This window comes from Xyrauchen texanus, chromosome 15, assembly GCF_025860055.1.
Source record: "Xyrauchen texanus isolate HMW12.3.18 chromosome 15, RBS_HiC_50CHRs, whole genome shotgun sequence".
NCBI lineage: Eukaryota > Metazoa > Chordata > Actinopteri > Cypriniformes > Catostomidae > Xyrauchen > Xyrauchen texanus.
The window spans coordinates 20,092,573-20,210,236 of record NC_068290.1 but is presented as its reverse complement, the minus strand read 5'-3'; the positions used below and the strand labels follow the sequence as shown (position 1 = coordinate 20,210,236).

At 39.3% G+C, this 117,664-nt stretch overlaps 5 protein-coding genes, 1 long non-coding RNA gene and 1 pseudogene across 12 annotated transcripts; 4 read left to right on the top strand and 3 right to left on the bottom strand.

Moving 5' to 3' along the window:
* Positions 1 to 22,251: 22,251 nt before the first annotated feature.
* Positions 22,252 to 50,807, bottom strand: tex10 (testis expressed 10). The gene is given in 13 exon segments (XM_052144377.1): positions 22,252 to 22,932; positions 24,497 to 24,646; positions 24,744 to 24,826; positions 28,909 to 29,042; positions 29,142 to 29,388; positions 38,434 to 38,546; positions 41,285 to 41,454; positions 42,991 to 43,103; positions 43,180 to 43,205; positions 43,208 to 43,424; positions 43,685 to 43,691; positions 48,478 to 48,983; positions 50,628 to 50,807. Coding segments are annotated over 13 exon segments (1,983 nt in total). The 3' UTR covers positions 22,252 to 22,895.
* Positions 50,808 to 51,686: 879 nt separating this feature from the next.
* Positions 51,687 to 64,703, top strand: LOC127656030 (uncharacterized). 4 transcript variants are annotated; one of them, XR_007972130.1, is made up of 8 exons: positions 51,703 to 51,786; positions 52,535 to 52,584; positions 58,833 to 58,969; positions 60,446 to 60,562; positions 60,673 to 60,707; positions 61,762 to 62,115; positions 62,207 to 63,179; positions 64,072 to 64,702. It is a non-coding gene; the product is annotated as an uncharacterized LOC127656030 (long non-coding RNA). The 4 variants fall into 4 exon arrangements; XR_007972131.1 differs by having other exon boundaries at positions 51,704 to 51,786; positions 63,071 to 63,179; positions 64,072 to 64,693; XR_007972129.1 differs by having other exon boundaries at positions 61,762 to 63,179.
* Positions 64,704 to 65,738: 1,035 nt separating this feature from the next.
* Positions 65,739 to 68,195, bottom strand: rbm12ba (RNA binding motif protein 12Ba). Its single transcript, XM_052144148.1, has 2 exons — positions 68,107 to 68,195; positions 65,739 to 67,875 (listed from the first exon to the last, which is right to left on the bottom strand). The coding sequence occupies exon 2, from the start codon at positions 67,843 to 67,845 to the stop codon at positions 66,316 to 66,318; it is 1,530 nt and encodes a 509-aa protein (XP_052000108.1). The 5' UTR covers positions 67,846 to 67,875; positions 68,107 to 68,195; the 3' UTR covers positions 65,739 to 66,315.
* A 52-nt stretch (positions 68,196 to 68,247) lies between these two features.
* Positions 68,248 to 82,960, top strand: tmem67 (transmembrane protein 67). 2 transcript variants are annotated; one of them, XM_052144141.1, is made up of 28 exons: positions 68,249 to 68,466; positions 68,793 to 68,881; positions 68,987 to 69,077; positions 69,243 to 69,342; positions 69,478 to 69,547; positions 69,678 to 69,749; positions 70,422 to 70,484; positions 70,574 to 70,728; positions 71,242 to 71,350; positions 71,432 to 71,518; positions 71,692 to 71,757; positions 71,862 to 72,018; positions 72,127 to 72,250; positions 74,444 to 74,549; positions 74,681 to 74,737; positions 74,841 to 74,939; positions 75,012 to 75,110; positions 75,480 to 75,566; positions 75,694 to 75,793; positions 76,173 to 76,312; positions 76,529 to 76,669; positions 76,956 to 77,036; positions 77,208 to 77,324; positions 77,413 to 77,529; positions 79,172 to 79,276; positions 79,378 to 79,480; positions 81,769 to 81,911; positions 82,009 to 82,960. In XM_052144141.1, the coding sequence occupies exons 1-28, from the start codon at positions 68,274 to 68,276 to the stop codon at positions 82,087 to 82,089; spliced, it is 2,952 nt and encodes a 983-aa protein (XP_052000101.1). In that variant the 5' UTR covers positions 68,249 to 68,273; the 3' UTR covers positions 82,090 to 82,960. The 2 variants fall into 2 exon arrangements, 1 of the variants encoding a protein (XP_052000101.1); XR_007972128.1 differs by lacking the exons at positions 81,769 to 81,911; positions 82,009 to 82,960 and having other exon boundaries at positions 68,248 to 68,466; positions 78,475 to 79,276; positions 79,378 to 79,415.
* Positions 82,961 to 84,871: 1,911 nt separating this feature from the next.
* LOC127656186 (uncharacterized) lies at positions 84,872 to 91,497 on the top strand (annotated as a pseudogene).
* A 912-nt stretch (positions 91,498 to 92,409) lies between these two features.
* Positions 92,410 to 96,858, top strand: LOC127656029 (Golgi-associated plant pathogenesis-related protein 1-like). 2 transcript variants are annotated; one of them, XM_052144157.1, is made up of 6 exons: positions 92,436 to 92,454; positions 92,548 to 92,739; positions 94,350 to 94,458; positions 94,618 to 94,721; positions 95,378 to 95,455; positions 96,140 to 96,858. In XM_052144157.1, exons 2-6 carry the CDS (start codon positions 92,727 to 92,729, stop codon positions 96,298 to 96,300), a joined length of 465 nt encoding a protein of 154 aa, XP_052000117.1. In that variant the 5' UTR covers positions 92,436 to 92,454; positions 92,548 to 92,726; the 3' UTR covers positions 96,301 to 96,858. The 2 variants fall into 2 exon arrangements, with proteins under 2 accessions (XP_052000116.1, XP_052000117.1); XM_052144156.1 differs by having other exon boundaries at positions 92,410 to 92,739.
* Positions 96,859 to 98,262: 1,404 nt separating this feature from the next.
* LOC127656018 (uncharacterized) lies at positions 98,263 to 112,762 on the bottom strand. Of its 2 annotated transcripts, none has more exons than XM_052144138.1 (9): positions 112,421 to 112,762; positions 101,134 to 105,873; positions 100,662 to 100,895; positions 100,226 to 100,314; positions 99,936 to 100,007; positions 99,686 to 99,832; positions 99,395 to 99,526; positions 99,176 to 99,298; positions 98,263 to 98,845 (listed from the first exon to the last, which is right to left on the bottom strand). In XM_052144138.1, exons 1-9 carry the CDS (start codon positions 112,503 to 112,505, stop codon positions 98,831 to 98,833), a joined length of 5,637 nt encoding a protein of 1,878 aa, XP_052000098.1. In that variant the 5' UTR covers positions 112,506 to 112,762; the 3' UTR covers positions 98,263 to 98,830. The 2 variants fall into 2 exon arrangements, with proteins under 2 accessions (XP_052000098.1, XP_052000099.1); XM_052144139.1 differs by having other exon boundaries at positions 100,226 to 100,311.
* Positions 112,763 to 117,664: the final 4,902 nt, after the last annotated feature.

Here is a 117,664-nt window from a genome sequence, read left to right as displayed (position 1 = left end):
CAAGCATTACACATCCCGTGGCCCTATCACGGCACACTCACATAAAGCGGTTACGAACCGCTCGAGTGTTAGGGTTAATAAACGCACCCACGAATCCGTGCGCGCGCCCATTCTCTGGCCGCTCTGTCACACCACCATGTGTAGAAAATGTGCCCACAATCCAGTGTTCACCTCTACACACAAGCATTACACGTTCCGTGTCCCCATCAGAGCACACTCAAAAGCGGTTACGAACCACTCGAGTGTTAGAGTCAATAAATGCGCTCACGAATACGTGCGCGCGCCCATTCTCTGCCCGCTCTGTCACACAGCCAGCAAACACTTCTCTGTATGTAAGTCCCGTGCCCGTGACTATGCTTGCGTATCACTTAACAGACGTGACTCTTTCCCCATTCACCTCAATCGGGAAGTCACTCACAGAACAGCCTGTCCATGCTGTCTGCGAGCAGTCCAGCATAAGCACAGTAAGCGCGCTCACACATTCTGTTCAGCGCGCTGTGTGCGGCAATCAGAGCGATTTGGCCACTCACCCTCTAACATTACGCTTCAAAGCGTGGGAAGATATCCCAGGGATATCCGAATGGGTGTTAAGCACAATAAAACAGGGCTATTTACTACAGTTCGATCGCCGTCCTCCTCGCTTCAGAGCGCGGCTCGAAACTACTGTGAACACGGAAGCAGCGTGCATGCTTCGTTCAGAAATAGCAAACCTTCTGTGCAAAAGGGCCATAGAGAGAGTGCCGCCTCCCCTGAGCGAGTCGGGGTTTTACAGCCGTTATTTTCTTGTCCCCAAGAAAGACGGCGGCCTCAGACCAATATTAGATCTCAGGGTTTTGAACAAAGCGCTTGCAAAAAGACCGTTCAGAATGCTCACAATCAGGAAACTCCTCGCACATGTGCGCCAGGGGTACTGGTTTATTTCCCTCGATCTGAAAGATGCATACTTTCAGATTCAGATAAATCCCCGTCACAGGCCATTCTTGAGATTCGTCTTCGACGGCCAGGTTTATCAATACACCGTCCTTCCGTTTGGCCTGTCCTTAGCACCCCGTACTTTCACGAAGTGCATGGACGCGGCGCTCGCACCCCTGCGGAGTCAGGGTTTGCGAATTCTGAACTATTTGGACGATAGGCTGATTTTGGCACAATCACATACGAAGCTTCTGTCTCACAGGACAGTTCTCCTCAGTCATCTGAACAGTTTGGGCCTTGCAGTCAATTGGACCAAGAGCTCACTACAGCCCAGTCAGACAATTTCCTTCCTTGGAATAGAACTAGACTCAGTGGCAATGACGGCTCGCTTATCTACACTGCGTGCGCGCCGTGTGCAGCGACTAGCCGCGTCATTTCAGATGAACAGCCTCACACCTCTGAAGAAGTTTCAGAGAGTGCTAGGCTACATAGCCTCAGCCGCAGCAGTACTTCAACTGGGTTTACTGCGCATACGCCCGCTTCAGCATTGGCTAAACACCCGCGCGTCTCACCGGGCTTGGGCCACAGGCCGCCAGCCAATCAGAGTGACTCAGACCTGTATTTCAGCTCTGCAGCCCTGGACAGTGGCCGAGTGGTATCAGTGGGGAGTGATGATGGGAGCTGTATCTCGCCGAAAAGTCATCTCGACAGACGCGTCCAACACGGGTTGGGGCGCGGTCTGCGAGTGCTCTCCGGTTTTTGGCCTATGGTCAGTTCAGGAAAAGCTCCTTCACATAAATTGTCTGGAAATGATAGCAGTCGAGTACGCGCTCGTGCGCTTCCTCCCGATCTTTCAGGGTCACCACGTCCTGGTCCGCTCGGACAACAGGTCTGTGGTATGCTATCTAAACTGTCAGGGCGGTGTCAGATCCAGGAACCTCTTCCATCTGACGAAACGCATACTGAGTTGGTCCCAGCGCCACCTGCGCTCGCTGAGGGCGACGCACGTGCCAGGCCACCTGAACGACGGCCCAGACAGACTGTCCAGAGACAATATTCCCCCAGGGGAATGGTCCCTGCACGCTCAAACAGTCCAGACGTTATGGCGCATATTCGGCAGAGCAGAGATAGACCTCTTTGCGTCAGAAGAGAACTCTCACTGCCCAATATTTTTCTCGAAAAGCGAGGACGCGCTGGCCCAGGACTGGCCCAACCGCCCGCTTTACGCCTTCCCTCCCGTCTCGCTATTGCCACAGGTAATGCAGAGGATCAGGGAAACGTGACACTCGGTGCTCCTCATAGCCCCGCGCTGGGAGAATCAAACATGGTTCCCGGAGCTTACGCAGCTGTCACTGACAGCGCCGTGGCCCATCCCAATGAGAGCAGATCTCCTCTCGCAAGCTCGCGGAACGATCTGGCATCCCCATGCAGAGCGCTGGGCGCTACACGCGTGGGTGATCAACGACTACCCGTCGCTTTGCCAGAAGGAGTAATAAACACCATCATACACGCTAGAGCCCCCTCCACGAGAAGACTCTATGTGTCAAAATGGTCTGTGTTTTCAAAATAGTGCACCGACAGAGACCTGGACCCACGGACATGTGGGGTGTCGCCGCTGCTCGTGTTTTTACAAGAGCTGCTGGATAAGGGCAGATCCCCATCCACGCTCAAAGTGTACATGGCGGCCGTCGCGGCGTTCGCTGAACCCCTGCATGGCCAGTCACAAGGTAAAAACGAGCTGGTCATCCGCTTCCTCAGGGGAGCTAGAAGGATGAACCCTCCGCGCCCCCCATCGGTTCCTATCTGGGACCTTTCTATAGTTCTCGAAGCTATGGAAGCCCCCCCTTTCGAACCGCTTCAATCCGTGGATGTGAAACACCTCTCATTTAAAACCGTTTTTCTAACTGCCCTATCATCAGTTAAACGGGTGGGAGACCTTCACGCGCTATCTGTCAGCGCTGCGTGTTTTGAGTTTGGACCAAGTGACTCCAAGGTAATTTTAAAGCCTAGACAAGGCTACGTCCCCAAGGTGGTCGGTACTCCTTTCAGAGCACAGATCATTTCCTTGCCGGCGCTACCAGCATCTGATAGCGAACGTGACGCCAATCTCCTTTGCCCAGTCCGAGCACTGAGATTGTATACTGCGCGCTCCGCATCTTTCAGAAGCTCCGAGCAGCTTTTCGTTTCGTTCGGAGGGCGCACCAAAGGTCTCGCCGCCTCGAAACAGACACTGTCCAGATGGATAGTGGACGCTATTGCTGCCGCGTACGCGTCAAAAGACCTACCATGCCCGCTAGGCATTAAGGCTCACTCCACTAGAGGCATGGCCTCCTCGTGGGCATGGTCCAGCGGGATTTCCATTCACGACATATGTGTGGCAGCGGGCTGGGCTTCCCCTCCACCTTTGTCAGATTTTACAATCTGGAAGTACCCGCTCTGCAGGCTAAACTGCTACCGGTTTAATCACGCTACAGCTCCCCTGGTGAGCTGCATTAATGGGACACAGTCCACACAGACCGGCACCGCTGCTCTGTCTATGTGCTTATGTACTACACACACACTGGCCCGCACTCTTGCCGGCCAAATATTAATTCCCCACTCACAAGGGCTCCCCCGGGTCCCCCTTAATTCCCTGGGGCTCATGCAGTGAATGCTTGGCGCGACGGCGTTGACAAAGGGTTCCCGTAGCGTAAGCTAGCTTACGCAATACGAGAGAACCTCTCGTAAGAGAACGAATCGGTTACTAACGTAACCTCGGTTCTCTCTAGATGAGGGAACGAGTATTGCGTAACCGGCCGTGCTTCGCGCCACGCAGCGATTTTTCGCTTCAGTCAATGAAAACCAGGGTTCCAGCCTACTGAACTACGCTTATATGCACTCTAGTCACGCCCTTTTGGCGGGCTTTGATGCAGTGAGCGCGGACGCCTCTCATTGGATGCGAGTTCGCCCAAGCTCGTCTATAGGCTGCAGCAGTTGCCGCAGAGCAACCAATGAGCCCGCTAGCTAGCCCGCTCAAGGTCTGCAGCTGCCGCACTGCGTTGACAATGGATACAAAATTAAGGATAATTTTTTGGCTTCAATATCTCAGAAAAGATGAATCTTTCCCGTAGCGTAAGCTAGCTTACGCAATACTCGTTCCCTCATCTAGTTACGTTAGTAACCGATTAGTTTTTTGGTACTGTGCAGGGCTGTTAAAAGGGTAGAGCCAAATTAAGTCACTGCTCTGCTAATTTAGCTGTTGTGGGAGTGAACACACCTACCATAAAACTGCTTCTGAAATGTATACTTCTCCCACCAGGAACAGAGGGAAAAAGGGCTCTGTGCTGTCAAATATCTATGGTGAGTCTTTAGGGTTAAAGGCCTGAATATACTCAGTTTTAGGCGTTCTGGAATGGATCGCGCCCAGTCGACGACGTTGCCTTTCAAAGTATACACTTTTGAACATGAGCAAATACGAACATGTTTTACGCATGCACACTATGACCGTGCTAGACTTGCATACTTCTGAAGACCAGTCTTACCAAGCTACTTTGGAAGAATGAAGGACAGGAGGATGGTAGTACGCATCGATGGCAAGCTTTGAGATGTGCTGCGATTTTCCTGTTGCGCAACTGCCCGTCCCAGCACATTTATAGCTACAACAGTGACAGCATTATTATAATCACACCAGTGAGGTTTTGCAGGATGACTCTCACAAGCTGTCAGACATTCACAAGCTGACAGCGAGAAGCTCTTATGGGAAAACACAATGTTAAATGTCCTTCGTTTGCCACTGTAGTGGCGATATGACTTCTGGGACTTCAAAGGGGTTCTTGACCACAAGTAACCATCCAATACATCTTCAATATTTGACCTGATCAAGAACATATCCGGGTAATTTTATGCATTTTTGGTATTGGAATTGAACTTCGGCAGCAGATAATGATGTCTAATGAGTCCATGAGTATGTAAGAACAAAATATATCTGCAAGCAGTGATGACAGGCACAAGCACCATGGGTCCATTTCCACCCGGTGGCTACCGGAAAACAATGCAAGGTTGACACATACATTTAGTATTTGACATTAATATAAAACATTTTGCAGCAATTTGGGTAAATATAAGAGGTATATTTTAAAGTTTGTTGTAAAAGCCACACTTACTGCTGCCAGGTGGTGGCACTATGACCGTGACCCAAAATAGTGACATCCATGTGTTTAGCCCCCATAACTAAACATACATCTCTATTTTGATCAAAATTACACATTGCACACAGAAGAAATTACACGCATTGATTTTTTGGTAAGTTTTATTAGCTTTTCATGACCTATGACAGCGAAGGTTTGAAGTTGCTTGTGCGCAAAATTATGAAACACTGTTTTCTGAGGTGCTGTGACAGTTGATTTCATAGTTCCAATTTTATTATTGATCATTTATATTTTATACATAAAGAAATTTATGAAGTCATTACTATTGTGCTGCGACGGAATATCTGATTCAGTCGATGCTTTATTCCTAACCAATTTAGCCACAGTACTGAATAAACACCTTGGATTGCTGTGGTTATTTTCTATGAGTTTGCTAAAATATGCTGACCAGGTAACTTTTAGTGCCTCTCTGTAGCTTTAGACACTATCCTTCCATGCACTGCAAAATACCTCTTATTTTGCATTCTACTACTTGTGCTCCAATTTCAAAGCTGCTCTCTTGAGAGCATGAGTGTGATAATTTTACCACATTGTGGTGCTTTTTTATTTAATTTACTTTAATCGAAGTGGGGGCAACACTATCAAGAGTGCTAGAGAAAGAGTCACATGACGCCATGTGAGGTTCGGACGTGTGAATGGCGAGCTCTGTGCAATTAGTTTTAACACAATTAATGGGGTAATATTCAATACACTCTGTTCCATAACTTTCTAGGAGGACAATATGTCAAAGAATTAAAAATCCTCGGGCTCTGGAGACATTAAAAGATACTTACGTGCTTAAGTTGACCTTCCGAGCAGCAGGCCTCGAGCCCGGGAGTCGGAGAAATGATCTTGCAGTAATATGTCGATCGATCACTGCCATGGAGACGAAATTCACTGAGGTGGTTACAAGAGTGGGGGATGTCAAGAAACGGATTGATTATCTGGAGTCATCGGAGAGAGAATTATCTGCTAATATGGTAGCAACCAAGGTGGATTTGGAGCATGTCTGGGAGAAGTTGGAAGACATGGAGAACAGTAGCCAGCAAATTATTTTGTGGTACTTATGTTGCAGCAAAATGAACTGATTCACTGAACATCCACTTGACTGTCTGAGGAAACTGAGCGCTTTTTTTGTTTCTTTTTGTGCTGGTATTTTCTTGCAAATAGGGATGGGAGATCATCCCAAAAAAATCAATCAACTTCATTACATTTATCTATGATTGGGAAGGTCAATGTTATTAAAATTAATTATGTTCCAAAATTCAATCTGCTACGGTCTCTCCCTACAGATGTCCCCCTCTCTTATTTCAAGCAATTTGATAGCATAGTGAAGTCCTTAATTTCGAAACGTCCCACATTACATTTAATTAAGCTGCATAGGCCGATTGACAAAGGTAGGTTAGGCCTGCCAAAAATGTTTTTTTATTATTATGCATTCGGTCTCAGACTATTTGGCTCATTGGTTACTTCCACCTGAGAGAGCCATTGCAAAGCCTTCTGAGGAGCCAGTTGTTAACAGCGGGAAGGTATGTGGGCTCCTTGGATCAAGTGAACAAGGGAGGCTGGAATCCAAGAACACACTGGAAGGGAGTCATGCCAGTGGATGGTTTACGGAGGGACTTTTGGGCATATTCACCCAGAGAAGGTAGCGACTCAGCGACAGTCAGATTGATTATGATCACAGTAAGTTCTGAGGATGCAGGTCAACTCTTGATTCATGCATTCTGTTTGGCCATTGGATTGTGGGTGGTAACCAGAGGTTAGACTGACGTTAATGTTGAGTTGTTGGAAGAAAGCTATCCATAGGCCAGAAGTGAACTGCATTCCCCAGTCTGAGACAATGTCCTCGGGTAGACCATAGAATCGGAATACATTGTCACATAAATGCTCTGCGGTTTCAAAGGCAGAAGGTAACTTGGGTAGCGGGATTAATCGACAAGCCTGGGAGAAACAATCCACTACTGTTAGAAGTTTGACCCTGAGAGAGAGGAAGATCCGTAACAAAGTCTATGGTGATATGACACCAAGGCCATTGAGGTATGTGTAAAGGCTGCAGTAATCCAGCTGGGATTTGCATTGATGACTTGTTGATATTGCATATGGGACAGTTTTGGACCTCCCGTATTGTGTCTGCCTGCAATGTGGACCACCAGAACTGGTTGTGTATTAGCTGGAGAGTGGCGGTGATACCTGGATGACCAGAGCTGAGTGAAGAGTGAACTCTCTGAATAACCCTCTCACAAAGCTGAAGTGGAAAATAGGTTTTGCCCGGTGGACAGTCGGCAGGTAGTGGATCATTGGCGTGAGCGTTGGTGATCTCTGTCATGTTGTCCCATTGGACTGGAGCGAAAATCAGTGTGTGTGATAAGATAAGTTCTTCAGTAGGGGTTTTCAGTGAGTATTCGAACTGGCGTGAGAGAGCATCTGCTTTGAGGTTCTTAGAATCTCGACAATATGTGATAGTGAAGTTGGAGCGAGTAAAGAACAACGCCCATCGAGCCTGTCTTGGGTTAAGTCTCTTGTCTGTACGTAAGTACTCTAGGTTCCGATGATCCGTTAGAACTAGGAAAGGATGTTTAGCCCCTCAAACCAATGATGCCACTCTTCTAATGCTGCCTTCATGGCAAGTAACTCTCGGTTCCCGACATCATAGTTCTGTTCAGCGGAGCAGAGTTTGCGTGAATAAAAGGCACAGGTGAATAGTTTAGGAGGTGTTCCGTACCATTGAGAGAGTATGGCTCCGATTCCAGTATTAGATGCATCGACCTCAACAATGAATGGACGATCAGAATCTGGATGGCGAACTGGAGAGCAACTGGAGACCACATGAGTGGTGAACTAGTCCTCTTAGTCATGGAAGTCAAAGGCATGGACAAAGTACTGAAGCCCCTTATGAAGCGCCTGTAGAAATTGGCAAAACCTTGGAAATGCTGCAATAATTTTAGTGTGGTGGGTTGTGGTCAATCCAGAACTGCTCTCACATTGTTCTTGTCCATAGCTACACCCTCTGGGCTGATGATATATCCAAGAAACGAAATAGAGGTTTGAAGGAACTCTATTTTGACTTTGAACTATTTGAACTTGGCATAGAGTTTTTGGGCAATGAGGCATTGTAGAACAGCTTGGATGTGTGTGACATTCTCTTCATAACAGTTGGAGTAGATGAGTATATCGTCGATGTATACCATTACCCCCTGATTCAGAAGATCCCGGAAGACATCATTTATGAAGGCCTGGAAGACAGAAGGACTGTTGGCTAATCAAAAAGACAACGCCCGGTATTCATAGTGGCCAGTGCTGGTTGAGAAAGCTGTTTTCCACTCGTCCCCCTCTCTAATGCAAATGAGGTTGTAAGCACTGCGAAGATCACGTTAAGTGAAGAACTTAGCAGCGTGAAGCTGTTCAAGGGCAGCTGGAACCAATGGCAGGGGATAACAAACTTAACAGTGATATCATTAAGACTGCAATAATCAATGCATGGGTGAAGCCCTCCTTCTTTCTTACCCACGAAGAGGAAATCAGCTGAAGCAGGGGAAGTTGAGGGTCGGATAAATCCCTTGGCTTGTTCTTCCTCAATGTATGACTTCATAGCCACAGACTCTGGTTTTGACAAGGGGAAGATCACCCCATCGTATGGGTGAGGAACCGGGTAAAAGTTAAATGGGACAATCACAAAAGCGATGATGAGGTAGTTGTGAGGCTTTGGTCTTGCTGAAGGCTTCAATTAAATCAGCATACTCAGGAGGTAGATTCGTAATAGAAGGGGATTCCACTTGAACATGTGTAGCTCTGATAGTTTTGGAAGGAAAGGGCTTAAAGCAGGTTTAGATGCAGGTACTGTTCCACTGGGTGAGTTGCCGATCGCTCCATGAGATTTGAGGGTTATGTTCCTGCAACCAAGGTAACCCTAAAATTATTGAGTACTGGGGCGAAGGGATGATATAAAGGTGAATGGTTTCAATATGTAGTGCTCCAACTTGCAATGTAATATCCTCAGTAGTGTGATGCACATGAAAGTCACCTAGCGGCCATCCATCTCACGCTGCCACTGCCAAAAGAGAATCACAGGGGTTAAGTGAAATATTATGAGCCCTATTGAATTCCTTATCAATGAAGTTGCCTGCTGCACCAGATTCCAACATGACTGTGGTGAAAACAGATCTCCCCGCAAAAGTGAATGTCACTGGTAATTCCACACATGATTTAGAGGGATTTAACAAACTACAGGCACTCACTGTAGTAGAGCGATTATGACTAGGTTGAACTGGGCAGGAAACTCGTTGATGTCTGGCTTGACCACAGTACAAACAGAGATGCTGCTGAATCCGACAATCTCACTCAGATTAAGGAAGGTGGGTGTGTCCAATGTGTTTGGTTCAGATTCACTTGGATAGAGTGCAGTAGTTGTATGAGCTGCAGGAGTCTTGGGTTTACGTCCTTGGAGGAGGTTATCGATGCGTATAATCAATTTAATGAACTGATCCAAGGTTTTACCCTCATCACGACATGCTAGTTCGGACTGAAGCTCTAAATTCAGTCCTCTCCGAAACAGTAACTTCAAAGTGTCCTCCACCCACGTAGTTTGGGAAGCGAGAGTTCGGATGTTGAGAGCGAATTCAGTGGCGGAAGCATTACCCTGATGCAGAGATAGCAGCTGATCTCCGGCACTTTGGCCATCCACTGGATGTTCAAATACTGCACAAAATCATTGGAGGAAACAACTGAAGGAAGGAAATGTTTTCCAAATCCAAAGCTTTCCCGGTGAGCAATGAACAAACAAAGGAAATGCGACTCTCATCAGAGGGGTAAAGTGCGGGTTGCTGGTTAATGAACAAGGAACATTGAAGCAAGAATCCCTTACATTTGATTGATGACCCATTTAATTTTTCAGGGAAGGTGAGGCGTGGATTAGCGATGGATGTGCCAGATGGAATCAGGTGAGTTACTGGACTGACTGAGGAAGTTGACTGGCTGGGTGTTGACAAACGGAGAGTTTGCATTGTTTTAACAAGTTCCTCTGTAAGCAATGTCAGATAATTAAGCTGTTGGTGGTGTGCGGCCAGCGCATCGGCTTGCTGTGGCAAGGCGGAGGGCGGGGCCGGGTCATGATTATACACACCCGGTGCCTTATCAGGCTAATTAAGCCTCCGAGAGGGATAAAGGCCGATTGTGGGCAGTGGTGCAGGAGAGAGAGAGATAGTTTACGGACATGGTCATCATGTGTGTGTGTTTGTCTTTTGTTTAAGTTAACCATTAAAATATTATTTATATTGACAAGCCGGTTCTCGCCTCCTCCTTGCCCATTGAACTACGTTACACTTGTGCTGAGACGTTGTTGGTTAGTTGAAGAAAAGCTGCTGGATCTGAGCCATCGGAGTTGAGATCCATGTGCAGCTTTATTAATAATAATGAAAACAGGGAAAGGCAAAGGTCAATCACCAGCAGAAGCATTATCCAAGGATAATCAAAGGGGTGGTCACAAACAGGCAAGAGGTCAGGGCAGCAAACAATCAGAGTAGAAGTACAGGTAAACAGTAGTAAACGTAGGCAGGCAGCAGAGAATCAAACGTGGAAATCAGGCAGATATCAAACACAGGCAGGTAATAACAACAGGGAATAACGCTCAGAAATGTATGCCGGGCAAAACAGGACTTTGCAATGATAGCACGAGAGAGAGAGAGAGAGAGAGAGAGAGAGAGAGAGAGAGAGAGAGTCTTATATAGCTGAGTAGATGAGGAACAGGTTAGCATGTAATCAGAACCAGGTACGGGGTTATGGGAAATGTAATTTATAGAGTGAAAGTCAATACTCAGGCGATGAATACTCTGGTGGAGAGTGGAAGGAACAGCAGAGGCAGGATTCGTGACACACATTAACCATTATTAGTTAAAAAGACTTATATCCTGTCCTTTGAGGCCAGAGTATATTACAGTGTCTGAAATCGTTTTTGAAGTTTACACGCCTCTTTATAATTATCTTTAGTGATCTCTGACTGGTGAAGCTGGACTTCATTAGTGCTGACATGAATACAATTTTTAGAAAATCTATGTTTAGCATTTACAAGACAACACTTGAATTTAATCTGATGTCAGATGCCCGAGCCCCCAAAATGCATTTAACAATAGTGCCTAGAGTCTCTATTTCCACATTCCTTACAATAGAATCACCAATTATTAAGACTTTTCCAACGTGATTATCAGTGGGTGCATCACTGAGTGGGGAGAATCGATTGGAAATCCTAACAGGAACGGGAGTGTGGTGGCACTTTGCTGAGTGAGTATGCTGCCGAGATGTCACCCAAATGCCCTGCTGTGGGGGCACTTGAGCCTGAACCAAAGTGTGTGTGTTGCTCGTTGTTGTACCTGCATCCAAAACCGTATCTACCGGCTTCTCTTTCTCACTGACCTCCACTAGCGTTCGGATGCGTGTCTCTAAATCATTAACCTTCTCGGTAAGCCTGACTAATTCCTTACATTTATCACACTTGAATCCCACACTGCTGATGGAAGAAGCTATAGTAAACATGTGGGATTCAGTGCAGGAAGAAATAACATGAGCAGATGCCATGACTTATCACAGTTGTTGGTTGTTGCTGTTATTGTTGTTCTTTAGCGGCGAGAGTTTGAGATCAATGTGATTCGATGTTGTTCCTAATTAGCAGATGTTTGAGATTGATGCAATAATCCATGTAAAACACAGTGGAGAAAACAAATGCACGCAGTCGAAACTCGAGATGTAGACAAGCGGATAATAGAAAAGGAAGAAAATTTGCACGTGGTAAAATACACATAGTTGCAACAGTATAAAAGCAGAAAACCAGAAACACACTGTAAAATGGCAAAGGATAAAATGATAACGTGAATAAGCAGGCTAGCAAGCTACACCACAGACTTATGCAGCATGCCGGCAGAAACTGGAACAGGAAGCAAACAAAATATACCCTGCTTGTGTAAGTTTTTTGACCGTTGGCCATTCCCAATACAAGTAATTAGGTGCTGAAATTTCACTGGCTGCTGGTGGCCATATCTGTTGATTTGTCTAATCGATGTTTTAAGAATATGTTAGCATATGAACCAAAGAAGATGCATATTTAGTTTGAACTTTATCACTCAAACAGATTTAGAAAAAAATTGTGTTTTAAAAAAAATGCAAAATTGTGGAACAAAATTCTAGACTGAAATGAAATCAGATGACCAAAGGAATCAGAGGTAAAAATCATTTAGATTTTTTTTAAGAGCCAAAATGTTAAAGTGATTATTTTAGCACCATCTAGAGTCAGATGGGTGTGCATTTATGCACCTGAGTAGCGGTCAGGATTTGGGATCATGCTGCCAAGTTTTGTGTCTATAGGACTTATGGTCTTTGCTGCCCATTAGCTTTTAGGGCAGAAAAAAAAGAAGAAAGTGAAGTCTTTAATGTCCTTTAAGTTCATATGCAACAGATATTAAGTATTGATTTGATTGTCAGTTAGCAACTAAAACCATGATAATGTGCCTTCATTTTGAGAAACATCAGGTGAGGTAACACACATATGTGGTATTTTTACATTCCTGACTGTTATAGCGCCACCAAGAGGTATAGGTATGCAATTCCAAGTGTCCTCAGAATGACCCCTTACATAAGTCTCTAACATTTGGTGAAAATATCTCATTCCTTTCAAGAGATATAACTGTTTAAGTAAAAGTGGCCACGCCTGCAGAGTTCATTTTGGTGTCGCTTTGTGACAATTAATCTAAAGTTAAAACTTTTTTGTAGAGCTACCCCCAACCAAAGATTTTCCTATTCGACTAGTAGGTGTTATTTTAACCCTCTGGGGTCGACGGACGTGCCGGCGCATCCTGCTGGATTTCTTCATCATTACAGGGGGAACAACATAAAATTCTACAACAAAACCTTGTGCTTTTGTAAAATAAAGAAAATAAAAAGGGTGAGCTGTCAGCAGTCTCTGGGTTTGCAAGCATATATCTGAAACACATCACAAAAATCGAAACTCTGTGAATACTTATCACACAAATATGAAACATTTGTCTAAAGAAAGCTTAAAATGTCTACTTTTAAATAAAACAAATTTAAAACAAATACTCTCCTGCAATGTAGTTTGTATGAAACAAAGCGATGTACAGTTTTTACCGGTTCAGCTAATTATCTCTAATGTGATCACACCCACGAAAACTCCTGTAAAGTGACGAAGGGTTAACATTTTCCTCAGAAGAAGAGCGGGACTCCGATGAACGTTTGTATTTTGAAAAGAGACTTAATCCAGTGGAGGATACAATTTCGGACGAGTAAGTCATTTAGTTTTCATTAGTTGACATGCTATTTTATATAAACATGTACATATTTTACCAGTGGGACTGTTTCCAGACTTGCCAGCCAGGATTCAGAGTATTGAAATTTGAAATATGTCCAAATAAGCACGTTTTAGTTACATTTAAATGCTGTTTCGGCTAAAGCAGGTATTTAAATTGTATGCTGTATGATATAAATATGATATGTAATATGATATAAACATAATATGAATGTTTAGATTATATATTAACTAGTATTTATGCTGCCTCATTATCATCAACAAAGCTTGTGCTTGCAAATATGTGTTCAGGTTAAATGAGTAAAATGCACTTTAAATATGCCCATATTAGAAAATCACCATCTTATAATGATTTCTGAAGGATCATGTGACACTGAAGACTGTAGTAATGATGCTGAAAATTCAGCTTAGATCACAAATTGCATTTTACAATATATTCAAATAGAAAATTGTTTACAGTATCACTGTTTTACTGTATTTTGGATCAAATAAATACAGTCTTGGTGAGCAGAAGTGTCTTTTTTAAAATGGTAGTGTAGGTCTAAAAAAAAGTCTTTATGTAAAGAAAATGTATATGTAAATGTATTCTGTCACATTCCCCATTGATAGGCCCAGGGGAGGGGTCTTTTGTCTCCTGGTGTGAATTACAATCAATATTCATGATAGTTCACACCTCCGCGCATATGATCTTTCTAACACTAAAAGTGTCTTATGAATTTCAATTATTATATTGTTTTGTATGAATGAGTGATCAGGATGGTTTTCACACAATTTTGTAGCAAAAACTCTAGGCTACAAGATCCAGTTCTCAAAAGGCTTGTGGACAAATGTTTAGTATATGTTATATGGCTTTATTTCAATGACTTTCAAATTTGTTTTTTTTAAAAACCATGCATAAACGTTATTTTCTCAAAAATACAAATATGTACACACGTTGCTCACATATAATTGTAGCCCAGTTTTTGCTGAATACAGTGTTATCAGACTTAATACGTTTTTAAGCAACTGAAAAAAGCACAAATGTCAAGGCATGTCAAAACTTCTCCATGGCCCAAAACACCCTCAGACCCCAGAGGGTTAAGCCATTAGTCCACTAGTTGTTGCATGTTTATGATCAGGGTTGGGAGGATTACTTTTGAAATGTATTACACTTCATTTATAGGTATCATTTGTTCCATCTGAAAGGACTAAATATTAAATGAAACAAATTACATTCAAATGCAAAGTTATCTCTTAGGTTATCAAAATACTTTTTAAAATTTACTGTATTCTAAATACCAATTATTTAAATTGTAACTGTAGTGGAATACAGTTACTTATATTTTGTATTTTAAATATGTAATACCGTTACATGTATTTTGTTACTCAACAACCCTGTTTATGATATTAATTACTTAAATATATATTTTTGGGGGGGGCATCAGAATATGGTTTGAGTTCCAGGGCTGAGAAAGTATGTTATAAGTAACATTACTTACACAGTTCTACATTACAGAGAAATACTAAACTGTAATAATGAGCCTTTAAAATATAAATTCGGCTTGAAGAAACACACTTTATTATATTATTAAGAACAGATGACAGAAAAGCCTTCTATGCGCATGTCTGACGCTGTTTGTACGGAGGCGTGCAGTCTTGTGGAAAGTGCGCATGTAAAAGGTGGATTGGGCAAATGGCCTAGCAAAATTAGATTTTTTGAAATATTGTAAAAAAAAGTTTCTTGCAGAAATGGAAATTCAAGTAACTATATTATTGTGGGGCACTATTGGATTTAGAAAAGCTACAAATTTGTATTGTAGCCTATACGGTTCCGGAGTTATGAGAAAAAACATGAATTCGCTAATTATACCGCCACTGTGTGGCCGATTGTCACACAATTTTATATGCAGCTTCGAGTTCAAGTCAAGTCAAGTCAGGTGGTTTTTTTTATTGTCGTTTCAACCATATACAGTTAGTACAGTACACAGCAAAACGAGACAACGTTCCTCCAGGACCATGGTGCTACATAAATACAACAAAGGACAACACAGGACCACATGAGACTACACAACGAAATAAAATACCTATATAAAATACCTATATATACCTATATAAAGTGCACGTGCAAACATGTGCAAAAAGTACGGGACAGTACAACAAATTTCTGACAATGAACAGGACAATAGACACAGTGCAGCGCCGACCAGTACACAGTAGTGCAAAAAGATAACAGTTTCTAAAAACGTAAACATAACATACTATAAGATAGTGTTCTATGCACATAGCAGTTATTTAGGTATACAGCAGACAGTTATAAAGTGACAGTAATTAAAGTGCAACTCAGGACACGTGTGTGTGTGTGTGTGTGTGTGTGTGTGTGTGTGTGTGTGTGTATGTGTGTCAAACCAGTCTCTGAGTATTGAGGAGTTTGATGGCTTGGGGGAAGAAGCTGTTACACAGTCTGGCCGTGAGGGCCTGAATGCTTTGGTACCTCTTGCCAGACGGCAGGAGGATAAAGAGTTTGTGTGAGGGGTGTGTGGGGTCGTCCACAATGCTGGTTGCTTTGCGGATACAGAGTTGACCCCCTAATTGTGTATAGTAATTTCCATAATACTCTGCCAATCCAAATATGAGTTATAAGGTGCTGAAATTTGATTGGCCTTTGTTGGCCATATTTGTTCATTTCATGGACTCAGAGGAAAATGTATTTTGATTGTAGCCCTTTCGTTTGCAGAGATACATAATTGTTTTTTTATTTTAGTGCCACCTAGGGTCAGACGGGTGTGCGTTTGTGCACTTGAGTAGTGGTGGGGTGGGGGGGGTTTTGGATCATCAAGTTTGGTGTCTCTACAATTTACGATTTCTGATGCCCAGACACATTTAGGGCAGAAAAATACAATAGGGTTCCAGCAGCTTCGTTGCTTGGCCCCTAATAATAATAAGAAGAAAATCAGTACAATTACAATAAGGTTTCAGAAGCTTTATTGTAATTTTTAAAATTGAAAATGCGTATTAACATTTTCAGATTCAAGATATGGCTGCTGCATTGCGAGCTCAGTGCACAACAGTGCAGTTTATTGTTTGTTTTGTTTACAGTTTTTTTTTTTTTTGTATTGGATGTTGTCTACCTTATTGTATATGACAGACAAACGCTTTTGGACATTGGGTCTGCAATTACACACTGAAAACCGGACTTCAAATTCCTCAATGCCGACCTGCTGTTTACAAACATGCCAGCGGAGCCCTTTGTCTGGGCTGTCCGGCCGCGGATACGCAGAAGGAAAAGGGGAAAAAGAGCCGGCTTACTCATCAGAGTTAGACGTAATGCAAATTGACCCCCGCTACCCAGTATACTACTTGCAAATGTTCAGTCTCTGGACTACAAGCTCTGCGAGCTGAGAGCGCGGATCTCTTTTCAACGAGAGATGAGGGATTGCTGCATTATCTGCCTTACAGAAACCTGGATGTCTGCGGAGATTCCAGACTCGGCCATCGAACCCGCGGGGTTCTCCGTGCAACGAGCGGACAGAACGAAAGACCTCTCAGGTAAAAGCAAAGGTGGTGGTGTATGTTTTATGATGAACAAATCATGGTGTGATCAGAGGAACATACATTTTATTAATTCTTTCTGCTCTCATGCTTCTCTGTCGACCATTCTGGCTACCGAGGGAATTCACAGGGGTCATGATCGCAACTATGTACATCCCATCACAGACTGGGCACTCAAGGAACTGTATGGGAGCATAAGTGAGCAGGAAACCGTGGCCCTGAGGCCGCGTTCATTGTTACAGGGGACTTTAACAAAGCCAATTTTAAAACAATCGCACCAAAATATAACCAACATATCAGCTTCAACACACGAGGGGACCGAGTTTTGGATAATTGCTATTCTCCTTTCTGGGATGGCTACAAATCCCTCCCCTGCCCACCATTTGGCAAATCAGACCACTCTTCCGTTCTGTTTCTGCCCGCTTAGAACCCACCCTCAGAACAATCCAGTGCTGGTTGGACCAATCAGAGTCAGAAACAGCCTGCAGAGAGGAGGTGCACACTCTGACACACTGGTGTCAGGAACACAACCTCTCCATCAATGTCAGTAAAACCAAGGAGCTTGTAGTGGACGTCAGGAAGAAAGACAGAGAACACAGCCCCATCACCATTAATGGAGCACCGGTGGAGAGAGTCAGCAGCTTCAAGTTCCTCAGTGTCCACATCACTGAGGAACTCCCATGGTCCGTCCACACTGAGGCCATTGTGAAGAAGGCTCACCAGCGCCTATTCTTCCTGAGATGGCTGAGGAAGTTTGGAATGAACCACCACATCCTCATACGGTTCTACACCAGTACTTTAGAGAGCATCCTGACTGGCTGCATCAATGCCTGGTACGGCAATAGCACTGCCCACAACCGCAAAGACCTGCAAAGTGTGGTGCGAACAGACACATCATAGGAGGTGAGCTTCCCTCCCTCCAGGACATATATAGCAGGCGGTGTTTGAAAAAAGCTTGGAGGATCATCAGAGACTCTAGCCACCCGAGTCTTGGGCTGCTCTTACTGCTACCATCAGGCAGGCGGTATCGCAGCATCAGGACCTGCAACAGCCGACTACATGACAGATTCTTCCCCAAGCAATCAGACTTCTGAACACTTGATCTCTCACGATCAATATACATTAGCACTGCACTTTCATAATCTTAATCTATATTGTATATTATTATTGTGTTGTGTAATTATGTGTACATTTGATATGTAAATTGTGTTTTAAATTGGTACAAATTACTGATTACTTATCTAAAAGTCTATTCTCGCCCGTCCGGGAGAGAAAAGCGGTAAGGGCGCTTACACCTGAGCCAAATTATTTCTAACACCTGTCTCTAATTTAAGTGAGCATGGGGAGAGCGGCATAAAAGGCAGCCAGAGGGCCTCCATCAAGATTGGCAGATCCAATGCACTTGAGTTTCTCATCCGTCCAGTAGATTTTGTTATGAAGGGAGTCCACGGTCAGACTGACTGGCCAGCGGAGAGACTGACTGACCAACACTCGTCTATCTGATCCTGCACATTCTATCTGAGCATCATCCCCTGTTTCAGCACCAGTGTAAAGGATTTCCTCCTAGGGATGACACTTGAAGCACTTTCTCGGAGGTGAGGTTCTTTATTGTCAACACTTAGACGTGCACACAGCACTTTTACAAAGACAGGTACTATTCAAATACACACAGTACTTCTTTAGTCAGTCTCTCTCTCTCGATGGAGGCCCTCTGGCTGCCTTTTATGCCGCTCTCCCTGTGCTCACTGAAATTAGAGACAGGTGTTAGACATAATTTAGCTCAGGTGTAAGCGCCCTTACCACTTTTCTCTCCCAGACGGGTGCTTGACCACGCCCCCGCTGCCACATGCAGTTACAGTGTAGCACTTGCAATGGAAGTGAATGGGGTCAATCTGTTAACATTAAATTACTCACTGTTTCAAAAGTATTGCCAGAAAACGTGTTAACATGATTTTAGTGTGCTAAAATCACTCACTAAACTTTTCTGTGTAAAGTTTTACAAATTGTGGCCAATTTTAAACCTTAGTTGCCATGATGCCGTAATGCTGTAAACCCTGTAATCTTGTTAAACAATGATTTAAACAACTTTACTGCTCAAATAACACACAAGTTTTTAAGACGAATTAGTGTATTGCTTTTATAAAATTATAAGCTTCACTTTTCTGCCTTCAAAATTCATCTTAATTTACTTCCATTGTAAGCGTCTCACTGTAACCTCGATTTTTGATTTTTTTTTAAAAAAAGCTGTCAACCATTGTATTTTATGTAAATAATATTATTTTAGAAATGTTTGTAAGTAATGTACTTAAAGGTAATTAACATAACTGAAAGTAACTGTAATCTGATTATAAAATGTAATGCTTATGCTACTTTTTGACTTAAAAGTAATTTGATTGCAGTAACATTACTTTGTAATCAGATTATACCCAACACTGCTTCTGATGAAGTTGCTAAGGTGTTTTGAGGGTTTTTAGGTCATTATTACACAGTGTTCTGGGTGGTTGCTTTGGGTGGTTGCATTTTTCATTCATCAGATGAAAGTCTGTCTAAGCAATTGCAAGTCTGATTGCTTTGAAAAGTAAGGGTACGCCTCTTCTCAATAAACCACACAATGTGAGGTATCATTAAGCACAAACAGCATGAGATTAATTACATGCCAAAATTCAGTACGGTTGGGTGATGGATCTTGAAATAAGAATAAATAAAAGTAATATAGATGCTTGCTTAGCAAACACCACTTATATGATTATTAAAGAGGGGTGTCATGCTTTGTCTATTCCCACAAGAACACTTTCATATCAGATGATAAGGCGGAGTTTCGACCAGTTAACGCAACTGAACTTTACCAGACATGAACAGGTGATGATGGCTGAGCAGAGTAGAGACACTCTCATTCTCAAACACATGCAAAAACGTACACAAACGGACACTTGTTCCCTCCCTCCTTCTACCTGACAGTCCCAGCACTTTGAAAAGTTCATCGCTGTCAGGTGGAATGTCGAGCTGTCTCTTCTCGCTCACACACAGATCCAACTCCCCCCACCACCCTCTCTATCGCTGCCAGATGGACACACACTCAAACACACCTGCACGTTTGATACCAAACTGTCATACCTTGTTATTTTAACAGCTGTAGTATAAGTTGTGACGTTAATATAGAGATCCATTTGAGTAAAATAATTTAATAAAAAATTGGTATGTGACTATTTTCAAGGGGAAAGTATTATTTGGTGTAGGTGGAGCCATGAAAAGGGGGCACTCTCTGTGGACTGCAGCCCTAAAATCACAGAGCCAAAGCCAAATACTGCTGGACATGTCACTCAAAACAAACTAACAGTGTGAGTACTTACATTAACTAAAACAGTGATTCTGAACAGGGCAAAACAATGCTAAATGCAAATAATAAATGCAACACATCATATAAACATACATAGTTAGGATAGCAAAATAAGCAGGCTTGTCAACTTTTAAAAGGGAGGAGAAAACACCATACTTTATTGTTGACATTAAAGGCTGATGTCACTCTTTATTTGTTCTACAGTATTTTGGCACAAGTTCATTTTGTCTCTTGGTAACATGGATAATATTAATACAATATTTGATCCAGTGTTTGTTCCATGTGTTAGGCTGGAAAATCACTCCTTTTCTGTTGATCATGCATTTAAAAATAAATTATACATTTCCCTATTCAGCCTGTCATGGTGATCATTTTGCATATTGTGGGGCTTATGCAGTTAATAAATGCCATGTTTGATCTTAAGGACATTTTTGTTACTTTCAATAAACAATTTTGGTACTGTGTTAGTTCACCACTTAAGGGGTATTAAACCCAAAAATTCCATCCCAGATGTGCTGCATAACACAAACAAATATTTTAAGAATATCTCAGCTATGTAGGTCCATACATTGCAAATGAATGGTAACCAGAACTCCAAAAAGGAGATAAAGTCAGCATAAACTTAATCCATCAGACTCAAGTGGTTTGATCAATGCCTTCTGAAGCTATCCAGTTGGTTTTGTGTGAGAACAGACCAAAATATAACTCCTTTTTGACTATCATGATTTCAAGCTTGATTACACTTCTTATAACGCAATCTAGCACTATGAAAGGACAAGATATACATTGAAAAAAATATTTAAATTTTGGTCTGTTCTCACCCAAAACCAACTGGATAGCTTCAGAAGACATTGATTAAACCACTGGTGTCATATGGATGACTTTTATGTTTTCATTATGTGATTTTTGGAGCTGTGATGTCTGGTCACCATTAACTTACCATTAACCTACCGAAATTAGATATTCTTCTTAAAACCTTTGTTTGTGTTCAGCAGAAGAAAGTAACTTATACACATCTGGGATGGCCTGAGGGTGAGTAAATGATGAATTTCCATTTTGGGGTGAACTATCACTTTATTGTTCAATGTAAAATTGGGGTCCTGAAGTAAAGACAGCAGAGAACCACTGCACCATAGTTTTATGCTCAAAGTATCATAATGTTCACAATTTATGTTCTTTGTTGTTGTAGATTACATATGTGTTGTTTTTTTTTATCCCCATTATGTGCTATTTGAAATACATCTGCTCCTGACCAATGCACAATCTAAGACAGTGATTACATGCTGAAGCATTTAAAACTTACTGGAATGAACTTGATGAGGTAAAAGATCTTATTTAAACTACCTAATGTGAGACTGCATGTTGGAGTTACAGTAAAATATTCGGAGAAGAGGCTCAAATCTTCATGTGGTCAACATCATCTGAGTTTACGTTTGAAATCTGCAGTATCATCTTGGTAACTGCAGAGGTTAGACTTTAAGACCACAAACACAACAAATATATTAGATAACCTTTCATTCTGTCAACAACAGGCCATATACCTGTCGTAAAGGTGACATACACCTTGCATAACAAGACCACCTGCATGGGAGACTACAGTGGGCTAAATACACTACATGGCATACCACAGTTAAACTGCTCCTCTCTACATAACCATCATTTCAGTCTATTTCTTGCTAAAATTTAATTGCCAAAGATCATTTCATTTTTATGCTCTCCTACCACCCTTATTAATTTAATGGGTATATGTATTATTTATTAGTAATATCTTACTCTTTTTATTAATGCATTATTGTTAAATATATGTGGTAAAAGTGAAGATACCTCAGGTTATGTTGGGAAAAGTTTTGCAGCATACCCCTCAGGGCCTTTTCTGAGCATATGGCGAATTCCTACTTGGAGGCCCACCCAAGAATGACACCACAATAAAGTCTTCAACATATTTTAATATATTAAATTAAAATTAGACTATATTCATTACACAAAGCAAAAAATTAACAATAAATAATTATACAAAAAATGAAATAATTACCTTGATTTACGGGGCTACCTGGTGGCTCAAGGGCCCTAAGGGACCGCTTACACCGCTAGAAACAGCCCTGATAACCCTTCTTGCAGGTTATGTTTCAACACAGACTTTCTATATCAAAAAAGTTGCTGGAACATGTAATTTAAAAAAAAATAACCCTCAAACAGGCTTTTTTAAAAATTGTGAAATACGTTTAGAAACTCCTTTTAAAAAAAAGAAAACTGCACACGTCTGTTTGTATTAGTTGCCTTTCCAAAGAATTGACACATAATTTCACACTCTTGATTTTCCGACAAAACATGTGGGTAATTATGGTTGTCGTACAATTTCTATGTAATTAGCACTATCATTCTCCAGATGTGTCCCAATAAATGTTTTTGTAATAAATATGAAACTGAGTCCTAATCAATTAATTATTACAAGCTTTATTTTCCTAATTTTGTAAAAATAAAAATAAAAAAAAAACGTTTAAAAAAAAAAGAAAGAAGAAAAAGCCAGGCAATAGCTCAAGTAAATCAATATTGTTATGTTCAGCAATTAATAGGTTTCTCTCAGGCCCATGTTGGCACGGTGACCAGAGAGCGTCACACTTGTAGCAGTACAGCAAGTCACTCAACCACTGCTCTTGAGTCTCTCCACCATAGAGATGCTGTCAAAACAGAAAACAACAGTCAGAGAGTATCTTCAGCTCAATTAAAGGTACAATTTTGATATTGAAAAATGCAAGGGTTGACATTGAAAAATGCAAGGGGCCAAAGGCCTTATCCGTGTTTGACAAAATAACTTTTTTCAAAGCACCAATTCTTCAAAGCACTTGCTTCATTACTACACATATTGGTGAGTTCTTGATCAGTGCAATATTTGAATCAGTTTTAACCATTTTATCAGGGATTTATGGCATAAATTCAGGGCCAAAAGACAAAGACTACAGTAAAATAATCAAATAAAGGATTTCAGAGATACAGTTGAAGTCAGAAGTTTACAAACACTTAGGTTGAAGTAATTTCATATTAACAAAATTTCGTTTTGGCAAGTCATTTTGGAAACCTACATTTGGAGTAATTTTTCCAACAATTGTTTACAGACAGTTATACTGCATTAGAGGTGTACCTGTAGATGCATTTTAAGGCCTACCTTCAAACTCAGTGCCTCTTTGCTTAACATCATGGGAAAATCAAAAGAAATCAGACCTCAGAAATATTGTAGACTTCCACAAGTCTGGTTCATCCATGGGAGCAATTTCCAAATGCCTGAAGGTTCTACATTTATCTGTACAAACAATAGTACGCAAGTACAAACACCATGGGACCACGCAGCCATCATACTGCTCAGGAAGGAGACGCATTCTGTCTCCTAGAGATTAATATAGTTTGGTGCAAAAAGTGCAAATCAATCCCAGAACAACAGCAAAGGACCTTTTGAAGATGCTGGAGGAAACAGGTAGACAAGTATCTATATTCACAGTAAAACGAGTCCTATATTGACATAACCTGAAAGGTTGCTCAGCAAGGAAGAATCCACTGCTCCAAAACTGCCATCAAAAATCCAGACATCAGTTTGCAAGTACACATGGGGACAAATATCTTGGGAGAAATTTACTGTGGTCTGATGAAACAAAAATGGAACTATTTGGCCATAATGATCATCGTTATGTTTGGAGGAAAAAGGGTGAGGCTTGCAAGTTAAAGAACACCATCCCAACTGTAAAGCATGGGGGTGGCAGCATCATGTTTTGGGGGTGTTTTGCTGCAGGAGGGACTGGTGCACTTCACAAAATTGATGGCATCATAAGGAAGGAAAATTATGTGGATATATTGAAGCAACATCTCAAGACAGCAGCCAGGAAGTTAAAGCTCGGTCGCAAGGCACAGTTAACTTAGTGTATGTAAACTTCACACCCATTGGAATTGTGATAGTCAATTAAAAGTGAAACAATTTGTCTCTAAACAATTGTTGGAAATATTAATTGTGTCATGCACAAAGCAGATGTCCTAAATAACTTGCCAAAAATATAGTTTGTTAATATGAAATCTGTGGAGTGGTTAAAAAATTAGGTTTAATGACTTCAACCTAAGTGTATGTAAACTTCTGACTTCAACTGTTATTGAATTAACTTGACTTGAGATTAAAAAATGTGACATTGTGTTTCAGAAGTGGTACTCTATGCAAATATTTATCACCATGTGTAGGTGCATGCATGTTTGTGAGCCCACCTCTTGCAGGTGCTCTGCTCCAGTTGCAGCAACAGATTGAGCATGCTCAGGCAACAGTCAGACAGGAAGTGGAGCAGTGTGTCGCTGGGCTGGATGCTGAGATCCAGTAACCGGGGAACACACAAAGAGTCTGGCACCATTATAAGACCACAATACAAAGTGATGGAAAGGGTCACCACACATACTCTACTAGTTGTGTGTGTATATATGCAAAACATTGTTCAGTCAAATAAATATATGGTCACACACCAGATTCTTAATGATGGCATTCTGTATTACATCAAAACACTGTGCACGAGAACCCAGAGTCTCCAGGCAGTGACACACCTCCTACAAAGAAAGTGTGATAATGTTTTTAAATAGCACATGGAAATCAGTTAAAGGAATTGTTAAACCAAAAGTGACAGTTGTGTCATCATTTACTCTCCATGGATTACAAATTATTAGGGATAGTTCACCCAAAATTACAAATTCTCTCATGATTTACTCATCCTCATGCCATTCCAGATGTGTGTATGACTTTCTTCTGCTGAACACAAACAAATATTTTTTGAAGAATATTTCAGCTCTGTAGGTGCTGCCACAATGCTGCCTTAATGTGCTTTTTGGAGCTTCAAAATGTTGGTACCCATTCACTTGCATTGTAAGGACTTTCTGCAAAAGAAAGTCATACACAACTTGGAGGGCATAAAGGTGAGTAAATTATGAGAGAATTTTCCTTTTTGGGTGAACTATGCCTTTATTTTATATACTGGTCGCTCTTTTCTATAAAATTACAATGAAATTGAGTTTTAATTAAATTAATTCAGAAGACTTGGAATATAGCGCAAAAGTAGCATGGACTACTTTTATGACACTTTTGTGGCACTGTGTGAGTTACATTTTTTTTATGTAAAAGCTCCAGTACCCATTCATTGTAATTGCATGGACAAGAGCGACCAGAACATTCTTGAAAATGTAAACTTTTATGCTCCACTGAAGAAAGTAATGTGGATTTAGAATGACATGAGGGTTAGTAAATGAGAGAATTGTTATTTTCTTAAATAAAATGATGCACTTAAGCAAAACATTTTCCTTGAGTAAATGCTGAAATATACAGGATTAATATGGGCGAAAGTAATAAAGACAAACAGATTTGAGGAAGTCATCTTCAAAACAGCCTTTTTACATACTGAATGCTGATACAGAAATTAAACTTTTTCTATCTTAGTCTATCCCATTGTATGACACACAAAGAGCTTAGGTCAGGTAAAAATAAGACCCTAGGCAGAAGAGTAGTATACTGCAGAAAACAAAGTATCCTATTTCTCAACACACACGTTTACAATGACAGGCTCAAAGGGTCACCTCGCCTCATATGTTGTAATAAAATTTGACATGGGACAGATTAGCAACAGCCTGTACTCTCTGGACTGATATTTTACGAGCACAAACAATAAATATGTGTGAGAGTGAATGTGTGTGAGTAAAATCTAATAGTGCTAATAGCATTAGGGAAGATTGTATTAAACAGATGAAGGCAGAGCAGAATGTCATTCAGAGCAGGTTATTATCAGACATTAATAAAAGCTAACAGTGTTAAGAACACATTACGCATGCTTTAGATAAGAGATGCATGATTGGCAATAAAGGAATAGACCCCCAGCAGCAACACGCTCACGCTCTCTCTTTCTCTCTCATTCAAATTTACACACACATACAAAATCTCCAAAACTAATTTCATGCTAATTTGCAAGCTATATATCTTGAAAACAGTACAAAGTGAAAATTTTGATTATTTGAGATCCCAATAGGATTACAAGCCCAAGTTTGATGTTTTTAGCACATAAAGATGTTTCAGCTAAGTTGTAAACAAAGTGTTGAAAATTAATTAAAAAAAAAGGAAAAAAAATATTTTTAATTTTCACTTCTATTAACATGGTGTTTAGCAAATTCCAACAATGTCACTAATACATAAAAAGTTTTGCAATAAATATCATCCTATTTTTTTCCACAATGTTGATAGGGCAATTAAAAGTTTTATTATCAAGAACATTTTCTAAATGTAGTTTTAAGAGCTGTATTTCTCACCATAAAATATAATCACTAATTAAGAGCAGGTTAATTGACTGAGTTGAGAGAAACAGCATTCAGAGCTTATGTACGTGTGAAGGAAATCGGGCACTTTTGCTCATTAAGGCCCATTATTCTCCATCAGCCTCACCTGCTGGAATTGTCCTCCCCATCACCATAACCAAAGAGATGCCAGCCGCCCCTCTATACGTATACTGTCTGATTGACTTGGACACCAAAAATGACAAAATTCTGCAGAGAAATTAGTTTTGTGTTGCAGAGGAAGGGGGGACACTGAGAGTCAGACCTTCGCCTCAGGGTGTGGTTTTGTTGGGTTTTAATTTCTGTGTAAAATGTCAGGTGATGATGGTGTCCGCTGGCTGGCATTAGCATTTGCTTTAGCCAGGAGCACTCTGATAACCAGCCCTTATTGAAATATGGAGACACCTATACCAGTGCGCTGTGATAAACCTTACCCAGCTCAACAAACTGGCCAGCTCCAGGGAGGCAAGTAAAACATACTTGTGCAGAGAATACCAACCCAAGTGGCCCTGCACTGATTCAAGTGAACACCTTGGTGCTTGTAAGTAAACAGAAGTTGACAATTGTTCACAGTTGGCAAGCACAAGGTCACGTGAGCAACAAAGGTGATCATTACGACGCTATAAATTAATATCTCTTTTAAGTGTTTGTCCTAAACAGCTATGATTGGAACAAGGCATTTTGTCGGTTGCTTGGTCTATATTTTATGCCACAGTGAAATCTAATTGGTACAAATCCAGCTCCAAATAGGTGAGATTCTGAAGTGTGCATTCACTGGACAATTGCCTCTCCAAAATGCCACGGGAAATGCTGAATTAAAAAAACGGCAGAGAACTGGGAGTTGGGTGGCTCATTTCAACAGTAAGTGCTATATATACCAAGGTGGGGTTTTTTTTGTGGTTAACCCTTTAAGCTCGGACCGCTGAGAAAATAATAATGATCAAAATATGAATAACTACAGTTTTGTCCAACAAAAAATAGGTATCATTTTAAAGCTTAGAAGTTCTTATTTACAATGCATGTAGGCATCATGACCAAAACTAAACAAGTACTTTGAAATCAGAATCAGAGGTCTTCCTTTTTGATAAATTGGTAATAATTTATTATTATTTATTATTTGTTATTATTGTACAATAATATTACTGAAATCAGTTATTATTGTAATCAGTTACAGTTACGGAGTTAACGTATCAGAAAAATAGGAAATATTTGGCTTAAGTGGCATGCCACTGAAACAGGAAATCATGAAAAACACCTTCAGAACTTAGAGTGTAAAAATTGTACTTGTTTAACAACACCAGAGTAGATTTTTCCAAAGTTGTTGTTCCTACATCATAGCTTCAGGTCAGAGGTCAATGCACATGTCCCTGGATAAAGTCTGTCGGGGAATGTATTCATATTAATTAACTGCATACCTAAATAACATACTCTTTTAACGACCGAGAAATATGTTCCTCAAAAGCAGTACATACTCTGGACAGTATGCAAATTCAAATGAAGCCTCTATCGTTGCGGAGCAAATATTTTAAGAGAACCTTGCAGAGAAAGTAAGTTAAAAATGACACATTTGGTTTAATGGCACATACATGAGATTTGTTATCGCAAGAGAAATGCAAGAGTGCAAGTTATAAAGCAGACAGTCTGGTAGACTGACACCAGAGCAACAAATGGACAGTAATGAGTCACTGACAGAAGCCAGACTTAAGACCAAAACATACTCTTAGCAAGTACATGAACATAGATGCGTGACCTTGCCCACCATATTGCCAACATGCGGTCTGGTCGAATATACTTAAAATACGTTTTTGCGTTACCATGGTGGGAACAAACCCCAGGACTCAAGGGGGCGATAGAGTTACCTTCAAATGTCTGTGTCATTAAACTGAATGTGTTATTATTCAGGTAGGTTGCTACAAATATATTGACTTACTTGCTCAGCAATATAATCTTCAAACTGTTGCTTGGCCATGAAAGTAGTTGAGTTGAAAGAGAAAATTCACAGTAGAAGCAGACAGTTCACACTATTCTTGCTATAGTGGCCCTTGAGGCAATGATGAGAATGCAATGTGCAATAGCATTTTGTTATGAATTGTGGTCTGACACATTTTTGAATATAACAATGAATTAAATAAAGCTTGCATTGCTGGATGCGTCAGCTTTCACGTACTTGCGTAAAGTATGTTTCAGCCCTAACTGACACAGCAGAGAAGAAAGGTGCTCAGGGGACAGAGCAGATGACAACAAGTAATCTGATACTGGAATGGCTGAAGGTGGAGAAAGAGACTGGCTGATAAAAATAGAGATTGAGTGCCTCTCACCTCCACCACATCCCATTGGTGTAGGAGCTGCTCCAGGCTGGTGGCAAACACGCTGAGGGGAAAGAGTGTGGTGGAGAGCAACAAGCCGTCTTCATAGGTGTGCTGTAGGGCTCGCAACATCTCAGAGGAGAAACCTGAAGGACAGAATCAGAGGAACAGAGTTGTACCACTAAGCGTATGGTCAGTCATAACATCATTGAAAAAAAGGTTTAAGTGAATGAATGTGTGCACACCTGTTAGTGTAGTGAAAAAGAAACTAAGGTAATCCACATCCCTCAATGGCACATCCTGTGAAGTGCCCAAGCAGCCACTCAGAGGAGACCTGCGGGCAATCACACACACATAACTCTGCAGCCATCCGGCACTCATCCGCTCTCCTGTTTTAATCTTATACTGTGCTTGACTGTGAGTGTGTAGTGAGAATGTCAGTCTAAAAATACTGTTCATCCAAGATCCTCCATTTCCTTTTAAATCAACCTCCTACCACACTCACACTTGGCAAATTAACACACAGTATTAAGGAGATGCTGGGGTCAGAAGACACTTAGCTCATCCTAAAAAGCTTTCTATAACATTCCATGAACCCCTGGAAGCTTTTATCCACATTAACATTTACTGTTTTACTTGTACATGTATGCTCCCCTCTGCTGACTCATAAAACACTTTAATCCAGATGTAAAATGTCATAAAATGGTGCTAATCCTAATTGAAGGTCAGTCAGAAGTCTGATAAGCAATTGGGATATTCTACAATGAGTGATGCAAACCATGTTTCAACAAAACCTTGTTTTATAAATAACAATAAAATCAAATTAATATAAAAACAACGATGGAGATATTTTGATTACTTCTTTTAAGATTAAGGAAGGGGGAAAGAATAGCAATTAAATTTTTTTAAAGGTGCTGTAAGTGATTTTAGCCATTCTGGAATTTCCACAAGGTGAGCCTTTGGATTATCACTGTAGCTCTCCTCTTTCCAAAACCCCTCGCACCAAAGGTACCAAATTAGCTTTATTGAGACCAACACTAAGCAGAAGGAGTTGTCAGAAACAACAACAGCAAAATAGTGCCCTAAACTGACAACTGTTATGAGCAACGTGACATAAAAATGGCATTAAGCTTCAATAATTCGCTACAACTACAACACTATGAGAATTCGCAAAAAGACTGACAGGCAGATAGTGTCAGAGGCCGTGGCACATTGGCACATTTTTGTTTTCTGTTTACAGAGTCTAGTGCTGTCACATAAACCAGTGAGATAGCTCACAACACTTTTATTTTTCAAGGAGGACCATTTATTTGCATACTTTTCCATGTGGAGCTCTTCAGTACTTTTGTTGTTTTTGTTCTGTGTTTAGTAATCTTTTTTTAATCAGTTTTACCAGGGACGAATTGCTGAACATTCTGCTGGCTTTCGAACAGCCCTGCCAAGTATTCATCTAGCGAATCTCCGCTCTCTTTCTAACAAAACAGACAAACTACATCTTCTCACCCATACAAACAAGGACTTTTCAACCTCTGCTGCCTAGTTCTTCACAGAAACCTGGCTGAGTGAAGCCATTCCAGACAGCGCGTTACATTTGCCGGGCTTTTAGCTGTTTAAAGCGGATCGCATTGCGGAGACAACAGGGAAAATGAGAGGCGGTGGAACATGCTTTTATATCAATGAAAGCTGGTGTACAGATGTAAAAACATTAAAGAAGATGTTCTCTCCTAATTTGGAAGTGCTCTTTATTAACTGTCAGCCTTTCTACTCGCCGCAGGAGTTTACTTCGTTTATTCTTGTGAATGTTTATATCCCACCACATGCGTGCGTGAGCGCTGTGCAGCAATAGCTAGCTGATCAAATCACAGACACAGAACAACAATACCCGGACTCAGTTATTATTATTCTTGGGGATTCACGGGAGATTTTAACAAAGCAAACCTCACACGTGAACTGCCCAAATACAAACAGCACATTACATGCCAAACCAGAGACAAGAATATACTGAATCATTGCTACACAACAATAAAGGATGCATATTGCTCTGTCCCTAGAGCAGCTTTGGGACTCTCTGATCATTGTCTGGTTCATCTTCTTTCAACCTACAGACAAAAACTAAAATCTGCTAAACCTGTAGTAAGGACTATAAAGAGAAGGACCAATGAAGCAGAGCTGGAACTACAAGCCTGCTTTGACTGCACTGATTGGAGTGTTTTTGAGGCTGCAGACACCAATCTGGACGAGCTCACATATACTGTTACCATATCAGTTTCTGTGAGGATATGTTCATTCCTACAAGGACGTGCTTAACATACAACAATGACAAACGTGGTTTATAGCAGAAGTTGCTTACAGAGGTGGGGATAAGGTCTTGTACAATCAGGCCAGGAACACACTGAATAAGGAAATCAGAGTGGCTAAAGAATCTATTCTGATAAGCTGAAAAACAAGTTTTCAGCTAATGACCCTGAGTCGCCAAAAAACAACTTACAAACCACAGAACCCCTGCCCCCAACACTGTAGGGAACCAACAACTGGCTGATGACTTGAATGCATTCTACTGCAGACTTGAAAGGCCCAATCTCATACCCCAAACCAACTCTGACCTCCAATTCACACAAACACCAACACCTCCTGCAACTCCCCTCCTTCTACTCAACCTGTACTTAAGATCTGTGAAGAAGAGGTGTGCCGAGTCTTCCGAAAACAAAAGACAAGGAAAGCACAGGGCCCAGATATCGCTTCACACGCTTATCTTAAATCCTGCGCTAACCAGCTGGCCACCTTCTTCACACATCTTCAATAGATCACTGGAGCAGTGTGCAGTCCCATGCTGCTTCAAACGCTCAATCATCATTCCTGTCCCAAAAAAACAAAATCACAGGACTTAATGACAACAGACATCATTTGAGAGACTGGTGTTGGCCCACCTGAAAGACATCACTGGACCCTTTCTAGATCCCCTCAATTTGCTTATTGAGCAAATTGGTCTGTGGAGGATGCAGTCAACATGGGATTTCATCATATTCTGCAACATCTGGACAGACCAGGGGCATATGCAAGGATCCTTTTTGTGTATTTCAGTTTAGCTTTCAACACCAATCCCAGCTATTCTCCAGACTAAATTACACCAAATCTCCATTCCCACCTCTATATGTCAGTGGATCACCAGCTTTCTGACAGACAGGCAGCAGCTAGTGAGACAGGGGAAATTCACTTCCAGTACCTGTACAATCAGCACAGGTGCCCCCCAGGGACGTGAGCTCTCCCCACTTCTCTTCTCCCTGTACACAAATGACTGCACCGCCAAGGATACCTCTGTCATGCACCTAAGGTTTGCAGACGACACTACAGCCAGCGGCCTCATCCAAGATGACAATGAGTATGTATACAGAAGGGAGGTTGGCTGGCTCACTGGTGTAGTCAAAACAACCTGGAGCTGAACATTCTCAAAACGGTGGAGATGATTGTGGACTTCCCCAACACTGTCATTCAGGTTCCTGGGCACTACCATCTCACAAGACCTGAAGTGGAAGATTCACATTGACTCCATTGTGAAAAAGGCCCAGCAAAGTTTGTACTTCATTTACCAGTTGAGGAAGTTCAACCTGCCAAAGGTGCTGCTGTTACAGTTCTACTCAGCAATCACGAGTCTGTCCTCTGCACTTCAGTTACTGTCTGGTTTGGTGCAGCTATGAAATTGGATATCAGAAGACTACAGTTTGGACTGCTGAGAGGATTATTGGTTGCCCCCTGCCCTGCTTCAAGAACGGTACACATCCAGAGTGAGGACAAAGGCTGGAAAAATCACTCTGGACCCCCACTCACCCTGGCCACTACCTTCTTGAAAGGTTGCCTTCTGGCCAATGCTACAGAGCTCTGAGCACCAGAACAGTCAGGCAGAGGAACAGTTTTTTTCCCTCAGGCTATCCATCTCATGAGCAGTTAAAACTGCCCCTTACATTCCCTTGCATTGCATATACACAGTACTGTGCAAAAGTCTTAGGGATATAAGGTGTTTCACAAAAGCATTTGTCTTAAGATGGTTATTATATCTTCAGTTTTAGTGTGTCAATAGGATATATAAATGTTAGACTCCCAAACATTACTTTTGCAAATAGAAAAGATTAGATTAGTAGAACAGGTAGGCCTGCAACAGATGTCGTGGCCAACACAAAGCCCCCTGCTGAACATCGTGTCAGTCTGAGATTACATAAAGACAGAAGCAATTGAGACAGCCTAAATAGAAAGAAGAACTGCTGCGAAGCCTCCAAGAAGCTTGGAACATCCTATCTGCCAATAACTAAGAAAAGCTATGTCCAGGTGTACCTAGGAGAGAGAATTCGTGCTGTTTTAAAGGCAAAGGTGGTCACACCAAATATTGATTTAGCTTTTTATGTTTACTGTACTTTGTATGACATTAAGTGATAAACAATTTATGTCATTATTTTTTTAAGACATCCTCACAATGCAACATTTTTCACAAGTGCCTATATATATATATATATATATATATATATATATATATATATATATATATATATATATATATATATATATATGAGTATTCTATATATACTTTATTTTCTATTACATTTTCTTTTTTATTCTATTTTTATAAAATGTATTTTATTATTATCTCTGTCTTGTTGCTCTATTGTGCACTGGATGCTCCTGTCACCAAGACAAATTCCTTGTATGTGTAAATATACATGGCAATAAAGCTGATTCTGATTCAGAAAAATAAATACAAAATAAAAACAGTATTTGCTTTATTTATTAATCGATTTAGCTCAATTTTGTGGACCATTCTGTCCCTAAACTTTATCAAAACACACACACATACTTCAACTTCACACACCCACCAATCCATCCCAGTTACTGAGAGAAGCACCTAGGAAAAATAATTAAATGCAACAGTTCATGTTTCTATATTTGTGCAACAAGCGCATGCGACTTATCTAACAACACATACCTCTATCACCAAATTATTAGCCATTCTTGTCAAAGTTTAGTAACACTTTCTGAACCCGATGGCCACTTTTCAAAATTCAAAAAAAGTGAGTCTTGATCCGCTGATGTGATCAAAGTGAAAATTTCCTAGAGGACAGAATGTTCGGATCATGTTATTCTGGCAATCGGCTCTCCTAAAAGCAGGTCACACAGTTCTACCATGAACAGAACCAGCGATAAGTGATGCTTCACTAAACGTGCAGGAATCCTGTCATCGTTCTAGACTTCTAAAAAAGTGCAGTCAGTATTAATTCACTTGCCATAACATTTTGTTTTGGAATTTCAGTGTGAGCCCAGAATCTAAGATCAGAAAACAGAGGACAACGTGAGGATTATTCCCTGTATCATCAGAAGAGCAATATTGCCCCCTGTAGGCCATTGAGAACACTAGCAGCAGCTCTCTCACCCAGTGTTGCAGACCCTTTTCACATTTTCTGGTTTGAAACACAGAAGTAAACTACAGTGGGGTAAACTTCTATAGAAATGTATGAATGGCCATATCAACATTTCTGCATTCCCATTAGCTCCAACAGCAAAATAAAAAAATCCACTATTATGCCAAAATGAATATTCACTCCTTTAGTAGCTGTATTTGAAACCCCATCACAGAGGTAATTTTTTTTTTATGAATGCAAGGATATACAAAGAATTTAGAACACAAAGAATAATGTTCTAAATTTACATTAAATAATAAAAAAATAAAACATTTGCTATATTTAAGCTGCTAAATTAAAATGAATGATCACCGAGCCACTTTATTATCATTATCACTTCCTGCAGAATTTCAGTCTGTCCTTGATGTTTTTCTTGGAGAGAAGTGGCTTCTTTGCTGCCCTTCTTGACACCAGGCCATTGTCCAAAAGTCTTCACCTCACTGTGTGTGCAGATGCACTCACACCAACCTGTTGCCAATGTTGAGCAAGCTCTGCAATGCTGGTGACATGCACGATTCCATAGCTGACTCCTCAGGAGGAGACAGTCCTGGTGCTTGCTGGACGTCCTGAAGCATTCTTCACTGCAGTTGAACCTCTCTCCTTGAAGTTCTTGATGATCCAGTACATGGTTCTTTCAGGTGCAATATTCTTTGCAGCAATTTCCTTGCATGTGAGGCCATTTTAATGACTAGTACTCGTTCACACTTTCCCAGTTGCTGCTAATATGATTTGTGAAATTATGTTAGCTGGTCATTTTGTGCCAGGGCCAAAAACAGTGAAATTTGGGTTTTTGTGATAACGCTTTTTGCAATTATTTAAAATGAATCTGATCACTCTGCACAATAATCTAGAAACAATGTGCATCAACACCACAACAACTGAAGCAGAAACCTTTGTGAAACACAAAATGTATGTCACTGCCAATACTTTTGGGCACGGCTGTACAAATAGCCACAATTTTCACAAAATACACAGTATATTGTACATTTTGAAACTTTGAAACAACCCGTTTTCATTCAACATAAAACATTTCACTAGATATCGATAATGCTATATTTTAAATTTAACATTTAAAATTAAGATATTTAACAGCATTAAACATATTTAAATGATATCAGTTGATGCATTAACTTGAAAAAAAAAATACAAAATGTAACTAACAGTCACAGTTTTGATAATACAGTGAAAACTAAAGAAAACTGAAATATAATGAATGATATATTGGAAATAAAATAGATAAAAAATGACGACACATTTTAGTGCCATCATAATGCTGCAACTTTATTTTCTTAATTTTGACTTTTCTCTAAATATTATGACTTTATTCTCTAACTCTTTGAACTATTATTATTACTGAACTTGGCACTACAATGCTGTTGTAAAACAATTGATTAAATTAAAAACTATAATAATCCTGTTCTAACCTCTTTTGCCTTCCCCTCCATTCTACTCTCTTCCTTTCTATATTCCCTTGGTTGCTGTCCTAATGAACAAACAGAGAGACTAGCGGAAAGATAGTGTATCAAAGACACACTTACACATCACAAATTTACTCAATATCACACACTCAGTGTTCTCAAACAACATTCCCATTAGGATTTGAGGGAAAAACCAAAAATAAAAGAGTAGCTTTAGGCTAGTGACTAAAAAACCACAGTGGGGACACAGCATGGCACAAAAATACGCAAAGCCATAATCAAAGATGTCCTAAGGCCCTCAGCATGCAAGAATTCAATTCACAGCAGCATATTCTGTCAATCATCCGTTATTTTGTCTAGTTGAAGACATGGTTAGTAAATTGTTTCTAAAGAATTTCTGCAACACTTTTTTAATACAAGTGTACTGTGGTATTTATTTGGGGCCATTCACACCGATTTTTGCATTAATCTGCATTGTTTTTCTATGTAAACGTGTCAGACTTCGACATTGCGTTGCATCTTGCCATTTTTTCAGCGTCTTTTTTCGACATTTTTTTTTAATGCTATGTCAAGTTAAAAAGAACATTAACTTACTGCTAGTTTTCATTATGCTGCATCTAGTTTTTAGCAGATGAACTGGTTCAGTCTGAACAATCCTTTTAGGGTGCCTACAGACAACAGAAAGCTTTGAAGAAAATTTGAGGGATAGGAAAGTGTAAGATGTTTTTTGAGGGTGTCATGAGAGGCAAGTCAGTGTGAAATCAATCAGGAATACAGCAAATTGGATTTCCATCAGTCATCAGGTGCCTACATCAAAGTGCCTTAGAGCGAAAGTTAAAAATTTCTCAAATCCTTCTGCTTTTCCTCTAGGGCCTTGCAACACACCATCTCCCTTGAATGAATTAGATTTGCAGTGTTTTCTGATTGTAGTGGGTAGGTGCCAAATGTACAATGTTAACAAATTAGTGAGTATTTTGTGTATAAAATATCACAATACATTTGAATATGGTTAACTCACTGCTGTATGACCTCTGCATCAATGCACAGTAACTTGTCAGCCTCCTTACAGCCCATCACTGTTAATGACTTGGTTGCCTCCGATTGGTGAAATTGTTTGATTCTATTAGGAGTGAAAACTCAGAGGCTGCTGTCTAATCTCGGCAGTCGAATGAAACAGACAGCCGTTCTAAATATCAGAAGGACGCAGACAGACACTCCCCTTCAGGGCTGAGTGGCACATGCAGAACACCAGCCTTGCACAAACACATACAATTTAATTTAATTAGCCTTTTTAATATAATTTTTTTTATTGATTGCCACATTTGATTAAAGAGACAGTATAGGAGACATAATGATGAGAGTGGAAATGAGTGACACATAAAATGGGCCTTATTCAAACCTGTCTCCCAAATCACATTAGCATCATGGCTTATCTGAGAACTACACTACACCCATTTACACCTATTAAAATTTGTTTCAGGTGTTCCAATCACAATTGGTCAACACAACGGGTGTAATGGTATGAAATGTTCATGATAAGATAATCTTCACAGAAAATACTGCAGTATTACGGTATCACGGCGGCTTGCTAAAATTATTAGCAGTTTAATATGTATTTGTTATATCATATTTTACGAACCAAGTCAAACATGCGGATCACGGATGGTTCGCAGTGACGACCCATAACGGGAGCAGCCGAAAGAGGAAGATACCGTACTTTCCAGGAATAAAGTGGCACCTGAATGTAATTGATACCTGGTCAAAATTGTGCTGTTTTAAATTAGATATATTTTTACAACTTCATTGCCATGACAATGTAATGTCAACAAACCCTTAAACAACTGTAAAAATTACGATATAAACAACTTTACAGCTCAAATAATACATTCATTTTAATATATTTATTAATTAATACTTTTTTTTGTTTTTTAAAAGGAGGGGCAGGTAAAAACATTTTTTGTGGTAACCAACATTGTCACAAATGCTGTCGAATGAGCTTAACTTGTAGAGAACCCGGAATACTCCTTTAAGTGAATTTAATACAGATACTGGACTAAATAACAATGCGCATTCCAGTTGAAATGTCGTTAGTGGCAAAATGAAAATTCATATAGGCTTTCGAGCAGCATGCGTCAATATTGTATTTTACTTCTCTGTGCTTTATCAATACGCAGCTATATCCTAGGTGATATGCAGTAATAAATTCAGAGACCCTACCTTCAACGAAATCCAATCACAAGTGTTCAAAAGAGAAGCATTCAAGACATATGTAAATACCAGGTGTATACAGCAGCAATATGTCTCAGCTGACCACTTGTGATTGGATCACCCAAGGTGGATGTTAATACAGGTGTAAACAAGGTCTATGATGTTTGTATGTGCACATATTCTGTGATAAGCCCCATTGCTTTATGATGACCACCCAGACTAACACAATGTCTCCTGATGCGAAAAAGCCTGGTTCACCTTTCAATGAAATAAAGGGTTTGGCCAGTATACTCAAGCCATTTGCCCCAGGGAAACTGGATCATCTAGTAATGTCTGTTGTCCCTGAATATCAAGTGACACTGGAGGCAGAAATTCTGACTGCAATAGTGCATGTTGATCATACCTCAGGTGTATGGTGTGTATTAGTGTGATGGCTAGGCTAGCTGAACTCTCCCAATATTGCAGACTTGGCTAAGGCAATCGAGAAGGTCTGAGGGAAACACTGGCAGGAAATAGAGAATCTGAACCAGCCTTTTCTGGGACTCAACTGGTAAAACCACCACACACCCCGTCTGTGGATCTGTAACACATATACACATACACACTATATCATAGAGGCAAAAGCTGATATAATTGTGAGATCAATTACAAGTGATCGTATGGCTTCAGAAAACTGTGAATATACTCGTACGGACTACTTTTTTTTAAGCTTGACAGAACATTTTGAACTGTTTCAACAGTTTAATGGAAAGAGACAATATTCTTCAAAAATGTCTACTTTTGTATTCCACAGAAAATCTAACAGTATATAGGTTTTGAATTACATCAGGGTAAGTTCTGGGTGAACTATAAACCATTGCAAGCTTAAGTTGATCATAGAAACCATTGGCGCCAATGGTTTCTGCAATCTATTTAGACTTACGATGCTTTTGGAAAATGCTGCCCTGGCCAACAAAGCCAAAACTTAGTAACTACACTTGTCCAGCCAAACACGGATTATAAAACAGTCTCACTGCATTTCTGCTGAATCTGAAAAGAGTTTAACCACATCTGTCTGTCACCGAACAGATCATAGTCTACGAGACCAAATTTTAGTTGTATAAATGTGTAGTTTCTGCATTTTGCCTTTGCAAACAAGTGTTCATTTAAAAGAAAGAAAAGTGCTCCCCTAGTGCCAGACTAAGAAAACTATTATAGCCTACACTCACCTAAAGGATTATTAGGAACACCATACTAATACTGTGTTTGACCCCCTTTCGCCTTCAGAACTGCCTTAATTCTACGTGGCATTGATTCAACAAGGTGCTGAAAGCATTCTTTAGAAATGTTGGCCCATATTGATAGGATAGCATCTTGCAGTTGATTGAGATTTGTGGGATGCACATCCAGGGCACGAAGCTCCTGTTCCACCACATCCCAAAGATGCTCTAAAAGATGGCCATTTTAGTACAGTGAACTCATTGTCATGTTCAAGAAACCAATTTGAAATGATTCGAGCTTTGTGACATGATGCATTATCCTGCTGGAAGTAGCCATCAGAGGATGGGTACATGGTGGCCATAAAGGGATGGACATGGTCAGAAACAATGCTCAGGTAGGCCGTGGCATTTAAATGATGCCCAGTTGGCACTAAGGGGCCTAAAGTGTGCCAAGAAAACATCCCCCACACCATTACACCACCACCACCAGCCTGCACAGTGGTAACAAGGCATGATGGATCCATGTTCTCATTCTGTTTACGCCAAATTCTGACTCTACCATCTGAATGTCTCAACAGAAATCGAGACTCATCAGACCAGGCAACATTTTTCCAGTCTTCAACTGTCCAATTTTGGTGAGCTCTTGCAAATTGTAGCCTCTTTTTCCTATTTGTAGTGGAGATGAGTGGTACCCGGTGGGGTCTTCTGCTGTTGTAGCCCATCCGCCTCAAGGTTGTGCGTGTTGTGGCTTCACAAATGCTTTGCTGCATACCTCGGTTGTAAACAGGGGTTATTTCAGGCAAAGTTGCTCTTCTATCAGCTTGAATCAGTCGGCCCATTCTCCTCTGACCTCTAGCATCAACAAGGCATTTTCGCCCACAGGACTGCCGCATACTGGATGTTTTTCCCTTTTCACACCATTCTTTGTAAACCCTAGAAAGAGTTGTGCGTGAAAATCCCAGTAACTGAGCAGATTGTGAAATACTCAGACCGGTCCGTCTGGCACCAACAACCATGCCACGCTCAAAATTGCTTAAATCACCTTTCTTTCCCATTCTGACATTCAGTTTGGAGTTCAGGAGATTGTCTTGACCAGGACCACACCCCTAAATGCATTGAAGCAACTGCCATGTGATTGGTTGATTAGATAATTGCATTAATGAGAAATTGAACAGGTGTTCCTAATAATCCTTTAGGTGAGTGTATATATGACCCTTCGCCTGCAGTTTGATTGACAGGCGATCTGATCAATCATAACGTTAATATTATGTTGCTGTAGTGACAGAAGATGGGTTTCTGTTTTCGGTTTGTCTTCGACTTCGCCACCACAATTATATTTTGGGCTTTACAGAGAGTTAGGATGTCTTACTGAATGTGACATTATAAATGCATACTGCTTTTGGTTTTTAATGATTGTAATAGAGAATAGAGAGCTTTATACCCAGCTTTACAGGAACAGTGTTGCTCCTTAATGTTGTTATCCTCAGTCTCAATCGCAAGGTGATGCTAGTTCAGTTTACCTGTTGGCTATAGCTTCAATCTTTATTTTGTTTACTTCATTTCAAGTCACGTTCACATCCTGAATATATCCTTCGAATGCATACTGTAGACCTTTCTGTCTGCTTCTGTCTGAAATCAACATGACATTTTTCAAGAAATTATTCATTATTTCCCATGGGAGTGCACGAATTGAAAGTGGGAGCGCCATTGCTTGTACCGAAAGCTTGTCGGGAGTAGCAACAGTCACTAAGGGGGCGGGTCTTTGTGAAGGGTCAATTGTGAGCTATAATATGAATGTGTCTTAATGTGTGTGTGTGAGATGGAAAGTAAGAAAGAAAATTAAAAAATATAGAGTAAATGCTGTCCTGTCAGTGATCACAGATAGACAGACATTTTTAGCCGCTGACCCACGCAGCCATTGTCAAGACTGCTAACACACACAAAGACAGTGCTGTGCCTCTGAAACACAAAACTACAGACAGCTTATATCAATAAACATACACAAACACAGATTCAGAGATGCCACCACTATAAAGTTCTCCCTACCTTAAAGAAGAACAGGCCTCTCTCGATCAAGTGAAAAATAGATGTTTTTGTGAGTTTGAACGTACGTGATTACCATAAAGACTGCAGGCATGTTTCTGTAGACTGTGCAGAAGGTCTTTGTTGCCCCTCACAGTGGCTGACTGTATCGTCTCCAATATAAGTGCAGACAGTTGAGGATTCCTACTGCCCAACAGAACTAACTGCACTGGCAGTGATGCCAACCAGCGTGCCAGGATCCTGCTCCTGAGACAGAGAGATAGACTCTTATTGTTATTTGAAGGAACTTCTAGACTCAAATAACATAAAAAAAAATAATAAATTAGGGGTAGACTTTGATATAGTTTCAGTGAATTTTTTTTATTGGTCCGTGGGAACAAGTCTTGTTTAAAAGGTACCGTATTGCTATAATAAGCTCTTTAGTGGAAGAACTAGTCGCTAAAATTAGCCAAATTTGTGAGGTGCATTAAGAGTGCGGTTCCTTTGCTGGTACTGCATGTGCACGGCCTGCAGGAGTTCCTCTGTCACCACTGCAAGCGCACACGCACACACACACACACACACACACACACACACTCTTTAAATACTGCAATCCACAACAAAACAGAACATAAAGACTTCTGTCATTTTTGCTGCAGACTTTTCTTGAAAAACAAAAAAAAAAGGGTTTCCATACCTTTAGATCAATAATCTTCAAGTCGACATAGGCCCAATGTCTTATTACTGGATAACAAAAATGTTTTTTTGAGAATTTCTATACATTTCCATGACTTTTAAGATTTTACTGATTTCCTTGACTTTTCCAGACCAGTAAATCACAGTTTTATTCCAGGTTTTCCATGTCTGTGTAAAACCTTAAAAACCTTCCACTGGTAAAGCATCTCACCACGGCTGCGCTGGGTAACTATCATCCTCCACACCACCTCCAATAAAGATGCCAAGTTTTTTGAGCTCAGCTTGCCCCCATTGGACAGTGTCTGACTGATAAAGACTCTGATTGGTCCGAGCCAGTCTGCGTCTTCATTTGCTTCATGGTCCCCACCCCTAAGACTGAGTGTCACCATAACTTGGCACAGGGTGACGTTTAGGGCCAGATGTGCATATGTGCAGACAACATTTCTGTCAAAACTGCAGTATTAAATTTTTACATCTGTAGATTTGACCACACAACTAAGCAATTTTATTTAAAAACATTTGATTGAAAAAGAAGCTATAAAATGCTCACCTAAAATGGTGTGATCCATGTTTAGCAAATCGGTGTAAGTAAACTATCACCAGAAAAGCTTAAATGTGCACTCCGGTCCAAACAACTGATGACAGCTGAATGCTGTTGCACGTGCCAATGAACACTGTTAAACTTACTGAGGCTTGCTCCTATGAACGCTGAGTGTTGCACAGAGAACGATCTGGTATTTCAGATGGTGAGCCAATTTGATAAAAAATCAGTCGGAGGACCAGACAAATATGATTGGTGGGCCAGATTTGGTTTGCCGGCCGCCAGTTGACTAGTCTTGCTGTACATCTGGGATGGCATGAGGGTGAGTAAATGATGAGAGAATTTTCATTTTTGGGTGAACGGTCCTTTTAAGAAATAATTGTTCTCAGACCACATTTTTAAGCACGAAACACTCACAAAAACACTCACTGTTTAAACATCTATCTGAGATGATCCAATCACCTCTGAAATTGGTTTAAGTGATCTGATCACAAACGTGCTGCCGAAATGGATTTTAGTCATGTAAACAGGGTCACACTTCTTTGAACTGTGGGTGTTTTTGTCACCTTTTCTCATCAGCTTTTTTCTTGTGGTTTGATACCTCTTGCAGGCTATAGGGGAAGTTCTTCATGAAGTGCTGTTTGAAGTCAGCCAAATACGAGCTTCTGAACCAGGCATCCTACACAGCACAGCAGAATTAGGGTTTATGTGATATTTTGACATTGAAGAGTTTGTACTGATTTGAGTTTGTGTACCAGTATGTCCTGTTGGTCTCTCTGCAGCTGAGTCTTCTCAGCAACTGAAGTATGGTGAGGATCTGGAACATAAGAGCCATAAACTCAGCTGAGATCAGGTGGCCACTGTCCGTCTGCACTCGCTCTCCACCTGCCGCCTCCACCCAGACCTCCAGTAGCAGAGGCACCAGCGTTCCAGCAAAGCCCTGCATGGTCTCAGCTGAGCACAGCTCCTCGTTCTTCCCAGCCCCGGGCTCAGAGTAGGCCTATACAGAATCAACATACCAAGAGCTGTATATGTCCTTTCTGTCTTTGTTTCTAACACCGGGTTCACACATCCTCTGTGAACATTGGACATTCACATTGGCTGAGTTTCTCTGCAGTAAATAATGTTATCTATGTGCTCCTACGCCAACAATTTTCTTTAATAAGGTCGTAATAAGCTGAGGTTATTGCTGCTTCAAGGACAAGTCACGTGCATTTCATCTTTATGTGCACACTTGGTTGTCATTTGTTGTGTCTAAACTGTACACCTATATACACAGAATGGCAAAAATAGGCTCAAACATAAACTATCACTAACTGCAGTGTCTGGGATGCTTCTGGGATGTGTCACATCATGACTCGCTTGCAGTGTAAATGGTGTCATCTGTTAATATTGGCAACGAAACGAAAACGTGCCACTCACGCCTCGCTCACGGAGGATGTGTGAACCCAGCGTAACTGAAAAGTGTAGAAAGACAGAAAGACACTTCTCAGTGTATAAGTTTGTCCTAACAAACTTATACCTATTACCTAACTATATAAACTTCTTTAAAGGTGAAGTGTGTCATTTTTTGACAAAACGGCATCAAACGGAACTGCAACAATAATGTCTGCATGTGCATATCCTATCAAATTGCATGAAATAAGAGAGTGGGACATCTACAGGGAGAGACTGTAGCAAATTATTGAATTTTGGAATACAATTCATTTTAATAACATGACCTTTCCCAATCATAGACAAATTTAATGAAGCCCACCTGCCCACATCGCTTGAAAACCGTTTTATTAAGGAGTCAAAATTTACTGAAAAGCCGATACTGGGCAGTATGAATTTGTAGAAAAATGTACTCTATATCCAGAAAACTTACATAATTCTGTAGAGGCAAGGCATAGATCTAGTGGGGTCAGAGACGAATAATGATAAATGGTCTGCACTTATATAGCGCCTTTTTAACCTTAACGGTATTCAAAGCGCTTTACACTGTGACACATTCACCCATTCATACACACATTCATACACCAATGGTGGTAGAGCCATGCAAGGCACTAGCCTGCTATTAGGAGCAACTTGGGGTTCAGTGTCTTGCCCAAGGACACTTTTGCATGTGGAGTTGTGTGGGCCGGGATTCAAACCACCAATCCAGCAATTAGTGGCCAACCCACTCTACCAACTGAGCCACAGCCACCCCTTTATGCAGATGATATATAATAAAATATAATCTGCGTAAAGCAAAAGTTTATGCTCCATACCTCCTGTCACCACCCATGGAAAATCATCCACCTTTCTTATCGTGGCTGCTAATGGTTCCAGAGCAAGACAGAACAATAATGGGGAAAGAGGGCAACCCTGCCGAGTGCCCCTATTCAGAGTAAAATAATCTGAAATTAATTCATTTGTTTGTTACTCCCGAACCCATACATTTCCAAAATCTTAAAAAGATAATCCCATTATCCCATATCAAAGCGAGGCTGATCAATCGCTACTGACACCATGATATTGATGAAACGCCTAATGTTATCAGAAGAGCAACTGCCTAGAATAAACACCACCAGATCTATATGTATAAGAGATGTCATAACTTTACTTAATCGGTTAGCCAAAATTTCTGACAAACTTTTTACATCTAGCTGGATCAGGGAAATTGGACGGTAACTTTTATACTTGCTTGGATCTTTGTCCTTTTTAAGAATCAGACTGATCCAGGCTTGTGTCATGGTTGGGGGAAGCTTTCCATTATTTAATGATTCTGTATAAACTTCTAACAAAAGTGGAGCCAATTCTGTAGCATAAGATCTAAAAAAATTCAGCGGCAAAACCATCTGGCCCAGGAGCCTTGCCTGTAGGTAAGGCCTAAATGACCTCATCAACCTCCTCAAAGGTTATCTCAGAATCAAGAGAATTTATTTTGCTCAGTCATCAATTTAGGGAGTTGTAATGGTTCCACAAATGTTTTATATCTTCATCAGTAGGCAAAGACGTGGATCTATAAAGATCATGATCGAACTCTTTAAAGGCATTATTAATATCAATGGCCGAGGTAAAAATTTCACCACCAGCAGATTTCACTGAGAGAATGTAGAAAGACTCTCTCTGCTTTATGTATCAAGCCAAAAGCTTTCCTGCTTTGTCCCCTGACTTAATGTATGATTGTCTTGCCCTGAATAACCAAAACTCCACTTTCCGCAACAAAATAGTATTATATCTGTATTTCAATTGTGGTCATCAGACGACATTTTTAATATTCCCTTCCAACTCCACAAGTTCTTTTGCTTTGGATTTCTTATGAATGAGGCATACTATATGATCCGACCCCTAAGAACCACCTTAAGTGCCTCCCAAGCCACACCCACAGAGGATATGAGGACCAGTTGGTCTCCATATAAACATTGATTTCAGTCTTTAACATTTGTTGGAAATTAGGATTTTGCAAAAGGGATACAATAAAGCACTAACTACATGATTTCCTTCTCTCCACATGTGGCTCAACTATATGCTGTATGTGGCAACATCTCTAAACTCAACAGGATGTGATCGGAGACTAAGATGTTTCCAATTGAGCAATCCACAACAGATGAAATGAAGGGTATATATATATAAAAACTATCTATCCTAGAGTAAATCTTATGGACTGATGAAAAAATGTTTAGCTTAAAAATTTTTATTTATATTTTAAATAAAATTTACATTTAGCAATCCCTCTAAATCCAAACAGTCCTTGTATGGCTATGAGTGCCCCCACGACAACTTGGCATCAGACTCCTCAAGTCCGGTGCTTCTGCACAAATTTTGTGAGGCAAAATTACATAACAGAAAATACTTTGTAAAACAAACCCCAGCCAATAGGCAGAATAAACACAAAGAATGTGTAGATTAATTCACAGAAATGTCTCGAAGGTGTGTTCCTCCACAAACCAAACTCCAGCCAATATAAAGCCATTCATGTTCCTCAGACAGACAAACAAGTGTTCAGTGAGCCAGCTGTTTATGGGTGCAGCAGATGGCATAATCATTCCAATGTCCCACAAAAATACTCCACAAAAACTCCAGCCAACAGGAGGCATAAGCACAAAGAATGAACAGATTCATACACAACTGTCCTGAAGGAGTGTTATTCCACAAAACAAACTCCAGCCACTAGGTGGAACCAGCACAAAGAGAAACAAAACAGGCATCCTGGTTCCTTGGATTGTAAAGACTGTATTATTCACTCAGGAGGCCGCATAAAAACAATTCACAATGATTTACTCAGTCCGTCAACTTTATAAAAGACATCCTTTGTGTGGACATGTAGATATTTTGCAGCCATCCTTGGTATCCATACTCAATCTTGCCGGGAACTTCAGTGCAAAAGGTTCTTGAAGGAGTGTTATTCCACAAAACAAATTCCAGCCATTAGGCAGAACCAACCCAAAAAGAAACAAAATTGCACTCAGCTACCTCAGACAGCCAAGAATAAATACAGTGAGTCAATCCACTAGCATGAGAAACAACAAATGGTTTACTCACCTATTGTTTTTTATACGTAAATACTTTGCGGCCATCCTTAGTATCTATTCTTAGTTTGGCCGAAAACATTAGTGCAAAAGTGATCTTCCACTGATGTAAGTGTTTCTTACATTCCTTGAATCGATCGCGTTTCTCTTGTCGAATTTGCAATTCCAGCCGTTAAATGTCTGGGAACAAAAAAATATTGTGATTCTTCCAAGAACGCATCTCTTTGCTCCTAACCTAGAGCAACACGAGATCTTCATCGAATGATCTCAGAAATTTGGCCAGAATTGATCGGGGCCTGTCTCCCTCAGCAGATCTGCGAGCCAGGACTCTGTGAGCTCGCTCTATTTCCAGATTATGGCCTATGATGTCGAGCAGATTCGGGAAGAGCTCGACTAGGAATTTCACCATATCTTTGCCTTCTTCATGCTCGGGAATTCCAACAATCCGAAAGTTATGTCGTTGGCTCCTATTTTCCAGATCTTCCAGTTTTTCCAAAATGCTAGCAGATTAGCGGATAATTCCCTTTCCGATGACTCCAGATAATCAATCCGTTTCTCAACATCTGCCACTCTTGTAACCAACTCAGAGAATTTTGTTTCCATTCCCGTAATCGAGTGATTTGTTTTCACACAAATGTATCTAACTTCAGAAGACATTCCTTAATCAACTGGAGTCGTGTGGATTACTTTGATACTGCCTAAATAGGCTTTTTAGACCATCAAAAATTGGTGTCCATTTTTACTTTGGGTGAGGCTAAAAACCTGGTATACTTTCTTAAAAATCTTAAATCCTGTTCTGAAGAAAGAAGGTCATATACATCTTGGATGGCCTGAGTGTGAGTAAATGATCAGCTCCCACTGTTCTTTGGAGTCCCAGAGCCTTTGAAATAGCTTTGTGACCCTTCCCAGACTGATGTATTTCCATCACCTCTTTCCTCATCATTTCTGGCATTTATTTCGACCTTGGCATAGTGTGCTACTGGGTGAGACCTTTTACCCAGTGTTGCTGAAAAAGTTATATTTAGGTGTTGATTTGATTGAACAGGGCTGGCAGTAATCAGGCCTGGTGTGTCTAGACCAACTGAACCCCATTATGAATGCAGTTTCATAGATTTGGGGATTTAGTAACCAAGGGGGCAAATCATTTTTCACACAGGACCAGTTGGTATTGGATAACTTTTTACTTCAATAAAGAACACTATCATTTAATAACTGTATTTTTTGTTTACTCAAATTGCCTTTGTTTTATATTAGATTTTGTTGGAATTTTTTATACAACTTAGTATGAGATACACACAAAAACAGAAGAAATCAGGATGGGGGCAAATACTTTTACACATCACTGTATGTTAACATTAGTTAATACACTATGAACTAACATGAGCTAACAATGAACAATTGTATTGTAAAACAATTGTAAAAAAATATATATTGTTATTGTAATTAATTAATGATACTTAACGAATGTTAAACAAATGGAACCTTATTGTAAAGTGTTACCAAAAAAATAATATAAGTTTGGAACAACATGATAGTTTTGGCAAACTATTCCTTTAATACGTGAGTAGCATAGTGAGTCTCCATTGCTGTGCTGTCACAGAGCGATATGTGCTGATGGTCAGAGAAAAGCCTCCTTTCCCTGATTTATCCTGCCCCGTTCCAACCTTTCGTCTCTGGGAGATGAGCTCAAGAAAACTGGCCAGCAGAACTGTATGTCTCAGAGACAGAAGCCCGGGATAGTGCTCAAGCAGCACATTTAAGACATGGAGAGCATCTTCCTGGATGCCTTCTGAGATATGGGTCATGGCACAAGTGAGGTGGGCACTCCGCAGGGGGAAGAAGAGTGCGACACGTTCGAGAGAGATGCACTGAGCAATGAAACACAACAGACGCACTGCAGCTGCTCGCACGGTGCCGTCTTCGTCTGTGAACAGTGTAGCCACCTCAGACAGCACCGCTGAGGCATGCTGCTCCACCAGAGTGGGGTGAGCTGACAGCAGCTCTCGCAAACCCACCAGAGCACCCTGCTTCACATTGCTGTTGTAGTGTAGCTAAGACAACAGATCCTGAGAGAAAGAGACAGAAAAAAAAAACTGTTGCAATTCAAGAAAGATTAGGCTTTAGCAGATAAAAGTCAGTAGAAAGTGATGGATGCTATATTGCATGTACCTTGATCAGAGTGCGAATTACCCCACCATAATTGGGGGGTACTGCTCCTTCCAGCCAGGTTTCTTAAGCAACCAAATTGGTCCGGTTGCTAGGGAGGGTACAGCCACATGGGGTAATCTCCTCGTGGTCACGATTAGTGGTTCTCACTCTTTTGGGGTGAGTGGTAAATTGTGCATGGATCGCGGAGAATAGCATGAGCCTCCACATGCTGTGAGTCTCCGTGGTGTCATGTGCCTCACGGATTGAGGTGAGTAGCCTCGCCACCATGAGGACCTACTAAGTAGTGGGAACTGGGTATTCCAAATTGGTAGAAAAGGGATAAAAAAAAGTTATATAATAGGTGTGGGTGAGAGACAGATCAACATTTAAGTCCTTTTTTACTATAAATCTCCACTTTCACTTTTTTCTTCTTTTGTTATTGGCGATTCAAATTCTTCATGCATAATGCCACCTACTGGCCAGGGAGGATATTTATAGTAAAAAGCAACTGCAATATTGATCTGTTTCTCACGTACACCTTTCATATCGTATGGATTACTATTATGCTACCTTTTTTGCTTTATTGAGCTTCAACTTTTTGGTACCGATTCATTTGCATTGTATGGACCTACAGAGCTGTGCATGTACATGACTTTCTTCTGTTGAGCTCAAATGAAGATTTTCCTTCAAAGTGAGTGAGTAAATGATGTGAGAATTGTAATTTTTGGGTGAACTATTCCTTTAAGGACATTTATATTTGCTCAGTCAACACATGGAGGTTATTCTTTACATGTTCTGTTTTAATATGGACAATGACCGAGGGTCTTATTCACAGTAACATTGTTATGAGTTTACCTCAATATGCCAGCCCTTACATTCCAACTGTTTTGTTATGTGCGCTTTGAGCATAAAAAGGTCAAGAGAATTTTTTTTGAGTGGAAACATACCTGAAGAGAGAAAACCACAACATAGTTCTCCACAATCAGATGATGCAAGCAGAAATATGGGCGATGACTCGTTTTGTTGTTGGGTGAGCAAAGTAAACTGTTGTTGTTTCCAGTAAGATGTGTCACTAAAGGTTAAAAGCAGGGCATGTCAACAAGGCCAACGTGTAACCATATGTAGTCAATATATTTTATAGTGGTTTATAGTGAAACTGGTAATCGTCCCATCCCTACAGGTAAGTAGCCGGTAATTCAATGTATGAAGACGTGACATGTGCTATGAAAGAACAAAACACGTTAATAAATGAAGGTTGTAAAATCAACAAGCTAGACGTCAGCTAGCAACTTACAATTATCCATGCACGTCAGCAGCAAACCGTTCTCTATCTCCATTGCTTCTAGCCGCCACGGTGGTTAAAAATGGTACGGTCCACTATAGGGGTGTCTGAAATCGCTTTACATTAAAATGTTCCTACAGTGAAAATAGGAGTTGACTTATATTGTAACCGTAAATATATTTTTTCACAATATCAGAAAAATTATCTGACCCCCCCCAAAACTGATATTTCTGTCCCTTTGGGGGTACCCCCCAGTACCCCCTGTAATTCGAACTATGACCTTGATGCTGAGCTGCCTGTGTGTGGTTGGTCCTGAATCACCATGCGTCAGCTGTTCTGGTAAATGGATAGCTTTTGATCTGATGTTGATGTTTGTTGCATTATCAGCTTTTGGCTTCTTTTTGCCAACCTTAAGCTTGACTTTCTGGAAGTCATCTTACCTTTTTTGCTTTTTGGTCATTTTTCAAAGGTTAAAGAAAGTAAGGAACTGTACCAAAATTAAAACAACAACAGTATTTTGGATTTTAAGCACCATATAAAACTCTTCTGACATAAACATATTAGAAACCAACTACAAAAACTATTAAATATGACAAGGGAATAAAATAACCCTCCATTTCACAATTCTTCAAAATAAACGCAGTTTTAATCACAAATCTCTCAAATTTGATCAAATACACTGGAGTGTGAACAGTTGCACACGTTTGACGAGTGCTTCAATATAATTTTCATGTGGAATACTGTAACTACAAGTATCAACCAGCACCTATAAAAGTGTCTGAGTTAATTTCATTAAACGCTTTATAGTAGCAAGAGTGCATGTATGATGTGATGCTTAAACATATCTGATTTGATGTTTGCTCTTTTATCAATATGCATAAGCAATTTACTATAGATAAATTATCAATAATTAACCCCACAGCACAAATTCTCACACTCACAGTTTCGATGGGGGGAGCCACCAGACCGCCTAAACAGATGCCTGATTCAATTTTAGATACTCTTTCCTTTCACTGTTTTTCGTTATAAATAAAGCATTCAAGCACTAAGAACTATTATTTTATGCTAATATAAATATCTGTATAGAGAGTGTAAAATAATGTCACTAATCCAACATGAAAAGATATCAAGGCAATCTTTCTAGGGAGATGATTCAACTCCCTTCCAAATATAGGTTTTTGGTCATATTTATGTCCAGTTTTCTTGTTTTAAGTAGCTAAATTTTGTTAAACGATTTACATATAGTAGTGGAATAACGAATATAAGGACATTCTATTAAATCAGATGGTAAAAAGGAATCGCTATCCATAAATTAGAATAAAATAGGACTTCTATTTTAAAAAGAGGTCGAAAGCCGTTTTAGCCCTTACTTCATCTTATCCGCCTTATTCCTGCCGTCTCTTGTCTTCAAAGTCAAACAAACCCTCCCAAAAAGCAAGGTTAGTAAATAACAGTGTACTGGTAAATTTATTTAGTATCGGAGATACGTTAGTGAGTTGAGTTTATGGTTGATGACTGCCCTTTATTGTTGTAGAGTTGTCGCATTAAATGGAGCTGCACGAGATATTGTGATGTAGCGTGTAAGAAAACCCTGGAGTTTACTTAGTAAGGATTGGTTTTCTTTGGTCCCTCTATCAATAGTTTGTTTCAGTCTGCATTCGTTTGAGTTTGCGCCTCCGAACCTCATGAGGGAAGAGAAACAAATGACAACTACACCGAGTGTATAAGTTCCTTCTCTTGTCGTTTATTGTTCAAGCACATCTTTATATTTAGCATAAAAAAGCATTAAATGTATATTTCATTCAGTTTAGCAGTATAAGCCAATAGAATTTAGCAGACTTCGCCGTATATGGGTTGACATAGTTTAACTTAGTGGGCTACACAATAGCAGAATAGTTTCTTCCACTAAAGAGATACGAGTAAGAAAGAGAAAAACAAGTTGTTCAGCAGTTAGCCTTGACAAAAGTACAAGTCTCATAATCTTATCTCTCACATAGCGTAAAAGTGCTTTGCCATGACCCAGTTCCGCATGTTTCCATTACTACTATTTCCCCTTTCAGATTGAGAAAAATCTGCTAAATCTGATCCCCTCGTCTTTTGTTTTTGAAGTATCACGCTTGTTAGCAAATTGGCCAGCGGTTGATCTCTTTCTCCATTGAAGATGTTTATAATATTTATGTTTCACAGAATGCAAGCACAACCAAATCCTCTTTAAGAAGCCCAGGACAGGCGGGAAGGTGAGCTCTTTAATAGTCCTCAACATCACACCAAGGCCTGTTGGGCGTGGACCCACATCGAAATTCCCATAATGAAATTACCTGATTTCCATCATATACTCCTCAGTAGATTGATACGTTGAGTGTTGTTTACATAAATGGCAAAAAAAAAAAAAAAAAAAGACTAGTGCGTGTGTATAGTATATATCTTGCCTTGCTTCAGTAATATGCTTACAAGAATAGTTAACCCATAAATGAAAATTCTCTCATCCTTTACTCACACTCTTGCCATCCCAGATGTGGATCACTTACTTTCTTTTGCTGAACACAAACGAATATATTTAGAAGAATAGCTCAGCTTTGTAGGTCCATACAATGCAAGTGAATGGGTACCAATATTTTGAAGCTCTAAAAGTATGGAGGACAAAACCTGCAAAAATAATACATAAATATATAAATGTAATAGTAAGAAAATAAAGGAATAAATGTCTTGATAAAATAAATATAATTCGTTTTTAATGCAAGTTATTCCTGAATTTATTTTTGTAGACTTTTTTCCTTTTATTTATTATTTTTATTTTTATTCTTTAAAACTTTTTTTATTCTATCATTTGTTTTTTGTTTTTTATTATTATTTATTTATGCATTCATGTATTTTTATATTTATTTATTCCCACCTGTATTTATTTCCATATTTAAATAGTCCCACATGTATTTATTTTTATATTTATTCTTATATTTCTGTCTCTTGTATGATAATTATGTGGGCTGGTCATTGGTTTATCGTAGATAGAAGCCTGTGCTCGATTACTCTTGACTTGTTTTGATGTGACGTTAGGTCATAGCCATATCGTGTAAACTATAGTTATTTGTGGGGCTAAAAACATAAGAGTTTAAGTCAATCCAAGATTTATTGGTTATACTACAATCACAAAATAAATGGGGAACTGTTTCTTCAACAAACCACAAAATAAGCAAGTTTCATAAATGATATGATTTAACCTTATGCTTTTCTTTTTTAAAAAAAAAAAAAAAGGACTTAACTATTAATCTATTTCTCACCCACACTTATAATATCGCTTCAGAAGACATGGATTTAACCACTGAAGTATGGATTACGTTTAGGATGCCTTGGTGCTTTTGGAGCTTCGAAGGCCTTGTCACCATTCACTTGCATTGTGAGGTACCTACAGAGCTGAAATATTATTTAAAAAATCTTTGTTTGTATTCAGCAGTAGAAAGTCGTACACATCTGGGAGGGCATGTTGAGTAAATACATTTTTTGGGGTGACTATCACTATTTCACAGTGAAAATGCACATTTGGTCTCTGAAAACAGCAATATCAACTTTTAAGTCACTACTTTTTAGACTTGAGATCTAGATCAGCTGCAGACTTGAGTCTGTCAATTGCTACAGTGCTCTCTGTTTTGAGAGTATCTCAAAATTTGCACTGATTACTCTGCTTTTTCATCACATCAGATGTAGCCATATCAACACCGGGTTGGATTGATTTCACCCATGTACCTTTCTGAAGAAACTCTGTAGTGTCATGAAGTGGCCTTGCATAATGCTGCAAACTGTCTATATAGGCTTGTTTGACAGTGTTAAGGTTTTAATTTGGACTGGAAGTATCCACTCTTCCAGAGTGTAGTCAGCTTCAGATGTTGTAACACATCTTTTTGTTGACTGGACCTTGCAAAATCAACTGAAACAGACCGTAATCTCAAAGTCTTTGGCATGTTTTTGGAGAGGTACTGGAAGCCCCTCCTTTAAAGGCTGAAAGTGGGTTATATTCCTAACTCCTTATGCCACGTTAAAAGGGTGAGTAGGCTGTTGCCAACTGGAGAATTAAAGCCAAGATATCTGCCCTGGTTATCTGTGAGCATTCAGTGTATTTGCAGCATCTGCTGCTATCTGAAACAAAAATTATTAGAAGACATTGAATGTCAAGATGCTTTACGGCTCAATAACAAATGACAAAACATTAACGACTAATTGGTGAATTTAAAGTGTTGCTGGTTGAAGTGCTCTGCACACACTCAACACAGGCCTTGTATACAGGCCTCAGAGTGGCTTATATCGAATGTGTAAGAAGAACAAAATTAATTTATCAGTGGTATGCATGTCCTTTTTTTGTCATTGACCTGAAATAGTGCTTATTTTGTCCTGTAAAAGACAAATAAGCACTAATATATTTGGCCATATAGTATAAAGCAGAGCTGCAGTCTCCTGTCTGAAAACTGATAAAAAAAAATATTTGGAATGGGAATCATAAGCATATTAACGAGTTCAAATTCCTATAAACAATTCCATTAATAATTTTTTGTACCAATTTTGGAATAAATATTTGGAAATGATAAATGCAATTCTTATTGAATTTATTGCCCTCAACAACAGACTTTTTATGTGGAATATGGCCCTTTCCCACTGGCGGTACTAAAGCCTGTACTCACCCGGATCACCCGTTTTGTGTGTGTGTGTGTGTGTGTGTGTGTGTGTGTGTGTATGCGTGTATCTTCATCTGGAGACACGCTTTGAGTTTTTATCGCTTTTGTACTTTTTGTTCTGTGTGACAGAAAATAAAGTGATTTCTGCATTACATTACTTCTGCATTTGATTACTACATCACATTTGTCCTGGGATGATGAGTATAAATAATCAGATGTTTATCGAGAATGGGTAATTGAACTATTATAATTATACACTAAACCGTCATGAAATCTAGTTTACATGAGGAAAGTGTCTGGTACTGTGTGGTAACTTGCATTAGGACATATATTTTTAAGTCAGTGAGTGAGTATTTCAGTACAGTTATATATGTTGAGTCATAAAAGCCTTTATCGTATTTTATTTGTGTTGATAAATAGGTTTATGTTGCTTTCAACCTGTTATCTGCTAAATTCAGCACGTGGTAGTCTGACCGATAGCCTCATCTCGCACTCACAGCAGGCACAGCTCTCGGCCCAGTTTAAACTTTAACATGAAGACAAAGACTGCTTCCAAAAACAGGAAAATGCTGCCTTCAGGGCTGAGGTAGGATGAAATAAGGTGCTTTTTTTTTTAAACAGCTCAGAGACCAGTTTCCTTTAGAGTTCCATTCATCCTTATACACTGTCATTTAAACCATTAAATGATTAGGCAGCTGCCTACATTTTCAGATGCAGCTAAAGCTCATGTAAAACAGCCCTAACAAAAGTGTAACTCAGATGCCTGCATCCTCCGTCGGTGGTGTTGATTTCCTTTTTTGTTGTTTATATTGATTTGCACGTTCCAACCTTGTCAGAAGAAAAATGGTCGATACTAGATTACGTCACTACGGTGGTAAATCTTGGCAATGTGAATGCATCAGGGGAAAAGTGTCCTAGGGTGTTTCGTTCCTCTTAAGAGTTCTCAACTAGAAAGTTACTAAAGAAAAAGACTGTAGGTAGGAAAGTGCCTATAAATACAATAATTGGTCCTAACTATATATTAAAATTTTTATGAAGTATAGTCTTGAGCTTAAAATAACAACTCCAACTTGAATTTGCATTTCGAGTCAAACATCACTAAAGTAATGACCACTCTGAAGTGATTTGAAGGGATAAAAAATGGCTCGTAAGTCATTTGTTCGGTAATTAGACTAAACTGGTTACATTGTGCATTTCCCAGAGTAGATTAAGTATCACTGCTAAATGGTAGTGCAGGAAGCACTGTCGAGTGTTACTGTACTCTGTTGCATCTGAAAATTGTTAATGGAACCAAAAGTTGAATCATACGGTTCCAGTATAATTGTTTTGAAACAGCATTAGAAACTACAACATTGAGCAGAGAAAAAGCACGTTTCCAGCTCTGTTCTCTTGTCATGTGCTTGTTGAAGCTGAAGGATATAGGTAGTGTAAAATATATTACTTCATTTCGAAAAGGTGCCAAGATTCCATGGCGTGAAGACACGTTAGCCTTGAACTCATTTAGAACTGTTACAATGCTGCAGTGTGATTGGCTGAAATTGGCAGGTCTACACTTTTACTGTGACACTGTGTTTATGACCAAAAACCCAGCTGCAGCTTTTTTTTTTATGTTGTTCACTGTGTAAGCTCAAGGAGTTGTGGCTCATTTGTTTGACCACAGCCTGTTAGTAAATGATGAGAGAGTGCTTTAAGCCCTCTGGTCTTTTTTGTTTTTGAGATAGAAGAACTTTGTATTGGTTCAATTGAGTGGAAACCCTAATGCATTCTTTGAGTTTAAAGCTTTAGTTTACAGTGCATCTCCATGTGCCTTTAATATTAGTCAGTTGTGTGTGTGTGTGTGTGTGTGTGTGTGTGTGTGTGTGTGTGTGTGTGTGTGTGTGTGTGTGTGTGTGTTTTACCAGTCTTCACTGGCAAAAATGGATCGATCCAGACCATACCCTCTGACTATAAACAGATCACCGATACAATTATTGGTGAGTCATGATATATTGTCCAATCTATTCCATGCCATATTACAAAGATGGAGGCTAAAAGCTTATCGCCTCATTGGCAAAGGCATCACCTGGTCTTATGACAGTCCTTATTCTAGAATGCACATGTCCATTTGCTGAATCAACCCAAAAAATACAGCTAATTTTGCAAACTTTATACAATTTATTTCATTTTATTGGTGATTTGAAATGTTATTGAAATGTATGCCTGGCAAGCAGTCCTGGCAAGCAATACTGTCATGGAACTTTTGCCTCTTATGTAAAGAATCACACTCAAAGTCTTGGGTTTTGATGCCATAAAATTCAATTAGTTGGTCAGCAAAGCAACTGCAGATTCACTCTCTACACACTCTTTTATACATTTAAAACAGTCTATCCCCCTAGGTGGGTATACATTTTCCTTAGGGATGGGCTATTCCTATATCAGAAATTTGGTATTTGAATATTTAAGCTCATAAAATAAATACTCTAATATTCTATTATTTAAATGAAGGTAATTAATGAGAAAGAGGCCTTGAACAATTATTATTTTTTAATCATAATGGTTGCGTCACCATTCAAAAAAATTTGATGCAAATAACATACAGGACGAATATAAACACTAGACAAATAATAGTTATGTTTATATTGTATCTCATGTCATGTTTTTGTTGAGAAAAACAAGCACATCCATGTGCTCGGTAAACTATACTCATTTGTAAACACCAGTTTAAATGATGGAATGTCCCTTACCTCACTTGGCATAGTTGTTTACAGAAGCATCCCTGGAATTAGGTTGTTACGGGGACACTGCTTTCTGTCGAGCTACACATTTATGGGAGTAAAGTGTACACCACTTATACAGTACATTTAAACGGGAGCCCAGCTTTCTCGCAGTAAGCCACATCACAATAACCCACTTTTTGGTGTCCATCTAAATGTACTGACTGAACGATTTGCTCATCAAATGTGATCAACTTGTGTCCACATTCAACAGTGCCACCCAATGCATTCTGTTATAACTGCCAGTTTTAGTTTGTGTGTTCAGGATTTAACATGCACCTCACTGTATAAATAGCCGGTTTTTATACTGTACAAACTATATATTCTATCCCCTAACCCTACACCTAAACCTAACCCACACAAAAAAACTTTCTGCATTTTAAAATTTTCAAAAAACATAATTTTATATTATTTATAAGCTGTTTTCCTCATGGGGACCGACAAAATGACCCCACAAGGTCGAAAATGTCAGGTTTTACCATCCTTATTAGGACATTTGGTCCTCACAAAGTGATAAATGCACACACACAGAGTCAAATTCATTCCTGACCATATGCTTTCAAGAATGATAGTAGAGAAACTTTTTCTCTTGTTTAAAATATATGAATCCTTTCTTACTGATTATACTTAATTACAGTGCTGATCAATAGAACTGTATAGAAATACTTGTTCAAATAGATGGTATAAGACAATTTTATGAGCAAATGGGCCATATTTCTGTGTAATTCATTCATTGCGGATATTGTTGCATTGATTTGAATGCAACAATTTATGTAAGAATGGATTTGCAAAGAACTTGCATAAATTTGTTGTGCTCATGTGTCATGAATGATGCCAACAGAGTGTTTATATACATATGATTAAATTAATGAATATTAATGTAAAAGGAAAATACTGTAACAAACTAAAGTATAGATATTGCACCATGAATGCAAGCCACATTATCAGTCAGCTCAGAATAGGTAAAACAAGATTAGACACCTGCCTTTTGCAACATTTCTCTCTCTCTGTGCGTGCGTGCGTGCGTGCGTGTGTGTGTGTGTGTGTGTGTGTGTGTTGCATTCATAGGCCTGCAGTATGTGTGGGAGTATCAAAGCCCATCCAAGTCAGTTCCTCATTATCAGTGTGAACTGTGTAAGGTTCGGAAGGTGCAGAATGAAATGGCTGCTCATATCTCGGGCTGGAAGCACGGCTTCAGATACATGGTAAAATCCTAATTTTCTCTATTGTCAGTGCACAGATAAACAGTCTGTTTATGCTTCTGAAAACATACACATCCCATAACTGACCCCGTTTACATGCACTTAAGAAAACTGTTTATTTCAATGTTTTTTGCAAAAACGCATTCTGAAACATCATGTAAATTAGGGATGGGTTTTCTAGTAATTTTGAGTAATCGAGTAATTTAACACATAAAATAACACGTAATCGATTACTTTTAGCATTTTACATATGAACCTGTTTAAAAAATGTGCACAATTCATAAACAAACATCTAAATTAAAACAAATTCTAAAATAAAATACATTCTAAGTCTTCTGAAGCGATAGTCACTTTAATTTATATTTGAATTCTGAGTGAACAATTTATTTAACAATGCATGCATCCACAGCGACAACCAATGCTTTAATTTGTAATGGCAAGGATTAGGTGAAACGAGCAGACTCATTGTTGCCCATGGCTTTGAATAAAAGCGTCTGCTAAATTAATAAATGTAAGGCAAGGACACAAAGGAAAACCAAGTTGCAATATTTGAATAGTATTTTTACTGTTACTAACATCTCTAATGTAAAAGAGATCGCTGTTTTCCTTGAGTCGTTTAAAGGTCAAAAGTTTCTCCCGGAGAATGTGGCTTATGTGGGCATGTAAACACAAGCTGGTGTTTTTTGAAAAGTGCACATGTGCGTGTAACAGACCGGAGCCATAAAACATGGAAACTGTGTGTGTGTGTGTGAGTGATATTAGGGGGACCTGTGCTCACATCTGGAAGCAATAAAATTGGGCCTCATGCTATATGCATGAAAAAACAGACTGAAGAAAAGAAGAAAGTTGAGGAGACAGTAGTGGCAGAGAACCCAGAAGATATAAGATGTATATGAAAATTAGGGATGTGCACGAATACTCGACTAGCCCTATATCATACCGACAAGTGAGCTTAGCAGAAAGACTTCAGCATTTTTCTTGGAGTACAGTAGGAAAAGGCACATTCTCTATAAACTATACCCATTTATATACGGCAATTTAAAATATTGTCTACTGTCCCTCACGTCAGCATTATTGCACTCAAGTACATTGGGGGAATCCGGGAGTTTTATGTTCAACGTAAAATAGCGGGTAACCCCACTATTGCAGTGCAATTTCACTGCAGGTTGTGATGGTAAGTTAAGGAAACAAATACAGCAAAAACTATGGATTATCAGGAACTAAAGCGAAGTGAGGCAGGGAAATTACGTTGCTTTGGAGAAAGCTGCTTACTGACCGAGCTGCATGTATACGAGCATAAAGAGAAATATTATAGCACAGTGCATGTAATCACTTACGCCGATTTCGAGTCATAAGCAGCTTTCTCGCAATAAACAGCTTTCTGGTGTTCATGTAAACTAGCATAATTAAGTAGCTACATCTCTGCTTGGAGGTTTTTAAATATTTGATTATGCTAATTTTTTTTCCCCTGGTAAACAGAAACTGAACCACAAAAACAAGGTTCCTCATAAGGAGGAGGCTGTAGTTAGAGATCCAGCCATCCGAAAAGCTGTTGCAGCTGAAGTGGAAAAAGCAGAGGGCAGAGGTCAAATTAAGGTGAAAGGCAAAATGCCACAAATGACATAACTCTAAAGCATGTGAAGTCTTAGTCGCTTTCTCAGTTTCTCATTGCATATTCTTGTCTGATTTTCTTTGATGGTGCTTAGGGAGCCTTGTGAGGTCATGGCGTTTAAGGGGATGGGTGAGTGCTCCAACAACTGACAGATCTAACCATAACTCTGAAACATAGCTATTATGATAGTGTCATGGAAATTTGAAGTACTGACTCAAATAGAAGTAAATTCCCAAAACTACTTAACTAACCTGGTGCCTTGTTTGCAACCGCTGGTACCTGTTTCTTCAGCGTATTAAAACACTGCATCCGCTTGAGAGGTTAGCAGCGTCCTGCCCACAGACAATACTCACTCATTCTGTATATAACACACTACACTCTCTATATAATTCTGAACTCACTTAACTTATGCTGAGGCAAAATATCTCAACCGGACTCCAGTTTCTGCTTTGCTTGTTTATTAGTATACGGCCGGGGTTCCATCAGATGCAGCTGAGGTTTAAAAGTTAAAAACGTTTTTATAGGTTACATGACGTGATCTCTACTGATACTTGTTTACTTCAATTTGATTGGACATAAAGTTAGTAGGGTTGGCTAATAAATGTTGGCAAGAGATCAACCTGATGAAATATGGTAACAACAGAATATGTGACGAAATATTCCATTTTATCTTTATTTGCATGTTCCAATTCATCTGGTTCAACAATGTCTGGTTCCGTTTTCCAGTTCCCCTTAAAAGATTCTTTCTCTCGTTTGCATAGTTTTAAGTTTTTATTTCGAAAAGTGTCTTTTAGGTTTTACCTATGCATTGTTCACTTTCATATCCACTTCCAAAATATTCTTGTCAATGTGCAAAATGCATAGAGTCCAAATAGGGTGCTGAAATGATAACATTTGATATGGTTTTTTGAAAAGTGCACATGTGCGTGGAACAGACCGGAGCCATAAACATGGAAACATAACGTGTGTGTGTGTTTGTTTGTTTGCACACATGTTTGATTTGTTGAATTCATTTATCATCAGTTAAGCTGTTCAATGCTCAAATAGACAGATGGTGTCCTAGGTGCCTTTATGATGGTCATTGTGAATGAAAACAGCAACCGATACAGTTACTGGTGCTACTGATTTGTGATGCTGATGAGTATTATTGTGATATAGGAAATGTCTTTTCTCACTCGCTCAGGTGGCCCATTTGGAGGGCCCTTTCCAGACCCCATGTACAATGGGGAATTCTCTCCCTGAAGTGGGTTGATGTCTGATTTCCCTCCTGGTATGCGTGGGGGTCTGGTCACTATGAAAACGGCATGTCTGGGCCAGACAGGGGGATGATTGAATCAGAGGGCATGCAACGTTTCCCTGACGATGGACCCAAGTCCATGGGCACAGACGGCATTGGGCTTGGCCAGCGTAGTGACGGGATGGGCAGACCTTTCCCCAATGATGTGCCCATGAACAGCAGTGCAGACAAAATACACCTGACATTGACCTGAAAGGCCTTGAGGGAAATAGCATCCCTGCAACTCTGCTCAAATATCTGGTACTTGTTCTCTCTTGCATATATAGTTCATGTTGAAATGCTTAATTTATGAACCATTTGGAGTTATAAGACTTTGTGTGTTTGTTTGTAGGACTCATTTCGTATTGAGAATGAGGATGATGCTCAGATTGTCCTAAAGGTCACTCAGAAGCTCACAGATGTTCTTCTGGAGTACCACCTTAGGAGTATTTAATAAAAGCATCAAAATGAAAAAAATAAAAAAATAAATAAATTATGTAATTATGCATAAATGCTTTATTTAATGAGACAAAGGACAAATATGTCCAGAAACTTGTAGTACACAAATTTGTCAAGTGTAATTTAGCTTGTTTGATTGTGAAGGAATCACAAGTTTTTCTGTTTTTATTTTTGTATAATACATAACTACTGATTGAACGCTTTGATGCACACTCGCCTAACACAGGATGTGGTGAATGTTTTATGACTTACTTTCCTTCAAGGTGCTGAGAGACTTTGATAGATAAAAATACAATAACTGCTAAATGTTTTGGTGCAAAATAAGCATTTACCCAAAACACAAAGATAAAACCTCAAATGTAATAAATACAATTGAGAGACACAAACTTGTTGTCTCTTGTATTCTCCAACTAATTACGATGATGTTCAGAGAGCTGTGGTCAGGAGACATAATTTTCCAGAGACCTTTATTTGCAGATTATCTCCTACATGTAGGCTAAAATTAAACAAATACTTAACACTCATAATTTCCTTTTGCCTTGCTATTTATTTATTTATTTGTCTCTGAACTAATGTATCTGAAAATATTACTTGAACAAAATTTGTGGCTAAAGAGCATGAATAGAATGAACACCAAGATCTAAGGAAGGACAATAGGTAATTTATCACATGATTAGACATGTCTTTGATCCATTTGATGATTGTCCTTCAGTCTTGTTGTAGTTTTCAGTCTGAATGTATCTGGAATTATTTTCAGGTGCCCAGTTTGAAGTCCATGCCCTCAAGCTCCTTAAGCAGCATGAACTACTCCTCATCCTCTCGTCTCCCACACAGCTCTAATGACAGATTCTCCAGTGGCATGTCAGGTATCACACAAAAACACATACTGTATGTGGTTTAGTTAAACTGGCTTTATGACATGCTCTGTCATTGCTAGATCTCTGTTGAAAGTAAAACGAATGGAATTCATTAAATCCAAAAAGCAATTAGTTACTGCAAGTTACAGCAATATTCAAACTAGCCCGTCTGGCACAAACAATCATCCATGTACAGGTAAGGAGCTTCAGTTAATGTTCACATCATCTGTCAGAATGGGGAAAAATTGTATCTCTGTGATTTGGACCGTGGCATGATTTTCGGTGCTAGACGAGCTGGTTTGAGTATTTCTGTAATTGCTGATCTCATGGGATTTTCACACACAACAGTCTCTAGAATTGACTATGAATGGTGCCAAAAACATCCATTGAGCGGCAGTTCTGTGGACAGAAACGCCTTGTTGATGAGAGAGGTCAACAGAGAATGGCCAGACTGGTTTGAACTGACAAAGTCTCCTGTAGCTCAGATAACCACTCTGTACAATTACGGTGAGAAGAATAAAGGGGATGTGGTATAATTTACTGTTTTACTGAGATTTGTTATACGTGGTGAACTATACACAAAGGTTTCATCACTTCAACTGGATAACAAATATTGTTTTTGGTGCTGTTGACCTTTATTTCAACCCAGTTAGCTGGAAATCGAGAAATGCTCAGAGGCTGAAAATAGGAGACTGCAATAAATAAAATTGTGAATTAATAAGTATTGAAATATGAGGTTATAATTAATACTTTTTTATATTATAAAATAAATTGTTTGAATATGTTATAGTTTTTAAATTGAGTGCATGCTCCATCTCCCTGAAACTTCTGTATATTTTTTAGTATGTCTGTCCTTGTAATTGTAAATATATAACATTTTGGCTTTCCTCTACCTTGACAGGTCCATCAAGATTCTACAACTGAACATTCATCTGATGAGAATTCAGTCAAGACTGGATGTGACCCATCTTTAGCTATATTTGACATAACTTTTTCTGTTCATAACCAAACACTTCTTTTCTCGACTTTTAGGCTGCTTTGTTTTTACAATGTATACGTACATTTATTTTAATGTTTATTTTTCCCCCTTCTCAGACATTTTCAGCTATATTAATGAATAAATTGTTACTTGTGCTTTTTGATAGCAACACAAGCTTCGACCTAAATTAGAAATTAAACTGTCTGTAAGTGATATCCTAATTTATTATGCGTGCTTGTTTGTGAAGGTCTGTTGCCATAACATTTCAAATAAATTGATAGTTAAAAGCCAGTTTCTTATCATTTGTATGTATGCAATTTCTATATCCCTCTTACTTGAAGATGTCCTCACTTCAGAATTTAGGTTACATGTGATTTGACCTCAGTAGATTTCTCATGTGATATTAACTCAGCAAAAAGGTTTGTTAGGGATGTATTGTATATATTGTATTTTGCCTTGATCTTTGTAATATATATTCCTTCTAATAAAGAAAAAAATATAACCTTATTGTAAAGTGCTAGTCTGTAATAAAGTTTTAAAGTTATAGGCCTGGATGTGTTTTCAGATCTGCTGTTGAACTTGCATATTCTTCTAGATTTCCCAGTTACTTATCCAGCTGTTTGTTTCTCTTAGAGTATGCAAAGCTCCCAATGGGCTTTACAGGCTCTTCAGGTGTCCTTGTGCTTTCTCCACCCATGTCACAAGGTTAATGTTGTTTGATTTGAATTAATTTATCATCAGTTAAGCTGTACAATGCTCAAATAGACAGATGGTGTCCTAGGTGCCTTTATGATGGTCATTGTGAATGAAAACAGCAACCGATACAGTTACTGGTGCTCCACCTCCATGAGGATAGGCCAGCGTCTGCCAAATGCATTTACATTTATGCATTTGGCAGACGCTTTTATCCAAAGCGACTTATAGAGCCCTTATCACAGGGACAATCCCCCTGGAGCAACCTGGAGTTCATGTTGAAATGCTTAATTTATGAACCATTTGGAGTTATAAGACTTTGTGTTTGTTTGTAGGACTCATTTCGTATTGAGAATGATGCTCAGATTGTCCAAAAGGTCACTCAGAAGCTCACAGATGTTCTTCTGGAGTACCGCCTTAGGAGTATTTAATAAAAGCATCAAAATGAAAAAAAAAAAAATAATGTAATTATGCATAAATGCTTTATTTAATGAGACAAAGGACAAATATGTCCAGTACTTGTAGTACACAAATTTGTCAAGTGTAATTTAGCTTGTTAGATTGTGACAGAATCACAAGTTTTTATTTTTGTATAATACATAACTACTGATTGAACGCTTTGATGCACACTCGCCTAACACAGGATGTGGTGAATGTTTTATGACTCACTTTCCTTCAAGGTGCTGAGAGACTTTGATAGATAAAAATACAATAACTGCTAAATGTTTTGGTGCAAAATAAGCATTTACCCAAAACACAAAGATAAAACCTCAAACTTCGAAATGTATTCAAATGCAATAAATACAATTGAAAGACACAAACTTGTTGTCTCTTGTATTCTCCAACTAATTACGATGATGTTCAGAGAGCTGTAGTCAGGAGACATAATTTTCCAGAGACCTTTATTTGCAGATTATCTCCTACATGTAGGCTAAAATTAAAAAAATACTTAATTTTAATTGAAATAACTCAAATACTAATGTGCAAGCAAAGATCTTGCATTTACATTTTTCACAGAAACCAATTAGCTGTGTGTTTGCTTAACAGCAAACTCTAATGAAAACAATTAAACATAGCAAAAAGAGCAAAATATTGTGACTTGGCAATATTTTTTTTTAATGTGCAAAGTTTCTGTACATTATTTACTTTATTTTTTTAATGAATCCTAAACATTTGAGTCCTTAATAGTCTGGCAATCATTGCATGAAAATAAGTAATTTTTACTCAGTGATTCAATGTCCACTGTAGTATTCAGTCTTTGTCAGTCATCTACAATTGTTGTAGGCAAAAAAAAATAACTTTTGCCAAAATTCTTCATGCATAGATCCCACAGCTAATGACCGAGCCATTTGGCCTATAAAGCTCATTGAGAGTTTTCAAATGCTTAAGGACAATGATGAGTTGGTGGTCTTAATTTACATGGATTTTATATTATTGCTTGTGTCCGAAAAAGCAGTAAACACCTCCAAATGTTCACTGTGTGCCAAGTATCTTCTCCATCTGTTGATGTGTGATACAGGTGAGCAGAATCTTAGCTCCCATAAAATACTTCCCATGTAAACTCTGCGCCTGTCTGGCCATTTCCTCACATCCAAACTGCACGATGGCCTCCCCAACACCTTTGCCCTGGCTGTCCACCATCAATGCGATATCCTTTTCACAGATGTTAAAGCGCAAGAAAAAATCTCTCACCTCCGTTTTCATGACATTTGCAGGAAAATTGCGAGCATATACACATGACATGGCAAAGTGAGCTTTTCCATAAGGACACGGTCTCCAGATTTTAGTACATCTGTTCCTTCTCAGAATAGCAAACATTTCTTCCTTAGTAATGGATGACACTTCAATGATATTTAAGCCAATCATGGTGCCATTCATGTTCAGAGCTGAAGCGTAGTCTTCTGCATGGTCAAAGGTAATGAACGCTGTGCTCGTCCGCTCTCTCCATTTGTTTAGTAAGTGTTTAATTTGACGGTTTGGGATTTCATGGCAGCCAAAAATGTTCTTGATCTCTGTCTTAGTTATATTCTTTGAAAGGTTATTGACTACAACATAAAGTTCTGTTTGAGGAGATGGGGGTTTTTGACAGTATCGTTTAGGAGATCCTGGTAAGGGCTGCTCCTCTGCACTTCTTTTGCTTGAGAAAGCTCTACAAGCATTTCTATCTGTGATGGTTTTCTTTTGCTCTGATAAAGTGCAAGATTCCATGTTGTTCTCGCAATTTTTGGATTGCTCCACAGCATCATTCCACATCTTCTCATGGGCTAGTCGAACCTCAATGTTAAATTCTTTGAATTTTCTCTGGCTGTATTTCAACCCTTCCTCAGCCTCTGCAAAACTGGACACCTTCGCCAGGCAGCACCAGCCCAGTTGCAAGCGAACTTTCATAAAAACCTCCAACACTGAGAGTCCTCGCAGGAAATGAAGAACCTCTTGTTTGTCAGCAGAGTCAGGGAATCCATAAAGCCGAAGGTAGCCTGGCTTACAGGAACTGATCTTTCTGCTTTGTTGCTCCTTAGATGCCAAGTCATGAGTAAGTTTTACAGGTTGAGCAAAAGCTGCATTTTTTTGGTCGTCAGGTCTAGGCTGTTGCTTGCCTTGAACGGTTTGATTGAAGTCTTTGGGAATTTGATTTAAAGCTGGGCTTTGATGGTTAATCACTTGAGGTGCATTGGTGTCTGGTGAAGATGATGGCAATGGCAGTGTTTTAGTCACCCCTGCATTGGACTTTGCTCTCTTTAACATTGACTGCATGCTATGCTTTAACTCAGCTAAACTGCTGACATGTAGTAAAATAGAGGAGCCTCTGAGATGTTTTCCAGAGTAGCGCATGGCAAGTTGGCCATCCCTTTCCGTATTGAAAATAATGAAAGCTTCACCCATCTCTCCCCCAGTGATATGAACACCGCCCCCTGGGATGTTCAAGCCATGAAAAAATCTGCGAATATCTTCAGATCCTGCCTCTGTGTGTAAACCTTGCAAACGCAGAACCACAATTGTCATGATCAGATTTTTCTTACAAACCAGATGGATCTGTTGAGACAAAAGACAAACTTTTTACATCTCTTCTGAAATAGTAGTGGAACATTTCAACAAAATCGCACAGTACAAACTTCTGGAAGACCTCAAGACATGTGTTTTTTTCTTCGTTCAAAACTTTGGTTATTTCCAGGTCCTACACTACCACAGGAAGAAATACCTACGCGTCTGCATCTAAACGGTCGTAAAAACTACAAAGTTCAATTCCTCAATCATCTTACTTACCGATTGTTTTTTCTTTAAAACACGAAACTCGAAATAAACGATATCCTGAAACACAACAACTCGCGCGATCGGCGGGAAACGCTGCTCAACTTCCTCTCGACGAGACTTTTAAGCGCGCGGTAGGCGGTAAACAGGAACACCGTACGTCATCATACGTCACATGTACCATGGCGACGGGGACGCTGAGAGGTTTCATGTGGAGATTCTACTTCATTTTTCTGTTGAAATTGAAAACTATTTCTTGCCAGCAGTTCTCCATCTCTTTTCAGCAGCCTTCAGATTGTGGAGTGCAAAGCTATTTTGATGTTTCGAGCTTGTCTTGTGTGAAATGCGGGCCGAATCAAATCAGCAGCAAATCAGGTACGCATAGCCTGCTTGCGCATGCACAGATTACTGCAGTTTATCACCAATCTAACCTAGTATAGGTCATAGAAGTTATTTGTTTAGTTATATAGTCTCGTCTTTTTGTCAACTGAGCTAAGAGTCTGTTAATTTACCAATGCTAACTCATATGAGTGTATTAGCTAATGATAGCATTCTGCAACGGCTGCAGCATATCAAAATAAACAAAGACATTCATGTATAGATACTTGCAATAGATATGTTTGTGTTTGTAGAACATGAATCCTGCGTGTACTGAATTGTCAACTAACGTTTTGTACATTTTGTACATCTCTGACTTTCAGGGCTGGCATGTGAGTGCCAGACTGGTTTCAGGGTGCTGGTCAGTAATGGGGCATCCATCACATGCCAGCAGTGCCCTGATTCTAATCAGGTTTGACCTGTATTTAGATTAATAATTTGAGATACTATACATTATATTGTAATCGCATTAAGAACACTAATAGTATTATATAATTGACTATTAACTTGTTCACAGGGGGTCACTCATGATGGGTATGGGTGCATCCGTTGTCCAGGAAGTGTGGGTGAGAATGGAAAGTGTCAATGTCCTAAGGGTAGTGTGCTAGGTAGGTGCCTGCCGTTTTATTTTATTTTTACAGGAAAATTATTCAAATGTGCTTTTTTGAGGGTAGATCTGCAGTGCTCCTCAGAACCAGGATGGTTTTCTCTGAAAGTAATTTATTAATGGTAGCATTATTTATGATAACATGAGATATGTGTGTGTTTGTCAGTGGAGAGAGATGGGAATGGGAATCCATTAAATGAAGCCCTGTGTGAAGAATGCAGTGGAATAGAGCCTGCTTTCTCAGCCCCAGATACAACAGGCAAAAGGTAACACTGCTGTTCCTAACCACAGCTAACCATCTTACTATGGTGTCATTTTACTTTTCTTGTCTTGCATGTAAATTAATTTTGGCTGCTCTCTGTTTTTTTTAATTGTGTGTGCGTGCGTGCGTGCGTGCTTAGGTGTGTGAGATGTGAGGACTCTTTCATCAACTCATCTCAGTCTTGTGTGTGTGGGACCTTAAATATACTGGTGAGAATATCAGATATGCAATGCACTTGTTAAAATTTGTATACAGAGTTTATTGTATGCAATTAGAGAGATGAAATAAGGCTAACAAGAGAGATATGCTCTTTTTGAACTTTTATATTTGAATTTACAGGCAGGAGGAATGTGCTTCCCTCCTAACAATCTGCCTACCTCAGTTGCCTCCAATGTCATATTTGCCCAGTTGGTAAGTGCTTAAACTTAAAGGTATAGTTCACTAAAAAAAGAAAATTCTCTCATCATTTACTCATGCCATCCCAGATGTGTATGACTTTGTTCTGCTGAACACAAATTAAGATTTAAGTATCTCTGCTCTGTAGGTCCATACAATGCAAGTGAATAGTGGACTAAATTTTGAAGATCTAAAAAGCACATAAAGGCAGCATAAAATTTATCCATATGACTCCAGTGGTTAAATCCATATCCATAAGATAGGTATGGGTGAGAAACAGACCAATATTAAGTATTTTTTTAAATATAATCTTTCACTTGCACAGGAAAAAGGACTTTAATATTGATAGTTTTCACCCACACCTAACATATCACTTTTGAAGACACTGGATCATATGGATTTCTTTTATGCTGCCTTTATGTACTTTTGACATAAATGGCATCATTTTCAGCATTCACTTCTATGGACCAACATAGCCGAGTTATTCTTCTAAAAATCTTTGTTTGTGTTCAGCAGAAGAAAGAAAGTTGCACACATCTGGGATGGCATGGGGTGACTAAATGAGAGAATTTTCATTTTTGCGTGAACTATCACTTTAACTTCATCAGTAGTGTTTGAATATTTTTATTTGTGGGCTAGTGAGTTGTTAAGTATTTTTACAGTGTAATGTGTGGTTGTATCATACAGGCCACCCCTGTTCCATCAGTGTGGTTTTCAAGCTTTTTGTACTCTTCAGCAGCTGCCTGTTTGGTAAGATTATACACGCATATTATTTGCAAAGGTCTTTAACATTCGTGTTCACACTTGGTGTAAAAAATGTTTTTTTAATTTCTCTGTAGCTGTTCTCTAACCGGACAGCATGTCAGGCTCTGGGGAACATTTGTGTGATGAACATGCACTCATCCAGCACAATCACAAATGATGCATGTGGCCTCTACAACACAATCTACAGAGCAACAGCTGCTCAGGGCAGTAGCCAGGACATCACTTTCTGGTAACACATACATATACTATATAGTCCTTTACCTTCCCTTTAGAATTTTGTCAGTAACCTATTTAGTGCCTAACCCTAACATGTCCCAGACCTTTTGTGTGCAATAAACCACATAAGATCCCCTCCAAAAGACTGATGGAGCTTGATCTCAGGCTATTTAAAAAAAAAAAAAACATCCAGAAACAATATCGTTTATTAAAGACAAAAATCAATAACATAGGATGGCATCATTTTCAGCATAATAAAAAATACAATATGGCTCATTCAAGATCAATTGCTGAATGGCTGAAATAAAATGTGGGTAGATCTGTTGTATAATAAGCCCTAATTTGATCCGATGTTGCATCAGGAACACATTACAGCTACTTACAGGATATCATGGTCTAGATAAGGAGTTGCTCTGTCTCTATCTAATAAGTATCAATATACCACATGTATTGACACACATCTAATGGGCAAAAGAACCCAGTTTGCTTGTATTTGTGATGCTCATATATAATGTTGTCAATCTAGGAGGTCAAACTTGCCTTGGCTGTATTATGGGGAGCAGCCTGGGTTAGCATCACAGGCTCTACAGACCGAGCCACTTCCTGTTGGATTCAGCTTTAAAGGTGCACAAAAGGTAAAGAATGGTGGAGAAATACAAATTTAAATGTAACATACAATCAGTGAGTAAATAATTTTTCCTTCATTCCACATACAGAACACTAACATTGCGCTGCTAGCTGCTGCATACTCTGTGCGTGGGGAGTTTCTGAGGTGGGAGAGCATCGGTGGAGGAAACCTGCAGGTAGGCAGGCAAGACCAGTGTCAGTTCTGGTCTTTGTGAAGGCCTGCTTAACAAACAAACTCAAATTCAAATGTTTAAGTTTACTGGTTGTTGGTCTAAATCAAAAGATCGCTCATGTTATTTAACTCAACTATTGTGAAAGACCTAACAGTTGCTTAATTTATCCTCTATAGCTTTGTCCAGACATCCCTACCAGACAACAGTCTGCCTTCACATTTGGGACAGCTTACAAGCAGAGCGTGAGTGTTTTTTCTGTCTTGTATATCCATATGTGTCACCTTTTGTGTTGTGAATAAGTTTAGATTTTTCAGTTCAAAATTAGGATTTTCTATTCTTTCCTTAGTGTTTGCTCTCTGTATCAGAGCTCCTGATTGGTTATCCAGAGCCTGTATTCTACGACGTGTTCCTGGTTATTCAAAAGGCCCTGGAGGACAAGCGTCTTCTAGCAGTACCACTACTAAATTTCAACCAACAGTACAATGGCCAGTTTATAAACAAAGGTACTACATACAAGCACAAACACAAGTGCTGCCATTATACTTTAGTATATGTGGAGGCCTTAGCTTTGCTTTGATGCTCCATCACCATATCGACTTCTCCTGTGACAGGATCTAACATAAATAACTGGTACCTTACCCGGAGGCTGATGCTTGTGGACACGCTGAGTGGAAGGGAAAATTCGTTGAGTTCTGTACCCAGAGTCATACGTGTTGCCTCTAACATTAAGATTGCGTAAGTAATGCACACAGAAACACATATGCCTGCTGTTCGTGCTTAGCATAATACACCCAAACCATTTCCATTTAAGGGGTTTCCACCCACTTGTGCTACAAGTACACAGTGCCTTGAACTCTAACCAGATGATCTATTAATATTTAAACAGGTCTATGAGTAGTTCAATAATGATGCCCATCATTTTAATCCTGTTCTTTGTGCATTTGTTCCATTTCCAGCCAAAGGAACAAACTTTAGGCTACATGAGAGGCCCTTGTGATTCACATTGCATACATTCACATTACATGCATTCATTGCGTCACTTTCATTCATCTTTATGATTGAGCATCAAAATATCTGAAACTCTGTCTTACTAAAGCCATAATTATTTCTTTACTTAAATTCTGAAATAGTTGGGTAATGAATTTTCGAGATTAATGAATTCCTCGACGAGATTACAAACAAGCAAAATAGCATTTTGAGATGATATGTGAAAATATTATCTACAAATACTGAAGCAGCAAACTTTGCAAAACACAACATTTATGTCACTGCCAATACTTTTGGCCACGGCGGGACATGCTGAAAGAGGCATTACTCCATTATAAAATAATGAGCGACGTTTGTTAAGATGATTGTAAAAGCTGAAGTTGCAATGTTAGCAGGAAACCCATCCAAGATTTATTGAAGGGTCACTTAGTTATTACATTTCTTAAAAATAATGTATATAAAATAATTTGCAGATGTGTGGTTTGAGTTGGTTCTATATTTTATTAGAAATATATACGTATATAAAAAATGTATTTTCTCGTTTGGCTCTCAACGAAGGCGGTCGCATTTTCTCACCCTCTCCCTACCCTTATCTTCCCTGCTTTGCTCCTCTCGTCATATCTAGTCTACTGTCTTGTACTTGAGAGACTCTCTCAGCACTGCTCTTCAAACTAAGTCATCATGGATTTGATCAACTGGTCTCTCAACGCAATTGACACCATCTTCTCGACGAGAAGCTTGGGTTCGGGGGAACCTGTCTGCCCTGACGGAACGTTCGCAGCTGGCTACACGATGGACGCGTGGGAGAGGTGGCGGGTCGTGTGTCTGGCGGCTCTTTCCGTGGAGGACGTAAGATATCTACCTATTCGGTACCATGATAACAGGTCTTCTGCTGATTGGATTAGGCATTGCCCTGGTTTATCGAGGAGTTAAGAAGACGGTGACAGCTGTCCAAAGCCTCACAAGGCTGCCCGTCATGATTGAAACAGTGGGCAGAGCTGTCCGCACTCAGACTGGGTCTATGAACCAAAATACGGATAACATCATGGAGAAGCTCACAGCTTTGCAAAGGCAAATGGATCGTTTCAGAGACCAAAATGGACCAGGAGAATAGCCGTGTAAATTAGAATGCGGCTACTCTCCTTAAGACCAAACAATCCCAATCTTATCTGTTTCGCCGCCCTCAACCAGCACTGGCCTTGGCCAAGGCCGCTGTTGGAACAACAACTCCCCGGAAGAGCACTGCAGTGAGCCACTCTCGCGTTCCTTCCCGACTCCCCAGACACCTGGTGATTGTTGACTATGTCTGGGACCTGATCAAGGTTGTCTCCATGGCAACTTGCTGTGTATCGCTATGACAACCCTGCGGACTGAGGCACCTAGATTAGATGCTGGCATAGCGACTCTCCAGGCCTACACACACATGAACTCTTACACATATATACAGATATGCAATCATCCGCCCGATACCCTATCCCTCGCCTTAGCGCTTTGTACCCCCAGTCTGACAGGCGGGTCTGTGACCAGCGCCGAACATGGCTGCAGGTCCGGATGGCTGCTTGCCTGTGCTGGGCCACCTCCACCCCCAATCCCCTCCCCTGTTGCAAGTCTTGTTCATGTTGTAGAGTGTACTGATTATGTGCTAATGTTGCTGAGGTGTTTTTTTCCCTGTTCCCACACTGTACTTCTTAAGGAGCATAGTCTGGGGGCTGCCTTTTTTTCTCCTCTCCTCTCCTCATGTCATGCTGTATTTCTTCTAATTCCCTGTCTTCCTGTCCTGTCTATCCCCTTGTCATATGTATGTTTGTATGGACAGGTCGATGGCCAATTTCACTGGTTTACTATGTGACAATAAAGGACTACTACTACTACTACTAAATGTAAGTGCAAAACTATTGATGAATTCCATTGCATTAAGTTTAGTATTTCTGTATTAAACAGGTTTCGGCTGGTGCCAAATACACAGAAAGGACAGGTGTATCCTCCTCTGATGACTGTGGCCTACTCCGATATACCCATCACTGACCCCAATACACAGACTGTTACTGTAAGTCTATAGCATGCTTTTATATGCAATATAAACAATGTATTTAATGAGACCTTTATAGTGTTTGAAAACAGCAGAGAATAAACTGAGCGTTTTACAAAATAGCTATGTGTGTGGATTTGTGTGTATAGGTGTCATTCTCTCTGGAGTATACAATGGACCAGAATGAGGCTCTGATCAAAACTGATGTGAGTAGGAACAGTTACCAAATGTCAGTTTGCTGTTTAAGTAGTAAAGGCAATTATGGTGTTTGTTTTAATGCTGTATGTTAATATGTGCCATCACATCCAGATTGCTCTTGGTGTGTTGGGTGGAGTGGCTGTTGTCCACTCTTTATTAAAGACAGCAAGCTGGAAAAGAAGAATCGCATCTCCTCTCATTGACCTGCAGGTAAGTGGTCAAAATCACAGATAATTATTAATACATACATGGACTGAATAATAATCACCCTTTCTATTTCAGACCATTATGAAGTTTCTGGTGTTCTATGCTGGTGATCTGGCAAATGTTTTCTTTATTATCACTGTGGGAACAGGACTCTACTGGCTCATATTCTTCAAGGTTTGCATTTAAGTGCCAGTGTTTTGAATATTAAATAGGTTTTATGCTTGTGTGTGTATGCATTCTTGTGGGTTGCACTATCTAGTCCATTATTTTTAATCCTCACACAAGTCTTTTTTCCCCGCTTTTTCTATCTCTCAATATTGTTCAGACAGTGGAGGCAAGTCTATCACTTTTTCTATTGTTTACTTCGTCTCACCCACTTCTCATATATCAGTTTAATTTCTTTGATTTTTCTCCCAATCTCCAATCAAATTATATTATGTCTAGGATTTGAAGTATATACCTACCCGTTATTTTTGATGGCACTTTTTTAGGCCTAAGATAGACAACAAGACATATCAAAAAGTTTTTTTTGTGCATGTCCAGGCCCAGCAATTTGTGTCTGTGTTGCTGCCATTACCAGCTCAGGAGGAGCGTTTTGTTATTTATGTTGGCTGTGCCTTTGCATTGAAGGTGAGTACAAATACGTTAATCAGCTTACTTGAAGATTGCATAAATTAAGTACTGTATTTAATGCACTCTCTCCCTTCTTTTTCTCTCTTCCTTTCCTCCTTAACTCAACTTCTAATTTTTGTTTTAGACTTTGCAGTTTCTACATAAGCTCTTTGTGCAGCTGTCAGTGGATATTTTCTTTATAGACTGGGAAAGACCTCGTGGGAAAGCCATTAAACCTGTGGAGGGTAATACACTGCAGTTATCCTCTACTGGGCTTCTCAAATGCATTTTTCACAGGGTTTTCACAGTCTTGAAAAAATGGATTTATCAGATAATTTTAAAGTTGTGTTTTTCAGGCCTGAAAAAGTAATGGAAATTAATACAATCTTTAAAGTCATGAAATTTATATAATGTATGTACAGATTTTTTCTAAAATATTTATTGGCTAGATATTGCTCTTCTGTCAAGCAAAACTTATGGAAGCCTCATTGAATCTTTTTTTTTAGCCAGGTATTATCAGTGAATTAGTCAAATTTGTTTAAAAATTGGTCTGAAAAATTCAATAGCATCTAAGTCTGAAACAATTTTTATTCTAATATTCCTTATTTGATGTTATTTGCTCAGGGTCTGGTGAGACAAAGTGTCAAACATCTCCTGTTAGTATCTGGAGAACGTACTTTGTTGCCAATGAGTGGAATGAGATTCAGACCATTCGCAAGATCAGTCCCACTTTTCAGGTTATCGCTGTGCTCTTCTTTCTGGAGGTGAGGCCCACAGGACATCAATACTCATTCTGTCAGTTTCTTTAGTGGACAATTATAGTGTAGAGTTTTATCTGGAAGATCATGTACAGCAATATAGAAATACACACTCTATAAAAAAATGAATAAAATTATCTTTGTGTTGCTATTGCCATGCTGTACCTGATGCTGTACATGTACATTACAGTACACAGCCTATGGAATAATTTATGTTTGCAGGTGGTTGGCTTCTCAAACTTGGCTTTTAGGGACCCCTCGTCTAATCTGCATCGATCTCCTGAAGTATACACACCTCCCTACAGCCTTATACTACGCTATGGTGTAGCTTCTGCTATGTGGCTATGCATTGGCTTAATACAGGTAAAAACATACACATCCACAAAGGCAAGCAGCCATATGCAAATATTTATACATACTATATGCATAAGCACTTCAAGTCATATTTTTGTCAAGTGAACAAGAAAAAGCAGCTTTATGGGCAAACAGTCTAGCATACATAGAGTTTTACCCTGTGTAGCAAGGCACATGGAAAATAAACAGGCTTGTAAATCTGATCTTTATTAGATACATGCTAATCGCTCCCTGTATTTGTATGTGAGTCACGTTTGCTATTTCACATACTCCTTTTTGTGTCATTTTACTTTAGATAATATTCTTCACAGTGTTCCATGAACGCTTTGTTGAAGATAAGATTCGCCAGTTTGTGGATCTGTGCTCAATCAGTAATGTAAGTATGAGGCTAGAAATCTTTTCAAGTGAGCAATAGGAAGGATAAATCATATATTTTATAGTCAGTAAATGTACAATTTAAAATATACAAAATGGTTTAATGTTGCCATTTGTTATTTTGGACATTTCTTCCTTGGAAAAGTATTATTTGAAATATATGGTCTATTAGATATCAGTGCTTCTGCTGTCTCATCGATGTTTTGGCTACTACATTCATGGACGCTCTGTTCATGGTCATGCTGATACCAACATGGACGAGATGAATACAAACCTGAAGAGGGAGGCGGTAAGAGGGAGTTTCTGTCATTCAAGTGTTACATAGTGGAAGTGTGTATGGTCCACTGACATGTTGTACTTGTGTGCTCTTCAATTAGGAAAATCTGTGTGGCCAAAGAGGACTGTTGCCAAACTCAGACGCACAGACATTTCAGATTTCAATAACCAACTGCCTACGTGCACAGTATGATCGGATAATTGATCCAATAAACAGGGTATGACATTTTTCCTAAATGGGGACAAACTGTAGGATTCCATTGTTTTAATATAAGGTTTAAGGAATGTTACTGATTTAATACAAGTTAAGCTTAATCAACAGCATTTGTGGCATAATGTTGATAACCACAAAAAAAATATTTTGTCTTGCCGGTTGTTTCTTTGAAAACATGGTAACTGTGAGTGAATGGGAATGGAGGCAGTCCATAAACATTAAACATTCTTTGAAAAGTAAAGCAACCTTATATTCAATATTATAACTCCGTTGTCATTTTATCACACTAAACTCATGTTAACCTGACTATTGTCTGTCTAGTAGCTATACAGTGTGAAACTGTGTTTTTTAATATTAATTGACTGGCGGATCCTGGCATAGGCGATTATAGGCAGCCGCCTAGGGCAGCAATGTTCTCTGGGGCGGCACTACAGGGTACCTCCTTGGCCGCATCCAACCCCACACAGAACTCTCAAGATCGTGATGGGAGAAAGGTGCCCCAAATTGTGCCACAATGTCCCTGCCCTGAGCTTGTAAGATTGCGATTGGAGAACGGTGCCCCAAATTGTTCCTAACAGGCTACTCAGCCTGAAAGGCTTTATATGGTTAGAATTATGGATGTTAATAATGCATTCTTACATTCTGAACAAACAAGATAAGCATGATTAACAGTATAGGTACACCATGACACAGGATCGCCTCAGTGGTATTGAGAAAATTTAAATCAACCATGTGATTTTTGGGAAGATATGACAAAGTCATAAATGATTTTGCATCAATGAAAACTTGGAGGGGAGGGTTGAATTTTAAATGAAGGATCAGGTGTAATAGCACAAGTAGTAATCTTTAAGTATTCTGCATTTTCTTAATTTATTGACTCTATATTTTAATTATGCAATTTATGTTATGTATTTATAATGTAAATGTTAATATAATATGCCTGTGGCAGGGCGGAGGGCGGGGCCGGGTCGTGATCCTACACACCCGGTCCCGTATTAGGCTAATTATGCCTCCGTGAGGGATAAAGGCTGACTGCGGAGGATCGTGCGGGAGAGAGAGATCGTTAATGGACATGTCCGTCATGTGTGTGTTTATGTTGTCTTTTAAGTTTATCATTAAACCATCATTTATATCGTCAAGCCGGTTCTCGCCTCATCCTTTCCATTGATCACTTTACAATGCCATTGCAGAATACAAATGAAGATTTTTAGGAGAATATCTCAGCTCTGTAGGTCCATAAAATGCAAGTGAATGGTGGCCTGAACTTTGAAGCTCCAAAAAGCACAAACACAGCATAAAAGTAATCCATAAGACTTCGGTGGTTAAATCTAGTTCAATCTTGCATTGAATGGGCCTGTAAAGCTGACATATTCTTTTCAGAAAATGTTCGCTTGTGTTCAGCAGAAAGAAGAAATTCATACACATCTGGAATGGCTTGAGGGTAAGTAAATAATGTGAGAATTTTCTTTGTTTTGGGTGAACTATCCCTTTATATATATATTCTGTGTATAAAGCATAGTTCTGTAATAAAAAGTTGTCAACATCGTAGGGGCTTTAAGGGGGCACCATGTCAGATCTCCGGCAATGAGTAAGCCTGAACCACCACTGCTGAAAAGGATGAAAAAAAAATGTCTCTTCACCTACAGAGAAATGGACCCTCAAGATTGGTGGATGCATCAGCCAATCCATGTGAGCAGAGCACAAAAGCATACCATACCATGAACCGTTTCCTGGGCTCGGTCATTGATCATGTGAGTAATTTATTACAAGCCATTTTATCTATGCTTGAGATTAAATTTTTGTTGAGTGTGGTTTGTTGGAGTATTGTTCATACTGAATGCTGTTTTCTCAGGCACATCGTGAGATGGATTACATAGTGAAAGATAAGTTGCTTTTTGAGAGACTCATCGGTATGGAGTTCCTAGAGCCATTGGATAAAAGCATCTTTTACAATGGTAAACACTCTTAAAGTAATATAAACACATGGTGGTCAAAAATAGTGGCACCCTTGATAAATTTGAGAAAAGAAGGCTGTGAAAAATATATCCTTATAGTTTATCCTTTTGGCCTTTCATTCAAAATATACACAAAAATCTATCCTCAAATAGATTTAAAACAATTCCAAACACAACACAAGTTTTATCAAAAAACAAATATCTTTGTCAAATATATGTGTGGCACAATTATTGGCACCCTTTTATTCAATACTTAGAACTGTTATCTTGGCAAAGGGATGTTGCCCAGAGTCTTCTCCTATAATTCCTTAATGAGGTTGTTGAACACATGGCAAGTGATCTGAGAACATTCCTCCATACAGAATCTCTTCACATCCTTCAAATTCAGAGATCCACACTGGTGGACTCTCATCTTCAGTTCACCACACAGGTTTTCTATGGGGTTCAGGTCAGAGGACTGGGATGGCCATGGCACAACCTTAATTTTGTGGTCAGCTGTTTTTGTGTTGATTTTGATGTGTTTTGTATCATTGCCCCGCTGGAATATCCAATCACAGTCCATTTAAACTCTCTGGCAGAGGTAATCAGGTTTTGATTTTTTTATCTGTTGTATTTTATAGTTCATGATGCCATGTATCCGAACAAGATGTCCAGGACCTCTGGCATAAAAACAGCCCGACAACATTAAAGATCCACCACCATATTTAACCGTGGACATGAAGGACTTTTCCATATGGCTACCTCTCTGTGTGTGCCAAAGTCATCTCTGGTGTTTACTGGCAAAAAGCTCTATTTTTGTTTTGTCTTACCATAGAACCTGGTCCCATTTGAAGTTCCAGTTGTGTCTAGCAAACTGAAAGCGCTGGAGTTTGTTGTTGCATGAGAGCAGAAGCTTTTTTTCTTGAAACTCTCCCAAACAACTTGTTGTGAATTAGGTGATGTCAGATTGTAGTTTTGGAGACTTTCTGACCCCAAGACCCAACTAATTCCTGCAATTCTCTAGCTGTGATCCTTAGAGAACTTTTGCCCACTCGAACCATCCTCCTCACCATGTCTTTTTGTCACGGTTCTGGTAAGCCCACAGGTTTGTTTTATCATTTTCGCTCCCTCCTGTTTCGCAGGCGCTCGACTGGCATGATCAGCGTTTCCATGGGAATGTTCCTTGTTCTCAGGGTGGCACCAATGATTGCTTGTTGAGCAACACCTGTTCCAACCTGATTGCACTCCCTACATATGCCCTCATTTTCTTTGCCAGATTATTATGCTAAATTGAGTACTAACCTTGCCTTGCCTTGTCTAGCTGGTCTTGTCTCGTCACTGTTGGTTTGCCTTCCAGACTTTGCAGCCTGGCAATCCACAAAGGAATTCAACTCTATGCCCGCTTTCTAGGGATCTACACTTCTGCTGTTGCTTGCATTGTCTGCTGGACATCTCTCTCATCACCAAGATTCTACGGAGGATTATGTCAAGCTCCTCCTACTCTTTACTCTGTGTGGTGGCACATTACTGACTTCAAAAATATTTATTAATAGAGCTGTTACCTCTACTCCTGGATCATTCTGTCGAGCACCTACAGTACATGTTACACTTTCAGGCCGATTCGTTGATCCAGTTGATTGGCAGTTCTTAATTATTGCCATGATGGTGGAAATGGGTATTTTCAATGCTTTAGCTATTTTCTTATAGCCACTTCCCATTTTGTGAAGCTCAACAACCTTTTGCTGCACATCATAACTTTATTCTTTGGTCTTACCTATTGTGATGGATGACTAATTGAATTTGGCCTGTGTGTTACCTCATATTTATACCCATGTGAAACAGGAAGTCATGGCAGAACAATTTAATATTCCTTGTCACCCAGGTGTACTAACATAAAACTCTGAATGGGAATACACATTAAATATATTTTCTAAGCATTTCTAGGGGTGCTAATAATGTGGCAAACGTGTTTTTAAGAAAAATATTTAATTATGAGATTTTTTTTTTCTCCCCTTTTTAATTAGTTTTCTTCAATTAAAGTTTAGATTTTTGTTAATATTAGGAATGAAAGATCAGAAGGATAAACAATAAGAAATATTTTTCACAGAATTCTTTGCTCATATTTACCAAGGGTGCCAATATTTTTGGCCACAACTGTAACAGTCATTGCTTTCACTCACATCAATTTCTGCTGTGTATAATTGAGTACTTTGAAATGTTCAGTTTATTCATATATCTCTTGTTGGCTGGAAATTTAGTCTCCTTTTTGAGAGAGATAGCATGATATCTTTGTGTTTATCTTTCCTCAGATGATTCACACTCATTTGCTGATGTTCTTTATTATGGTAATGAGGCTGTACTTTTGATCTTTGACACACTCTTCTTCTGTGTGGTGGATCTGGGTAGTCAGAACTTCATTCTAGCAGCAGTGTTAACATACCTCCAGCAACTGGTCAGTGTGTGTGTGTGTGTTTGTGTGTGTTAATCAACGTATTGCATTTTGTAGTCTTCAGGTGATTAAGGTGAAATGTATCTGTGTTCTCCCTCAGATCTTTAGGCTAATCCGAAATGGAATGGGCCGCAGGAACCTGGCCAACAAAACTTTGGTTGACAAAAGGTTTCTGATCTAGTTTATTTTCTTACTCTATCTACTTAATGTTGTTTATACTGTAATGCCTTTGTAGGTTTCTACAGACTTTTGTATTGTTTTGTTTTAAATGATTGTTTGTTGTGCTGGACATTTTATACTTTCTCACCCTTGAGTTTATCAAATTTCTAAATGTGGTTTAAAAATATGTTTAACCTTTTATACCTAAATGTTTTGGTATTTAAATGTTTTTGATTAATTAAATCACTATTTTGTTTTTATGGATGACTGCTTTTGTGAGTATATTTTACACTTTATTTTAGCATATGTATAGATGTTGTTTTACGTAATTGGATTATTGATTACTTTCACTACAATGCATCTGTCAAAGTGTACAGAATATGTTACATGTTTTAAAAAGTAAGAATCTACTGTCATGTTCTTCAAAAGCACACAAGCTGGACTTATTAGGTTGTAAATTGATGGCAAAATTAAGCTCATGAGTGTGCCTATCCTGCAGTACTATACATGCCACGTCACATTGTTTTGGCTCTCTTATATCTGCTGTATATCTGCCAGTTTATTTTGAATATTGCTAAAAAGTGACTGAGGAATCTTTCAGGCCCCAGCGAAGATCCCCTGGTTGACAAGACCAGTGCTCTAACCAAAGCTGGGGAACAATAGTCTGTTTGATGGGGTAAGAAAGGAAAAACAATGGGAAAGGTGGGAGGAAGGAAAAGGAGAAGGGAAAATAAAGAGCTCCCTGTGATTTGTAGGCAATTTTTGTAGATAAATATTCATATTTTTTTTTTTTTTTGTGCAAATGGAAGGTTAGAATGCAGACAAGGAGGAACCCTGTTCAAGTTTTATTATTTTCCTGCAAATTCTTCAAACAATACCCCATAATGACAATGTGAAAGAAGTTTGTTTGAAATCTTTGCAAATGTATTAAATATAAAAAAACAAATCATATGTATTCACAGCCTTTGCCATAACACTCAATATTGAGCTCAGGTGCATCTTGTTTCCACTGATCATCCTTGAGATGTTTCTACAACTTGATTGGAGTCCACCTGTGGTAAATTCAATTGATTGGACATGATTTAGAAAGGCACACACCTGTCTATATAAGGTCCCAGAGTTAACAGTGCATGTCAGAGCACAATCCAAGCCATGAAGTACAGGGAATTGTCTGTAGACCTCCGAGACAGGATTGTAGCGAGGCACAGATCTGGGGAAGGTTACAGAAACATTTCTGCAGCATTGAAGGTCCAAATGAGCACAGTGGCCTCCATCATCCATAAATGGAAGAAGTTTGGAACCACCAGGACTCTAACTAGAGCTGGCCGCCTGGCCAAACTGGGGAAGAAGGGCCTTAGTCAGGGAGACCCCTATTGTTTCCGTTCGTTTTCTTATTATTATTATTCCACTCTGAGTCTATGGCAGCCCATAGAACCGCTTGCAGGAAAGTTATGATTTTTTACGCTCTTTGTCATATTCGTTAAAGCGCCATTGGAAAACGGTATGGTTTATAAAAATTCTGTAATATGTTTTTGTCATGCATGCCTCTAGTTCATACAGGCCAATTTTCGTGCAAATCGGACAAACGGCCTTAGACGACTTTAAAAAAAGTAGGTTTTCTGAAAACTTTTTTTTAACTCGTCTAAGGCCGCAAAGTTGAACTTGAGGCTGTATATCCGCAACGCTTTAAGGGATTGGGATGAAACTTGGTACCCCACTGGTCAGGAGAAAGAAAAATGTCTATTTTGGCTTGACCGCTCATGCCCAGATACTACCTGAGCAGTTTCAAAACAGCGCCACATACTGGACAAAAATTCGAAAAACTAGCTATTTATAGTTAATTTTAAAAATTTTTATTTTTTTTTTTAATGATTGAAAGTATACTTTTTCTAACTTCTCATAAACTGAGATGTGTTGTTGGTTACAGTACGATGAACAAAGCTTCTTTTGCTGCTCATGGTGCCCATAATTGGCTTGACCCCGGTATCGCAGCTTGCAGCTATATTTATTTATTTATTTATTTGTCTTTTTTTTTTTTTGTCAAACTTTGTTTGTCATTCACAATGCTACATCGTACCTGGTGCAAGTACAACTTCTTGTACTTTTGTCTGAATTTCAAATATTTTTTGCTTCAAATCAAAGTTTGTAATGTTGTGATTCACAGAGCTAGTTGGTTTGATTCATGCTTAGACCTCTTTTATTAAGGATTTTCTGAAAAGCCTGTGGAAAAAATGTATGTAAAAAAACAGCTGAACAAGTGTGAGGGCACTGCTGCGCTCTATTTACGTGTCGCCACACTTTCAAAACACCTGCTTATGTCCCTGCTAGAAATTATTATAAGTATGAAAGTGATTAAAAATAAGAGTACATGCGGAGGGAGACAGGGGCAGAAGGAGGGACATACTTGTATACATTGCTTGTATTGCTGCCCCCTTCGAGCTCCAAATTACTCGCCAAGTGGCATTTGAGGTCACACGACGAGTTGGAGATCTCGATTATGAGGTTAGTCAAACGGATAGGGGAGGGGCATGTCAAATCTCAACCTCCTCAAGCCATGGAGGGAGGCAGTACCTGTAGCCTTGGCCCCGGTCCCTTGTGGAGACCACCTATCACCGTCGCAGCTTGCAGACATTGCCGGGTTGCAAGCGGAATTCACTGACATGTTTTCACCCCTTCCCAATCGTACGAACCTTGTAGAGCACCATATTGAGACCACCCCATGGGTGGAGGTTCATAGCCACCCCTATCGTCTTCCTGAACACAAGAAAAAGATTGTTCAAGAAGAATTAGAGGCAATGCTTGAAATGGCCGTAATACAAGCGTCGCACAGCGATTGGGCCAGCCCAGTAGTTCTGGTACCGAAGAGTGATGGCTTGGTCTGGTTCTGTGTTGACTACAGGAAAGTGAATGCAGTGTCCAGATTTTACGCTTATCCAATGCCGCAATTGACGAGTTACTCGATCGGTTGGCAGATCAATTTAACTCCTATATCCTAAGAAAAAATTGCTTTTTCCACACATTGGATTACACCAATTCCTGACTATATCGTTCGGTTTGTTCAGAGCCCAGGCCACGTTTCAGCTCCTCATGGACAAGATCCACAGACTTCATATGGCATACAGTCAGGTCCATAAATATTGGGACATCGACACAATTCTAATCTTTTTGGCTCTATACACCACCACAATGGATTTGAAATGAAACGAACAAGATGTGCTTTAACTGAAGACTTCCAGCTTTAATTTGAGGGTATTTACATCCAAATCAGGTGAACGGTGTAGGAATTACAACAGTTTGTATATGTGCCTCCCACTTTTTAAGGGACCAAAAGTAATGGGACAGATTAACAATCATAAAACAAACTTTCACTTTTTAATACTTGGTTGCAAATCCTTTGCAGTCAATTACAGCCTGAAGTCTGGAACGCATAGACATCATCAGACGCTGGGTTTCATCCCTGGTGATGCTCTGCCAGGCCTCTACTGCAACTGTTGTTCCTGCTTGTTCTTGGGGCATTTTCCCTTCAGTTTTGTCTTCAGCAAGTGAAATGCATGTTCAATCAGATTCAGGTCAGGTGATTTACTTGGCCATTGCATAACATTCCACTTCTTTCCCTTAAACTCTTTGGTTGCTTTTGCAGTATGCTTCGGGTCATTGTCCATCTGTACTGTGAAGCGCCGTCCAATGAGTTCTGAAGCATTTGGCAGAATATGAGCAGATAATATTGCCCGAAACACTTCAGAATTCATCCTGCTGCTTATTGCACACATTATCATTCATCTGGTAAAAAAACGTATTACGTTTTTACATTAAAACCTGTTTGAGGGGGCCTGGGTAGCTCAGCGAGTAAGACACTGACTACCACCCTTGGAGTTCGCGAGTTATAGTGCGTTCAGACCAGAGGCGTCGAGAGCATCAAATGTACGGGAAGTCATTCATTTTCTATGACAACCAGCATCTCTCGGCGGTGAGAAGCGTCTCTCTGCGTGACAACCGCCAGGTCTCCTAAGCAACCAAATTGGCCTGATTGCTAGGGTAGTCACATGGGGTAACCCCCTCATGTTCGCTATGTGTTTCGCTCCCGTTGGGGTGTGTGGCGAGTTGTGTGTGGATGGTGTGAAGCTTCCACACACGCTATGTCTCCATGGTAATACGCTCAAAAAGCCATGTGATAAGATGCGTGGGTTGATGGTCTCAGACGTGGAGGCATCTGAGATTGGTTCTCTGACACCCGGATTGAGGCGAGTCACTATGACACCATGAGGACTTACTGTGCGTTCACATACAACACGAATAAATTTTCGCGAATAAAGCGATATCACGTGTTCGAGTCGCGCCATTCACACCGTTCGGCACGAATTCGCGTCTATTTGCATCTTTGCGTTGACTTTGTATGTAATCGTGCTTTGTGTTGTATGTGTTCGTACCATTATTGTGCGTTCACATACAATGAGGAAAAAAAATTTGCCTTGCATTGCTCGCGCAAGTTTGACCGCTGGATTAAATTTGTGTAAACTTGCATTTGCGCGAGTAACGCGAACCCGCGTGTATTCACACTTCGGTTCCGGAAAAGGACAGGAGGAGGTGCTTCTATGACAACGTATCTTTCCGCCATCAACTATGGCCGACTACAACGATTGCTGCTCTGTTGTGTAAGTCCCAGATACGTTGACGTTGTGTGTCATACAATTCCTGGTGCCCACACACCGCTACAACCATTTTCTCATCCATTTTTCCTGATTTCTTCTGCTACTACGTCAGTGACATCCAGACAATCTCAATCCGCATGACAAAGTGTCATGCGGATGTTTCGCGAATGACGTGAACGTAGCGATTTTGTGTGTTCGAGTCACGCCATTCGCGCCGCCAGGTGTGAATTCGTGTCTATACGTCTTTGCGTTGACTTTGTATGTAATCGTGCCACGCGAAAAGCTTGCTTCGCATTGAATGTGAACGCAGCATTAGTGCATTGGGACTTAAGGATTCCAAATTGGGGCGAAAAAAAAACAAAACCTGTTTAAGTCAAAAGATTAGAGTCTCTAGTTTCATTCATGCCATTTTAAAAATTGTATCGATTTATTACGGCAACGGAAATGGCACAGTTAAACATAATAACTATAGGCAAATTTTCCTTAATGCACCGTGAATTTAGGATATGTTATCACATTGAGAATCAATGAATGCATCCAAAAGATGGAAAATTTCAGAGGCTTTATATGCAGTTAGGATGAAAATAAGGTGCATTTGTTCTAAGACCAGTGCAGAGAGACCGCACATGTTAAGTCATCTCCTAATTATGGAACAAGCGCATCCTATTATAGCTTTTCTGTGCAGCCAAGTGAATTCATGCCTAACATCCAGTCAAAAGTTATGTTTCAGGCTACAGAAGATGTTTGGACCAATCAACATGTTTGGCAGACATGGGACAATAGTAATCAGTACGTAGATTCAGAATTTTTCATGCTAAAATTTATTTGAACATGGTTTGCAGTGATTGGATGATGCTGGCCAATACTTTGAGTCAGATTTTTGTATGCTAATTTCTGATGTAATGTCTGTAACATCTCAAAAATATTTACAACCAACATTACTGAAAACATAAAAAATCTGACTTCCTATAGCTTGGTATTATTTAAAATGTTATAAATTAGTCACACTTTTCACATATGTATACATGCATTTTTAGGAACATATTTTTTTTTTTTTTTTTTTTTTTGCATGTTTCTAAGGGGCTAGTTACAAATGAAAAAGGTGAATGGAAAATGCACACAGCAGTAATGCTCAGGTCTCATGAGGTTACTTTATTATAATTTTTTTTTTACCTTAATTTATTAGATGAAAATATATTTGACTTAGAATGGTACTCATTACATTCATATTCATCTTTATCTTGATTGTTATGTTTTACTCAGTATTTCATCTTTACTCAATATTTATGTCACGAATCCCGCCTCTGTTGTTCCTCCCACTCACCACCAGAAGGCGCCATCACCTTAGTATTGACTAACTCTCTGAACACAGTTTCTCATAATTTCCGTACCTGGCACTGACTACATGCTCACTTGTTTCCTATTTACTCAGCTAGTTACTGCTCTTTTTTTTTTTTTTTTTTTTTTAATACCTTGGTACCTGTGATCGTCTGCCGCCTGCCCTGACCTCTTGCCTGTATATTGACTACTCTGGATTGCCTTGGATATTGCTGTTCCTGGTGATTGACCCCTGCCTGTCTGTATTACTACGTTTATTGATATTAAAGCTGCACATGGATCTCAACTCCGTTGAATCATTACAATTAATTGTATTTTCGATTATATTGAATATATTATTCTGATCATATCTCATTTATTATAATTACACCATTAAAATGTATACATTCATTACATTTTATTATTTATTTAGGAAATTCTCTGGTTGTAATTACATCTTCTGGAAGCATCACGTATCAAAGGTCATGTAAAACTTTATAAGAAAATGTTCGACTATTTGTTTTTAATCAGACCTTATACTGCACTGTAAAAAGTGGTAAACTTCAATGGAACCTTTTCACACGTCCGTGTGCCGCGAAGCATTAGTTGTTAAACTCGATCGTGGTAGGTTAAACTTGAATGCCAGTGAATGGGGGACCACAGCAAATACAATTTTGGCTTTTCTGTTTGCTCCAACAGCAAAAGAAAAAAAGCAATGATAAGCTTTCACAGCTTTGCTAAAGAAGATAAAAATATACAGTGTTTGATAACAGCAGTAATAAGGAAGAAACATGACGCATTTTCTCACTCTCTCAGCAGCTGTGGTGGCTGATAATATATTTTTTTAAACGTATTCCAGGGTGATATAATACAAAGTACAATGTTATAAATTTACACTAACATTTTTTTTTTTTAAATGGAAAATATAAAAAAGATTTTACATTTTTAAAGAAGGTGGAAACCCGTCATAACAGGTCTGTGAAAAGGTCTATCATTAACTTAAAAGGCGCTGTAAGCAATTTTAGCTGTTCTACTTCCATGAGACTATGCTGTTAAATTAGTCATGCCCCCTATTGAATGTCCCCATGGTTGACAAACACAGCAGATGCAAAAATAGTGCCCTCCGTTGACAATTATGAGTCTGAATAGGTCATTAAGCATCAATGATCCACTTCAACTATAGCACTATGAGAACTTGCAAAATGATGATGACCGCGGCCCCTGGACACATTTTTACGGATCGATTATCTTTAGTCAACGGAGAGGGAATAAGCTGCTAACCCGCTTTCAGCTCGTTTGGGAACAACTGGAGTATTTGGAGAATGGTAATCGGTGAAACAACGTCTGAATTGTTGGAATTCCTGAGCATGAGGAAGGCTGAGATATGGTCAAATTAATTGACAAGCTCTTCCCGAGTTTGCTCGACATAACAGGCCATAAGCTGGAAATCGAGCGAGCTCACAGAGTTCTGGAGCGGAGGGAGACAGACCCTTTTCAATTCTGGCCAAATTTTTGAGATCATCCGATAAAGATCTTGTGTGAGGCGAGGTGTAAAGGAAAGCTTTCTTGGAAGAACCACAATATTTTCTTCCCAGTTCCCAGACTTTGCGAATTCGACGAGAGAAGCATGATCGATTCAAGGAATGCAAGAATCTTTTACATCAATGGAAGTTCGCTTTTGCTCTTATGTTTCCGGACAAATTATGAATAGATACTAAGGATGGCTGTAAAGTATTTACATGCTCACAGGAAGCGATGTCGTTCATAAAAACATTGGCGTGAGTGAGCCATTTTGTGATTTTCATGTTGCCGCCTAGTGGACCTGTACATACACTTGACTGTCTGAGTCAAGTGTATAAATGACAGACCAGTCGGGTGTATTAGAGGAGGGACTGTTAATGGAACAATACACACAATATACAGCGATTGTGTTATGGGACAGCAAATGGCATGCAGTGTTCTGCATACATTCCCTGTACAGGCCAACTGTGTCCTTGAATTGGGCAAGCCTGGGCAGACAGAAAGGAGGATGGAACTGATACAAATTTGAAGTATTTGTGTTGTGGCCCAGAGCTGTCCTTCAATGAATAATGGGCATGTTTCTCATAAAGTGTAAAGCAACTGTAATTACTGATTATGCTTATCACATATTTCACCAATAAATTGTCTTTGAAATAGACCCATCTGTGCTGAATGTACCTCCGTAAAACTCAATAAAGCTCTCATGCATCACTGGTCTTTTCTTTGTCTCTGGACATCCTACAACACTTATTTCTGTGATATCTTTCTGGGAGGAGGATCTTTTCAGTAAAAATATCGCTTACAGCACCTTTCAGACACCTTTTGCAGATACCGTAAAAACGAATGGGGAGAGCCGTAAACTGAAACCACCTGTTGCAAAATTGTCCAAGTTTTCTCATATCAAACAGCAATTTTCTGCATAGAATGGCTATAGAGAGAGAGCGAGAGAGAGAATTATAATGTATTTTTTAATAATATGAATGTTTATTTTTTTTAATAATATGAATGGGTTAGTCTGTTTAAATAGGAAATACTGATGAGAAGGACAATTTTTATGTTTTCTTCTGTTTCAGAAATAAGATGAAGTGCCAAAATGCCCAAACTATTTTGAGAGACAACATTTGAGTGTCAGAATTAAAAGAGCAACGTTATGGATACCTTCATAACTACATTCCTGCTTATCCTGAATCTGTGGAATTCCTTGTACAGAAAGTGTCCAATGTCACTGGAGAAAGTGATCTTTTTTGATCAGGGTCCAGACAGCCATTAAACATAGTGGCAAGTGATCAGTCCCATTTCCTCTGGTGGGATTTATCAATCATCTGATGACATATTCTCAGCTGAAGTGCATTTCCTGGCATCCTTATTCCCACAGCATAGTACTGCCCAAATTCGCAACCATTCGCCCATCCTTGAGCATTTCACCACCTCAAAGGCTTTTCAAAAAGAATCTTCCTGTGGAAACTTCTGTTTCACATTTTCACTTAAAGAGCTTTACTGGCACTATGGTGAAAAGTTCTGTGGTGACCAAAGTCCAGTTCTGCGTGTTTATGAGACTGTGCTCTACAAACAAGAGATTGTCTACAGCATTGTAGTACACCCTCACAACATTTAATCTTTATGACGATTATCCTTGACTTCCTAAATATTGTAATGGTGTGTGTTGGTAACTTGATGGGGCTATGTGGTGGTGTTAGGCCTACAGGTATGTGCTTGAGGTGAACAGGTTTGATTCCAGTGTGCATGTGTACCCACACACAGAAAAATACTTTGTGTGGGATCATGTGTGTGTAGCTTTCCACATGGAGCCCAGGTGGGTGTTGCATGTGGCCAAAAATAAGCTTTAAAAAATAAATTATGTGTGTGATGTGTCTCAACCATGTCAACCAAGTTTACACGAGGCCAAAAGTATACTAACTGATCTTAAGGCCAGTATCGGCTAGGCTAGGGCATAATCAAATCAAATAATAATAAAAAAAATGATAATGCTGGAAAACCAGTGATATCCAATATTGCTAATCCAACAAATATGAAAGCAATTGCTTATATACTACAGCAACCTTTGCATAATTATATAAACCAGTATATTAGCATACTAAACACTGTAAATGCAGGGTGGGGGGGGCGGGGGCACCTGAGACTCGTAGTGACGGATTAATTGACAGCTGCTGTCAGACTCTATGTTATTATTATTCCACACACGGTCGCAAGACAACATGTACATGAATCTGGCGTGGTGAGCTGGAACCTGCTTACGTCAGCAGTCACCGCTTACGTCACGAAGTACCGCAACAGCCAATAGGAAAATTCAACTGCAGTAGCCACCGTTCAACCTGAAGAGGGCAGCACTCAGACGTTTTTACACCATATATTGTAGAATTAAAACACTTTATACACAAATGTCAAAAAAATTACTTGAATGAATGACCAGTACTAATAAAGCCCCATGCTTACAGATCATTAACTAAAAAAAGTTGGTTTAGGGTTTAGTTACCCTTTAAGCTTAGAATCCAATATATGTATGATCATAACAATATAATATAACCAATACCATTCCATATTTACCAATATGCATGTTTTATATTCCCCATATGTATCTAATGCTTGTTCAGTTGTTTTTCTTCATGTTTGAGGATTGACTTTGAAATTCTAACAGCCTGCCCAGTTCTGAGATCGAATTGTCTGAATGGCCATCTAACACACAAACAAGTTTTTTATTTTTCTCCCCAAGTGTGTATGCTTGTGCAATGTGCATGCTCTTGGTTTTATCTCGATGCTTCCAGATGGATTCAGTAATGCCAACACCCATATATGGCCACATGGCTCATACAGATGATGTCATCATATTCCTGAGCGGAGAATCCCGTCTGCTTTAGACAAATGTGACAGAAAGATAGAAGGTGAGGTGGGAAGAAAGAGAAATAAAAAATAATATTTTTGTTGGAAATAGTGAAAAAGGAGGCGCTTGAGTTATGTTTTTATGATGTCTTGAGGTGACTGCATTGCAGTGGAAGAAAATTTGTATTGCACTGGGTTAAGCTGAAAAAACAAGATAGAAAGAAAGAGAAAGGGGTGGAGAAACAAGTGAAGTATTGTAACAGCTGCCCGGAACTGTGACAGTGAGGGAACTCCACATCCAAAAAGTAACACAGCTAAGAGCACTCTTCTTAACATGGGGAAGTCGGGTAAGTGCACAATTCTTATCTTCTCCTCCGTGATATTATGGAATTAATATCTTCTCCAGTCACTGCCATCCTCTGCTGCTGAAGATGTTTTAACTGCACAGGTTGAATATTTGCCAGCCTTACTGTGTGTGTGATTGTTAGTTGCTGTGTGCTAGCGGTTGTTTGCCACTCAGTCCTTTCTTTGTTTGAAAGAATAGCATTACATTGTTGGATTGACGCCTCTAGTCTCAAGTCAAACAACAAATGTTGCTAGGCAATATTCAGAGCACACATTGTTTGCAATAATTTCATAAACCTGAATGATCAAGCTCTGTAAAGCTTCACTCAAATTATACTAACTCATGCTTAAGATGAAACTTCAGTAAAATCATACGAAGCAACTTTACTTTAGCTAAGAAAGGATGCAACCTCAGAAAGATAGTCAACATAAGTAAATATAGAAGAAGCCTTTATTTTTTGGGGTCACACATTGTACATACATTTTTGCATATATACAGTGAAATGTATTTGTTTTCACATATCCCAGCTAAGCTGGGTTCAGAGTGCAGGGTCAGCCATGATACAGTGCCCCTGGAGCAGATAGGGTAAAGGGCCCAACAGTAGCATCTTGGCAGTGTTTGGGGTTGAACCCCCGACCTTCTAGTCATTAACCCAGAGCCTCAACTGCTGAGCCACCACTGCCCCAAAATATGGCTTAGTGATATTGATTAATATATGTATGTAAAGGATACCAGCATGATACCAGTGATAGTTCTCCCAAAAATGAAAATTTAGTCATCATATACTTACCTCATGTTGTTCCAAAGTTGTAGGACTTTCCCCACCCAAAAAAGGAGATGTTAGGTAGAATGTTGGCCTCAGTCACTGTTTCATTGTATGTAAAACCTTTAAATTTTGCCTGCCATCTTACTTTGTGTTTCACAGAAGTAAAAATGTCATAGGGAACAACATGAGGGTAAGTTGCAAGCAACTTTCACAGAATGCAAACAGACATATGTATATCTTTTTGCATTTCAGTGATAGTTGAACGGTGTGCACCCCCATAATAATTGTAAAGGAGAAATTATAATTAATGTGCAACAATGAACAAGGAGAAAATCTAGACATTATTTGAATTCTCTGTTTCTTTCTAAAACACTTTTCACAGTTTTTTTTACTCAAAGTAATTAGTAATGTGATTAATTTTTCTATAAAGTAATTAGATTACAGATGTAGAAATATAATTTGTGTTTTGTAGTTGATTATTTTTTGAGTAACTTACCCAGCACTGATTGCAAGACAACCACCCACAACACCCTCACATTGTGGTGGCAATCTTTGCATGGGCAAGCACTCATTTTCTTCTAGATTCAAATTAATATCTTGCTCCTATATTTAGACTATCTGGTTTAATCGTTCATCTTGTACTTGATCAAGATCATAATTTAAGTTTCTTGGCTGAACTATCCCTTAAACAGTCAAAGTCATTGCAGTCTAACTATAGTACTAGTGTAAAATAATAGACTTTTAACTTGCATTGTTAGTATGGATGTCAAGGCTGTACATATATTGCGTTTATTTTATTCTCACAAAGAATAAGATAAATTGTCATGCTTTCTAATTTCTTGCAGCCTCCAGGCTTTTTTGTGAGGAGGTGCTGAAGACTCATAATGAGTACAGGAGAAAGCATGAAGCTCCCCATTTAAAACTCAGCAATAAACTGAGTCGTGAGGCAGCACGGTGAGACCTATCCCATCAGTTTGGTCTGCTATTTGCTTCTTAAAGGGATAGTTCACTGAAAAAATAAAAGTTCTGTTGTTCCAAACCCATCTGTTCCTTTAAATCTACCTTTTTTATTTCCATTAAGTTTTTTTGTGTTCACATGCATGTGTTTTATAGATATGCCGAGAGTCTTGCTAGCACCAGGATTTTGAAACACAGTGCTGAGTCTAGCAGAGGAAATTGTGGAGAAAATTTAGCTTGGGCGTCTTATGATCAAACAGGTTTGAACCCATATCTTCTGTGGCCGCTTCATGTTTCCTGTGTGTCTTAGGTAAAGCATTATTTCTGTCTGCAAACACTTGATTACCATTGATCCTCCTTTAAGTAGCAGCTACTTTTTCTGACAAAAGAGACACGTCTTGTTTATTCAGGTTCATTGGATGGGAGGCTTGTGAGGGCTGCTGCATTTAGGGGGTTGTATGAGATGTTTACACACCAGGTTTTTATATTCAAGCCAAAATGTAAAGTACCTCCTCTCAAAGGATGTTTGCTCAGCAAAGGTGTTGAAAAGTGATCATATGTAGGGGGTAGGATCTTCTCTTCTCAACAGCTGGGACTTATTATGCATTGACTAACTCTATGTTTGACCTTAAGTTGATTACTAAGTGGAATGGAATGTCTGGCCAGTCCAGGGTAATTTGTAAACTGTCACTAAATGTATAGTGGGTCTTATAAAGTTACGCTTCATGGTAAAGTGAAGGAATCTCTGATCCTCCATTAGATTTACTTCGAAATATTAAAGGTCAACAGACAGCAAAAAACAAACAAAATATAAGGAAAGTTTAAAGATGAATCTATCAGTCTTCCACTTTATAATTACTTCACTTCTGTGGCCTAACTCCTTCACATAAGAATCTGTATATGTTTGTGTTGAAAGGTAAAGATGTGTCTGATCGCTGGTACAATGAAGTGAACCAGTACAACTTTAACCAGCCAGGATTCTCCTCTGCCACTGGTAAGAATATTTACAGCTAACTAAACATGACATAAATACATACAGAAGATAACAGTGCAATAGGAGTGGGTAATATTTTTCTCACTTATTTCTACATCATGTCTCAGATCTGAAGACTATATTTTGCTATAGACAGTGTAATATTATATTCTGGATAAGTAAGGAATCATTTAAAATATTTACATTTATTTTTCTTATCTGGAATGATTTAAGTTTTGAGATATGACTCATCCTATTAGAATGAGTCATTCTAAGCCCTCCCAGTCACAGGAAGTTCCCTATAAATCCAGTTGTGAGAAGTCTTTTCCACCATTTACAACTGTTAACTCTCATTGATTTCACATCAACTCCCCTCACAAGGCTCTCATCAACTTCAACTGCAGGAAGTATTACAATGCAGCCTCACAAGATGACAGAGCACATTTGAAAGATTTTACAGCAACTGATAAATAATAATAAAAAAATGTAAGACTCTTTATACTGCATCTAAACCTGTAATATGAGGAGGGAAAACCTCTCCAAGAAAACAGGACTTTCTCACTCCACTCAAATGTTTCCACACTGCCTGGCAGGTTATAAATATTTAACTCAGCAGGACTAACATAACACTTCCTGACAACCACACAGACATTATAATTCTTGCTAAAATGCACATGGATTTATGTTTTTTTGTCATTGTTCTAGGACATTTCACTGCAATGGTGTGGAAAAGCTCAAAGAAAATTGGTGTGGGTAAAGCTGTGGCCTCAGATGGTTCTACCTTTGTAGTGGCACGTTATTTCCCTGCTGGCAATATCACCAATCAGGGCCACTTCCAGGCTAATGTCCTTCCCTCTAAAAGCTGATCCAAATGTAGCTGGACACAATGAGAACAAGGATAGAGATGGAAATAGATAGGACTGAGAATGACTGAATTTGGAGAGCGCTTCACCTGAAGGACAAAACACTATCCAACACACTGACTGCACTGTGCAGGCTTTGGTTGGGTTAAATACATAAGGCTAACTTGAATAAAAGAAGTTTGTATTATTCAAGGCTTTTATTTGCTTGAATACAAGGAGAGCTAATGTTAAACCTAATGCTATATATTCTAAGTGTTAAGACGCAAGGTATGAACCAGGTCTAATAATACTATTTGCAAAATTGGTTAACTTTTAACTCTGTGCCAGGTTTCAATGGGAAAAAGGGATGCCATGCTAAAAGTATTACAAATAATTCTATGAATGACATGGGAACATGTCTAACCACATACCTCTACTTGATTTGTCAGTGTTTCTTTAGGGGCCACATTTCATCAGATTTATTACAAAACACTGAATTTTAGTAAATGGCCTGAAGTACAACCTGAATTTATTTAGATAATCCTGCTTGTATTTGTGTATTAATATGTTATGAATTAAAATCCCAAGTTTTATTGTCTACCACATGTCATGTTTTCATTGAAGGTGGAGTTCAATCATTAGCTTTAAGTTGAATCCACTCCCAGCTGTGTGAACCATAATTTGTTGACCATAAAGCTGTCACCCACACAAAAGTACAGGCAGAGGTTCTGTTTAAAAACACTTTATATTATACCACAGGCTGTTTAAATACTCGATTCTGATTGGCTGGAAGGTGTGCAGTAAAACCGTTTAATGCACAGGTAGTTCCAGTCAGTTTGATTACAGTTCGAAATTAATCCGCTACTATAATCATCGGTAACCATAGTAACACAGTTACACTTGCAAACAGAGTGAGAGAAACATATGAAAACGTTTATTTAGGTAGGCTAAATGGATGATTTTTGCATATCGTTTAATTTGTATGGTGAATATGGCAATTTTGAGAAATGGGCCCAGGCACAAGACGAAATAGAAGACTTGGAGAAGACGTTGAATGACAAAAAGTGGCATAAAGAATTAACACCGACAGAGCTAGATTTTTGCTTCGCGTCGGGTGGTTCTTCGCCTCTACGTTGTGCATTAAAATCCTTTAATGAATGGCTAGCCTTAGATTATCCCTTACTTATCAATTTTAACTCAAATTACCAGCCTATTAAAAATTGCTTAAATCTCTTCGTTATATTATCACCACATTGACCTGAGCTTATGCACCTCGGTTTTTGAGTGAAAAAATGGGTTATGGGTTATTTTGACTAAATTAAAGTTGTGCTGCTACAAAGTGAATGAGGCTTTATATACCTTAGCTGTGGGAAAGCTTCTGTATATTAGTAAACATTGATCTGCTTTGTGAGAGCATGAAAATTCCAAAACGCATTGTAATATTTAGTCTGAAAGGTGTGATTCTATTGGAAAGGAGTCACTGTGGGGCAAAGAAACAAAGTGTGTGTGATAATGTTAAATGGATGTTGGATAAAGTTCAGGGTAGTATAAAGTTCATCTCTGGAAAAGAAAGCATGTAATAGAGTTTGTGTATTTGTGTGCATGTACACTGGTCAGAGGCCTTTATGTTTGCAACATATGTGCTCATCTAATGGATGAACATGCTCCTAAACACTAATTGTTTGTCTTATTTTTGATCTCCCCCATTCATTTTCAATGGCCGGTCATTTTTGAAAGGGAACACCATAAGTGTGACTGTGCCATTTTGTATAAAATCAACTCAAACTTCCAGTTTAAACATTAAAGCACACTACTGTGATAAATAGTACGTTTTCATGTTTTATTTAAAATTGCCAAAATGATCCAAAAATCACAAAAAAAATGAACAAGGTGCATATGCTCAGGTCAATGAGGCATACGATCAGTAAGTTCCAAAAAGAAAAACAAAACCTGTGCTAATTTAAAGAATATAAGTTGACAAAAAGATCTAATCCAATATTTGGTTATAATATAGCATAATGAGTGATTTATAAGCAATTTTTAATAGGCAGGTCATTTCTGACCGAGAACACCAAAAGTGAAACAGAGAAAAAAAATAGTTTTCGGGGAATATATACCCTGTGTGAGCAAAGTCAGAAAGTTTTAATCCAATAGGATAACATTAACTAGCATTTTCAGGCAAAAGAAAATAGTCTTTGGGTCAAAATGACCAGAAGAAAACATGAGGGTTAATTCAATTATAGCATCATCTGCTGGGTGCATAATTCTGATCTTGTGCTTGCAGAAAAAGATGTAAATACACCTCAAACGATTCTAGAAAACATCAAGTCAGAAACCAGCATTCTTGAAGGCTTTTATTTCTACAATCTTCTGCTTTACCAACTGAGCCATAAGGCAATATTAAAAGTATGTTCAAATTGTATTATGACAGGATTTTAAGAAACAAACAGCTGTAGTTTTAACAGATTTATTTCAGCAGGAGTTTGGGTGGTGCAATATAGCAGCAATACTTGGGGAAAACAAGCAAAAGGCAGGGAAGATGTCTTTTCTTCTCTTACATGGTCAGCTCCTGAGAACAGACACAAAAGGCGAAATATAAGTATTGCAATCTTCCAATCAGAGCAATTGGGGGGGGGGGGGGTCCTACACTGTGGGTACCAGATGTCCCCACAAGGGAAGTACAACCTGAATTAAATGTACACTGTGGGAACCAGCCAATGGTCCGAGGAAAACAGATTAATAAACATACCAATCAACGTCTTAATGAAAATGTAATAATGCTAATTTGTGTGTGTGCGCGCATGTGAACTTGTTTCACAAGTCTTGGTGGGAATCTAGAGTGAAAAGTATTACACTGGATACAGGAACTTTAAATGGTTAATTAAAAACAATTTCTCACCATGATGGCATTGACAATGTCATTCTTATTGTGACGCAGCGCACGGACAGCTTTAGCTCGAGACACGTTGGCCTGCGCCATTACCAGCTCGATATCTCTCTGCTCCAGCCCACCCTCATCCAGCTTACAAACAGAGAAAGATTAATGCAGTCACTTCAATCAGTCAATTACATTTCTCAATGCAGGGTATATTTGATAGAAATGCAGGGAGTATTTTACCTCCTCTTCTTCCTCACTCTGTTCCTTTATGGTCAGGGTGGGTGTGATGTCTGATGGCAGAGGTGAGGGGTCAAGGGGAATCTTAAATTTCTCTGCCGCTGCCTTGTGTACCTGCTGTGAAAGGTCTTCGATCTTAGAGAGAGAGAGAGAGAGAGAGAACTGATAAACATCAATGGACACTGATCCAATTTTATCTTAATTTCCTAAGATAATCTGTGCCACTGTAACCAGCCTTATGGAAATATTTCTGCTTATTGCATGTAATTGATATCTGTGATGGGAAATACCAACCTTAGCCTCTCCAAAGACTATGTAAATATCTGATGCAGGACTTTTGAAAACATCTGGGTGTGTAATAACAAAGAGAATGTTCTTGGACTTCCGAATGGTGATACGAGTCACTCCATGGATCTGTTTCAGCCCAAGCTTTGACATTGCCTTGTAATGATAAAAATTACATAGAGAAAAGTCAGAGATTACCTGCACAATATGGTTGCATTAAAATCAACAGTGTTCAATTTGATGTCAAGTACAGCCTCACCTTTCGTGCTTTTTTCTCACTTCGACTCTGTTTAGCCCTGCTCACTGAATCATCAGCAGGAGAGTCTTGTAACTGAAAGAATTAAATAAAAAGAGAATAAGTACATAAACACTGTCCATTCAGTACACTAAACTAAATTTAAACATTGCATAAAATATAGGTTTAGTTTTACTTGTTTACAATGCAGCATAAACAAGTGTATAGTAGGTTTATGGATGCTTTTTGATATTCTGCACTGAGTGACATCTTTACTGTAGTTTATTAAGATGGTTCATCAATGAGTTGCCCACCTGTGGGTTTGAGGGTCTCAGCAATGTTCCAATAGGTTCCTCTAGCTCAGGCACTGAACCATCACTATCCGTTTCATTTGCAGAACCTACTAAAGGATAGAGAATATTAAACAGAGGTATAATCAATACAGAAATCTGACATATGGAAATGTATGTAAAATACATAATATGCAGGTTCATGTATGTTTTCACAGATTATATAAAAATAAAGTCACATATTAGTACACATTTGCAACATATATTTCAAAACACACAAAAAAAAAAAAATAATTCCATGCATGTATAATATATAATCACATTGGAATTGATACCTTATTGACTTTGCAAAAGCATATTTTTCTGCTTTGGAAATGTATACATTTTGTATTTAAGGAACAATTATACAGTATAATAAAGATGCTAAATCTCCTATGGCTAAAACCGATTATGTACATACCGTTCATTTTGAAAGGAAGATCCACATCCTCTGGGCTTTTTGATCTGTAGCTATTTCGGCACACATCTCGTTCTATGCTTTGCCGAGATTTTACCAAGGAGTCTGGTCTTGGACTGATGTGAGGTAGGGCCTCTCTTTCACCTGACTGATTCAATGACCTTTGGGCATGGGTACTGTCTTTTTGTCTAATGGATGTTGTGGACTGAGACTGCTCTGTTCGGTGTCCTTTGCACACTATAAAATAAATAAATAAAAACAGGACATGTTAAACATTTAAATACTAGCTCTTTCTGGGAAGAAACATGAAACACCTCTGTAACACTACCAGCTTAAGCCAGCCCAAAGTGATTTCCTGCTCTTAGAAGAAATTGTGTTACTTGTGAGCTGTTCAAAATTATCTTAAATCAGCAAAAACCAGCAAACCATCTTGTGCTGGTTTTTTATTCAGCAGGGTAAACAAACTAAAGTTTACCTGAAGGGTTCTCATGTCTGCATGGTTTTGACATCATGACTGATCTCTCACTCTCGTGGTGGCACGTGTCTTGAATAGGAAGCAAAATTGGTGTTTGTTCCTCTGATTCCCATGCTTCTAATTCCATAGTGCTAACTCCAGTGGATTCAAGGGAACTTTGAAAGTCAGGTGGGCTGGGTTTGTCATCTGGAGCTAGTTGAGTATGTGAAGAGAGAGCAGATGTTTGGGAGATGTCATGTGTGGGCTGTGACTCTTGTATTGGGGTAGAAAGGTCCTTCTCCTGGAAAACTGTGGATGTACATCTGGGAGAGACCCTGTCTTGTTCTGTAATGTCTCTTGTGGTTTCTGTTAAACCTACTATACTGTTGGAAATTTCTTCGTGCCCACAATACCTTGAAAGGTCGGTTATCGGAGTTACAACCACGGACTCTGTACAAACAGAATCTTTTGGATCAATAGACCTAGAGTCAGGGGAGTGAAAAATTGATTGTTCTGGTGTTTGAAAAAGTTCAGTGTTCCCTTCTATAGAGACATCCTTTTTTTGCAGCTTTTCAGAAAAAGCCGCTCTCAATGAAACCATATCAGAGCTTGATGCTTGATTAGCTGTAGTCTCCATTTCCCTCTTTTGGCACTGTATCTTTTCTTTATCCTTTGAGATTGAAACAGCAAGGTTGGTTTCAAGGGTATCAATTACCTTTGGTGTGGTATGACTTGAATTGGAATTTTGCACTGTTTTTGGTGTTGGCTCATCTCTCTCATCAAGAAGAGCCGATTTAGGTGAACCATTATCATTAAGCTTTGTGTTGCTCTCCAGAAATGTTATTTTCTCTTTAAAATCTTGTGCCTCTCTCTTTAGAAATATTTCTGATCCCTTGTCAGTGTTTCCCTCATGTGTGACAAATTCACCAGTCTTCTGAACCTGAGAGCCAGCTGTAGTCTTTGGGTCTTGGAGTTGTCTGACAGTGGTTTTAGCTTCATTTAGATTTTCATTTTTTATGTTTGCCTCCACTTGCCTTACTTCCCACCCTACTGTTTCATTTGGAGCCCCATCTTCAAAATCTGAAGTCGTCTCTTTATGTGCCTTGGATATTTGTTGGAGTGTTGCTGCTGAGGTGCCAACCATCTTTACGTTGGTTGATTTCTTTTGGAGTGTAAAATTGCCAAATGCACCCCCTTGCAAGTTAAATGTGAGCTTGTCTTCTGAGACAGTGCATGTTCTACTATGTTGAGAGTTCGAATGATACTGATTTGAATCTGGACCAAGATTGCCTGATTGGTATGAATTAACTGTATTAGTAGTAAATCCACTTTGTTCATAGGAAATGGTTGATGTTGAAACAGGGACCTTGTCAGGTTCTAGACAAGATTTGTGATCCTGAAACGTCAGTTTAGAAGTTATTTCAGCACTTCCATCCCTAAATGTGCCTGAAGATAAATTCTCTGGAATGTTAAAGTCTGTGTTTGGAGTCAGATCTTTCACATCTCTCCCATCATTTGACAGCATATTCAATGCAGGTTTTGATGGAGCACCCAAAATTAGGGGTGTGCAAATATTTTCGGGATCATCAGAACTGCAATGAATGAGTGGATTGCTCTCTGGATTTTTAAGGTTATTTGCATCATCCTCACCCCCTCCTGCCTCTGAAAGATCCTGAATGGATCTCCAACTGGCTATGTTTGACTCAACCACGGCAACTTCAATGTCTGCCATCTTCACATGGAGGTCACAATATCTATTGTTGTCCTCATCGTCACCCATGAGGTCTTCTCCAGCAGCAATGTTATGAGCAACAGACAAACTCTTAATGTGCACTGATCTGGCTATCTCACACATTAGCAGATTTTTAGCCTCAAAGTCACAGCATTCACCTAAAGACAAGGGATCCCTTGGTGTCCAACCCTCAGAGTAAAATTCCTTTTCTGCCATGTCGGTCTCAGAATTCTCTTTCTTTGGTGAAATGACAAGTCTGCTGTAAGTGGAGCAAGACAAATTTGAGGAGCTGTGGTTTATATCATCATTGCCAGGCTGATTGTCTGTAAGATTATCTTGATTCATGGAACATTCAAATGGTACAATATCAGCTGGAGTCAAGTTATCTGGTACATCAGACAGTCCAGGATAGGCACAGACAGGAATGTTTGTGGGGCTGCAGTCATCAAGGTATGTTAGTTGTGGGTCTCCCTTATTTAAGTCATTGGTTGCCATTTCAGCCAGCTGCACTGATGCGTCAATCAATTCCATGCCAATTCCATTTTTCGTTTCGGGTTCCTGGTTATCGTCTACATTAGTCTCGTAGCATATGTCAGCGGCTGTGGCACCTTCCACACATGAGTCAATTTGACTATATTTTCCTATGTCTTTGTCTTGATCAACTGATGTTGGATCATTGGTGATGATCTGCTGTCCTTTCTCTTCAGTTACTGGGACTTCTGAGGGATCTGTACTTTGTTGGCCTTCCTGCTCTATTGTTTCTATATTTACTGTTGATACTTCTGCAAGCTCACCCTTTGTTTCTGAGATTTGTGGTGTAATTATGCTTTCATCACAAGCATTGCATTCTGGTAGATTTTCCTGTGATTCTACATTTGGAGGCTCAGATGATCCAGAGGATATCTCAATTTCACTCTCTCTGCCTGAGGATTCTGATTTGACATGGCTCACAGACTGCATAGGTTCATCTGGCCCAGGAAAATTTTGGGCAAGTTCAGCATGCTTCTCTGTGCTATACAGGTGGTCATCGTCATCCCCGTTAAAAGAAGTGGAATCAATAGACTCCTCTGTGTCATCCTGATAAGCAAAGGACTCATCTACTCCCTCATTTATCGAGTTCTCTGAAAGTGAATTTAGGAATGATGCTGAGGCGTCATCCTCAATTGGGTCTTCAATACCCCTTCCACCCCTCCAATCTGCCTCTTGCTGTTGTGCAGCGTTGTTGTGATCCACATCTTCATTGTCATCAACACAATTATCTTCATCCTCCTCCTCCTCATCTGCTTCCTCCTCATCTGCTTCCTCCTCATCTGCTTCCTCCGCTCCAGTAGCATATGCATCTACATCGTTACCTTGCTCATCATCTGTAGGAAACGGTGTTATCTCCATGGAATCAGCCTGGAATATCAGGCTTCCATGGAAAGGCAACATGGAGGCAGGAATCATTACATCTTCCCCAGGTCCATCTTCTCTGGAGTAGCAATGAAACAGTGGAGCAGAGGATCCACTCTCAATATATAAACTGTTATGGTCTATGTCTCCAATCTCTGAAGAGCATGCAACAGGGGTATTGCTCCCAGTGTCATGTGAGGTAGGCACTGTTTTCAGCCTCGGATTGAGGACAAAAGAAGTTGGATTCTCCTCTGGTGTTAGAAGGGGATCCAGGCTTGCAAATAGCTCTGAAACACAGGCATGGACATCCAGTTCCAGACTATGATGTGGATCATTAAAAGCATGGGTTACACCAGGGGATTTCTGGAAATCTATTTGCCCTGGAGAGCCCTCAGACACTTCAGTCTCTTCCTGGCAGTCTGTGTTTCTCCTGCTTGCATGTGTGGAAACCTGTTCCATCACCAAATGAGGCTTACAGGTGTCCCTTGTTAGCATATCCACCTTACAGACCACATCTTCAAGCAACTCTGGCATATCAGGTTTAGACATGAAAGAATCCCTCTCAGTTCCGATTCGCTCCTCTCCAAACTCGTCACCAATCTCTGACATGGACCCCACGTAGCAAGCTGGAGCCTCTTGCAACTCTGCCTCAGCTGTTAAATTTGGGGAGCAAGAGTGAGAGGTGCTGGAGGTGTATGAGGTCCAGCTTCCTCCCTCAGCCGTGATGTAGGAGCCAGAGGGAGATGTAGGAGGGGAGCACAGATCGGACTCATCAGTTGGGGAACCAGGACTTTGGCTCGGGCTCCCCGAGCACCATTGTTGCTTGAGATGTGAGCAATAAGCCATCTTAATGGGAGTGGAAGGGGCTGTATAGTATTGATCAGAATCCACACCTGGAAGAACACCAATGCGTCGTGGGTCTACAACAAAGGGAGGCTCGGAAAATGACAAGGAAGGCACTTTACCTTGAGATAAAGACAGCGGCTCTCCATCATTGTCTAGGAAAAGACTACTGCTGTCTGTCAATTCGACATCTCTCGCTTTGGACTCAAGGACAGAGCATTCAAGTAGCTGACCAATGGTTTGCTCCTGTTCTGGGGTTGAAGTTAAACTCTTACCCTGGTCGACAATGGGATTCAACTGACCAGTGTCTAGTTTTTCTTTCTCATCCAGCTCCACCTGACTTTTCTTAAAATGTTCTGCGAGCTGGTGTCCTGAACTAGGTTTTTCTTGGCCTATCGGTTTTCCTAGCAGCATACCACACTGCGTCTCCATGTTTCTTAGTAGAGCTTCTTGCCCCATTACTACCCTTGAGTACATGGTCTCTGGCCCCTGATAGTCACTCTCTATTTCTTCTCCAGTTAAGACTTTAATCCGTTCCATTTTCATAGGACCTCTTCTACAGGCTCCTTTACCAACTCGTCCCATTTGTCGGCTGATAATTCCAGACTGCCCTTCCAGTTCAAAACTTGCACCTTCAGGCTGTGGACGAGGAGAAGTGGTGGGTTTGGCCATTACTAGACGGGGGCCAAATGGAGTATATAATGGGGACAGTTTGGGAGGGCTGCTGGGAGAAGGACTGGAGACACTGTCAGTTGGAGTTGAGGATGAAGAGCTGGATGTTTGACCAGACAGATCTAAAAAGTTGAAGAATAGAGACAAATTACATTTAGCTCCTGCATAGATTTACTATACATGCCCAAATGTTATGCGTTTTATACATACATTTGGATATATTTCTGCATGAATACTCTTTGGCAAGAAAGTCTTCATAAAATGTTTTATAGTAATATCTCATAATAGTTTGAAAACAAGAGTCTTTATGACAGTCTAGAATATCATAAAAATACTAAACTTTTCTTTCTTGCTTTGAAAAAGAAAAAGGAATTGCCTGATAAAGTCACTTCACACCATACAGAAGCCACACAGTTCTTTTTATATCTCCCTATATTCTCTTAGTAGTCACTTGTCAGTGTATGAAATATTCAAAACCGTTCTTCAAAAGGCAACCTGAACTGTAGCTATATAAAGTGTTCTAAAGTGGATTGCATACAATCATACAGAGAGAAAAAAAAAAAAAAAGTATTCTAGCGTAATAAGGCATGACAAGCAGAACCATTCAAAAGTAATATAATGTAGGAGATACCTGTAATATTGTAGGCCAGAAAATGAGTAAATCTAAAGATATCATGATGGAAACTTTCTTGACTTCAGGAGAGTGAGTGACAGAAAGAGTGATGTTTATTGGGGAGCATGTTAATTGGATGTCTTTGGGAAACAAGGCTCTTTTTTTTTTTTACCTGCATGGCAAACTCAGACTGACAGCATGGATTTTAAAGGGAGCAATATAGGCAGCAGTATCAACAGAAATCTCTCTTATTCCTCTCTAGTTTTCTAACACCTCTGCATGCACACACAATATGAACATGAAAACGATAGAAATGTAAAATGTTTTTAGAGAAGCTGGCATAGTGTATGTGAAAGTACATATGTTCAGAAAATAGCATGCAACATGTTTATCAGTCTGTGGAGAGATTCTTAGCACCATAGTTTTGTCAGACAAAGATAGTCATGTAGCTTATTACATTCAGTAGATGTTCATTTTTCTTTCATTATCTCATTTTAGTCACATTGCAATTCATCTATCATGTTCTCAGATTCATATGCTTAATGATGTGTAAAACATACACAGAGTCTGTTGACAAGAGCTTTGACAAAGATTTTATAAGATTGTCCTTACAACATCAATGACTTTGAGGCCTACCGCACAAGCTGATTAGCACAAAAAAAAAAAAAAAAAAAAAAAAAAACAACAACAATACTCACACAGGCTTAGTTACTGTCACAAATGACAAAAGTCAAGTTATGTAGGATTGGGGATATACACATGAAAGCACACATCCTGTCTTTATAGAGCCGTTCAGTTTGTAGTTCGAAAAACACGTTTTCCTTCTGAAATGTCCAATGGTTTTTAAGAAGAGCGATTTTTGATTTAAGAAAAAAATAATAATTTGTGGTTATATTTACATGAAGAGAATTAAAATGGTTTGCCATTTGAATTGTACAGTCATCAAAAGTGAATTATGAAGCTGTTTTGTGCTTTAAAATCATAAGTTGTTATGTTGCAACATAAGGACAACAATAACAAGATTTTTACGCACCTTCAGTTTTTGTTATTGACGAATCAGACAATCATTGTAGTCCTAATGTATCTTATGTAGCATATAAATTGACGTTATGTCTAAACGACTCTGTATCCATTTAAGTTCTTATGTTTCCTTGCTCCTCTATCCTTGTGGGGTTTGGGTGTGTGTGTGTGTGTTTTTTTTACTTATTCTGATTTGTCCATTGTCTTCTTTGCCCTTCCTACCATGTGTACCACTCCAAACCACTTCAGGCCTCCATCTTTCTGGTTTGCCTCTGTGTTTCACCATCTTATCCCTTCCCTCCTGTTTCTCTTTTTCCTAAAAATGTCAACAATGTCCAGATCCATCCTATTGTGTCATAACAGCTTGTATCGTTGTGTATTCACATCATCCAACCTTTTGAGCTATTTTGTACATGTTTGTGTGTGCATGCTTGACAGTATGTTTGTGTATGTGTGACAATAGGTTGATTGTTCTGCTTTATCATGACACAAAAAGATAACGACATCATCTGTTTTCTGCACAAGGCAGCACTGTTTTGGAACTGTATGCAAAGTGACTGTGTGCGTTTGTGTGTTCCAGATATTTATGGAACAAAATAACTATGGGGCAAAGGAAGTGTCAACTTTTGTCATTTGTGTCAGTAACTATGCCTGTGTGAGTATTGTTGATTTTTTTTTTTTAAGAGTGCTAATCTGTGTGTGTGTGTGTGTGTGTGCGTGTGTGTCTGAACTCTTTCTTGAGTGCCCTCTACTATCAGACCCCTGCTGTTTGCCAGGTACAACGAGCATATACCCTGCATCTGAAATCACTTACTGTTGGAGTATATACACACACACTGTATTTGATGAAGGACACACTTCTCGGACGATCAGAGTTTGGAATGGCATACTATTACTATTTCTGCCATAAACAGATATGGCCGTAGTAAGGGTAGCATGCCTTTCCAAACTCAGCCTACATTCTTTAGGTATGCATACCTGTATGAATAGATTCTGAACATACTTCATCTGGGGACATGGGCATTGACCCATGACCCGCATACATGACGTAATAACAAAAACAACTGCGAAAATAATATACTCTGTTTTTGTTAAAAATAAGGAAAAACAATTTTTTTCTTATGTCTTGTTATATAGATCACTTACAGTTGAAAATATCCATCTGACTTGTGGTGAACCGCAGTTCTTTTAAATCCAACATTTTGAATTTAACGTCTCTTAACTCCCGAGGGAATATGGCATAGTAAATTGTCCAGTCGATCTGCACTTTAGAATCTCTCTGGAAATAGTAGGTCATCAAGATATTTCTTGTTAACAATTTTGTGAATACTGAGGATTCTGACATTCTACTCCATTGTAGGGATGCACGGTATACCGTTACTAACTAAATATTGGATGCCAAATTTTTTTTAAGCTGTATGATATTATCTTGTTGCTAATTTCAGTACCATATTCCAGTGTAATGCTATTAGAAAAATTTTACGGAACATGAAATTGTTTAGATGAAGACAAATGACAATTAAACAATATGGCCAAGTGTGGTCATTGAAAAGCAGAAGGATGTAATTTAATTAAACCATATAAGTTTTGCATGCGCTGCATGTTGGGTGAAAACCACATGACTGCTATGGCAACTGATTCAAAAGAAGGGCAAATCACAGTACAAGTTTGAACAAAATACGGTCACATTGAACCATATACAGATGTCATACATACAGTACATGACTTTCAGTCAGTTTCCAGTGGCTCACATTCTTGTTATCCATCGTGCTGGTACACACAAATCATGACTGATCGCAGACTGGGTGTATCACTTACAGGAACATTCGTTCCCGACTGAGGCCCTGTGTACGCCTGGTATTAAGATGCATTTTGGGTGATCCAATCACAAGTGTACAAGCAACACACATCACTGTTACACCTAGTCATGTTTTTTTTTTTACCGGTTGCATTTCGATTTTGAGGGGAGAGTCTCTGATTTCATGAGGACATAAATCAATGCTTACAGTATTATGAGGAAAGATATTAAAGCGCAAAAAAGTAAAAGCGCACCGTTTCTCTTAAAGGGATATTTAACCCCCAAAATAACAATTCAGTCATTGTTAAATCTAATGTATTATTTAGGTGAAACTCTTGACTGACCATTGCTGTCCTGTGCATGATCATGAGAGTGCACAAGATCAGCAGTTATGCTGCACCCTCTGACAAGATTTGTTTAGCTTCAACCGGACCACAAGCCATTTTAATAACAGAAAACCACTCAAGCCAGAGAACAAAACTTACAAAACATGTCTGAAGATTTTGTAGTCAAAGAATTAATGAATCTATGCCCAGCCTTATCAATGGGTACATCTCAATTAGCTCCCTAGTTCAGTAGCCATGGCATTGATCAGGGAGTCGGCCATTCCTAGGGCTGTCTTAATTGCAAAATCGTTCCAGTACACTGAAACGTTTGCGCCCTAAAAGAATCCCACAATGCACCATAAAAACCAGGGAGCATTGTTGCTCATCATATTCCTTTACTGAAAACCTTGTCATGTTCTGAAGTCTCTTAAGATGATAGAAGACTAGCATAAATGTAAATATATAATGTCAAAGCCTTATTTTCTCTTTTAAAGAGATGTTATTAGTAATGTCTTTTATTCATACTGATCTTGAAAATGGATGAACACCCTTGCTAGTGCCCATATTCGTGTTCACCATATACTAATAACAACATGGAAAGACTTTTGGTATGGCTCCCTATCAAGTCAGTCCACTGGCGGCCATCATTGGAACACTCCCGGGAAGCTATTTCCAGTGTATGAAAGTGCAGCTCCTATCTACTTGAATGGGGAAAGACCAAAATCTCCAAAAGGTTGGTCAAGATTGCAATCAAAGAACATATTTCAAATCAGCGGTAAAATATGACAACTCTGGAATCATAAATTGCACTTCTTTACCTCAGATACCCTTTATTGCTAATGTGCACGCATGTTTTCGAGTTGATTGACAGGCGATGTCTGGATCTAAAAGGTGATCGGCTCTTTTACCTGTAAGGCGGGACTACCTTTCTACATCCGTTGACTGCTGGGGATTCCAATTTTTCCCATTCATTTTAATAGAAGTGACCCATCTCTTCTAAATATGCTCTGGTCTTATTTTGTTTGTAATCGGAGTACTCAATCAAATGGAGAGAGGTAGAGGAGGGTTTGATCTCTGTACTGGAGTTGCATAATAGGCTACAGAATGGGATACATTGTTCAGATTTAAAACAAAAATACTTTAGAGAGTTATAAAACTATGACTGAGTGGTTCACTGAAGATGAGCTCTGATTGATAAAAACAATGCTGTTGTCCTTAGAGGCAAGAGTAATGATGAAACATCTCAGATATCTTAACACGGATTCCCCAATGGAAGGTACTGTGTCAACAGCAGCATAGTACTTGCAAATAAAAAAACAAATAAATAAAATACAAAAAGTAACTATTACTTTCAGCCTGTCTGTATCTTGTAGGTTATGAATGGAAATGGCCTCATTAATGCACACATGGTCAAGAAGAACCACACAGAGCGCATTAACAAAGACAAATGAACCCCCTTGTCTGCCTGTCTAATGCCTGACCGGACTGATTCCTTACTAACCAAACCAGATCAACATTCTCTCAGCTTAAATAGCCCTTATATTGCAGACATATTTTTTTTCAATTAGTGAGTGTCTTAGTTTTAATTTCTTCATACTGCATTTAAATATTTATAAAGCAGTTAAAAACCAAAGAAATATGAATAAACCCATTAAGTGAAGAAATGGAAATCACTTCATTTCTAATTCACTTTATTATATATCATTTTAAGCAAAGTTTTGTTTTTCTTTTCCAAAGCATCTTGACAGAATGGATGCATTTTGTTTTGTAGGAAGTTGCACTGATTGGGCTTTTCTTCTCTGAGCATTAAGAAGTCATTTTTATGTATGGTAGGTACATTTTAATGCCAACAATATAAATGATAAGAACCACCAGTGGGGCTTGCTAATAATTCTGCCATATTCCTCACAGCTCTCCAGTACCATGCACTTATCATCATTGGACAACATTTACTGTCCCAGTATGCCCTGTACTGTGTTGTTCAGTTCACCTTAGATATCTGATTTAGAGGCAGCATGGACTGAATCAACGCTACAGATTTCACAATCAGGCCCCATGTCCCTCTACTCCTTTCTTATTAGTTCGGTCATCTAAAGATAGTGCAGACAAACTGTCACACGTGACGACTCTCGTTTTTAGGGCAATCTTTACACACACACACACACATTGAAGCAAATTAGCCTGTGTCGAAGCACACAAACAATCACCTAGTAACTACAGTTTGACAATCTTTCTTCCTCCACTGCACCAAAACTATTAACTCCATTACTGATTTAACTAATAAGTGACCAAATGCCCAAATTATAACCACCTTTACTCAGCTCAAAACACCATAACAAAAAACCTGCAGTTTATGTTAGAATTCATTTTTAAGCAGTTAATAATTTTAGTGTAGTTCAAATATAAACCTAACATTCTGATGCTCAGAAATGCAACCTGTAATTTGCAAGAATGTATGTGTATTTTTTGCAGAGAACATATGGACATCGTTCGCACTCTTTCAACAAGCAAACAGAGAGTACTCATTTACCACAGAAGATCTTATACTAAAGTAACATATCAGATCAAGGTATTTCAAGTATCCATGTTATGGGCACCCACTTGTCCTACTGCGGCCTTAATTCCAACTGATGCTATAACTTGTGGGCCTGAGAGTGATGCTGATTCATTCTACTGTAATTGCTGGTAGGAAGGAGTTGTGTGTGTTTGTGTGTGTGCAACAATCACTGTTTGACCATGCTGTGTGATGTTTCTGGGTGCGGCTGACCTCTTCCTGTTCTCTGTCTCCTAGACTTGTCCTAGTGGATTATTTCATTTCATTCATGCACAAATCCAGCTATCTCCTATTTCCACCTCTCTCCCCTTCGCTCTGCCTGGTGTAGCATGCTGTAGTACGGTGCGAGTTTGCTCACCTAGTGCTGGTAGCTCTGATTGTGTGTCTCCAGAGTCCAGCTGGCCCTTTAATGGGCCGCTGCGATGAACAGTTTCACCAGGCATATCCGTGTGCCACAGCTTCTGACGCACTCCCTAAATACAGCCCTCAGGTGAGAGGAGCCAGCGAACGCAGGAGAGAGAAAATGAGTGTAGGCTGCTGCCTGCTCAGTGCAATGATGCGGTCCAGTGAAAATACAAGAGGATCTGTGCTCAGTGCGTGTGCGTTTATGTCAGTGAGAGAGAGAGAGAGAGAGAGAGAGCGAGAGAGAGCGAGAGAGAGAGAGAGAGAGAGAGAGAGAGAGAGAGAGAGAGATGCAGAGCCACACTGGTTACAGCATGGGGAATCTGAGCGTGAGCTGCAGCATTCTCTCTGATTGCGAGAGCGCCCGCCCCAGTCTGATGTTCTCTCTCCTCCCCCTCTCTTGCCTTTCCTCCTGCTCTTCCTTTCGGCAAGTGGGTCTTGGACAATGATGTCAGCAGATTTTGGTATCTCTTTGGAGGCTGCAGGAGAGTAACACAAAACAGCGCAGAAAGCGAGGGAGAGTGATAGAGAGAGATAGAGAGATGTGGGAAAGAAAGAGGGCTTTTATATTAAATGTAATCTAATAAACTGTTTACATAAAAGCCATACTGCAGAGACACAGAGCTAGGTTTCATTCGACACGTCTCTCTCTCTTAAGAGTGAAAGGTATGCAGTGGCTACCCTGGAGTATGGCATCGGTTTTAGCATCACACATTAAAAAAAGCAAATAAAAGGAAGACAGTTCACATGCACAAATGAGTGGAATAGATGTGCATGTTGTTTGAATGTGAAAGGCTACAAATTTAAAGGGATAGTTCACCCAAAATTAAAATTCTCTAATAATTTACTAACCCTCATGCCATCCCTGATGTGTGTGGCTTTCTTTCTTTTGCTGAACACAAACAAAGATTTTTAGAAGAATATCTCAGCTCTGTTGGTCCATACGATGCAAGTGAATGGTGATCAGACCTTTGAAGCTCCAAAAACCACATAGAAGTAATCCATAAGTCTGTGGTTTAATCAATGTCTTCTGAAGTGATCCAGTTGGGTGAGAACATACGAAAATATAACTCTTTTTTTCACTGTACATCTTGCCATTGCATTACTCTTCCTAGAGCTTCATGCAGGTGCAGAGCACTAGATGGCGATATAGGAAGTGTAATCAAGCTTGAAATCATGATCGCCAAGGAGACTGGTGTCAAGATGTAGAGTGGAAAATGAGTTATATTTTGGTATGTTCTCACCCAAAATCAACTGATTCTCTTCAGAATTCATAGATTAAACCACTGGAGTCTGATGGATTACTTTTATGCTGACTTTATCTCCTTTTTGGAGCTTCAAAGGCCTGATCATTCATTTGCATTGTATGGACCTACAGAGTTGAGATATTCTTCTAAAAATCTTTGTTTGTGTTCTGCAGAAGAAAGAAAGTCTGGGATAGCATGAGGGTAAGTAAATAATGAGAGAAGTGTCCTTTTTTGGGTGAACTATCCCTTTAATGAATGTTATTTTTTCCTTGCCACAGTCGATTTTTGCTTACTCACTGGGGGCTTTAAGAAATTAAGGCTTTGTTTATTTATTTTTATTGTAAAGTTGCTTTACAACAATATCCGTATATTATGAAGAGTGCTATACAAATAAATACATACTGGAAATAAAACATTTCATGCTAAATAACCATATTCAAAATAAAAAATATATAAAATAGTTTTTTTTTTAAACAAACCAATTATTCTTAGATTCTAAAATGTGTGGGGAAAAACTATTACATTTAGAGATTAAAACATATCATCTTCGAAAATCCAAGAAACTGAGCTTTATGAAAGTGAGAGTGAGGAACACTGCTGTGAATTTAGCTACAGCACCATGTTTCCACGGCAACTGTGGGAGAGAACTCACGGATGTTACAGAAAGGGAATCCAATATTCAGCAGGATCCGGTACTGGCAAGACTTGGGGACTTTTCTGAGTTATCTTCTCTCTGTCTTTCACTTTCCTTTTCAAACATTATGTTCTTCCACTGGAATTTTAGGGAACTGAATGCATTTCTCTATGGCTACAAGAGTGTACATCATACAGAGAAACAGAGTCTGATAATACTAAAATACTTAAAGAGTATGCTAATGATGCTAGACTAGAACTTGATATGTAAAGTTTGTCAAGACAAACTTGAAAGTTTAAAAAAGTTTTTCAAGCTTGATGTTTAAAAGACCTTACAGTAAGCCAGCCAGATAGATAGACAGAGAGATAGCTTGAATAGCCTTTGCTCATTTGAACATTCTGTCAATGTAAGTCTCTGGGATTTTTCCCAACATTTGATCATCTGCTGTGTGAAAACTGTAATTCTGATAAGTTAGAAAAGACATAGAACACTAAGTCAGAACAACCTGTAGGTCTGTGCTGATGTTTGGTGTATGTAGTTTGAAAGCTCCAGTAGGAGTTACAACTGACAATTTTGGTCTTATTTTAGGGATTTTGAAATAAACCCTAAACCATGAAAGTCCAAGGTCTGATTTTCCTGAAGTTGTAAAAAACACAGAGAATATCACAGCTCCCGTTTCCTCACATGTACCCTTATGGCAAGAGAAGCCAGTAGAGGTCAGCTCTCCTTAATCCTTCAAGGCTTTTCACAGGGTCCCTGCATAATGACATCTAACTGAGTTGATCTAACCATAAGTCAACCATGTCCTTTAAGATAGGGAGAATATAAGGACAAAAACAATTTAAAAAAAATCTTCTGATTGGCTGATCAAAGAACGTGGCGGTGGCAAGCAGTCACATTTTTGTTTGCTGTTTACACAGTCTAGTGCTTTCACAGAAACTGGTGAGATATCTCCAGAAATATCTCCTTTCAGCTAAAAGGAACATTCTCTCAATACAATTCCATAAAAAACGGAAGCACCTTTAAGGAAGCTGTAATTTAATGGGGTCTTTAAGCTAACAAAGAAAATGTATTTATTATATAATCTATTTATTGTTGACTTACCAACGAAAGCCCAGTATTACGTTTTTATTGATTCCATACATATTCATGCAAACATAACATAAAATACAGAATCAATTATATAAATTAGAACGTTAAAAATAAATAAATAAAACATCAAAAATATATATACTTTCAAACAACATCATCTATTCTAGAATAAATCTTATGGACAAATGAAAAGAATGTATAGTCTCTACCAGATGGGTTTAAAAGTCTCCAAATATCTGTAAGACCAAGATTTTTACAAATCCTGTGAAGCGTACATTTTTCTCTAGAGGGCTTACACACTTTTGCTTCACTATGATCAAGGACTGAGTCCATCAATAGATTAAATTCTCCTCCCAATATTATATCATGTGGAGTGCCAGTGACTTGCAACATCCCTTCAAAAGCCCTGATCATCAGTGTTAGGCGCGTAAATATTAGCCAAAATAAGACTTTAAGCCTGAATTTCTACTAAAACAATAATGATTTCCTAATTCAGCATTAATTTGTTTGAGAAATTTGAATTGCAGATGATTACTTATCAATGTAATAATCAATGTAATAACCCCCCTGCTCTTACTTGAGCCAGCACAAAAGATGCATTTCTTGAAGAAACACTATATCATATTTCTTACATTTCAGAAAAGAAATAACCTTCCTTCTTTTTATGGGGTGCCCCAACCCATTCCATGTGGAGAGAGACAATCCACTCATATTAACATTTAACATTTTGGATCCCAAGGCATGCTGAGTGACTCCAGCCGGGTCACATAAGCAACCATATTGGCCCAGTTGCTACGGAGGGTAGAGCCACATGGGGTAACGTTCTCACGGTTGCTATAATGTGGTTCGCTCGCGATGGCTGCATGGTGAGTTGTGTGTGGATGCACCGGTGGATGGCGTGAAGCCTCTACATGCGCTATGTCTCCACAGTAACACGCTCAACAAGCCACGTGATAAGATGCGTGGAATGATGGTCTCAGACGCGGTGGCCGCTGATATTTGTCCTCCGCCACCCGGACTGAGGCGAATCACTACGCTACCACGAGTACTTACAGCGGATTGGGAATTGAGCATTCCAAATTGGGAGAATTTAACTCCCAGTTTAACTTTATGTCAAAATGTAACCTTTTGACATATTAGAAAAAATAGATTGTATAACAAAAATACAATTATAATGAACACATTCCAACATTAGAGCAACAACCAAATCCCAAACATCCCCCAGAACCAAATAAACAGAGAAAAGAAAAATATGTGAATTAACCCTGCGCATGACAGCGCCAACTGGTGTCCATCCCTCTAAACTCAAACAGTCCATGTATGCCTACCGAGAAGTTTCTTGTATTCCTTGAATTCCTTGTAATTCCTTAATTCCTCGCCTCGCGTAACACAGGATCTTTATCGAATGATCTAAAAAATTTGGTCAGAATTGATGTTTCCCTCAATGGATCTCCAAACCGGCACTCTTTGAGCTCACTCGATTTCCAGCTTATGGCCTGTTATGTTGAGCAGACTCGGGAAGAGCTTGTCTGGGAATTTTACCATATATCGGCCTTCCTCATGCTCAGGAATTCCAGCAATTCGGATGTTGTCCTCCAGTTTTTCCCAAATGCATTGCAAGTCTGTCTTGGTGGCTAGCAGCTAATTCCCTCTCCGATGACTCCAGATAATCAACTCGTTTCTCGACATCCACAACTCTTGTAACCAACTGAATTTCGCCTGCATGAGAGTGATCAATCGACGTATTACAGCAAGGTCCTCCAAGTCTGCAACCACCTTCGTCAGCATTGCCGAAACATTCATCAATTCACTCCACATTTCTTTCAGTTCACCGTCCGAATTGAGTCAGGGGTTTCTGGCCTGCCACTGAAGGGAATCAGCCCAAGCACGGAAGTGTCTTTTAATATCTCCAGAGCCCAAGGATTTTGAATTCTTTGACATATTGTCTTCCCAAAACGATTAAGAATTAGGGTGCATCGAATCTCACCAGTTTGTGACACAAATATTATAAAAACAAGCAAAGTGCGCAGAGCTCGCTGTTCACACGTCCGACCCTCGCATTGCGCCCATGAGACCAGAAAGCTCAATATTAAATGGCTTGTGTTTATTAGAATCTGATTTATACTATGCCATAAGCTCAGCACCACAGGTGTCTGTTCATAAAGTCTTAAATCATTGTAACTGATAGGAAAATAAATTAAAACCAGTTTCACATTTTGCTCATTAT

Bases quoted from the DNA above. Each gene is read 5' to 3' on its own strand.
- rbm12ba (XM_052144148.1), bottom strand. From the start codon at position 67,845: ATGACAATTGTGGTTCTGCGTTTGCAAGGTTTACACACAGAGGCAGGA.
- tmem67 (XM_052144141.1), top strand. From the start codon at position 68,274: ATGGCGACGGGGACGCTGAGAGGTTTCATGTGGAGATTCTACTTCATT. The intron at 69,548-69,677 runs GTGAGAATATCA...TTGAATTTACAG, and splicing joins GTGGGACCTTAAATATACTG to GCAGGAGGAATGTGCTTCCC. The intron at 74,940-75,011 runs GTAAGTGGTCAA...TTTCTATTTCAG, and splicing joins CTCCTCTCATTGACCTGCAG to ACCATTATGAAGTTTCTGGT.
- LOC127656029 (XM_052144156.1), top strand. The intron at 94,459-94,617 runs GTGAGACCTATC...TGTGTTTTATAG, and splicing joins CTGAGTCGTGAGGCAGCACG to ATATGCCGAGAGTCTTGCTA. The intron at 95,456-96,139 runs GTAAGAATATTT...TCATTGTTCTAG, and splicing joins AGGATTCTCCTCTGCCACTG to GACATTTCACTGCAATGGTG.
- LOC127656018 (XM_052144138.1), bottom strand. From the start codon at position 112,505: ATGCCTGGTGAAACTGTTCATCGCAGCGGCCCATTAAAGGGCCAGCTG. The intron at 105,874-112,420 runs GTGAGCAAACTC...TCAACTTTTTAG, and splicing joins ATCAGAGCTACCAGCACTAG to ATCTGTCTGGTCAAACATCC. The intron at 100,896-101,133 runs GTAAACTTTAGT...TTTATTTTATAG, and splicing joins CAGACATGAGAACCCTTCAG to TGTGCAAAGGACACCGAACA.